Consider the following 144,179-nt stretch of genomic DNA (forward strand, 5'->3'; position numbering starts at 1 on the left):
TCCAATGATATTCTTATAGAGATTTCTTATATATGAAGATTCTTTTTCCTCTTCCTACTTTTAAAATTCTCAGTGTCTTTGATTTTCGACAGAGTAATCATGATCTGTCTTGGAAGAGATCTCTTTGGGCTGAATCTGTCTTCAGAACTTATGAGCTTTGTGAAGTTGGATGTCTCAATCTCTCCACAGATTTGGGAAGTCCTCAGCCATTATTTCTTCAAATAAGCTTTCTGGCCCATTTCCCTTCTCTTCTCTTCTCTTCTGAGACACCTATAATATATAAATAGTTTCATTTAATGGTTTCCTACAATTCACATAGGATTTCCTCACTCGTTTTCAGTTTTTTTCTTCTCCTCTGACTGGATAATTTCAAATGACTGTGTTCAGATTTACAGATTCTCTCTTCTGCTTGATCAAGTCTGCCATCAATGCCCTCTGTTGCTTTATTTTTTTTTTTTTTTCATTTTCTTCATTGCACTCTTCAATTCCAGAATTTCTGATTGGTAACTTCTTAATGATATCTATCTCTGATACACTTCTCATTTTGATTGTATATTGTTTTCCTGTTTTCATTGATTTGTCTCTGTATTTTCTTGTATTCCACCGAGCTTCATTAAACAACTATTTTGAATTCTTTATCAGGAAAATTGCAGATCTCCATTGGGGTTGGCTGCAGAAAAAATACTGTTTTTTGTTGTTGGTGGTGAAGATGTCATGTTTCCTTATTTTTTTTATGTTCTGAAGTCCTTATTGCCATCTGCACATTTGAAAAAGCAGTTACCTTCTCTAGTATATCCAGTTGCCTTTTGAAATGAAATGCCTTCTGTCATCCATCCTTGGGATGAAGCTTTCTCAGATCTCTTCTATGGATACACCTGTTTCTCATTCTTGATCCTTCTAGGGGCAAGGGTGGAGGAAATTCTTAAAATTGTATTCTTTCTCTTGATTCTTAAAAGCCTGGTTGGGAGCTGACAACTTCTCATTTGCTTTCCCTAGAATGGTGCTGAATGCTCACATTTGGGTAGTTTCTCCCAATTCTGCAAAGTTGGGCTGGCTTTCTACACATGCTCACTTGCTGTCTGCAAAGGCCAACACCCACCACTCTGGAGGGAATGCACAGGAAGCCAGCCAGGTTGTGTGTATGTTTGTATGAGGAACACAGAATGTTTGGGGTGCCCAAAGACCCCTGAGGGAGATCCACATGTGAGGCATCCCCAGTGGCTCATGGATTGGCTTTCTGATACATTCCACAAAGTATTTGGTAGGACCCAGGTTTCTTTCATATGTTCTAAGCCCTAGCTGCTGTTTTCCACATTGGTCTGTTAGTCAGGCAGCTCACCCAGTGCTCTGGATGAGGCAAGAGAGAAGTGGGCCTCTTAGGCAGCCTCTCACACAGCTGGAAAATCCAAGTACTCACTCACGTGCTCTTACTTTCTGCTGAGGGAGAAATCACAAGCCTAGAGTGTCTCCCTTGACCCTGACCTATACTGTTGAGGGAAGAGTGATGTGAATAAAGTGAAATTCTTCCTTTTACCCTCTTCAATGTATTGTCTCAAATTTTTTGTTCCACTGGCATGCTGGAACTTCTTCAGCTGGACTCTTAGACTTCCACAAAATTATTCTGATCCATGGGTGATTATCAAAATCAATGTTTTGGGGAGAAAACTGGTAGAAAACTCCTATTCCACTATATTGCATATGTACTCCTGGATTGACTATATTCTTAATAATAGTTAGAAAACATTATGACTTATATATATTAAATATTTAATTCTCTTTTTAAGTATAATGGGTCAATTATAATTTTGTGTTATGACACATAATGTTTTCTGTCACTGAATTATCCTTAGAATTGGAATTTCTGGATTGAAATGTATTAACAAATATATCCAGATAGCCCTCATAGAAGTTCCATGAGTCTATACCCCAGCTTGTAATGTTAAGGGCTTTGTTTGAATATTATAAAATATTTTATCCCTTACCAAAATGATAAAAAAAGAGTATCTCATTGTCATTTTACTTTGAATTTCTTTTCATTTAATTATGCTGAACAACTACTTACATATGGAAATGGAATGTGTGGTTTCCCTTCTGGGAATTGTTTACCTACCAATTAGATGCCATCACAGAGAATTGACGGGTAAGCAACACTTTCCTGTCCTCAAGGAGGTCTTACTCATAGGTCAGAAAATTGATAGAGCAATTACAATAAATGATAGTAAGTAGTGTGCTACAAGAAAGACATGCATAGAAAATTCAGGAGAGTCTTCTAATAAAGTGATGATTAAGTGAAAAATCCAATGGATGAGTAGGAAAAACCCAAGAAAAGAGACAAACATTTTCAGACTGATATGCATCTAAATAATTTAGAATCAAGTTGAGAGCATGACATGTTAAACAAACAAAACAAAACAAAAGACAAAAAAACTATTCAGAAATCTCCGTGTGATGAGACGGGAGTCAAAGAAAAATGACAGCTGAGGCTGCAGAGAGGCCGGATCACAAAGAGAATTGTTAGCTATGTTCAAGAGTTTGAACTTTACCCTGTGGCCAGGGAATTTATTTCAAGGTTTCAGAATTTCAGTGCTTCAGTTTGGGAAGCTTATCCTTACTACCATGTGGAGAATAGCTTGGTTAGGGATGGGATCTGGACACAGGGATAATTCAAAACATTACTGTAGTCTTGAATTGGACTATATTGTCGACATTAAAATATTGGTCTCAAAATATGTCCAATACCATGTATGCTAGTTATTTGCCTATTGTCTATATTACCTTCTGATACTGGAATTAGGGTCTACAATCTACATTTTTAGATTCTGTTACCAATTAGCTTCTTTGTTTTTTAATTTTTTTTTAAATGTTTTATTTATTCTTGAGAGAGAGAGAGACAGAGCATGAGCGAGGGAGGGGCAGAGAGAAAGGGATACATAATCTGAAGCAGACTCCAGGCTCTGAGCTGTCAACACAGAGCCCTATGTGGGGCTTGAACCCAGGAGCCATGAGATCATGACCTGAGCCGAAGTCTGACGCTCAACCAACTGAGCCACCCCACCCAGGCACCCCACCAATTAACTTCTTGTTAAGTTATAGCAATAAGAAAAGCTAGAAACGATTTAAATAGTAGGACATGGGAAAAGGAACTTCCTTTCTTTTTTTCATTTCTTTGCAGTGTTGCTGAAACAGCAAAGTCAGTCCTATCTCTCAGTTTCTTTTGGCACTTCCTGCCCCAGTGATAGTGTATTCTTTCAGAGTTCTGAGAAATGGCCATCCAGAGCTTTCTAGGTGTTTTCTTTTGGTTCATCTAGACTTCAGGGCAGTAGCAGATTCTTACAGTTACCAATACTTGAGTTATCTCAACATCCTTTAAAAAGTTCCATCTTTATATATCTGTGTAACAAATTACCAATAAGATATCCACCATTTAAAATGGCTAATTGTAGGGGCGCCTGGGTGGGGCAGTCGGTTAAGCGTCCGACTTCAGCCAGGTCACGATCTCGCGGTCCGGGAGTTCGAGCCCCGCGTCAGGCTCTGGGCTGATGGCTCAGAGCCTGGAGCCTGTTTCCGATTCTGTGTCTCCCTCTCTCTCTGCCCCTCCCCCGTTCATGCTCTGTCTCTCTCTGTCCCAAAAATAAATAAACATTGAAAAAAAAATTTAAAAAAAAATGGCTAATTGTAGTTATGAGTTTCCAGAGTATTGATTACCCATTCTTATTTTTGCTTTTATATAACCTCAGTTTTAGACAGATGATTTTTGTTTAAGTTTTATTTCTTTATTTTGAGAGAAAGAGAGAGACAGAGAAGGGCACGGACAGAGAGAGAGGGAGAGACAGAATCTCAACCAGGCTTCACACCATCAGTGCAGAGTTTGATGCACGGCTCGAATTCACAAACCTTGAGATCATGACCTGAGTCAAGATCAAAAGTCAGATGCTTAACCAACTGAGCCATCCAGGAACCCCTGGACTCTCATGATTTTAGATACTGCTTTAGAATCACTGGATTGAGGTGATTGACCTCATTATTCAAGGGGGAATTTGTTAATGATACATAATGGGGATGGAGAGAAGTTTATCTTAAATTCAAGGGATATTTCTGGTGAATTTCTTCAACTTTCATCTAATGGTAAAAGTTAATGAAAAATCAACTCAGCAAAGGGGACATGTGATGGGCAAAGGAACAATGAATCATAAGTTACAACTACAGCTTTGGGACAAGTTACAAAAATATGGAGACAAACTGCCAGTTTGTCATTTGCACATACTTATAAACACTGACTAAAATTTTCCTTTCTTCTTCATTTCTCCTGCTATTTTATATAAGGATTCTTGCTAGTAGCTTTTAAATTGAGTCTTTAGGTAGTAACAGATATTCAGGTGGATTTATGTTCAAATGAAAATTGAATTAATAGCATTCCAGAGAGGATACACTGGATACAGTGACTGATGGACTTTGTATCTAACATTTTTTAAAAGATGGTAAAAGTTTCTTCATATAAATTAAGAATTATACCTTATTAGGAGAAAGCATTGAGTTGTTACTGGTATTTTATGAACTTTATATAGCTTAGAAGTAAATATATTGGTGCTGAGTAACCCAAGGGGTGGATTGTGGTGACTATTTTTGTCTCAACAGCAAGCCTGCCCTCCTATACTATGTTTGTTGGGATTGGAGAAGACAAACCTCCTGACATCTGAGTTTCTACTATATTTTTAGTGGGAAGCATTAGAGGGAGATTTATTAGTACATAGGGATTATAAGAAACCCCTATCCTGTTTGTAGTTACTATTAGTAGTACTTCAGGAGTAAAGATTATCTCCATTTGCAGCTGCTGGCAGGAAGCATCATACACTGTACCTTTTCAGAGGTCCAAGTGCCAAACATCCTTGGTGGACCAATCACCAAGAGGATCAGGTTCCTCTCAGCTATCTAAGCTTCAGTTGTGTTGTGGTCCCTGCTTTGAGCTCCTAGATTCTAGGCTAGTCATGGTGACTAGTGACTTCCTGGAGTCACTAATACCTGAATTTCTATAGCATCCTGAAGATTTCCAATTCCCTGTTTGCAATACCTAGCATGGCTTCTATTTTGTTTTATTAGAATGTGACTAATACAGATGGAAAAAGATCCCCCTCCCCTGCAAATATGTATTTTTTAAATATTATATCTGAGGAGTGAAATTTGGGGAGATTTTTATTATTTTATTTTCCAATATTTTCTAAATTTTCTACATAAGACATCCTTACATCCACAGTCAGGATAAAAATAAAATAGTGGTAATGTCATATTAGATCTTAGGAAGCAAAGTATCCCCTGTTTCTGGGAACTGGACATGATAGGTCATTATTTCACAAAATATATTCTATGGATCACTTGTACTGGAATCATCTGGGATGCCAGTTTAGAAAAAAATGTTTCTCTCCAGACCCAATGCCTTTGGATTAGTGTTAAGAATCTGAATTTTAGCAAAGGTCCCAGGTGATTCTTCTGCATATATTGACTTTGAGCTCAACCTCCCAAGGGTTGCTTATTTCCTCCTGCTAAGCAAATGCAGTTATCCTCACAAGACACATCTAACTGTGGACCTGACATTTTAAGAAAAAACAAAACAGTACAATAAATGTATTACTTCCATTTAAACCATCTGTTCCTTTACTGGATGTTCTTCATGCCTTCTGTAAAACCTACTGTGTGATATGTGTGTCACCCTGCATGCTTCTGTAGGAGTCACTCATCTTTAATTTCACCATGTACTGTGGTTCTGAATGTTGAATTATTTGCATGCTAAGAGATAGAATGCATATTTTCATCAATGATTATGTCATTGTAAATACATAAATAAGTAAAATAGGACTGTAAAATTGGTTATTTTTATGAAAATGAAGTTGGATATTTGAGGAAAGCCACATAAAGTTGAGTGACTAAGAGGCTACTACCAAATCAGGTATGGGAAAGGCATCCAAAAAGAATAGGGTGAGGAATCCTAAAATACATAACAATATTGAGGTTTGCTTCATAATTCCCTTCAAATTCTTGTTCGATGTTAAAAAATAAACTTGATATTGTACAACTTATATTATGACTATTTATAGAAAAAAAACATGACATGAAATCCAACAAGTGGATTACAGTAAAAGAAAAGTTCTGGGTTTTTATCTCAAAATATTAAAGAACAAATATATCTTCTTTAAGATTCCCTTTTCCAGTTAATAGACTATATATATGTGTGTGTATATATATATATATACACACACATATATATATACACAAACCAGAAAGGATTCGATAAGATTTTGTAATATTTTCAAAATGATTTCAGTACCAACCAGAATCCTTGGGGCAACTTTAGAGGCTTTTTGTATGATTATGGATCTGGGGTAAATCAAGAAATCAGTTTTGGCCTGATCAGGCATAGAGAATAGAGGTAGTGTCATAATCTAAGAAACATTTTACCCTATTTTAAAAATAAATTTCAGAAGTAAATTGTTTGACTATTGGAAGACAAACAAGCACTGTGGGACTTCTTCTAATTTTTCTATCCTGTTTCAAGAATGGAAACTAGCATCTACCAATGCAAGGGTTCTTACAGATCAACTTTCAAGTTAATATAGATTAATTCTTTTTTCCTCATGAAGCAATAGTGTTTTAGCATTTTCACTGTCAGACATTTCAATCCTCATAATGCACTTTATATAACATTTTTCAGAAAATTGGAACCTTTAATGTTAATTCTTAATCTTTTAAAAATTATATTCTGAGAATGAGATAAAATATGACCAGTTAATATTTAAATGTTATATAAGTATGTTCAGAATTAAAAATAGAATGTTGTTGATTTTGGTCAATTTACTGGAACTGTTCTACAATTGGCTTTGGGATTTTAGGTTAGAGAGAAACTCTAAGAAATGGATAGAGATTTTCTAATCAAGATTCATACATCTATGGTTTTAAAAAAAGGCAAAACATCATTTAAAAACATATTAGAAAAAATATAATAAGTAGGAAATTTTGTTGCGTCATTAAAATTTTAGGAACTTAGTGAATTATTTTTTTTTGAGATTGTTTTATACTATTCACCAAAATAAAACTTTCTAAAAATTATGTAGGTTAGAAAATCTGCTGTGAATAGTGGAGTGAAAAGGCTCAGGAACATAATGATAAGAGGGAAAAGAGGAGACATGAAAGCAAAGTTCTCATTTAAAGAAGCCAGAAAAGAATGAGGGTGAGTGTGAATAATGATATTTTAAATATAGAGAAATACTGATGAAAAAGTGTCCACTCTACAGCAAATAATCCCAATTTGAATAAAGGCAGGTAAGAATGCAGTTAAAATGGAGCTTCAATTCAAGTGTATTCACATATAAATTTTACCAAGAATGACTACATGTAAAATAAGTTAGATAATCAGTAAAGGATTTTTTTAAAGAATATTGAAACTCAAATTTAATACCTGGTAAATTCTCTGTAATCTTGCTGAGTGTGTAATTACCAACCCCACTGATGATTATATTTTATTTCCAAAATATTTCTAATTTAAACTGAGTATAACATTATTGCATCCAGTGTTATATCAAATGAAAATATCCATTTACATTCCAGCTATCATAGGACAATGAAAATGCACGTGGGAGTACCCTGATGTCTGTGATAACTCATATAGTTTATTCAGAATAGCAAAAATAATAGATGAATTTACATTTTGAATGTTTTCAATTGCCTTTGTGTTCAATGTATTTTGTTGTAGTCTAAGAGTATAAAATTGACAATTTCAGTATAATATACTAATTTATGTTGACTAAAGTATATTGAGAAAAATATATCATTTCTAAATAGGCTTCTGAACATCAGATACTATAATATTTTTTACTGCTTTCTAGTTTTTGTTGTATTCAATTGTAAACAAAACAATTTCTGTATCAAAATTGAAAAACGCAATTTCTCTATAAAATGAAAAGGCAATATAATTCAATTATCAACAAATTTATCCCAAATTATATAATCATAGGTATTGTACTTTTCAAAACTTAATGAGGAATTCATGAAGAAAAGAGTTGGAGCTTATTGTTTGCAGTTATTATAACTATCTAGCTAGGGTTTCATATACCATTTTGAATTCTGGAATCATTTTTAAGGTTTAAAATTTATTTTAAGTATAAGCAACAATGAAAAATCTTTATGCTTTGACAATGGCTTTGATTTCAAAAACCAAACATCTTCGCTATCTATGCCTGAAAAAGGAATGGTTAATAAAGGTGGTTAATAATGTCGCCAAAATGATGCATGATTGTAAGATTATGAGATGGGTATTGGCCACTAAACTTTTAAATTTATCTGAAAACTTTTATTCTTTTGAGATACAACTGCATACAATAAGCTAGATTTATTTCAAACAGTTTGCTATCTTATTGATTGATCTTATATGGTATTTAAATGTGTTAATTGGATGATTTGTTATTAATTCAAATGGAGATTAGCTATTTAATATCTTAATTTTAGTTTCAAGATACTACAGCTGGATCTGACCATGGCGATACAAATTTTGGAATAAACATTTGGTGAGTGCAGACTAAAAATCAAATTCGGGAGCGCCTGGGTGGCTCAGTTGGTTAAGCATCTGACTCTTAATTTCTGCTCAGGTCATGATCTCATATTTCCTGAGTTGAGACCCACATCAGGCTCTACACTGCTTGGGATATTCTCTCTCTCTCTCTCTCTCTCTCTCAAAATAAATAAACTTATAAAATAAAATGGAAAGAAAAAGTTACTCCAATTCATTTTTCCTTTGCCAACCCATCACCTCAGCACAGATCCTTGCCTCCAGAGAAGGCATCATTTTCTAGTGTGTGTTGTGTCGCTGACCAGGGTAGCCTTAGTTCTGCTGCCACTCCTGACAGTCATTGTTTTTGTTTCTTTGTTTCTTTGTTTCTTTGTTTTTTTACACACTCTGTATTCTGTGATCTCCATTAGCAATTAAATAAATAAAACATTCTGAATTAAAAAAAATTATTAAAGATAACAGGCTGATAAGGGATTATATTTTTCAAGATTCCATTTTCATATCACTGTAGTTTATTACATTATTATATGTTTTTTTTAAATAGGGATCAGTTCCAAGTATGGCAGTAATATAAAATAATAACATAGAGTTTGTAATTATTTGGGTATAGAAAGTACATGGAAACAAATGCTTGGAAGATGGGACAAGGACACTGTTTTTGATTCCTCCTTTCCCCTTTTTGCAATATCTTCATACATTAATATTCAGATTAGACGTTCAAAATATATGGTTATTTTCTGTTGTGCTAATAGCACAATTTCTGGCAACATGTGATTTTTGGAACAATAGATACTCTAGAAATCTTTCTGCACTGCAGAGGTTGCCTAATGGTGTCTTAAGGAGACTGGGCTTCAGAATTCTTCATTACCTGTGACTGAATCCTTCTGCTGCCTCTTTGGGTGAGCTACTCTGAGACCTGTGTTTCCTCTTTTATGCAAAGAAAATATTTCCAACCCCTGTAGATAGCTTTAACTATTAAATAGGAGAGTCTTGCTATCATGCAAAGTCCAGATTAGTAAAGAAGAAAAGTTGAAGAAACATTCGCAATAGAGTGTGCTATGAAATAAGATAGCAGGGGTGAGTGGGACTACTCTGTATCCAAGTGTTCATTTAGTGGGTCCTTCAAGTTACAGTGTTGCCTAGGGAAACAAAAGTCATCTCACTCTGTGGATATTCTTTAAGAAAGTGACTAATTAAAAAAAAAATCTCAATTCAAATATCCCATTTTACCTATTTTCTATCCAGATACAGTACCTAACCAATCAGAAAGGATGCCTGCTAACACACTGGGACAGAGTCACGGGGACCCTGTGCTGTGCCAGGGAATTATCCTCTGGTTCTTGCAGTATGAGGAAGTTTGGGGGTCCTAGAGTAGGGTTATGCTAGTGAGGACAGTGGCATCTGACCTACCTTGGGCTTCAAGATAGTGATTTTATTTTGAGGTATGGATGTATCTCAATAATTTAACAACTTATATGGCCACAAAAGAGCATCAGCACTGCTTCTAATGCCAAACATCTCCCCCATTGTATCAAAGTCTCTATTCCTTTTTGGTCAGTCTTTCACTGGTTGTTGGCTATTGTAAACATGTAAAAACAATTCAATCACAATGGCATGTGACTGCAAAGTGTAACTACAAATCTGGTAAAATATGTAAGATTTCATGAAATTCCTGAAAGTGATGTTGGAGAACTACATTAATCAGTGGTAATGATTAACTTCATGGAGCATTGGTAACTACTAATTAATGCAGTTAAATATAGTTAATATAGATCATGCATATTGATGTGGTTAAAATATTTCTCTACTTTTTGGTGGTGGAAAAAATTTTTAAAAAGAAAATCAACAAGGATTAAAGATGGGCTTTGCAAAAACTTGAATTGACAATCTAAAGATAAGGCATACTTTTGGGAAAATTGCCTTGATAGCACTTGATTTATTTTTTAAAGTTTTTATTTTAATTCCAACTTGTTAATATGGAGTGTCATATTAGTTTCAGGTGTACAATATAGTGACTCAACACTTCCATACAGCACCTGGTGCTCATCACAACACATTCACTCCTTAATCCCTATCACCTACTTAACCCATCTCCCAGCCAGCTCCCCTCTGGTGACCATCAGTTTGTTCCCCAAAGTTAAGAGGCTCTTTCTTGGTTTCCTTCTCTCTCTCTTTTCTTTCCCCTTTGTTCATGTGTTTTGTTTCTTAAATTGTACATATGCACTTATTTTTATGATCATGTTGTAAAAATTATGTTCTCTTTATAATTGTGATAGGTAATCATTATAATTATGTTTCAAGGTTAGATTCCCATTATTATGTTAGAAAAGTTAGATATGACGTCAAAGCTAATTTCTTTATTGTCGTTTATTTCATTCTTCACCCATCTTAAGAAAAGGAATATAGTTGTAAGTTAATTTTGTTAAATATCAAATAAAATAGACCTTCATAATTTTAAATTTTATTTTTCAAGATAATTTCTTATGAAAACATTTGTCAGTAGTTTCTGTAATTTTTATAGGAACAATTTTATGAAGCTTTTGTAGAAGTATAACATGCAGAGAATTAAAGTACACAGATAATAAATGTATAAATCAGTTAAATTCTACAGCATTTTCTATAATTTTTTAACATTTTTTTGAAATGAATTTAACTGGTTGTACAGTTTATTATTAAACTCCATAAGAGAGATACCAACACCAGACTTGAGGATGGTCAGACTTCACAGAAGTCATAAGATCTGGAAGCTAAAGAATAAATTTGAAAATTAGTCACATATAATGCAAGTACCACTTTTCCTCCCTTTTCCTCGCTATTAAATTAGCGATCTTCTAATATATTTGCATGTGGTCTTTGTGGTTGCTTCTCCCCCTCTCAACCATTTGCGGGTCATATATTTACTGTTCATCGGGTTGGAAACTCATAGACTAAAAGTACGGTTTTACTTAAGTAGAAGTAAATTACCTTAAGATTGTACTTACTACCTCTGCAAGACACTAAGTGGTAGCTGAACTTGGGGTAGGCTGCAATTCCGATTATATCCCTGCATTTTGTTTTCCTCCTCAACTTCTTTAACAAAATCATACTGTCACACCAGGGTTATAGGAACCTATATATAGGGTAAGTGAATGCATGAAAAACAGTCCCACTGTTTGAGGCTACACAGTGTCTCTATATCATAGGTTATTATGGAGTCAACTAATTACTACATATTAGTATATTACATATACAGATTTGAAGTGTCTGTCAGATATCACATGCTCAATACAGTTTAGTTATTTTTTTAGTTTAGCTATTAGTATATGAGTAAATAGTGAATTTTCTGAAACTTCATTTTCTTATCAGCAAAATGAAAATACTAATATCTACTTTGTTGTAGATAAAATTTAAAATGCTGTTTTGTGTAGATAAAAGTGCCTAGGACCCATGTGAGAAGGGTGAAGACTCAGCTATGTCTCTCCCTCAATATTGTAAGGTTAAGTAATGTTCCCCTTGAACCCAGTTGCCATTTTAGGGAATAGAGAGTGGCAGAGTGACAAATAGCCATTGTAGGGAGTTGATCTTTGAGCTGACTGACTGCCGAAAAGGTTCTGAAATAACTTGAAAAAAAATTTATTGGAATATGAATAAGGCACCTTTAATTCACAAATATAAGTTCCTTCCATCTAATGTGTAAGACAGGCATTTAAAAAGAATCATAATAACAGATAGTAAGAACTCTAAAGTTTTGTCAGTCTGAGAAAGAAAAATATCATATGATGTCACTCATATGTGGAATTTAAGAAATACAACAGATGAACATAGGGGAAGGGAAGGAAAAATATGATAAAAACAGAGAGGGAGGCAAACCATAAGCAACTCTTAAATACAGAGAACAATTGATAGTTTCTCAAGGAATGTGAGTGGGGGGATGGGCTAAATGGGTGAAGGACATTAAGGAGGGCACTTGTTGGGATAAGCACTGGGTATTTTATGTAAATGATGAGTCATTGGGTTCTACTCCTGAAACCAAAACTATACTGTATGTTAACTAACTTGAATTTAAATAAATACTTAAAAAATAAAGTTTTGCTAACCTTAATTGTAACATGTAAACTTTGACTTCCCTGTTAGAACAATACTTACGGAACTGATAAATTTCTAAAAGTAAACATTTCTTGTGTTTTTTTATTTTTTCTTACACAATATATAATAGTCATGTCCTTTAACAATTCAATATTATTACTTGGTTTACATCTTTGGAAGTGTGAATTTCTATTAGCACATTCCTTGAAAAGCAACAAAAGGATATGTAACAGTTGTTGGATAGCACAATTTTGATTAATTTTTATTCTTCCCTGTCTTCATGGTGCCATATGAGTTTCACTTTTAATTGCACAGAATCTTGCTAGGGTTAAGGCTACATGTTTGACACTTAGCAAATGTTTTTTCCCAGTCATTTTTGTTGTTGTTGTTTGGTTAAATGCTTTGGGTCTGCTTGTACTTTTACACTCTGCAAAGGACATAGTAAATCTATATGTGATAACTTCCAGGTTGAAACATGCAGACAGCATCAATAAAAGGATGCTGTGTCATCTGTAAATTAAGCAGCAATTGGCCTCAGCCATTACTCATTTAAGTATAGCATTTTATCATTCTCTTTGATATTAAAGGATGTTCATATGCTTATAATTGACAGGAAGGTTTAATTTGTGCTGGTTATGGTGCAATAAGCAAAGCAATGAATAGAGTCTGATTTTTTTTTTTAATTGGAGTATGGACTTTGCTTAGTTACAAATATAAGGAGTTGCTGAGATTACAAAATTCCCTCTGATAGAAGAGAATTATTTCTTTGAGCTCCACTAAATTTCTTAAAGTGTTCATTGAGGAAGAATTATACTTCATTGAAATAAGGCAGTCTTTCTAAAGAAATAATAAATTCATTTGTTATTTCACACCTAACACTAGAAATTGCAAAGATTGTGCTATTACAGAAAGGACCATATTTTTTTTCTTTTCTTTTTCTTTTTACCTCTACCAAATGCCTACCTGAAATTTATATTAATGACCATGTGTAGTTTCTAGGAGCTATTGTCCATAAATCCAAAAAGATGTTTTGAAATATATGTGGAGAAAACAAAACCAAAACAACAACAACAACAACAACAACAACAACAACAAATGGGTCTTTACTCCTATCAAGCTTGAAGGGAAAGAAGGGACAAGACTCAATAGAAAGACTGCTGGAATTTATGTTGTTGAGGTTGTAGTTTGTACTGTAGGAAAGAATATAGTCCAGTGCAAAAAACATTTGAATAGGAGACAGGGAATAGAGGTATCCTCTCTGCTCTGCCATCCTCTAGCCTATGTGACCTTTGTTGAGTTCACCAAATGGAGGTTCAGTTTTCTCATCTGTAAGATGCCCTGCCTACCTGTAGAACATCCTCTGATTCTTTAAGACAATAAATCAAAGTAAAGTAAAAATATTAGAGGATAGAGAATTGCCTCTATTCAATAATTAAAACAGCACCTCCCAGAGAGGTACTGTATTTTTTTTTTTTTTTTTGCTATCTAGTAATGTCCCTTCTTGCATTTTTGAGCTTTCAGAAGACAGTGACTGATTGGGTATAAATATTCTACTAGTTTCAGGAACTTCAGAAACATACAACAAACTAGGGCATGAACACATATGAGAACATAAAAAATCCCAAAATAAATTTAATATTCTACCCCAAAACCAGGAGAATAGTTAGTTTTTCAGTTTGAAACACCCTTCAAACATGACTTGACTAATAGGAAAGTATGTTTTGTAGCACAGTATTAAGAGTATAGCAATTTTTTTATTACAAATTGATTGGAAGCTAGAAATATATTTAAAAAGGATGTACCTAGAGTACCTTCCCATATTGAATTTAGTAGACCAGGAGTCACATAATGAATTGGGTACAAAAAATTATTTGTGTGATCTTTACATTTATATGTAAAGTTAACACTAAAATACTACTATGTGTGAAATATTCTTTAAAAATAATGTGCTTCATTAAAAATCACATCTTTACTTACCCTGAATTCAAATAAGTAGATTTATGATAGAATATCATTACCCAAAATATAAAATTATTTCATAAGAATTAAAGAGAAAAGTTCAATAGAAACTCAACTGAGTTAAAGCCTTTTACTTTGAGAAAACAAAATTTGTTTAGATTTATAGGACATGAATATGAAATGTATTACTTTTAACTATCAATAATAGCAGCTATATTTTTTAAATTAATATTTAGAAATTTTTCATGAGACATCATAGGGTCTGCTGTTGGGAACATTTCATTGCATTAGCATCCTAAACACATTGAGAAGGAGGGGAGAAGATAAACATATTTCATTAAAATTTTTTGACAATTAAAATGTTTTTAATCAGAAAATCCAGTTAATCATAATGCTTGAATTCCTAAAGAATTCTAATAACATGAGAAAATAATATACTGCAGGAAGTAGTTCTGTCTTTCATTACAGATATTTTTCTCTTTTTCTCAAACCACCCCCAATTTCCACAAAAGTTTCTGCCACGTGGTACATATTTAAGTAATGGTAGTTATGACTGTTTAAGAATATAATAATATGGTTTTAATATCCAGGGCTCAATAAGTTTTTGTTGAGAATGAGTAAATTAAAACTAAGATTTTATATTGTTTATAAAATTATGTTCAATTTTGTTTTATACTTACCAAAATAAAAGCCCCCAAGTGTCCCAGATTTGATATTCTCTGCTTTACATCTCTAGTTTTAAAGATTAACTTTCCAATAAGTTTATGATTGTAACTATTGCTAGTTCTACTGTAAGAAGACAGATCCTCAAATAGTTACTCATACAAATTTTGAAATGCTCTCACCTTTATGTAGATTATAATCTTCATCATTCTTTTTAAACACCAAGTGTCTTTTGGTTCTTCTTCTAAAACACAATTATTCTGGCAGTGAATGAAATAATATGTAATATTGGGCTTAGGATCCATTTTATATATATAAATTGGATTTCTAGGAGATATAACTATATATATATAATATATATATATTTTATATATGTATATATAATAATGCTATTTTATATCCCTGTGTCTTGAAAGGAAAGGCAATTTTTTTAATCTAAAAGATAAATTAATAAACAGCACATGCTATGTAAAGCAGTCAATTAACAGATTGAGCAAATGTGTGCATATTAGTAGAGCCATTTTATACTGTTATAAATACTGGTCATTGATATACAAGAAATCATGGTCTTTTAATGACTTAGCTGCAGGTAGAGTGGAAATTAGAAGCTTTTGAAAGATTCATTAACCATTTGACCTATTAAGTAACTTTTAGTTCACTAAAGAAATTACTAGAAGTTGAGAAGGTTTTTGATTATATAAAGAACACATTTTATGTTTTATATATATGTCATGCAAGAAACAGATCTACAGCACTTATGTCTTCATTATTTTAAGTAACTGGAATGGTATTTTTGAAAGATTCAACTTCAGCTGCATTAAGTCCACAGAAATCCTTGAATAGTTACTTAAATAGATTCATGCAGTCTCACAATAGAGTCAGAGCCTGAACCTGACTAAGAATGTCCAATATTCTGAGAATTCCCTTCCCCTCTTTTCTTATTCCTAAATCCCAAGCCCTTTGATCTCTTTTGAAGTTATCCTCAATCATTCCAAGCAAAAAATCCAATTGACATAATAAAATCGGAAAGAGTTGGATTTGGGCCACCTGGGTGGCACAGTTGGTTAAGTGTCCAGCTCTTGGTTTCAGCTCAGGTCATGATCTCATGGTTCGTGAGTTCAAGCCCTGCATCAGGCTCTGCACTGCCTGCTTGGGATTCTCTCTTTTCCTCTCTCGCTCTGCCCCTCCCCTGCTATCTCTCTCTCTCTCTCACTCCCTCTCTCTCAAAATAAATAAACTTAAAAAAAAGAGAAAGAGTTGGATCCTATTTCTTATTCTCCAATAACTTGCCATGTGACTTTTTACAGTTATTAAACTTCTCTCATCTTAATTTCTTCATAAATAAAGACTAATGTTTATTCCTAGTATAGTTATGAATATTAAACTCTATAAAGTATATGGCATATAACAGGCACTGAAAAATATTGTGGACCTTTCCATTGTGCCACATTTCATATCCACTTCCTTTGTGATATTTACTATACTGTACTGTAATTGTTTTTTTTTTTTTGTTTTAATGTTATTTTGAAACCTAATAGGTTCTCTTAAAAATCTTTGAATCCTCAATGTTTAGGAATAGCATAAATAGCTAGTATATGTTTCTTTCTACTTTCTGTCTTTCTTTATTTCTTTTCTCTCTGTCTCTTTCTCTCTCTCTGTCTCTTTCCCTACACATGCACACACACACAGACCTTTGTTGTTCTTGTTGAATAGATAAATGATAACAATTAATTGGCAACTACAGAAGTTAAAGTTTCTCTTGGAGCAATTAAACCATTAAATGAAATAGTATATTAGGAACATGCATGACATAGTAAGTACTCTAAAGTCTTAGCTATATTTTTATATAAAATATATAAATATATATTTACATATATAATATATATAATATATTATATATATTATATATATAAATATATTTATATAAAAATATAGCTAAGACTTTTTTATAGCTAAGACTTTTTGGACTTATTAAATAAGACAAAATATATTTTTTGCCTTAAGACAACATATTTTTGTATAGCTAGGACTATATAAATAGTCTATATAGCTAGTCTATATAGTCTATATAGCTAAGACTATCCTTGGGGTACCTGGGTGGATCAGTTGGTTAAGCAACAGACTCTTGATTTTGGCTCAGGTTACACCATTTATGAATTTAAGCCCTGCATCAGGTTCCATGCTGACAGTGTGGAACCTGCTTGGGATTCTGTCTCCCTCACTCTCTGCCACTCCCTGCACTTGTGTGCAAGCTCGCTCTCTCTATCTCTCTTTCAAAATAAATGAATAAACTTAAAAAAATAAACTAAAAAAATTGATCTCTCCTCAACCTCAAAAAGGCCATATACAAAATACCCACAGCTAGTATTATCCTCCATGGGGAAGACCTGAGCTTTCCTCAATAGTCAAGAACAAGACAGGATGTCCACTTTCACCATTGCTATTTAACATAGTACTGGAAGTCTTAGCCTTAGAAATCAGACAAAAAAGAGAGAGAGAGAGAGAGAGAAAGAAAGAAAGAAAATGCATCCAAATCAGCATGAAAGAATTCAATAGATGACATGATACTCTATGTAGAAAACCTAGAAGACCACCAAAAGATTGCCAGAACTAATATACGAATTTAGCAAAGCTGTAGGATATAAAATCAGTGTGCAGAAATCTGTTGCATTTCTTTACATCGATAATAAAGTAGCAGAAAAAAAAATCAAGGAATTGGTCCCATTTAAATTGCACTAAAACCAATAAGCTACCTAGGAATAAAACTAACCAAAGACGTAAAAGATCTCTATTCTGAAAACTCTAAGACATTTATGAAAGAAATTGAAGATGACACAAATCAATGGAAAAACATTCCATGCTCATGGATTGGAAGAACAAATATTGTTAAAATATCTATACTACCCAAAGCAATCTGCATATTTAATGCAAAGTTTATGAAAATACAACCAACATTTTTCACAGAGCTAGAACAAACAATCCTAAAATTTGTATGGAACCACAAAAGACCCCTATTAGCCAAAGTGATCCTGAAAAAGAAAAGCAAAGCTGAAGGCATCACAATTCTAGACTTCAGGCTATATTACAAAGCTGTAGTCATCAAGACAGTATAGTCCTGGCACAAAAACTGACACATGGATTATGGAACAGAATAGAAAACCCAGAAATGGATCCACCACTTTATGGTCAACTAATCTTCAATAAAGTAGAAAAGAATATCCAATGGAAAAAAGATAGTCTCTTTAGCAGATGGTGCTGGGAGAATTGGATGGCAACATGCAGAAGAATGAAACTGGGTCACTTTCTTACACCATACACAAAAATAATTTCAAAATGGTTGAAAAGACCTAAACATGAGACAGGAAACCATCAAAATCCTAGAGGAGCACGCAGGCTGCAACTTGTTTAAACTTGGCTGGAGCAACTTCTTACTAGACACACCTCCTGAAACAAGGGAAACAAAAGCAATGAAACTAAAAGGCAATCTATGGGAGAAGATATTTGCAAATGACATATCTATTAAAGGGTTAGTTCCACAGTCTATAAAGAACCTATCAAACTCAACTCCCAAAACAGAAATAATTCAGTTAAAAAATGGGCAGATGACATGAATAGATTTTTTTTTCCAAAAAAGCCATCCAGATGGCTAACAGACACATGAAAAAAATGCTCAGCATCACTCATCATCAGGAAAATATAAATCAAACCACATTGGGAAACCACCTCACACCTGTCAGTATGGCTAAAATTAATAACACAAGAAACAACAGGTGTTGGCAAGGATGTGAAGAAAGGGGAACCCTCTTGCACTGTTGGTGGGAATGCAAACTGGTGCAGCCACTCTGGAAATCAGTATGGGGGTTCCTTAAAAATTAAAAATAGAACCACCCTATGACCCAGAAATTGCAGTACTAGGTATTTACCCAAAAGATAAAAAATACAGATTTGAAGGGGTACAAGTATCCCATAATTTATAGCAGCATTATCAACAGTAGCCAAACTATGGAGAGAGCCAAATGTCAACTGATGAATGGTTACAGAAGATATATGTCTGTGTGTGTGTGTGTGTGTATGTATGTGCGTGTGTGTATATATATATATATATACACACACGCACATACATATACACACATGTATATACACATACATACACACATATACATATATATGACATATATAAACACACATATATACATATATGAATATATATGAATGTATATATGAATACAATGGAATGTGTGGAATATATTCCATCAAAAAGAATGAAATCTTGCCATTTGCAATGACGTGGATGGAACTAGAGTGTATTATGCTAAGCAAAATAAGTTAGAAAGATGCATGCCATATGATTTCACTCATAGGTGGAATTTAATAAAATAAATGAGCATAGGATAAAAACAGAGAGGAAGGCAAACCATAAGAGACTTAAATATAGAGAATAAACAGGGTTGCTGGACAGGAGGTGGGTAGAAGGATGGGCTAAATAAATGATGGGCATTAAGGAGGGCACTTGTCAGGATAAGTACTGGGTGTTATATGTAAGTCATGAATCACTAAATTCTACTCCTAAAACCAATACTGCACTATATGTTAGCTAACTTGAATTTAAATAAAATCTTGGAAGAAAATAAAAAAGAAATGAGAAATACTTGGTTCAAAAAAAAGAATGAAATCTTGCCATTTGCAAGGATGTGGATGGAACTAGAGTATATTAATGCTAAGCAAAATAAGTCAAAGGAAGACATATACTGTATGGTTTCACTCATACGTGTAATTTAAGAAACAAAAATATGACCATATATATGTTCAGGGGAGGCAAAGGAAAAAAGTAGAGGGAAACACACCATAAAAGACTCTTAAAGATAGAGAACAAACTAGGGGTTGACGGAGAGAAGTGGATTGGTAAAAGGGTGATGGGTACTAAGGAGGGCACTTGTTACAATGAGCACTGGGTGTTTATGTAAGCAATGAATCACTGAATTCTACTCCTGAAACCAATATTTCACTGTATGTTAACTAACTAGAATTTAAATAAAAATTTGAAAAGAAAAAGATAAGATCTCTGATAATGTTCTAAGGTAAACTCAGGGAAGATTCCATTTGTGGATTAGATAAGAAATCACAAAATGTGTAAAAAATAATGAGTCCTTAAGAGTAAGTAAAAATTTACCGTGTCCTAGTGAGTGTATCTGGATATAAACATCACATTTTTGAAGCATACATAATTGCGAGTGGAACATAGTAGGCATCTATCTGTATAGCTAATATTTATCATTTTGAAAGTAATAAAATATAGATGGGATAAAACTAGGAGACCTTTTGCCACTGGATGGTAAAAATGCTTTCTAACTTAGAATAATATATTAAGTCTACATACTTAAACTATGAGATAGAGAATCTAAAATAGCATACTTTCAAGGGTTAATTTTCATTTTCATTTTCTTATACAAGTCATTCATTAATTCTAGTAGCCTTTCAAAAGTCATATCAAGTCACCATTCAAAAACAGTATCACTAATTTCCTTTAACATGCAAACAAATTCTCAAAACTGATAAGACAAATTGTTACTGTAGCAAAGCAAGGATGTATATTCTGTGGGATGTGAAACAAAACTGTCTTTATTATATCCTAAAACAGATTGGAAAGGACTTACCCTACCTCCAATTAATGAGAAATGGTAAAGGTTATTAAAATGTGTGGATAAGTTTTAAAAAAAGTGCTGCACTCATTGCTGTGAAATTGTGATACAAGAGGAAATCATCCACAGAGTAACTCTATCAAATGGTCTATGATTTAATCCTCAGTTATAAAAAAAAAATTTTTAAAAGAAGTAATGACCACTAATACAACAACAAAACAAACAGCAAGTGAAACAGTTTCTGATCTATTCATCAGAAAATATTTTAGTGGAAAATTTTATTCGGAATTTAATAAGAACTCAGAAACACTGTTGCCTATCAACAAACAGTACCCTGATCCCAAGGGGAGATTTTTTCAAAGACCTCAAAAGTTCTAGGTTTGGGAAAGGCACTTTGTGAGACTCTGATATTCACTTGTAAATTTTATACTCAAAAATGATATCTCTGGTTCCTTTAAATTAAAAAAATCTATGATATTAAGGGAAAAAAGAAAAATGAAATGGCAGTTGGCCATGCCTTAATGATTTAACTTGGCATCTGGTCAAATGACCTGGGCAAATGTTCTTTTGAAAAATGTCATAGAATTTTTATTAATGATGAATATTTAAGGTCTCAAACCATACTCATCTTAAAGAAGACTACTTTAGCAATCTAGGTTCTGTCAAAACTGGATTTTGAATGACTTGACCCTCATAATAATTGAACTAGTTCTGCATGCAAATGTAGTCTAAATCACCTTTCTGTCAAGCATCCAAATTCTTTTGTTGAATATGAACAAAACATGCACCAAAAATTAAAGAAGTCTATAAACATTGATTTCTTCAGGAAACTGGGAATTGCCATTCAGTTTCATATTACAGCGCTGAATTTTGTGGAGTTAAAATTTGTAAAACTAGTTTCATGACTATGTAACTTTTAAGAAGTTCTCATTTATAGTACCACCTGATTGTCCTAATACCAGGGAAATATAAACTAATATAAAATGTTGAGAGTGAGAAAACTGATTTTTTTTTGTCTTCAGGTAAATAACCAAACTTGAACAATGACCATAATGATAACGTATTTTTAAAAATTTTTTTTAACGTTTATTTATTTTTGAGACAGAGAGAGACAGAGCATGAACGGGGGAGGGGCAGAGAGAGAGGGAGACACAGAATCGGAAACAGGCTCCAGGCTCTGAGCCATCAGCCCAGAGCCCGATGTGGGGCTCGAACTCACGGACCGTGAGATCCTGACCTGAGCTGAAGTCGGAGGCTTAACCGACTGAGCCACCCAGGCGCCCGATAACGTATTTTTAAATGTTTTTATTTTACTTATAGCAAGCATCTACCATATGACAGGCATTTCTTTAGTGTCTTTTGTGAATTTTCTCATCTATAGTTGCCATGTGAAACTATGTAAGACAGTAGCACAAGATACTAGAGCTAGTAAATGTTGGAGCCAGAACTGAGGAGAGCAATTTTTGAACTGACATTTTCAAATTCATCACAGGAGTGTAAGTTCTGGAATGTGAAAGAACAGTGTTCAAATCCCAGTGCCACTACTTACCAGCAGCAAAACTTCCTGCATCTTATTTGACTCCATTGTCAATAGAATATGGATAACAACATCTATAAAATATGGACAATAACAGTATCTGTCCCATAAAGTCTTGTAAGAATTAGATGAGAGGATACATATGATGCTCTTAGAAGACTATGGCACATATGAGTCAATGCTTTATTATTGTTATTATTTTATCATTTATTGCTTTATTTCCTTTTAGTACCTATTTATGTTTGCTTGCTTTTATTCATTTATTTTTGGTTACTTTCAGTTTCTTATTCTGTTTATTTCCTCTTCTTTACAATTTTAATTCCAGTATCATTTACATACAGTATTGTATTATTGTTAGGTGCACAATATAGTGATTCAACAATTCTACACATTAGTGCTGATCCAGAGAAGTATACTATTTAATCCCCATCACCTATATCACCCAATATCCCACCCACCTCCCCTCTGGTAACCATCAGTTTGTTCTCTATAGTTAAGAGTCTTTTTTGATTTCTCTCTCTTTTTTTTTTCCTTTGTTCTTTTGTTTTGTTTCTTAAATTCCACATATGAATGAAATCATATGGTATTGTCTTTCTCTGATTGACTTATTTCACTTAGCATTATACTCTCTAGACCCATCCACGTTGTTGCAAATGGCAAGATTTTATTCTTTTTTTATGGCTAATAGTCAGCCATACATACATACAAACATATGCCACACTTTCTTTATCCATTCATCTATTGAGGGATATTTGGGCTGCTTTTGTAATTTGGCCATTGCAGGTAATGTTACAATAAATATAGGGGTGCATATATCTTTTCAAATTAATGTTTTTGGTGTTCTTTGGGTAAATACTCAGTAGTGGAATTATTAGATCATATGGTAATTCTATTTTTATTTCTTTTTAGGAACCTCCATACTGTCTTCCCCAGTTGCTGTACTGGTTTGCATGTGCACCAACAGTGCTTTAGGGTTCCTAGTAACTATTTTCAATTATAGCTGTTACATTTTATATATTATAGGGATATAATAAATAACTTGGGATTTATCATAGGTTAGTATAATTTCAAAAGGTAAAATTCTAGTATGCCAGAAATTTGGACATTCCTGCCTTAATAATGTGTAATTAGGAAATAACTAGAAATATATTTCTGACTATAATGCTACATGCTTAGTCTAAATAATAGTAATAATAATAATGAAATATACAAGATTAAAATGTAAAAATGAAGCAAGGATATGTATCCAAAATTTGGGCTGATTCTACATATATTATACAAAAGATGAGATAGAGGAGAAAAAGAGGAAAGAAAAATGCAAACGATTGAATGCCTACATGTGTCAGATTCTGTGTTATTCATACTTTGCCTGCCTCTCCATTCTCATCTAAAGTAACTCTCACCTGTGTTCTTTCTCCTTCACTCATTTTCCCATACTATCTGTTGCTCCCCTGACACAGGTTTTGTACATAATTCTCTCCTTTTCAAATGTTCTCCTTGAACTTCTTTACTTGGTTAATGCTGACTCATCCTTTAGATCTCAACTGAATCATCAATCACTTGTCCTTGACAAAGCAAGATCCATACTGTAGACTCTGAAATCAAGTGCCTCTCCTTCAAAATGATCATAATAATTGCAGCTTTATTTTTATTTGTCCTTTTTGATTATTGTCTATCTCTCCTCTAGATTGACTCTATAATAGCTAATTTGTATTAAGTATTCCATTGGTAATATACATTGTTCATGTGCTTTATGTGCATTAACTAATTAAACTTCTTATAGCAACCTAAAGAGTAAGTTCTATTGTTAATACCACTATACAGACAATATCAAGCACATTTTCCAAGGTCACAAAATAGTCAGGATTCAAATACAGGCATTGCATTCAGAGTACATTCTCTTAATCATTTCATTTGTTGCCTCTTAGGAACTGCAAAAGGATTGATGTTACCACTATTGTATCCTTGAGAATGAGTACAGTGATTGAATGCAAATTGGTAGAACCTCATTAAAAGATAGTTTGGCATTATCTATCAAAATGTAAAATGTACGTATATTTTGAAACAGCAATTCTATTTCTAGGGTTATCCTGCACGCTAATGTTCCATGTACTCAAAATACAGGTAGAAGGCCATACCTTGCTTTACTGTATGTAGTAGCAACATGCTGAGACAATGGCAAAGTCAGTCAGAAGACTGAATAAATACATCACAATATATCCATATGAGTGAATACTTTATGGCCATATGAAAGTTAGAGCTATGTTGCATTTATGAAATGTACCCAATATATAAAGCTAAACAAACAACAACAAAAAAGTGAGGAGCTCAACAGTAGGCAAAAGCTTATTGCCATTTTTTAAGATGCATATATGCATGTATATAGTCATAATAGCTAGAAAGATACAAGAAATTGTTGATAGTGAATGCCTTCCTTAGGAAGGAGAATAGAGGCACTAGACATCAGTATTAAAATCATTATTCCTCAATACCCATTATATTGTATTGTTTTCTCCTTCTAATCACATAGAATTTTTTTTAATTAAAAAAAGTAGCTCATCAGTTGGGGAATGCAATAGCTCAGTGAGAACATTTCAAAGAAAATTTCTAAAGCAAGTACGCAGTCACTTTAAAATATGCATATCATTTCTCCTCAAAGATTTTCTAACTAGAAGAAAAATACCTTAAAATTTTAAATTAAGGGTATCTGCATTTACAATGGGAAAGGGGAGAAACCAACTTTTTAGGGTACATATAAGAAAAATTGGGGGTGGCCATTTTCATATATTGGTGGATCATGAGTCATCTTCAGGCAGATGGTTGTTTCTTTAGCAAAGCACATTCAAGGGCCTTTGGGGGAAATGACAAGGAGCAACTCCCACACTTTTAGCCTCAAGGCAAAGTCACAAAAAAGAATGAAGTTAGAGCTCAATTTTATGCAGAATACATTAAAGAAATCTTGGATTTTCTTGGATAGCTTTGTAGTAAGAGACTGTAAGGAAATGAAGAGTGTCCAGGGCAAAAGAGGAACCAGAATAACAAGTCAGATTGTGCAATGATTATTACTAGGTACAGTGATAGTCAACATTTAATTTTTAGTTGTTTCCTTTTCTCCAAATCTTTAGGGGAAAATGGCCACACAAGCTAACCTATGCAAAAGGTACTTTGGAATATTAAAAATAAAAGGACCTGATGGTCATGATAGGGTGGCAAATATCAATTATAGGACCAACAAGGATGGTTAAGAACGTCAAGCTTCAGGTTAAAAAAAGCAGGCTGCAGAGTAGACTAACAACAAAAATATAACCTCTTTTTTTTTTCTCATACAACCAAAATTCCTTAAACATATTGAAAAGCTTCTAGAATTTCCATAGTGCAAGAAGAAGTCATTGAGGCATCTAAAAATATTTTAAAATATGAGATCTTATAACACTGAAGAATTGGGACTTAAAGAACTTAGGTTTATATACATTAAGGAAAAAGTGCTACTGAAGTAACATAGTGTTGACCTTAAATTTTACCATAAGTTCTAAAATTAAATGCCAAATTTTATCTTCTAAAATCTGAATCTACCATAAATTTGCTAAACCATGTACAGGGACTTTGGTCATGAGATATGCTTAAATTGAAATAAAATTTTATTATTTTTCTTGATATTGTAAAATATAAATTATAGATACACTATATTTATATTAAAACATTTTTTTCCAGCATCTTACTCACTTGACAGTCCTCACAATAATGCATCTGGTGATTTCAACACCATTCTTAAGTACAGGGCAAGGCTATACATCCATTCAACCTTCCAGTTTAATTAAAATAATTTTTGTATTATCTGATATTTTAGTTCAGCCTAAGTTTTTATTTGTTTAATCTTGGACTTTAATGATGAAGTGATATAAGATGGTAAATTTGATTATATTTAGGCAAAGACAAATCATTAAATATAAACACCTTTAGTTGTTTACAATGAGTACTTTTCAGCATAGGTAACACTAGAATGCTATTTCCTAGACATTATATTTGAGAACATTAATATGGCAAATCACCACATACACATAAGCATAATAGCAATAGCAACAAAACCACATTACTAAACCATATTAAATAATACTAATAGCTTTTTCTCATTTATTTGGTTTGTGACTTATCTGCTTCCCTGAGTTATTTCTCTTTTTATTCTTTAACATAGTATTTTTCTGTCTGTATATCCTAAAAGCTTTTTTTCAACTTTCTCTTTTTCTACTCCTGTCAAATCAGTTCTTTATTTGCTTATTTGTTAAACTTCTATTATTTTTTTTCAATTTTTTACATTTGATCAGGGGATGTAACTTTGGAGAAAATTTTTATAATGTTAATTTTAAAAATTTTATAATATTAAAGAATTTGTTTAAATTAGTTACTTAACACACAGTGTAATATTAGTCAGGTGTACAATATGGTAATTCAATATTTCCATCCAACACCTCATCACAATTGCACTCCTTAATCCCCATCACCTTTTTAACCCATCCTCTCATCCATCTCCCCTCTTGTAACCATCAGTTTGTTCTTTATAGTTAAGTGTCTGTTTCTTGGTTTGCCTCTTTTTTCCCCTTTGCTTGTTTGTTTTGTTTCTTAAGTTCCACATATGAGTGAAATCATATGGCATTTGTCTTTCTCTGATTAATTGATTGATTTCATTTAGCATTTGTATTCTCTGGATAAATACCTAGTAGTGGGATTGCTGGATCATAGAGTAGTTCTATTTTTAACTTTCTGAGGAACCTCCATACTGTTCTCCAGAGTAGCTGCACCAGTTTGCATTCCTACCAACAATTCAAGAGGGTTCTCCTTCCTCCACATCCACACCAACACCTGTTGTTTCTTGTGGTGTTGTTTTAGCCATTTTAACACATGTGAGGTGACATCTCACTGTAGTTTTGACTTTGATAATAAGTAATGTTGAACATCTTTTCATGTATCTGTTGTCCATCTGTATGTCTTCTTTGGAAAAATGTCTATTCATGTCTTCTTCCTATTTCTAATTGGATTGTTTGATTTTTGGGTGTTGAGTTTGATAAGTTCTTTATAGATTTTGGATATTAGCCCTTTATCAGATATGTCATTTGCAAATATCTTCTCCCATTTAGTATGTTGCCTTTTGGTTTTGTTGATTATTTCCTTCACTGAGCAGAATCTTTTTATTTTGTTGTAATCCCAATAGTTTATTTTTTGTTTTGTTTCCCTTGCCTCAGGAGACATATCTAGAAAGAAGTTGATATGGATCATATGAAAGAAGTTACTGCCTGTGTTCTCTTTATAGGATTTTTATGGTTTTATATGTTTTATGCTTTTTATCTCACATTTATATCTTTCATCCATTTTGAATTTATTTTTGTGTATGGTGTAAGAAAGTGGTCCATTTTAATTCTTTTGCAATATTACTTTCCAGTTTTCCCAACACCATTTGTTGAAGAAACATTCTTTTTCCCATTGGATATTATTTCCTGCTTTCTCAAAGATTAATTGACCATATAATTGTGGGTTCATTTCTCTGTTTTGTATTCTGTCCTATTGATCTTTGTGTCTATTTTTGTGCCAGTACCATACTGTTTTGATTACTACAGCTTTGAAATATAACTTGAAGTCTGGAATTGTGATTCTTCCAGCTTTGTTTTTTCCTTTTCAAGGTTGCTTGGCTCTTCAGGATCTTTTGTGATTCTATAAAAAAATTAGGATTCTTTGTTCTAACTCTGTGAAAAATGCTGTTGGTATTTTGATAAGTATTGTAGTGTGTAGATTGCTTTGGGTCATATAAACGTTTTAACAGTATTTGTTCTTCCAATCCATGAGCATGAATTTCCATTTATTTGTGTCATCCTCATTTCTTTCATCAATGTTCTATAGTTTTCAGAGTATAGATCTTTCACTACTTTAGTAAGGTTTATACCTAAGTAACATTGTTTTTGATGCAAATGGAAATGAGATTGATTCCTTAATTTCTCTTTCTGCTGCTTCATTATTATTGTATAGACATGTGACAGATTTCTTTGTGTTGATTTTGTACCTTGTGACCTTACTGAATTCATTTATCAGTTCTAGAAGTTTTTTGGTGGAGTCTTTTGGGTTTTTTATGTAATCATATAATTTGCAAACAGTGAAAGTTGTATTTCTACCTTGCTTATTTGGATGTCTTTTCTTCCTTTATGTTGCCTGATTTCTGTGGCTAGGACTTTCAGTACTATGTTGAATATAAGTCATGAGATTGGACATCCCTGTCTTGTCCCTGTCTTGTCCCTGACTATAGAGGGAAAGAAATTTTTCAGTTTTTCCCCATTTAGGATAATATTATCTGTAAATTTATCATAGATGGCCTTTATTATGTTGAAGTATATTCCCTCTAAACAAACTTTGTTGAGGATTTTTATCATGAATGGATATCATGCTTTGTCAGATTTTTTTTTCTGCATTTATTGAAATGATGAGAAGGTTCTTATACTATCTTTTATTAATGTGGTGTATCACAATGATTGTTTTGTGAACACTGAACCACCCGTGCAACCCAGGAATAAGTCCCACTTGATCGTAGTGAATGATTTTTTTTAAATGCATTGTTGGATTTGGTTTGCTAGTATTTTGTGAGAATTTTAAGTCTAATTTCATCAGGGATATTGGCCTGTAATTCTCCCTTTTAGTGATGTCTTTATCTGATTTTGGTATCAGGGTAATCTGGCCTCATAAAATTAATTTTGAAGTTTTCCTCCCTTTCCTATTTTTTGGAATAGAGAAAAATAGTCATTAACTCTTCTTTAAATATTTGCTAGAATTTGCCTGTTAGGACATCTTATCCTACATTTTGCTTCTTGAGATTTTTTGGTTACTGATTCAGTTTCTTTGTTGGTTATTGTATGTTCAAGTTTTCTATTTCTTCCTGTGTCAGTTTTGGTAATTTACATATTTCTAGAAATTAATCCCTTTTTTCTAGGTTGTCCAGTTGGCTAGCTTATAGTTTTTCATAATCTCTTATAATTGTATATCTGTGGCATTTGTTGTTATTCCTTCTCTCCCATTTGTGATTATATATACTTGGGTCTTTTCTATTCTCTTTGATAAGTCTGTCTAGGGGTTTATCTATTTTATTAATTTTTTCAAAGAACCAGCTCCTACTTTCATTGATCTGTTGTAGTGTGTGTGTGTGTGTGTGTGTGTGTGTGTGTGTGTGTGTGTGTTTGCTTGTTTCTAAATCATTTATTTCTGCTCTGCTCTGATCTTTATTATTTCCTTCCTTCTGCTGGCTTTATGCTTTATTTATTGTTCTTCCTCTAGCTCCTTTAGGTGTAAGGTTAGGTTGTTTATTTGAGATTTTTCTTGCTTCTTGAAGTAGGCTTATATTACGATAAATATCCCACTTAAGGCTACTTTTGCTGCATCCCAAAGATTTGGACAGTTATGTTTACATTTTCATTTGTTTCCATGTATTTTTAAATTTCTTCTTTGATTTCCTGGTTAACGCATCCATTGTTTAGTTGCATGTTGTTTAACTTCTGTGTATTTGTGGTCTTTCCAAGTTTTTTTCTTGTGGTTGACTTCTAGTTTCATAGCACTGTGGTCAGAAAAGATGTATGGTGTGACTTCCTTCTTTTCGTATTTGTTGAGACCTGTTTTGTGACCTAATATGTGATCTATTCTGGAGAATGTTCTATGTGCACTTGAAAACAATGTATATTCTGCTGTTTTATGTGGAAATATTTTTAATATATCCGTTAAGTCCATCTGGTCCAGTGTATCATTCAAAGCCATTGTTTATTTATTTTCTGTCTTGATGCTCTGTCCATTGATGTGAGTCAGGTGTTAAAGTCCTCTATTATTATTGTACTATTATCAATTAGTTCCTTTTAATCTACAGATGTCTGTAGATATAAATGAGTCTCTTGTTGGCAATATATAGATGGGTCATGTATTTTTATTCATTCTGACACCCTAAGTCTTTTGATTGGAGTATTTAGTCCATTTACATTCAAAGTAATTATTGATAGATACACACATATTGTCATTATATTACTTGTTTTGTCATTTCTGGAGATTTTCTCTGATTCTTTCTTGATTTTTTTCTCTTCTATGTTTTGCTGATTTTCTCTAGCGATATTGGATTTCTTTTTCTTTATTCTTTGCATGTTTATTAGTGGTTTTTGCTATATAGTTACCGTTAGGTTTGTATATAAACTTTTCTGCAAATAGTCTATATTGTTGATGGTCATTCAAGTTTGTATCCATTCTTTTCTCCTCTTGCCTCCATGTTTGAGATATACGTTATTATATTTTATATCCTGTTTTTTAATTCCTTGATGGATTTTTTACAGAAATATTTATTTTTACTGCTTTGTGTTTCCTGCTTTTATACTCACTTTTAGTCTTTTTTTTTCCACTGAAAGAAATTCCTTCAATATTTCTTGCAGGGCTGGTTTACTGGCCACAAACTCCTTTAGTTTTTGTTTTTCTGGAAAACTCTTTCTCTCTCCTTCTATTCTGAATGATAACCTTTTTGGATAGAGCATTCTTGGCTGCAGATTTTTCCCATTCAGCACATTGAATACATTATGACATTGCCTTCTGGCTTGTCAAGTTTCTGTTGAAACATCTCCTGATAACTTTATGGGAATTCCTTTGTAAGTTAATGACTTATTTTATCTTATGCTTTTAGGGGTATCTTTATCACTATGATTTGCAAATTTAATTACAATATGTCTTGGTTTGGTCTGCTTTTGTTGATCTTGATGGGAGCTGTGCCTCTTGGATCTGGATGTCTATTTCCTTCTCCAAATTAGGGAAGTTTTCAGCTTCAAATAAATGTTCTACTCTGTTTCCTCTCTCTTTTTCTGGGACTCCTATAATAAAACTGTTATTACATTCCATGCAGTCAGTGAGTTCCCTAAGTCTATTGTCATGTTGCATAATTCTTCTTTCTCTCTTTTGTTCAGCTTCATTGCTTTTCATTACTTTATCTTCTAGGTCATTACTTTGCTTCTCTGTTTCTTCTAGACTGCTTCTCATTGCATCACGCATGTTTTCAATCTTGTTTATCACACTCTTCATCTCTGATTGGTTGTTTTTTAACTCTTTTATATCTGTTGTAAAGGTCTCTCTGATGTCTTCCATTCTTTTCTCAAGCTCAGTGAACATACATATGATTGTTGCTTTAAATTCTCTATCAGTAATGTTACTTGTATCTGTTTCACTTAGATCTCTGGCTGTGCCCTTATCTTTTTCTTTCATTTGGGGTAAATTCCTCTTATTTTTGTCTAACTTTCTGCCTTCTTCTGTGTGTTAGAAAAGCCTGTTATGTCTCCTGCTACTGAAGTCAATGACCTTATAAAGAAGAGGTCATGTAGTTCCCAGAGCCTTGTGGTTCAGGGAGTGTCATGAATCTGTACTGCATGCACTCTGCTGGTATCTTCTGGCTACTCTATCCTTCAGTCCAGTCATCTGCAGAGGCTGTCCTTGTCTGCTTTGTGTAGTGTTTGACCCCTGGCCTAAATGTGGTTAGTTTTAAGTAGGTACTCTTGTCTGCTTGTGAAATGAGACTTTTGCCACCTCCACCAGAACTGAGGCTCTGCACAACTCTCTGTTTGAGAGACATGATGTGGGCAGGGGTTTGTATTGATCTTCTGGTGTTAGAGCCCACTGCTCTGGGACTTAGGCAAGCATGACTGAGAAGGGTTGTTCTCACCAGAATGGGCCTGGTATAAGCAAGATAGACAGCCAGTGTTAGTACTGAGCTGCTTCCCACAGGTGGCTCTATGTTTATGCTGGGGTGTTGGGGAGGGAAATGGTGCCAGCCAGCTTCTTAGTTCCTGGAGTGGTGTCTCCATCAATGCTTCCTCTCAGGGACACATTCTGAGAAGACCAAATAATCTCCCCATTGTGTGCCCCAGGAACTCTTCAGATACGTTTCCACACTGTCTCTCCCCAGGTCTTTTGCCCTGTCTTATCTCCAGGAGAAGGGCAGTGCCTCTGGGCTGTATCCCAGCCAAGCCCTCTGACCCTTAAAACTTCAGAGTTTAAGCCCCTCTAGTTGCAAAAAATCACAGAATTCTGCCTCTCTAGCTTTCCAAGCCAATGCTTTCAGGGAAACATTCTCCCTTTACATTCCCCTGAGTGCTCTTCTCTCTTGCCCCCTCCATGACCATAGCTGCCTATACATCACTTGCTGCAACTGTTATCCTTTGTCATGTATGGCTGCACCTAATATGTTTTTTGTTAAGTTCTTTTGACAGGTGTCACCTGAGAAGCCATATATCCATAGTAAAATCCAAAGTGGGTAAAGAAAGGCAAGACCTTGAGCCAGTCACCTAGGGAGCTACCAGACAAGTCAAAACACTGTACTCCAATTCTTTGAGAATTAGGTCTGTCTTGCTGCAAACTTCATGAGGAACGTGGCTATCCTCATAGCCCCTATTATGCTGGAGTATGATTAGATTCCATAAAAAGTTGACTCATGTTTTTTATCAACTTAATTATTGCTTATGGGAAAGATAGTTTTAGAGTTCTCTACTCTTCTATTTTCAGTGACATCACCTCCCAACACTTTTTTTTTCTGATAACTTCTAGAAATTCTACTTTATTTTTACTTCATACTGTTCAATAAAAATAATTGAAATATTCAAAATATTTTGATTACTACGTTGAAAATAATTCTATAAATTATCCATAGACTCTTAAAAGAGAGCACAACAGTATATTTATCAATATTCAATTCATCAATATTCAAAATTTTAAAAATATTTGTAAGTATTGTTGTTGTTGGCCTTGGTTGTTAATACTGAGCAAAAATGTAAAATGCTTTCGTACATTTGTGTTTCTTGTAGTGCTATTATGTATTTTTTAAATAACTTTTATTTATTTAGAAGTAATTTATCAGATATGTAAAAGTTAATTACTTTTATAAAATTATTATTTCATTTAAATTGAAGGTTTTTTTGGGGCGCCTGGGTGGCGCAGTCGGTTAAGCGTCCGACTTCAGCCGGGTCACGATCTCGCGGTCCGTGAGTTCGAGCCCCGCGTCAGGCTCTGGGCTGATGGCTCGGAGCCTGGAGCCTGTTTCCGATTCTGTGTCTCCCTCTCTCTCTGCCCCTCCCCCGTTCATGCTCTGTCTCTCTCTGTCCCAAAAATAAGTAAAAACGTTGAAAAAAAAAAATTAAAAAAAAAAATAAATTGAAGGTTTTTTGTTTATAAATAGTAAATTCCCTTTTCTGTTTTATGTAATGTGTTATTTCCCTTGATTTCTATTTTGTATGCTGTCAATGTTGTCTCATTGCTTTCTTTCTATTGTTTGTTTTTGCCTAATACATTTCAACCTATCCTCTATATTTTATAATTCAAGAATCACTATTTGAGGGGCCTCTGGGAGGCTCAGTCAATTAAGCATCCGACTTTAGTTCAGGTCATGATCTCGCGGTTTGTGAGTTCGAGCCCCACATCAGGCTCTGTGCTGACAGCTCAGAGCCTGGAGCCTGCTTCAGATTCTATGTCTCCTCCTCTCTCTGACCCTCCCATGCTCATGCTCTGTCTCTCTGTGATTCTCAATAATAAATAAATGTTAAAAAAAAAAGAATCACTATTTGAGAGGTGTCACTAATAAACAAGATAATGTAATAATTTTGAACTACATTAACAATTTTTCCTTGATGTGGAGGTGTTTGAAGTTAATTTCACATTAATGTATGTTTTTGGCTTATGAAGTTTCTAGGTTCTTTCCATTTTTAAAATGGATTTGTAACATATTGATCTTATTTTGGCTGGCATTGTAGGATAGTGCTTCCCAAACTTATTTTTTTTTTTACATGAGGGATCATAGAACATAACATGTGATTATCACACTGTATTGAATGCACAAAACCATTCCCATCTAGGGTAACCTTGCCAGTCTTTACTGAACCCTCTAAGGATAGAGGAGATCTATATATTGATCCATCTGTAACCTATTAAGAAGAAACTAATGTATCACAGTGCATTCTTACAGTTTGAAAGTTTTGTTGAATTGACTGTTTACTGACCAGAACCATTTCTTATGGTAAGAGCATATAAGTCTTATTTTGGAGAATATGATTTTTTCCTCATTCTCAGTACGTAATGTTTAGGTGGGATTAGCATAACTTTCCCTAGGTCATAGATATGTGACTTAGGCTGAACTAATTAGGATATTCTATTACTTCCAACACAGTGGCTGGATGAAACTAGTGATCATCGTAAGGCAATGAAACATCATGATTAATAACTTTTACAAACACCAACAAAATATCTCTCTTCTGTAGATTTGATGTGACAAGATTCGGATTTAGGCCATGTACAGTGATCTTTAGGCATTTTGCTGCATGGCTTGCTTGCTGACATACAGAAGAATAAGAGTCAGTTGGTGGATCCTAAGGATGTTGTTTTAGTCCTGAATTAAGCTATTCCTCAGCCACTCGATTATATGAGCCAATTAATTCCTTAACTGATGAAGTGATTTATAGCATAGACAAACACTTCATTGTCTTAATAGTGGTTTTATTTTTTTCTTAACATTTTCAACATGTGTTTATTACCAATATCAAGAATTAAGTAATAACATATATCTTGTGTGAGACATATCATATGATTACATAAAAAATAAGGCATCTGAAATTCAAAATCAGTATGTTGATGGTCATTTCTGGGTTGTAGGATTATAGCTGTTAAATTTTCATGCTACTTTGTAGTATCTGTTACTACTCTATTAAAAATATGTTGCCAAAATTTTTTTTTTTAGAAAATAATGGTCCATAATCTTCTGAGAGTCAAATAGGAAGGTACATTTGTAACAATCTATATCTGATCCCTCCCAGAACTCTTGCCTTTGTCATCTACATAATTTAGAACTTTCAATAATCACATAATATGCAACCTTAATATTTTTACCTTGTGTGTATCAGCCTTGTTCCTGCTTCTAAGGAAAAGTCTCTTCCAACCAAACTACCTGTCTTCTTTTTCCTCTCACAGTAACTTTTTCTTATCTCCCTGGTTGAAGTGCTTAAGGATCAGATTAAACATCCCACTCTTCGTTACCCAACCATAGTGCTCCAGTTAACTGTGCAATTCCAAAATATTCTGATTTAATCCATTTCTTTCCTTCTTCACTATGACAATTCTAATTTTTAAAAACAATGTCACATTTATCCTGGACTATTAAGGTAGCCATACAACTGGGATGCCTTGTCTGTCTATTACTCCATGTATCCCACATATGCAAAAGGAATTCTAAAGTATCTGCTTAAAATTCTCCAGTATCTTTCTGTAGCACTTAGAATAAGCTCCGGATTCTTGTTTTATGAAGCCCTATGTGAACTGGCCTTGTCCTACTCTTTGTGTCACTTTGGTTTATGCCCCCATCCCCACCCTCAACCCTGTCATTTGGCTCTACTCAAACTGGCCTCTTCCATTTCTTCCTTAAGCCTTTGGACAAGTTACATATTTTGCCCAGAAGAGTCTTTCCTTTATTATTGTCAGTCAGAACACAGCTTAAATGGTAATGTCCACAGAGAACCTTTCTCTAGCCATTCAATTGTGTGTATCTCTGAAACTGAAATTTGCTCTCCAAATTAGTATGGTTTAGCATTGGATGGTTTCTTATTTATTTGCTTATTTAGCTGTTTATTCCATTATTTCTAAGACTGTAATGTAACTTTCATCATTTATGTGTTGGCCTTCACTACCTAGAACAGTACCTAGCTTACAGTTTATTATATAAATTATTAAATGAATGACTGAATAAATAAACAGATGACTATTCCATGAGAACATTTTCATAATCTCCATGCTACAATTAATTTTTCCTTCTTTATTGTCACATAGCCTCTAAATATTACTGTGTTATAATGAGATTTACATATCTTTCTCCTCCATTATATACCAAGTAATTTGATATAAATGAGTGTTTTTTTTCCCAATCTTTATACTTTTCAAGTAAGTGCCTTGCACAGTGCCTTAGTATCTTAGACATAATGGCCATTCATAAATGCTTTTCTGATTGAATTATTTTGCCTTTACAAACTCTTAAGAGTCTCTCATGAGCATTCCTAAGGGACAGGTTTTCTTCTTAGAACCTCTCATGAGTCCTTAGACCAAAATTAATTGCTACTTCTTCTCTGTTTCCTTTGTGGTCAGCATAGGCAAAGTGTTTTTAACAGTATGATGTATATTGTAGACATTTTATCAACATGTCTATGTCCAAAGCTAGAATGAAAGGGTGTTAGCATTGCATCTTAAATATTCACGACTTTTAAAAAATATCATTGATAATGAATTGATGTACTATTGAGTTATTTGCCAATTCTCATATAAAGGTGGGGAGTCACCAGAGCATAACATGACACCTCAAGATTTAGCAGTCTTTCCAGTTAGGTAATCATGTATAGTTCCCTAGAGTCCTTGGCTGACTACCACAGATCCATTACTCAGTCAATCTTAAGCAACTGGTTTTGGAAAATAAGGTGGAAGTTATTTAGATACATTTTATCTAGAAAAGTCATGAAATCCTATGACAATCAAAGATAGCCCATAGTTTACTTTTTGGGGTCAGGATATGATACAGCTTTTATTTCCTCTTCACTTTCCTATTTTGTAAAAGTAATCTATTTTAAAAAGATAATATCCACGAGGTGCCTGTGTAGCTCAGTCAGTGGAGTGTCCGACTTGCGCTCAAGTCATGATCTTGTGGTTTGTGAGTTTGAGCCCTGCACTGGGTTCTGTGCTCAGAGCCTGGAGCCTGGAGCCTGCTGCAGATTCTGTCTCCCTCTCTCTGCCCCTCCCTGCTTGCTGTCTCTCTCTCTCTCTCTTTCTGTCTCTCAAAAATAAACAAACAATTTTTTTTAAGTTTTAAAAAAATAAAAAAATAAAAAGATCATATCCATGTTTAGATGTGGGCATCAATAATAAATAACAATAACAAACAATAATAACAGTCTTTTCAGGGAAAGGGAGATACTCCAGATTTATAGGAATTATAAATTAATTAATTTATAATAGGATTTTGTCTTACTCTGACAAAATTTGAACATATATCATTAAAAAAATCCAACACAAAAGAATATTTATCAAAAATAAAGGAACTTCCTAAGCAGTTAGTATTCACATGTTGTATGATTTTTTGAAGAAACATATGTTAGCTTAAACTACCTATAATATATTTGAGAGAACAGGAATTGTGCTTTAGATACGGAGTTGCACTTTGAGAAAAACAAATGCTCTTTGATGCCCCTGTGTAAATGTGGATGCAATTTTTTTTTTAATTTTTTTTTCAACGTTTTATTTTATTTTTGGGACAGAGAGAGACAGAGCATGAACGGGGGAGGGGCAGAGAGAGAGGGAGACACAGAATCGGAAACAGGCTCCAGGCTCTGAGCCATCAGCCCAGAGCCTGACGCGGGGCTCGAACTCACGGACCGAGAGATCGTAACCTGGCTGAAGTCGGACGCTTAACTGACTGTGCCACCCAGGAGCCCCTCAATTTGTTTTTAATAGACTCCTTTTGCCAGACACTGCAGTCTCTGAGAAGATAGTAGTAAACCAGACGAGATATGCCTTAGCTTTCAGAAATGTTTCATTATAGCAGAAAAATTTGGAATTTCAGCATGTGTGACATAAGGTAACCATTCTTCTTCAAGCACTTTGTGTTTTATTTTCTTTCCAAGCTGGAACAGCCAAAGTTGCAGAACAGTAAACTTCTCATTGCAACAAGAATAGCAGAGGAGAGCAAAAGCCATCCTTCCCTTGCAGATCTTCAACCTGAGAATTTTGTAGCCATCTAGCCATGACCTCATTGCTCAGAGCAATCCAGAAAAGGAAGATCTAGAGTCTCCAAGAGACAGATGGATGAACAGTAAAATCTAGAAGATAGGAAGTCCTCCAGAATCCCAACAATACACCCTGATTTAGGGGGTTGGAGGTCATGGGGGGACCACATTCAAATTTTTCTACCATGATGCCATCTCTTGGGGATACTAGATTATTGAAAATATTGACTGACCTACAGTCAAAGCATCTGGAAAAATGTCCACAAATATTGGAATAAAACAGATACTTGTTGAGACTAAACCATTCCTGAGAGTTTTAAAATATTATTCTATACATGTTTGATTCTGAAGTTTCTTTGGGCCATAATTATGATGATTTTTATCTTAAATCTTTTTCTTTCTATGGATATGGTACCGCTTAGTGGTAGTGAGACCTTTTGCCAAGAAGCCACACATAATCCCCTGTGTTATCCATTTTAGGCATCATTAGTCAGTTCATGCAAAGGCTCCATTTTAGCAGACATTCAGAAATTCAATGATCTTTATTCTTCTTCATGTTATTTCATTTTCTGACATGAAGTGGAGTATTCAAACTCTTGTCAATTTAACAAGAAAAAAAGTGGAGGGGATAGAGATTTATCAACTAGGTCCTAGAAGAGTGCTTTGATCACTCCAACAAGTTGGAACAGTTCTCCCATCTTGGTATTATAGAATTTGCCTATAACAATTTACTGTTTTACTTATGACCCTCAGATCCATAGTTTGCTGCAACCACTTATTTCCCCAGCAGTATGTTAATGCCTGGGAAGGCTACACAGTTTTCTATAAGATACATCATATTGGGCTAGGTAGCAGGACAGTATTTTCTCTGACCAAAGTGCAGATATTGGTATTGGTAGGGCTTCGGGGATGCTGTTACTTTTAAGGTGTATCTCAGAGAGAAAGAGAGATTGTGTAGCTTTCTTTCCAGTACATACACGATCTGCCATTGCCAAAACTGGGGAAAATATCACAAGGGAGTTATAGTAGCAAAAAGTGGATTAGTTGTGGCAAGGTCACTTTCCTTTAGGGCATGGGAAGAGTCTATCAGGCAAATTACCTCCCTAGTCCCTACTAGGTGATTCCTGACTGACTGGTTTAGGATTTGATTTCTGGGAGAGGCCAAATCTATAATTAAGCCTTGGTTTGGTAATATGGAGATTAGCAATAAGGAATTTATTTTGACCCTGTTGCCTTGTTTTTAACAAGTCTTTTAATGGAGCAAAAACCACTAATATTATGACCTTACAAATTTTTCTTCATCCATGAGGATCCTCTTCATCTTCTCTGTTCCTGGTGTGCCTGGCCTACACAAATACATTATATTTCAGCTCTCTCCCAGAAATAAACTTTAGACAGGAATGAGTTTATATGATGACTCAAGATTGAACTTCTACTGACATTGTGGTTACTGTCAAAAGACATCTATAATCATATTTATTTATGCCCCTTTTCTGTGGAGTTTCAGCTCTGTTTATTCTGAGTTTGTTTGTTTTTCATTCCTGCATAGCTGTGGGTAAGAATTCCTCATTTTAATCTATACTTTTAGCCAGGTGAGAAGAAATTCAAGAAGACTTAGGAAATTATCACTGAATAGTGTCTGTCCTGTGATAAGTATTACTGAGAAAAATAGCAGTATACATGCCATCAAAATAATTCCAAATGAGGAAATGAGACAAACTCAGAACATACCTCATTTGAGAAGTCAGTGCTACTCTGCTAGGAAAGTAGGCTATGTACTGACTTCCTTAAGAAATACTTAAGATAACAGTCCTTAAAACTTTAATATGAATTAGTATTTCAGGCTATTTATAAACAGTGGGTCATCTTTTTCCTCCTATAGCAAGATTATACTAATGATCATTTTACTACATTCCTAGATGTGGGATGAGAGGCAGCCAAGGTAATAACTCTGGAAGTTTATATTCTTAGATAAGAAAAATAGGCATTTGTCAAACTTTAGAAACTGCTATATAAGGTTGTTTGTTTTTCACTGAAGTGTATTATCTTACTGCATTATGTGCTGGAACTTCTTAAGCATCTAGGTAGGGATACTCTGCCAATTTAGGGGTAGCAGGCAATAATGATGCAAAAAATGATATGGGCATTATAGAATTATACCATCTGTAAGTAACCACTATGTTGAATTTTCTATGGAAAAGGAACATGATATCACTAGTGCCTTAACCTTAAACTTCTTAGTGTATTTATAAACTGGAAATCAGAGTGATCTGAATGCTTATGAAACACTAGAAAGCAGAGAATATGAAAACCTGCAGGTGGAAACTTTATATATTGCATATTTCATTGGATGGTTCTTTCTCCATGTTGCAAATATCAATTATTAAATACTACCAACATTACTTAAGTAGTCAGTTTTAATCATAATATTTTACATGTATACTTATACCACCATAATGAAAGCTCCCAATGTGTTTTACAGACTATACACAGCTTTATTAATGAAATGTAGCTCTCTCCACTAAAAGCACATTTTTATTCAAGATAATTGTAAAATGCAATAGTCATAGATTATGCTAATAGACAAGAAAAAGCATATGAATAAATAAAAGCCATAGATAATCCCCCAAACCTAATTTTAATGACTATTTTAAATTTTCCTCTTCTACCAAACCTTTATAAGGGCTGCTAACAAGTAATAAAATTGACTGATTGTCATTTCATTCCCCCATCCTTCTGTTACTCATCTACTGGTGGAAATGCTAACAAGCATGTGAATAGCCAATGAGCAGGTACAGAGGAAAAAGGAAGAGAAGGAGGAACAGAGGTAATCCACCACCTGTATAATCAGCTCATGAATAACAGAGTTGACTGAAAGACAACACTTCAGTAAGTAGTGTAATAAACTTGGTGATCAGTATTCTCTGTGGCTTAGTGGCAGGAAAGAGAACTACCATCTTTACAACTGCGGGGTAAGTCCATGATTTTTATAGAATTTATACTACAAAAAGGATATCAAATCTTCAATGCAAAAAAAAAAATCTGTGTTGTTTGTGCTGGAGGGTTCAGATCATCTCTAAAATGCCTTTTCTTATGTTACATAAAGGCTCCAAGTTTATAAGACAGCTTAAGGGGCACCCATATATCATCATGATGTTTTCGCTGCTTACAAAATCCACCAATCACAGAATTCAAGGGGCACAATATGTGACAATGCGGATTGTTCTGATCTTCTCCAAATTATGTTTTCCTTAACTGCCTGAAGTTACAGATTATTTCCTCAGAGACACAGGAAGCCTTGTAAGAAGATGGATAGTTGGGTTCAATGACGGCACTGTGGCCTGATAAAGCAGCACATCTATCTATAATAATTTTGCTTGGGTACATAGTTTATCACAGTTATTTTTAACATCACTCCTAATGGAGGATTGTGTCTTTAGTTGTTTTTCTTCCTCTGTCGCAAAATTCCGTAAGGAGTTTTGGAAATAATCCAAGTGAGGAAGGAAGGAAGGAAGGAAGCAAGGAAGGAAGGAAGGAAGCAAGGAAGGAAGGAAACAAGGAAGGAAGGAGGGAAACAAGGAAGGAAGGGAGGGAGGGATAGTTGATTGTTCATCCAAGTAAGGAAGTGTTGGTTGTTCAAGGGCAGGAAATAGAAGCAATGACTATGTCTTCCTCATAGGTCTCTTTCAATCTACTTGTTTTCTATAATTATTTTATGTATATCTGCCAGAAACCCTCCAATAACAACAATCAAGTAAAATTCTCCCTTGTGTCAAAATTTTGCCTTCCTAGGCCACTAAATATTTATTATATTTCTTCAGTGTTTTCAAAGAGATTGTCTCCATGTTTTGTTTTTATCTTTGTTTTTTTCTTTGTAGGAGTCAATTATTCTCTCACAACCTTTAGGCAGTTCCACGTTCCAAGAACCCTTTGCACTTTGCAAAACAAGATTTTGACTTCTAGATCTAGAGTCTTACCAGAGCCAAAGCATTAATTCTCCTGTTTCAGAATGTTGAGTGTTGGCAAATAAGTTAGTGACCTCACCTCTAGATATGTACTCAATATCACATATTTGTATTGGGGATATTAAAACTCGTGCATTTGTCACTCCTAATTGGGTCCTAAGCAAGGAAAAAAAAAAAAGAAAAGTTCACAGCATGCCCTCGGTGAGCTGTCATAAACAGAAATATGAAGCAGTGCCAAGTTCTCCAAGGCTTGACAGCTGATGATTAGGATGTTTTAATTTGGTGGACATATAGAACTTCTCCTGACATCTAAATGGGTGAGTGCCATAAGTAATCTATTTTTTGCACACATTCAAATTTAGACTGAACTAAATGTAGCTTAAAGTCGCATTTTAAAGAAACAGAGTCAGCAGAGAAATTGGGTTTAGCATAGCACTGAATTTAGATGTATGTTGACAGTATAAAATAATTAAATCACAACTGAAATAAGTAAAATAGACTTTACAAATTTTCTTTCTCAAACATTCATAATATTAAAGGAATATATGCACAGGAGAGTGCTCTTTTAGAAAGATTTCTGGATTTGCTTCTTTTTTTTTTCTTTCTTATACTTCTGTGATCTACCTTTTAGCTCAGGTACTTGCATCTCTACAGAATGAATCCAGCATACTAGGAAACATCAGAAGGGAAGAATACATGTAACCTCTTTTGACTTGGATGGAGGGAGTGTGTAATAGATTGTGGGAAAACCTACTGACACATGTTCCAGGTGTCACGGCTAAATAGTTATGATACTTTAATTGTTATATTTTATTTTTACTTTTTTTGCTTTCCTTCCTACAAATGTTGAAGCTATTTGGAACTATTGGAAAAATGAGAATATGTAGATCCACTCTATGATTTCAGGTTTCTGTGAAAATTTTATTTACCCTTTCTTCAATCCACCCATTTGTTGCTTTCTGTGATCCAAGATAAAACTTTGATTTTTCAGCTTCAAATTTTCATTGTTCATAAAATGTTAATGATGAATGATGAAGAACAGTAATTCTCCAATTTGTATAAACTCAAAACACTTTGGTCCTACTCTCCAGAGCATGTTTTGATAGTGGGGAAAGGAAGAATCCTAATGTAAGGGTGAGGGGATTTAAGGTCGACTTACCTTTAAGCAGGAAATAAGAAAAACACCAGAACAGAAGACTTTAAAAACCATCTTGCTTGCTTAACATTTTTTTTCTGGGATAACCCTGGATACAGCACCCTGGAATATTCAGCTTTATTCCTCTGCCATGATTCTTAAGAATATATTGACTATTAGTGAATGATGAAATAATTCTCACCAGCATTTGAATTTATAAACTTGAATTTATAAATCACCATTTTCTTAGTAAAATTTATGTTAGGAAGAAACAAATGTTAAAGAATAAGAGGTCTCATGGTTCCATCACTGTTAGAGGACTGCATGATTGGATAATTGGGACAGAATCAGAAAACTGGCATCTTACTTTAATGTGCATTATTTCACTAGCACTATTTCATACGTATAATCTTCCCACTTTAAACTGCATTGGCTAGAATAAGGATAACAGCCCTTTTAATTATTTTTAGGAGGATGGGTTACTAATATAAGTTTTTATAAGTATATTTGCGATAACATGAGTAGAGTGAAGTGGCACAGTTGACCTGACCATAGTGATTTGCGTATGGAATACTGTGTATCATCTAATGACATTAGCACTGAATCTAATAAGCACTACTTCTTCCCAAAACTTTTCTGACTTTTCTGGTCTTTCCTTCTCCAACCACACAGATTTGTTTTGTTGCTGTTGTGTTTTTTTTCTGTTTTTGTTTGTTTGTTTTATTTTGTTAAAAGTAGAGAGGAATAAGCTTGACTAAGAGGAAACAGAATAGTAGCAAAAAGATGAAGAGTACATGGCACTAGCCATGAATAGCTATCTTCTGTTGGACTGTAGTTAGTACTGAATTGTACCTACATAGTATCGAAGGATATGAGAAGTATAAGCTGCTGATTATACAAAACCTGGTATACCCTATTTATTTCTAGTCAAGATGATTTAAGGGATACAAAGAGGGGTTATCAGAATTTTTTAATGAAGTGTTAGTCTTGTCATATATTAAAATAGTTATTTCTCAGCCTGCCTCTTGATTTCTTCAGAGTGACTTCTGCCAAATTATATGGGTATGTGTTATTTATTATTAAATGTCTTTACATTCACAAATGCCAAGATGGTTATTATGGAAATAAAATAAAATAGCATATATATAAAACTTCACTAGCAACAGTACATTTTCACCTTGATTATTTAACTCTTACAGTTATCCTATGTACCAGTGAGACTAGCTAGATTATGCTACAAGAACAATATCTAAAATTGCAAGTCTTATTTCTTGCATAATAGCAAGACACATAAGATACGTGTCTATTGTGGATAAGTTAGAGGTTTTGCTCTGTATTATAGCACTCAGGAATATGGGTTGACTGAAGCTTCATCTCAATATGTTATTCTACAAACTCCACAGCCAAAAATAATAATTTAAAAATTAGTGCATTGGGGTGCCTGTGTGGCTCAGTCAGTTAAGCATCCAATTCTTGATTTCAGCTCAGGTCATAATCTCACAGTTCGTGGGTTTGAGCTCCACATTGGGCTTTGGGCTGACAGTGCAGAGTCTGCTTAGGATTCTCTCTCTCTCCCTCTCTCTGCCCCTCCCCACTTCCTTTCTCTCAAAATAAATACACTTAAAAAATAAAATAAAAAATAGTGCATTGTGCACTGACTTTGAAAGTTTCCATCCACAAGTGACCATCATTTAACATTTCACATTTAATTGGCCAAAGCAAGTCACATGGTCACATCTCACCTCAAAGGGAGTGGGGAAATAAAACTCTGCCAATTTGCCGAGGAAGGAGCATGTTAGAAATATATCTTGAATGCACTGATGACTATTATACCCAAGGAGGTAATTATTTCTCTTCCTACTTCACAGATTATTTATTTATTCATGCATGTATTCTACATATTGTATTGGGTACATTCACTTATAAGTTTCCTTTGTCTTGAAAGGCATCAAGAGATATGCCAAAGCACACAGATGTGTATGTAACAGAGACTTTTTAAAATGAGTTAAATGGGAGCTAACAGCCTAGAAATTAAACTCAGTACTTTTGTGTTCACTTTCCTTTCCATACCACACCTATTGATCTATTGAAGTATCCTCAGTTTACTGTGACAATTTACTGTGACTCAGTTTATTGTAAACAGTATTTAATGGCCATTATTATCATTTTCCAATATTCACCATTAGAAAATTGCCATTGAGTGCCACTACTGGGCTGGTGGTATGCTGTAAAATTAAAAGTTTCTTATGAAATGAGATTAACTATAACTGAATGAAGATTTTATAAAGGGGGTCTCTTTATTTATCCAGTCATAATAAGTAAGTAATCGCTGGGGCGCCTGGGTGGCTCAGTCGGTCGAGTGTCCAACTTTGGCTCAGGTCATGATCTCGCAGTTTGTGGGTTTGAGCCTTGTGTCAGGCTCTGTGCTGACAGCTCAGAGCCCGGAGCCTACTTTGGATTCTTTGTCTCCCTGTCTCTCTGCTCCTACCATGCTCACACTCTGTCTCTCTCTCCTTCAAAAATAAATAAACATTCAAAAGTAAAAAAAAAATTTAAGTAAATAATAGCTTTGCTATTTTAATTAACTCTCAGCTAATTCTTAGATGCACTATCTGACCCTTATGAATATGTAAATATATGGGAGCATATTAGCTGGAGCTGAAATGTTTGTTTCAACTATGTGCATTTAGATTTCAGTTTTCCTCTCTCTAAAGCTCTTAATACGTGACAGATGATATTTAAAAAACTATTATGTACATATGGACATGTCTATCAATTTCTTCATTTGAGACATGCCTTCACTCTTCTCAATTCTTGTTTTGCATGCCTAAGACCTTTTTCTTAATGCCCTCTTAAAGTTTGGTTTCAGCAAGTCATTCTCAAGTCTGATTCACTAACATATCTGCACAATTGAGCTCCAGATAATTTTAAGGTTCTCGTTTTGCTTAATTTTTAACAACTTTTTAAAAATATGATAAAGCAGAAACTCTTTTCAACCAAAATCAGTGGAGGATGTCTCCCTGGTATAGCTGTATGTTCTGAAATTCATATTGAATTATTTTTATATGTTCCTGACTTCTTCCTTTCCAATTTCCTGTGTAATGGTGATTTTAATTCCTAATGCCTTTACAGCATATCGTTGATGATGCGATCATGAATAATCCCCGAATTGCACACAAATCTATCTGTGTTCATTACCAGACATGCCTTGTTAATGAAAAAAAAATCAGTAAAACAAAGTGTTTTATTCAGGATTCTTGATTATAACCAACAGGGGGGAAACCGTATTTTTAAACAGTAAGAGATTCCTCATAAGCAAATTTGGACTCAGAAAGTCAGTAGAAAGCTGACAAACTAAGGTTGGAAAATTGGCAGAAGTCAAAGGAGCTCAGGACAGTGAACAGCAGGAACCACATAAAGGGCATGCATCAGAAACCATATGGTTTGTATACTTTCTAGGCTGCTGCTGGATATCTGACCTTGAAGCCTTCCCTCTGCCACTAGCACAGGATCCAACTTTTAAGGGTTTGTGATTGACTGAGATTAAATCACATGTCCAACTCCTGGCCCTATATCTGTAAGTGCAAAAGGTTAGACTATGCCTTGCTTACACCAACAAAATTAACAGCTTATGGAAGTTTGCTGTGGGGGGTGGAGGTGAACCTCAGCAATTTCCATTCAAATAAGAATACACAAATTATGAAATTACTACAAAAGAAATATCCATATAGCAGGTAGAATAGGAAGGAATGGGGTAGGATTCAGAACCAGAAATTAAAGAAAAATTTTAAAAAGCAACGTGTACACTACTCAGAAGTACTCTGGAACATATGATTTTAAAAATGTTATCTACTAACATTTTTTCTAACTTTTAAAAACCTACTAAAGAAAATAGAATGGTTTCATTTTTCAGGTAAGTCTGTTTTTTGTTTTAAATTTATTTTGTATAAAACTATACATTTATTGGGGCACCTGGGTGGTTCAGTCAGTTGAGCATCCGACTTTGGGTCATGTCATGATCTCGCAGTCTGAGTTGAAGCCCCGTGTCGGATTCTGTACTGACTTCTTGGAGCCTGGAACCTGCTTCGGATTCTGTGTCTCCCTCTCTCTCTGTCCTTTCCCTGCTTGTGCTCTGTCTCTCTCTGTCTCAAAAATAAATAAACATTAAATTAAATTTTTTTAAAAAAACTAGATATTTATTGTTATTATTTTTTATTCTTCAAGCACCCATGGACAGTCTCAGTTGCCCCAATAGACTATCCAGGAGACTAGTAGAACTACCTAATTTGTACCACAATGACTTAGAAGAAATTTGCCAAAAATAAAATAAAAGAATACTGATGACTAAATGTCATTACCCTGAGGGATTTACAAAAGACTAATAAAGAGTATTGTTCAAACTGATGCATTTTCTGGGATCTTATGGTTTTATACATCCTTTCTCTAATTGTCTAGGAAATGTCTGCATCAAAATTACCTGGAGGATAACAGGCTTGTATAAATGCAGAGTTGAGGGCCCTTCTGGAAGCAGTGAGTCTGCATTTGGGATGGTGAGACTGATGAGGGAGCCAAAGGCAAGCTGAGGGCAAAGCACAAACTAACCACCTCCCCCACCCCCACCCCAGGTGGGATATGTGTGACATTCCTCAGGCATTCCTGGCTGCCCAAGAACAAAGGAAAGGGAGAAACCAATGGTTTACTGACAGAGATCAATCACAGTCATGCAGGACATGAGTCTCCATCAGTTTTTAAATGTCTTAGTAAATTACAAGAAAAAGGCAATCTTCTCAATATCCTGATCTCCAGAAACCTATGGACTCAGGTTCTTGGAGCCCCAACATCACTCTTCCCTCCATAGTGATGTGGGGAACAAAGGCAAGAAGGAAATGGTAGGTAAAATTAAATTTCTTTATAACCTGCAGCCCATTGACAAATTCTTGAGATAGGCAGAGTAACACATTCCTCCAGGAACTCCTACTGCCTTAATGACTTACTGCAGGAAAAAAAAAAAAACACCTTTGCTTGAGGATAGCTAAGCCTTCAGTATCTTTCGAGTCCTCTTTAGTATACGAAAGCCCTTTTGGAGGCCTTCCTTTACCCCCACAACTCCACAGTATATAGCCAGTCACTCTTCACAACCCCAGTGCAGCTCTTTCTGCCCATAGGTCCTGTCCCCGTGCTTTAATATGATCACCTTTATGTACCAAAAAGTCTCATGAATTCTTCTGGGTTGTCAGCTCCAGACCCCCCACCACTCCAAAACCCCATCAAGACTAGACATACATGTACTCAAGAAACACCCCAAATATATTTGAACATTTAGGAACAGGTGTATTAGAAATTGTTCTCAGTAGTGCAAACAGGTTAAGTTGCATCAAGTTTGATAAATAAGAAAAAATAAAAAACAAAACAGGAGACTCCAGATGAATTTGAAAAAGGAAAATCATCAGGTAATTACCTATGTTTTTGAAATCTTAATCTCTAATATGTGGTCATTGTTATATTCCAGAAGTCAAGATATTTGTGCTGCTGCACCAAAAGGTTTTAGCTGCTTACAAATGTTTTTACAATAAAATTGGATTTTTCACTGTGGGCCAAAGTCATCTCCTGTTTCAATAAATAATACAGAATTTACTAGAGATTTATTTAAAAATCCCTAGTTTTTAAAATAAGTTTTTAAAATAAGATTTCCTTGCATGTGATTTTTTTTAAGCATTGTTAAAGGAAAAGTTATTTTGAATGAAAGAGATACTGCAAAGGAAAGAGAAGTTACCAGTATGCCTTTAGACAGCTTCTGGCTTTAGAGTGTTCTAGCAAACTGTATTGAAATGAATGGAAGCAATTATAAAAGGAAGCTGCTGACCTTTCTGAAAAGGCTGCCAATCCATAATACCTCCTGCAATGCTCATCCCCTTTATTCGTGCTTAACAAACCTTGTCACCCTTGTCGCAGTGCCTCAGAACCCCTTGTTAACTTTTCCCCTTTTGTTGTCTTTAGGGTATCTGCAGCACGTCTGTCTGCTGAAATACTTCTCAATTGCCAATTAAAGGAAGTTTAAGAATGAGTACCTAGGGATGAATTAACCTAGCAAGTTAACCTGGGGGAAGAATGTGTTAGGGATACAAACTCTCATCATCATAGTCTTACATATTTGCCTTCTCATCGGACATACTGGAGAAGGGTATTTATTATATATTTGCACAAAAATCAGGAAACTTTGTGATTCCATTTTTCAGGGTGTAAACAATTTGAAAAATAAATACCAGTATCTTCAAAAGGCTTCTCTCCCCCCATTGTGTTCATTTTCCCTTAAGTGAAAAAATGCTAATATTTAAGCACTGCTTTGCAGAAACACTTAACAGGTACCTGTAGGTAGTACAGAGCAATTCCTCAAGGAGGGTCTTATCCAGAATATCTTCTTGCTTTATAATGCCGACTTAACACATAAGCCCTTGGATCATCCCTGTTTGGATTAACAATCATTTGAATGATTATTAAGCAGAATTCTCTAGAATTGAGTAGTTCTGGCTCTCAGATAACTTAAAACAATCCACATTTAAAATTAAAATTTTTTCAAATGTTTATTTTTGATAGAGAGAGCACATGAGTGGGGGAAGGGGCAGAGAGAGAGAGAGGGAGACACAGAAACCAAAGCAGGCTCCAGGCTCCAAGCCGTTAGCCCAGAGCCCTACGTGGGGCTCGAACTCACAAGCTCATGCACGACCCGAGCCATGAGATCATGACCTGAGCCGAAGTCAGTTGCTTAACCGACTGAGCCACCCAGGCACCCCCCCCACCGCCCCCCAAATCCACATTTAAATTATCCAATAATTGAACATCTAATCAGGTTTCTATTTATTCACTTTTTAAAATATCTCTTGGCTTGTGTGTCTGATTTCCTGTACTCCTACCAATTAGTTTTCTTGAAGAAACACTTTAGACAATGAGTCTTTAGTACCTATCATTGAATGATTAGTTAACCTGTTTGCAGTAGAAGAGTAGAGAGAAATAAGATGGGAGAATTGAAATTATGCAGTGAATTTGATCCTGAGGTACTCTTATTTTCCATAAATATCATGGATTGCTGCTAATATTGTTGACAACATATGTAACCTTATTTATGTTTATTAATATTGGGGCAAAGAAAAAAATAACATAATGAGCCTTAACTATTTTGTACTAAGGCATTTCTATGTATGTAATTTAACATCTCAGTAACTCTGTGATATCATTATTAATTCTAATTTTTAGATGAGGAACTGAGATAGATACAGATGATTTGTCTAAAGCCATTTGGCTAGTGAGAGGCAGCAGAAAAATTCAAATTCAGAAAGAATTTTCTTCTTCAAATAGAATTCTCTCTGAATTCAGAGTCAAAGTTTGGTTCTCTCCCCATATTTTACCCTATTATCTATAAATAAATAGATAGATTATGAGATCAATAGGTACCAAATACCAAGTAAAGTAAACAGAAACACAAAATCAGAGATCACTCATTGTATTACCCTAACTAAAATATTCAAAGGAATGTTCGAGTCTATAAAAAGTTGTTGGATTCTATAAAAGGTTAATTAGTAAAAATATGTCTTTCCACATATTTTATCAACATCATCTGAAAAGAGTTTTGTTTCTTTGGGTTCACCCAATTTCACAATTAGATTGGAAAGATTGTATCATCCAGGTAAAGAAAAGTAGAGATGTAAGAAATGAATAGAGTGTCTATAGCTATCACTTAATTCAAATTCCCAATTCTGTTTTTTTTTTAAGTTTATTTATTTATGTTGAGAGCCAGCAAGCAAGTGGGGGAGGAGCGGAGAGAGAGAATCCTAAACAGGCTGAGAGTGAGCCTTATATGGAGCTTGAACTCATGAAGTGTGAGATCATGACCTGAGCCCAAATCAAGAGTCAGATGCTTAACTGACTGAGGCACCCAGGCGCCCCTTGAATTCCGTATTCTAAAGATGATGCCACTGAAACATAATGCAACTTGCCCAAGTAATATAGGAATTATGGCAAACATACTACATTGCATACCTCTACATTTTTTATATGGATGGATATGTTAACTCAAATTATTTTTGTTTCTTCAACACTTATTAGTGCATTTATATAAGAATTAGAATTTCCCTTTTTTTCCATGTTTTCTGTGATTTAAAAACAGAGCCATGTTAGTACTTACAATAAACTTTAAAAGTATAGTGTCACTTCCCCCTCTCCATATCTCCAAATCCTGTTTCCTTCATATTGGACCTATTGTAAGATGACTGAATTACTAGGGATTTCACAGTAATACAGCACACTTTCCTCACAGGTAAGCACTTTTCACAGGTAAGCACTCCAAGTGCTAGGACTTATAGATACATCAGAAGTTATTGAGTGCTAGTTTGGTTGTGCCGGGCAATAATGGTACCTTGTTTTAAAGAAAAAATTGAGGCTTTTTTTTCTCCACCCCATTTCTTACCCTCTGTATAATGTCACTTCCAGCCTCTTGCACCAACATTTCAGTAGGATTCCTCTCAAAACACTATCAGCATACTAGAGATTTGTATTGTGAATGCTTTCATTAGTATGTTTTCATATTGGAATATTCCATTGTATTTTTTTCTTTCTTTAAGTTAGATCCACTGTCAAGGTTATTCATAAAAGAGAAAAAGTACTACCATCTAAGAAATTATTCTATTGATTGAAAATGTAATGTTTTAAAATATGGTTTATTTAACTTGAAGTAAGATCTTACTTATTGATGTGTTTATTATTAAGAATGCAATCATTTAGAAAAGTGTTTGACATTGAGTCAGGTGGAATAAGAAATATGTGTACAGGGGTGTCTGGGTGGTTCAGTCAGTTAAGCATCAGACTTCAGTTCACATCATGATCTCGTGGTTCATGAGTTCAAGCCTGGTATCAGGCTCTGTGCTGGTGGCTCAGAGCCTGGAGCCTATATCATATTCTGTGTCTCCCTCTTTTTTCTGCCCCTCCCCTGCTCATGCTCTGTCTCTGTCTCTTTCTCTCAAATATAAACAAACATTAAAAAAATGTGTATATATATATTTTTTTCCAGTTTCTTTGTAAACATGAAGCTGTTGCAAACATGTGAAGCATCAAAGAATTAGCCCTCTTTATATGAATGAACAATGGTTAGCAACCCCATTCTTGTTGTTGGAAAAGTAATGACTTGAAGCTACTTTATCTTAGAACAAAGAAATACTTCCTCATGTTTGCCCTAAGTTGCTTCTTATGAGGTCCCTTAGGATTGTAGAGGGAAACATTGGAGCTGAGTATCTTGATGAAATCAACCAGGTTAAGAAGAGTAAGAGGCAGTGCCTATGCCAAACACTAGAGAAGTAAGATGGAGTCTTCTCCCCATTTCTTTCCTCTCTCCCATGGTTAATGGGTCCTGGTAGTCAGAGGAGAATTGAGCTCATATTACATCCTTTTCCTTTACAGTTTTGTAACAGTTTTTTGTAAGAAAAGATATGTTTGAGCAAATGGTGTCCCCAACCTTATTCTAATTGCTCGGCATGCTGTCAACAATCTGACTTTAGATAATGAAAAAATGTCTGGTGTAAGTTCATTCCTGAGTTCTTTGTGGAACTTTAATATATTTCATATTTATGGACTAGGTCATAATTTCTTTTCCCACATTTTGTACTTTGATCTCATCCTCAGCTAAACAAGCGCCTTATGAAGAGGGAAAAAGGTTTACATACTATAGTAATTAACAACTAAAAAGATGCTTTCCCAGATGTTGCTTTTGATGTCAAGTTTAGTTAGTGGCAAGGTGCCAATTTTCAATTAGAAATAAGATTTTTATTTAAAAAGTATAATATGTTATCTTATGTCAATAATTCATTTTTTAAACATTAAAAAAAAATATTTCTACTGAGAGGGGCCCAAACCATCAATTATTAAAAGCTGAGTCTTTTGACTATGGTATAGCATTCTGTGTTTGTTCAGCTTTTGTTAGGCTGAAATAAAACTCTTTTTCTTTTATTTCTCCTAAATCCTTCAAGGAAGTTTTAGCTAAGAAAAATTGTCCTATTTTTTTGTATCATCTCTAAAAAAAATTATTCTAAATACACAAACACACATATGGGTCTATATACTCTGTGCTTAAGTTTTAAAATTGAAACTGAAGGAAATAGGTAGTAGTGTTAATTCAAGTCACCTTGATAGTAATTTAACTTCTTTCATCTCCTGTCTCTTCTTGTAATAATAAGGATGTGTTTACCTGACCTGAACATATAAGCCACTTCTCTTAGTTACCAGAAGATGGTATTGGAGAAAGCCTAGGAGTAACTTAACAGCCTGTTGGGAATTGGCCTTGACTTTGACTCATAGCAGAGCTAATGTACTAGAAAGATCTGCCAGTACCTGAGTACCATGCCCAAGAAGTACTTGTTTTTTGCAAGAAGTAAAAAACATTGTTTTTGTTTTTGTTTTCATCTTAGGGTAATGGGCCAAATTCAGTAGAATTAATATTTACATGATTTTCCATGAAGAAGAAAAAGAAGAAAAAAATGTTTCGTTTCTTTCCTTTTGTCATCTCTCCTTCATGGTTTTTGGCTTCTTTCTGGGTCAGTAATGGTCAATGCTAACAAAGTTGGTCCAACTTCAGTTTCTCATTATAAGGTAATTAATTTGGCATCACAGCAGTTCTTGGCAGCTATGGCTTTTGACTTAGCGATAGCTAAAAAACGGGGAAGAGCTTTAGTTCACTGCCAATTTAATTCCAAAATTTAACAATATGTTTTTCCCCTCCTCAGAAATGTTTGGCTACTGATAATTACAATGATAGATGTTTGAATTTTGGGTCCAGGTTGGGAGTTAGGAAGAGGCTTAGTATCTCAGCATTAAGTCTCATAAGCAAAGGCTATTTGACATTTCTTGTTATTATGTTTTAAGTTAGATATATTAATATCTCTTCAAGGAAAAAAAATTGTTTTTCCCCTGCTGTTGCTTTAAATATGTTGTATAATCCAAATCACATATTAGGAAATTGATCACCTTCTTCCAAGCCAAGTTATTGGAAAGACATTAAATTTTCAATTCTCTAAAGAATTTTAGGAATGAGGGAGAAATAAGAGGAAAGTAGATGAGGGGAGCATATCACCAAAAATATCATTCTTATTTTGTCATACTGATGTAGAAAAACTTTAGTCCTATTTAAATGCAACTCTTGGCTTATTCCTTATCTGTAGCCGTCCAGCTGATCACAACTAAAGAAAAACCACAACCATTTTGGCTTATTTCACTTAACATCCATTACTGTTAAATTTTGGCAGGCCCTTAGTGTTAACTGGCATTTCTATTACATTTTATTTGTCCAACTAATAGTCAGAATTGACTTCTGCAGATGTCCTTTTCTTTTCTCAAACTTTCAATGCCTTCTCTTCTGTATTCACTTGCACTGATAACTTTACTTTCTGTGTCACTCAGAAAATGGTGGCAATCAGCAGTCAGATGATTTCCACAAGCCCGACCATCACCCACGTGCATCTGTACCTTCATATTTGACTTATCTCCTATCAGTTTGGATGACCAATGCATGCTTCAGTCTAGGGATGACCCCTTCACTTGTGTTCTAGATCCATCTCCTTCACCTGTTCAAGAACATTGCTCTCGGAAATCTACCTTCATGTTTTGAATTATCAATTTTTTTATTATCTAATTAATCATCCTCATTGGCATAAAAATGGACTGTAATTTCTCCCAGTACAAGAATTTTTTTTACAAAGATAAGAGACCCATCCCTTTCTATTCTTCACCCCTTTTCATTTCTTTATATTAACAGGAAAGTTCCTTGAGTAAGTGGTCTAGTTCTTTTCTTACAATGCACTAATGAGTATATACTCCAATAAAACTTTCCTCCTAACACAAGCTGCTCTTGCCAGGGGCATTTAATACTGACCTCTCAGCATCAGGAGACACAACTGATCTCCTTCATTTCTTTGAAATGCTGTCTTCATGGCATTTAAGACACCACACAACCCTTTTGAAATTCTTCCTTCCCTGTTTACCATTCTGTTCCTTATCAGTCTCCTTTGCTTGTGACTGCTTATCTCCAGGATCTCTTCACTTTGGTGTGCCCTAGGGTTGAATCTTTGGACCTGTTCATCACACACTCCATTATCTCATTCATTGTGTTGCATAGAATCCTAATTATATGCTAAAAACTCCTAAATTTGGGTCTTTGGCCTGAATCATTTTCTTGCATTCCAGGATCTCTTATAGTCATGAAGTCATTAACTGACATGATAATTAGTGGGATATCAGTAGATATAAAAATCCAATTCAAATCTCCACCCCTTGAACCCACCCTCAACCACACCTACATTTACCTGCTTTCTAGTAATCTTTCTTATTTCTGTAAATAGATATTTCCATTTTCCTAGTTGCTCAATAAAAAATCTTGGCACAGGTCTTGACACCTTTCTGTTTCTCAATGCCTACATCCAATCCATCAGCAAATTCTCCAGTTCTATCTTTTTAATATATTAATATATTAAAAATTCCATCACTTTTGCTACCTAGTCCACAGCACCATCATGTATTTTCCTGAGTCATTTCATTAGCTTTTTTAACAGTATCTTTGCTTGTGCCCTTCTGTCCTAAACTTAGAAGTCATAAGTCTTTAAAAAAAAAAAAGTATGAGTTTGATCATGGCATTCCTTTTATCCAAATAATCCAATAATTCCCTGTGCCCCTCACAGTAAAAGCCAGCATTCTCTCCGGAATTTCTAAGGCTAGATCCAAGTTGACAGTTTTCTGACTATCATTTGACCTCCTCCCACAACAGCTCACTTATAAACAGCTTTTCTTACCTCTTCACTGTTTTTATTTAAAACGTTTTTTTATTCTTTATTTATTTATGAGAGAGAGTGAGACAGAGTGCGAGTGGTGGAGCGAGTGGAGAGAGAGGGAGACACAGAATCCAAAGCGGGATCAGGTTCTGAGCTCTCAGCACAGAGCCTGTCGTGGGTTCGAACTCATGAACTGCAAGATCGTGACCTGAGCCAAAGTCAGATGTTTAACTGACTGAGCCACCCAGGCACCCCTCTGCACTGTTTTTCTAATAGTCCAGCCTTACTTCCCTCTCAGGGATTTCTCATCTGCTGTTTCCTCACTTTCTAATGTCCCTCCCTCCTACTTAGGAGTTGGGTTCCTGCCAAAAAACCTGCATGTGATTTTTCGGGCCTGGCCACAGCAATTGCAAAGTCTTTCTGCTGGTGGGCCTCATGGAGAGAGCTGCCCACCCCACACCAGCCTTGGTGCTTAGCCAGTGCGTTACAGACTGTGGAGGGAGGTGCAGTCAGAGACCAGGCCCCTTTGGCCAGCCATGCTCTTAGACATATTTGCAGTCCTAGCCCAGGCGCCTTCATTACCAGATCTCTTTATCTTGGGTGTTCTGGTCAAAAGCTTCAGTTCAGTCCTTACCAGAGGAAGGGAAACCTTGAAGGTACTTTAAAACTTTGAATCAGTACTCAGTACTTTTTTACTTCTATCCACCATGTCTCTTGCCCCAGCTCTCAGGTCCATAAATTGCAGGGGCCTTTTTGGGGTGCTCCATCAACAGTAAAAGGATTTCTACATCCATACCAACCTACCTGGTGCTCTACCAGTGTGCCATCCCATGGGAAAAATGAAACGGGGGAGTTGGAGCTTTCTCTGGTTTTAAACTCTTGCTTATACTAGTGTAGTAAATGACTACAGCCTTGAGTGTTCCTTTAATCCATTATCCCAACTCCTGGCAGTTTAGTTCTCTCCAGCTCAACTGGACACATATTTACTGAATGGTTGAATTCCTTGTTCAAGTCTCTTTCTAATACAGCTTCCACTGACCAATGCATTTAAAATAATCCTTCCCTCCCAAAATGTCCTGTATTTCTCTCTTGCTTTCTTTTTCTCCATCATACTTATCCTCATCTGATATACCATATGTTTTATTCACTTTTTTTAATTCTCAATTTCCTCCTACTTAAGTATAAGATTTATGAGGTCAGAGTTTTAGTTTTTGCCTCTGTGTATATTCAATTTCTAGAACAGTACATGGCATATAACGAGTGCTCAACAACAACAACAAAAACAAATTGTTGAATAAGCTGTGTGCTGAGGTAAGACTATGCTTCATTCTCTGCCTACCAATGGCTTGAAAAACCTAACTTGCTTACCCTTCCCTCACCCTTAAGCCCACTTAGGGGTCATTAACAATACTTGGAATATAAGATAAGTGAGTCCCTAAGGCCTTTTAGCCACTGTCCTGGAAGGCCCACTAAGATTTGAATTTACTGAAAACCTATGGAGATTTACTAAGACAATCTCAGAGTCTGTACTATATGATGTACAATTTATTGTTTCAGTTTCCTAAAATGATGGGTTGAGATGAACTGAAAATATCAAGTTTGCTTTAAGGCAATTGTCCTATCATAAAATCATAATGGTACATCTTGAGAAAAGGTGATATTGATATTATTTTGTATTGCTAAACTAATTTAGCAGCAGATACTTTCTCAAATGATAAATTGCTTTAAAAACAGACATTTCCAGTAGGCATAGAACTTTTAACACCTTAAATATATTTATAAGTTATATTAAAAATAGTTATTGAATAACACTAAAATTTAAGATAGATCCAATCATAGATCTTTATCTTTTTAAGTACATATGTTTGCATCTCTTTGTAAAATACATTTATTTTATTTGATTTTTTTTCCATACCCTATAGCTTTTGTGTTCAAGAATTTTCAACAATTTCTAAATTGTACTTTTGAACAAATGATAATAGTCATTCTAGTTGGAGAAAACACTTTTTTTTTCCTTTGGATACCTACAGAGTTTGAAAATTTTTCTATTTGTTCAAGTTATAAAATCATTATGTTCTCTCTAGGTTAGAAGCAATGCACTACTATTTCTGTGGTAGGAACTATCTACATTATTTATACTCAAAATTAATTTAGTCAACCGTTTATTGAAAAATATTTATTGAGTATTAATTATCTTCTGAGTGATTTCATAGGCACCAGTGGTGAAAAATACAAAACCCAAAGGGAGAGACAGATAAACAGCCAAATAACTAATTTCATTTCAGGCGCTGTGATTTTAAAACATAACAATAGATAATAAGAACATATGGTGTTGTGAAGAAAGTGAAACAGTGATGAGTTCCTAGAGTTAACAAAGTGTTAACAGGAAGATAAATACTTAATATCTAAATATGATTCTATAAATGTATATGTGTATATATATGTGTGTGTGTGTGTGTGTGTGTGTGTGTGTGTGTATGAGAGAGAGAGACAAAGACAGAGAAACAGAGAAACAACAAGATGTTACAGAAAAATGATCAGCAAGAGTTCTCCTTATATGTGATATTGCCACAGGTCTGTGGGAGAAACAGGAGTGAATCACATGAAAGAATGAGACATGACAAGATTTCCCTTGGAGAAAAGTATTCCATATAGGAAGAAAATTAAAAAAAAAAAAAAAAAGAAAAGGAAAAGAAAAAAAGGAAGCAAATGTGAAGCCCAAGGTGGAGAGGGAAGAACATAATATATTTAGAAAAAATTAAAATTCACCATGACTGATGATTGGTGAACAACAAAAGGAATAGTAGGAGTTGAAGGATGTCTTATCTGGGCAGAGATCAAGTAGGAAAAAAGGTTAAAGAGACAGCCAGGACAAATCATATAGAAGCTCATAATTTGGGGGAAAAACTTGAAATTGATTCATTCATTCATTTACCTATCTATCCATTCATTCATTCATTTATTCTAAGTGTAATTGGAAACCATTGAAAAATGTTAAGGAAGAGAATGATGCAATTTTATTTATTCTGATTGCTATATGGAGATATAATTTAGCAGGATGAAAATGGAAGAAGGAAGACCAGTTAATATTTCTATATTCTAGAAAAGAAATGATGGCACTTGACAAAGGGTACACCTAGTAGAGATCATCAGAAATGCTTAGAGTCAGAATATATAATACAGCTACAGTTAATAGGAATTATTGAGACATTTTTGGTGAGGTCTAAGGATGAAAAAGGAAAATAGAATGACTTCTAAGTTTTTGCTCTATAGAAGATCTGTAAGTTCTACTTTAGTCCTGTTAAGCTTGAGATGGATATCACACACCTATCTCCTGGTGAAGGAGAGTAAGGGGCTGAATATGCAAATGTGGATCTCAGGGAAGGAATTGGAATTGGATAAACAATTTTTTGAGTTATCATTCTTTCATGTGACATTTAGGAGGTTATAACTGGGTGAAATCACTGGGCAGAGACTATGGAATGAATTCCAGCCCTAACCCCTGGGGTCACTCAGATAGAGGGAGGGAAAGAGGAAAATCCAGTGAAGGAGGCTAAAAGAAGAACACAACATAAAAGGACATCTAGAAGTGTGCTATCCTCAGGGCCATGTGAAGACAGTACTCTGAGGAAGGAATAGTCCTGTGTACCAAATGTAATTGAGAAATAGGATTAGGCAGAATTGAATGTATGTTTCAAAACTAGCATGTAGGGGCGCCTGGGTGGCTCAGTTGGTTAAGCATCCGACTTCGGCTCAGGTCATGATCTCACGGTCTATGAGTTTGAGCCCCGCGTCTGGCTCTGTGCTGACAGCTCAGAGCCTGGAGCCTGTTGCAGATTCTGTGTCTCCCTCTCTCTGACCCTCCCCCGTTCATGCTCTGTCTCTATCTGTCTCAAAAATAAATAAAACATTAAAAAAATTGAAAAAAAATTTAAAACTAGCATGCAGTGATTTAATCAGCCTGGGAAGGAAGCTATCTATATTTCATTTCTGTATGTATCATTTGGTAGTGATTTAGAATAAAAATCTATTATGTTGTCTGGCAACATAAAACCAGTTGTTGCCATACTGTGTACTGATTTCCATCAGTCATTATCTGTCTTAGATCCATATTCTGAAGGAAATTGGGATTTTCATGTATAAGGTAAATAATAAGAAAATACCCCCAAATAAAATCATCCATTCTGTCATCTATTTCTCAAATGTGTTAGAAACCCAGGGCTTCCCAAATCTAGAGAAGCTTGACTATTTAGATAAACAAAGAACCACAATAAGGCAATTACACAAAAGACTGTCTCTCTGTAAAGAAATATGGAGAAGAAAGCAATGCAGACAAACTAGTAAATTAGTTTTGCGTACAAAGGAAATTTTTGTATCTACAAGGGCTTATTGTTTCACAACAAGGTGAAGCTCAGGCCACCATTTAGCATGAGGTTCAGTTGCTATTATGTTGAAAGTGGTGATGTATGGTGCCAGTCTTGAAACCGTAATGTTAAAATACATAGCATAAGCAAATGAATGTCACTAAGTAACAACAGGAAAATAATTGGACATTTTAGAGTTGTGACCCTTTGGTTTTTTTCAATGCACTGTAATGAGGTAACCAGCTAAATTTTTGGTCTGGTTCTAAATAAGGCCTCTGGATATTTTAACATTGCTTACACTTATAGCAGACACTTACCTCTCAACATAATGCTCCTCCCACTTTCAGCAGACCGCAGTATGAAAGTATTCAGCTTTGTACCACTGCTTTCTGCACTTAACAAGTTCTGGCAGAATGAGTCTAGAAAATGTCAGACTACATATTCTGCTCTGGGCTCACTCTCTGTACTCTTTTGGAGTTTGTACCATCAACTCTCAGAAGTACTTACTTAGTCATGCTAAGAATTTCCTAATGTTGAAATTTACAGATAACCACATTTGGGTCCCCTTGCCATTCAGTTGTATATTAGAAAGGACTAAGGAATATCTCAGAATTTGCATTTGTGTTGTCATTTGCTCTTTGCATTTGACCTTTACGTTATGTGAATACATTGTTTATGCATTTCATTTTCCATTTTCAAAGAATCTTCCTGTGAAATAATCAATTCAATAATTATTTTCTTATGGCAATAAAACTGAATAAACATATAGTATATTTGCTAACTGTAAGCATGGTTTTCTTTTCTTTTTTTTTTTCTTTTTTTTTCTTTTAGTCCGATATCTATGTTTGGGAAGAAATATTTGCAGTTTAGGGTAGGGGAGTGGCTTAGGTTAATTTCATGCAGACCATTTTCTTCTCTTTTACCCATATATCAATCCTAAATTAATACACTAGGTGCTCTGCAGCCAGCATGGTTGCACATTGATCTTGGCCAGCTTGTTTACAGTGTTTTGGCAAGTTGCTGATGTACTTCTCCCTGGGGATAGAGCAGGGGTTAATTGCTGTTAAACTCTCAGTGCCAAGTAATGGTTCAGCCTCTCTGCTACATTAAAGATGACACTAATAAGGAAAGAGTGCAGTGGATTGCTCTATGTTGAAAATTGGACTTGTGGTGACAGAAACTTGGAGCAGAGCTGATGTAATAGGAAGACCATAATGTAATTATAACTGCTGAACATGTGTCATACCAAGTTAAATGATACATTAATGAATCAAAACAGGTGATGAAGTGTTGCTCTTTCAGCGGATAGAGGTGCTTTCAAGGTTAGATTGCCATTAATTTAATAATCTCTAATATGGATATTCTTCAAATCACAAATGAAATCAACCTTAATGCTTTCATACAGCATTGCTTCTGGAGTTTCAAATAGATAAGATAAAAGAAACAAGGCAAAAGTGAGCAGAGTTCAATGCAACTCATTCTGTTTAATTTTATAAGAAAGGGTTTTATGGTGTAAGGTGAGTGGTTGCCCAAGGCCTTCTTCTTGTCCCCGTAGACCACTTGATCAATTCTAATCCACAGCTAGCAAGCCAGTAACTCATAGGGAGTATAGACCTTTAGAAGCCAACAACTACTTCTTTTCAAACAGGCCATTATGTGTTATCTGTGCAAATCATTTTAAAGTGGCTTATCTTAAATTCACAATAGGTGGGGTAGAATAATGTCCCTTAAATCTTCCAATCTATTTTGGTAAATTTATTTCTTTATTTTTCTATGTAAAAGTTATAAAGCATTCAAATGCATTTTCCTTATGTTTTTTAAAAATTAATTTAAAATTTTATAAGCACTGGTGGCTCACTCAGTTCAGCATGGGACTCTTGATTTCAGCTCAGGTCTGATCTCACAGTTCATGAATTCCAGCCTCGTGTCAGCACAGAGCCTGCTTGGGATTCTCTCTCCCTCTCTCTCTGCCCTCCCTCTTTGTCTCTCCCTCTCAAAAATAAATAAACTTAAAAAAAATCTTTAAAATTATATAAGCACTAATAGATTACTTATTGTCAATGATTTTAAAATTTGCTATCTTAATTCTTTTTTTCAGTAATACCACTGTCATGATTCCTAATTTGTTTAGAGCTTGTAAGAGTCTAATACCACAAAATGTTTATTTGCACATGACATTTCAGGGTCTCAAATATGGTTACATTTTGAAAAAAATAAATAATTTCATCTTTCTTTTTAAAAATTCTGGAAATACAGTATATTTTCTTTTGGCCCCTATGTTATATATGAAGAAATTTATCAACGGGATACTTTTAGTATCCTACAGGTTAAATCTACCTTATGTTGATTTCCATTTGAATGCACAATTTAATTTTAATTTTACCATATATTATATTCTTTAAGTGACAGCATTGGTTGATGGCATTTTACTAATGATTGAAATCAATTATAGAAACATGTGGTTGATTCTTTCCCACAAAGCACTACTGTAGTAAGCAGCTAGAAAATAAATGGATGAATTTAAAAATAATCATGTCATATCTGTCTTTTAAAAGATATTAACCATAAAATTTGTTCTTACACTAGAGTGCCACTGTTAATTTAATATTTTTGTATATTCTCAAGAGAATTAAGCAAAGTTGGATATTGAAGAAGAGCAGAATATGCCAATCCCAAATATGCCACTTTATCATATTGATTATTTTGAGCTGTAGGCAGTTGAAAAACAATAGATGAAAGGAGAAGCTGTGAACTCCCCTCATCTGCCTATAAATAGATTCTCCAAAAGTAATTTGATTGTTATAAATCCGCCCCCCTCCACCCCCCCCCCCCCGAGTTATCCAGGCAGGACTGACTCTCATCACAGGAGCAGAGATGAGAGATGGACACCACATCCAGACAAACTTTGTCATAAACTATCATATCTCCAATCTATTCTTCCTCGGGCCTATTCATCTTTCCTAAAAATTATTTACTCTCCCCCAAAAGGTCTTCCACCCCTTTTCCTATTAATACCTATAGTGGTATTTAAATCTGAATTTTAAGCTACCTCAGAGAGTTTTTCATTTTTTCCCTGAGTATCTGTCATGTATACATGAGGTATACATGTTAGTAGACTTCCCTTTGTTTTTCTCTTGTTAATCTGTCTTTTATTATAAGAGTCTCAGCTAAGAATTCAGAAGGGTAGAGGAAAAATTTTTCTTCCCCTACAATATCATCAGTTTTATTACATTTTTTTGATATTAACAAAAACATAAATAAATTTGTAACAAAGCCCAGTACTAAAACAAGTGTGGTTTTTATTTTTGTTTGCTTTTTTGATCATTTTAATCACTTAGGTACGAAACTAGATAGACTTTAACTGTCATGGGAAAATAGAATTTAAAAAGCAAAGAAAAACAAAAAACTACTTTCTTTCATGTAGGCATTGCATATTATCTGCTCAACCTCTCCTACTCAGGGCAGAGAGGACCTTTCTCTAAGATCGGGAAATATAAGAATAGGAAGGGATCAGTTGGGAAGAGAGAGTAGAGATGACATTAGACATCCAAAATGAACTTTTTATATATCTAGAACTCAGAAGTATAGTTTGTCTAGTGTCATCAAATAGAGTTTGAGTGATCCAGTTACCCATGAGTATGAGAGAATAAGACCAAAGCCTGGGGGCACCATGTTCAACAGATAGGTACCTGTAAAAGTCTCAGTACAGGGGAAGAGAGTTACTTTCTAGGAATCAGAACAAGGTCAATGATCTCAAATGCTAAAGAGACGAAGTAATATATTTGCTACAAATTACCACTGACTTTAACCACGACAAGTTTATTAGTGGCTGGCAAGAAAGAGATAGTGGCAAAAGCTACTTTACAGTAAATAGAGAAAAGAGAGTTAAAAAAAAGTATGTAGAACATGAGTACATCACTAGGAACTATATTTTAGCCATGAGGAAGAAAGGAAGAATTTCACTAGTTAGAAATACAGAGTTGAGAGGACATTATAACGTTAAATGGAAGAAACACTAAATAGAAGAAATGTCAAGAAGAAATTTGACATTGTTAATGTATGGATGGGAAAGAACCTTAACAGTTAAAGAGTAATGGATGGAAATATGGAACAGGAGTAAGATAATGGAGCCACGTAATGGTGAATAAGATGATAATCCCAAGAAAATGGCACAAGTGTTATCTTTTATAACTATGAAAGCTAATCTGTCTGTGAAAATTCAAAAGAATGGTGGATGTTGATGGTTTGCAGTGAGATGTTCTATCTGCTGATCTTTATTATTTTCTTATTTTTTGTTTTTCTTTGAAGTAGGAGATGCACACTGCTGTGAGATGTTGAAAGATATGGAACAGGGGACTGAGGAAACTAGTAAAATAATTGAAATAGCTGCTGGGGTTATGTGAGAAGTGCTGAACTGGGGACTTGAGAGAGTTTTCCACAGCATCCAAGGAGTGACTGGATTTCAGCTTCAGAGGAGAGGTAAAAGCTCTTTCTCAGAACAGGCATGCCACATATCTCCAAGAAAATCGATGCAAATTTGATTGGTTTCACCTTTTTCATTTTTTGAAACTCAATTTCACATTTTTCCCCTATTTATTTAGTATTTGGTCTGGGAAAAAAAATGATTCCTTGCTACTCATGCATTTCAAGAACAATGGATGAAGCTACACATGAAGATAGCAGGAACTAAAACAAATCAAGGGAGAGTATTCTTAGGCTATTTAAGGTCTAGCTGAAGCCAACATGGAGGTTTATACAAGTGGGGCCTTAACTTATAAAGATCACTCCAAAATAAATTGAGTAGGTACAATAATTCACTGAAAATTGTTCCTGAGTTATTGCATGCTCCTGCTGACCACAAAGAAAAACAAAAAACCCCAAAACCTCAAGTCAGCAACTCATGGTTAACGTCCCCTTGCTTTATGTTCCTCTAACTTTTTTTCTTTTCTGGATGGCACTCAGAGTGACATTAAGCTTTTGTGATTTTTTCCAGATGATTCATGTCTTCTGTTTATTAAACAATTTGTTGTTTTTGATATTATTGTTGAAGTAGGAATAATTTAAAAGATGCTTGAGAAAGGGCATGTGTGTATTATTGATGAGGACAACAACACAATCTAACTGAACAGTTACTATAATTTTTATTTATGTAACACCTTTCCTCAAGTGTTTTGATTATCACCTCTCTTAAGATCCTCGCTGTTACTGTCTGTTTTTACTTCACATTGCATAATCGGGCTTTGTTTTTTGATGATACTTTTGAGGAGAAACATTATATGAAATCTATTAGCCAAGAGAATGCTTTAAAATGGTTGGAACTATATACTAAAAATTCACAATGACTGTCTTTGATGAGCGCCGACATAATGATAGAGATTCTACTAATAAAGTATTTCATAATTAAGGAAGTTATAATTTGCTAACAGGGCTCACAACAGCTGCCTGTGGAATAAGACAATATGCTTTTCCTCTCCCTACTGGGCCTAATTCCCCAGTAACCTTATTGAAAATGTGCATGGGCTACAAAACTAAAGATTAACTGTCCAGGGACCTGCTTCCTGGAGCTTATTTGAAGATTAAATCAAATGGCAGGCAATATATATTTGGTAATACGGCTTTGTTGCAGCCTTTTCCCATGTAGTGGTAAGTGTAATAGAAGGAGATGACACTTTATAGCTGTTTAAAAAAAAAAAAACTAAAAGATTTTTCTAAATGTGAAATAGTTTTGTTCTCGTGCTGACATTGAAATGAATAATTTATTTCTTCATAACCAAAAGCATCTTCTGCTTTTTGAGCACATAATAAAGACTCTCTAATTACAAATCATACATAATTACAATTGTTCAGCCTTTTAAAAGGTGATTATTATCCATTATCTATTTATTTCATAACAAATGCTACTAAAGGTGTGAAAGATGAGTTTAAAATGCCAACTGAGATATTGCAACATTTTAATTAATGGAAAGCAGTTCAAATATATATTTAAAAACATAGCTTTTAGACTACGCATTAGTAAATGGATTTCTACTTAACAAATCAGAGAAAGATGGATGAAGATGTTCTGCTTTTAAAAATACTATATTTAGCATGCCTGTGCAGAGACACTTGAAGTGTGATTTGTCCTCATAGCAGACATCTGAAGAACAAGTGACATTCTTACAAAAATCCATATTGGTGATGTATTTAATTACAGAGCTGATTGAAATTGACAGCTTTAGTGACCTGCGTTTGCACTTGTGGTGATTGATGTATGCTTCAACTCTGGTTACTTTTAAACCAATTCACATATTGCTCAATACTATAATATCATCCTGTCAAATTGCAAACTCCATTTTTACAAGTGTGGGGACTGAAGAAAGTGCATGTTTAATTAAAGTGAGATAGAGATGAATTGTTTAAAAACACCTATACAGCTGTTAAACTGAGACCACTATTATTTGAAAGCAGACTGAAAGAAAATTCAATATACTTACCCAGGCATTTATGTTCCTAGAGTCATCTTTACTCTTAGAAAATATATTCCTGGCTGCTATTGGTGATCGAGAAAGAGGTCTCACAAACTTAGGCTGCTATCTCAAAGGCTTTGCCTTCTTAAATACGATGTCAGCCTTTATAAATAATAAGTAAAATAGGAATGAATGAATGAATGAATGAATGAATGAATGAGTCTTAGAGCAAGGAGGGACCTTAATGATCTTGTAATTCAAATGGTGTCTGTTTTTCCTGCTGCTGTTTCTTTGTAACTCAGGCTAGATAGCTGCTACCCAGGGAAGTGATTTGTTTGCAGAGGAGCACAATTTTTTTTCAGTGTGTAAAACTGAGAGTAGAATGCTCATCTTTTCATTCCTACTTCAGTGTGCTTTTATAATACACAGAATTCCCTCCTGCAGACATCTTTTACTGCTTGATCACTTTTTGGGTGCAAATAAATTAAGATTACAACCTTTATCACCAAATGATCTACTTAGTTTGAGCACTTTCAACCACATCTTTAGTGATAACAAAAAACATTGATCAAATCTTGCTATATACCACACTCTGAACTATATTTAACATAAATCATTTCTAACAACATATATGCAAGATATGTGATATTATTGCCAATTTATTCACCTGTAGTGAGACTGAAATGTAGCAAATTTTTCAGATGACCTTGGGCACTAAGTAGATGAAATTTAGAACCAGACATGTAGAGTTCAAAACCCACAGTCTTTTCACTCTTTGCCAAACAGCACTGCTTTAAGATTTTATGTACACACACACACACACACACACACAGTTTATATATTTAAAATAAACTTCTTGACTATCAGAGTAATAAGGAACTGATCTCTGAAGGGAGTTTGTTGTATGTCCACTTGTTAAGAATCGACATCTAGAAAATTTGGATTGTTTATACATACGTGTTCCTAAAAAAAAAGATAGCTGGGTAGAATGATCTTCCAGCCTGCTTCCCAGATATAGACATTTATGCCAGAATTAAATTTATCATTTCAGTGACAGTTTTTGACACTGTAATGTTCACTGGCAAATCTTAAAATATACTAATAAAATGGCTTAAGTCATCAACTCAACTACCCAAGGAAATACAGTTCCATCCCTAATATTTGTCAGATTCCTTAAGATATGATGAATTAAAGAGGGGCAAGTATAAAAACCTCTCTTGTTCCTACCACCTCAGAATTTCTGTTCCCTATTTAATTCTTCATGTAGCAACTCATTTTCTTTTTTTTATATGAAATTTATTGTCAAATTGGTTTCAATACAACACCCAGTGCTCATCCCAACAGGTGCCCTCCTCAATACCCATCATCCACCCTCCCCTTCCTCCCACCCCCCATCAACCCTCAGTTTGTTCTCAGTTTTTAAGAGTCTCTTATGCTTTGGCTCTCTCCCTCTCTAACTTTTTTTTTTCCTTCCCCTCCCCCCTGGTCTTCTGTTAAGTATCTCAGGATCCACATAAGAGTGAAAACATATGGTATCTGTCTTTCTCTGTATGATTTGTTTCACTTAGCATCACACTCTCCAGTTCCATCCACATTGCTACCAAAGGCCATATTTCATTCTTTCTCATTGCCAAATAGTATTCCATTGTGTATATAAACCACATCTTCTTTATCCATTCATCAGTTGATGGACATTTAGGCTCTTTCCATAGTTTGGCTATTGTTGAGAGTGCTGCTATAAACATTGGGGTAAAAGCGCCACCCTATGCATTAGCACTCCTGTATCCCTTGGGTAAATTCCTAACAGTGCTCTTCCTGGGTCATAGGGTAGATCTATTTTAATTTTTTGAGGAACCTCCACACTGTTTTCCAGAGTGGCTGCACCAGTTTACATTCCAACCAACAGTGCAAGAGGGTTCCCATTTCTTCACATCCTCTCCAGCATATATAATCTCCTGATTTGTTCATTTTAGCCACTCTGACTGGCGTGAGGTGATATCTGAGTGTGGTTTTGATTTGTATTTCCCTGATGAGGAGCGACGTTGAGCATCTTTTCATGTGCCTGTTGGCCATCTGGATGTCTTTTTTGCAGAAGTGTCTATTCATGTTTTCTGCCCATTTCTTCACTGGATTATTTGTTTTTCGGGTGTGGACTTTGGTGAGTTCTTTATAGATATTGGATACTTGCCCTTTGTCTGATATGTCATTTGCAGATATGTTTTCCCGTTCCATCAGTTGCCTTTTAGTTTTGTTGTTTGTTTCCTTTGCAGTGCAGAAGGTTTTTATCTTCATGAGGTCCCAATAGTTCATTTTTGCTTTTTTTAAATTTTCATTATTTTTTTTTACATTTATTTATTTTTGAGAGACAGAGTGAGACAAAGTGAGAGCAGGGGAGGGGCAGAGAGAGAGGGAGACACAGGATCAGAAGCAGGCTCCAGGCTCTGAGCTGTCAGCACAGAGCCCGATGCAGGGCTCAAACCCACAGACCGTGAGATCATGACCTGAGCCGAAGTCGGACGCTCAACCGACTGAGCAACCCAGGCGCCCCTCATTTTTGCTTTTAATTCCCTTACCTTTGGAGATGTGTCAAGTAAGAAATTGCTGTGGCTGAGGTCAGAGAGGTTTTTTTCCTGCTTTCTCCTCTAGGGTTTTGATGGTTTCCTGTCTCACATTCAGGTTCTTTAACCATTTTGAGTTGATTTTTGTGAATGGTATAAGAAACTGGTCTAGTTTCATTCTTCTGCATGTTGCTGTCCAGTTCTCCCAGCACCATTTGTTAAAGAGACTTTTTCCATTGGATGTTCTTTCCTGCTTTGCCAAAGATGAACTGGCCATATTTTGTGGGTCCAATTCTGGAGTCTCTATTCTATTGCATTGGTCTATGTGTCTGTTTTTGTGCCAATACCATGCTGTCTTGATGATAACAGCTTTGTAGTAGAGGCTAAAGTCTGGGATTGTGATGCCTCCTGCTTTGGTCTTCTTCTTCAAAATTACTTTGGCTATTCGGGGCCTTTTGTGGTTCCATACAAAATTTAGGATTGCTTGTTCTATCTTTGAGAAGAATGCTGGTGCAATTTTGATTGGGATTGCATTGAATGTATAGGTTGCTTTGGGTAGTATTGACATTTTAACAATATTTGTTCTTCCAACCCATGAGCATGGAATGTTTTTCCATTTCTTTGTATCTTCTTCATTTTCTTCATAAGCTTTCTATAGTTTTCAGCATACAGATCTTTTACATCTTTGGTTAGGTTGATTCCTAGGTATTTTATGCTTCTTGGTGCAATTGTGAATGGGATCAGTTTCTTTATTTGTCTTTCTGTTGCTTCATTATTAGTGTATAAGAATGCAACTGATTTCTGTACATTTTTTGTATCCTGAGAGTTTGCTGAATTCATGTATCAGTTCTAGCAGACTTTTGGTGGAGTCTATAGGGTTTTCCATGTATAATATCATGTCATCTGCAAAAAGTAAAGAATGAATGGGTCAACCAGGTAATTAGAGAAGAAATTAAAAAATATATGGAAACAAATGAAAAAGAAAATACAACAATCCAAACACTATGGGATGCAGTGAAGGCAGTCCTGAGAGAAAAATACATTGCAATCCAGAAACAAGAAAAATCCCAAATACAAAATCTAACAGCATACCTAAAGGAAATAGAAGCAGAACAGCAAAGACACCCCAAAGCCAGCAGAAGAAGCAAAGTAATAAAGATCAGAACAGAAATAAACATTATAGAATCTAAAAAAAACTGTAGAGAAGATCAATGAAACCAAGAGTTGGTTTTTTGAAAAAACAAACAAAACTGATAAACCTCTAGCCAGGCTTCTCGAAAAGAAAAGGGAGATGACCCAAATAGATAAAATCATGAATAAAAATGGAATTTTTACAACCAATCCCTCAGAAATACAAGCAATTATCAGGGAATACTATGAAAAATTATATGCCAACAAACTGGACAACCTGGAAGAAATGGACAAATTCCTAAACCCCCACACACTTCCAAAACTCAAACAGGAAGAAGTAGAAAATTTGAACAGACCCATAACCAGTACAGACATTGAATCAGTTATCAAATATCTCCCAACAAATAAGAGTCCAGGACCAGATAGATGGCTTCCCTGGGGAATTCTACCAGACATTTAAAGCAGAGATAATACCTATCCTTCTCAAGCTCTTCCAAAAAATAGAAAGGGAGGGAAAACTTCCAGACTCACTCTATGAAGCTAGCAACTCATTTTCAACAACAGTATTCCAGTTTATTCTACTTATAGACCTGTTTTTTTCATTAGCTAACATATTATGGAATGATATCACTGCATGACATGGAAAATGGCAGAAAGAGATAACTAAAAATTAAATATTAGGTGTTGTGTATATCTTAACCATCTTTATACCAGATTTGACCATGTTTCTACTTTGACTCTATTTGTCACCTTATTTTGATGGTCTACTCCCTATTTCTGTTAAGAACTCTTTTTATATTCCCCTCTTCTCTATTGAATCTATTATTTTTTCTCTAAAATATAATGCCATAAAAATTAAGAATGGAGACAATTTATATAAAGCAAACATTCTTTTTTTCTTCCAGTTCTCTCCCATTAATTGAGTACTTGTAATAAAGTAATTCAAAGATAAATCATATTTAAAATGATAAACTGGACAAAAATGTCCATTTCACATTTTTCCCTCAAATTTCCCCACTAGTCTCAGAAAATATTTAAGTGATGTATATGTAAATCCAAAGGACAGAAAAAAAAAACTGGTAAAAGTGTCAGAAGTTGACAGATACCAGCAATTTTTTAGAAGATTAAAAAAAAAAGTTGAAACAATCGAAACTAAAGAACATACAAGTGATAGACACCAACACGAGCATTAAAGATTTAATTCATGGGTTTCTAAAGGAGTTTAATAATTGAGGGCACCAGGTTCTGTGGAAATGGATAGATAGGTCAAGGAGGGTCTCATTTATAGAATAAAGCATTTTAAGCAGGAAAGGACTTAACTACAGTTTCTTACACAGTTATTGGAAGGACTAGTGAAACACATTCTAGACATGGTCCTCCAGGAAGATTGTCAGAGTAATAAAGGACATAAACTCCAAGAGCATTGTCTGAGAAGTGGCTGTGAAGTTATGAGTTCAAGAACATACCCATAATACTTATTGCAATCTTGCCACAACTATTCCTTTGCATCTAGCAAGCTGGAGAACAGGCAATGGGATGTGGCTGCACAGAATTCCCCTTTTCCATAAATTTGCATATCAAAAGAAACTGCCTGAAGTATCAGAAGAATGGCCACTGCCTCACTTCTACCTTCCAAACCACACACCTTTGATTTGTGTATCTTGATTCATATAAAGAACCTAAAAGGAGGGTGTGATAAAATTAAGTAGTCAGTCCACATTGTCTCCTTCAGTAGGGATGAGGCACAGAATGAAAGACAGATTGCAAACATGGTAGATTTTAGAGGACTGTTAAAATCATAAATTTGCCCTCCTCACTGTGTGCACCCAGGTGATTACCCTTGTACACTCAAACAAGAGAAGTTACATTTGTTTTTCTGGAGTGATTGAGGGAGATTTGAGGTCAAAGGGCACCATGAATAGCAGCAGTCAGACCCTGTACTGAAAACAGAGGAATCCAGTATAATGAATGGTAAGACTCCCAATCTCCTCTTACCCAAAAAAATAAAGGAAAAATATAAGCCATGCATAAGATTAAAAAGGATAAGAATCTGGGTTGCATCAGATTTTTTAAATTAACTCTGCAGGATAGATGACAATGGTCCATTGACAGAAAAAAAATTTTTTTCAACACAAATTTCTATAAATGATCACACATATGTGAGGTTGACATAAAGATATTTTCAGACATGATGAATTTTAAAAGAGTATACCTCTCAGAGCCTTTTTTCAGCAAACTACTGAAGAATAAGCTCCAACAAAATAAAGGCACATTCCAAGGAATAAGAAGTTATGGAATTCAGAAAAGAGGAGGGATATGAATAGAATGTTCAAAAAGTACCTCAGAACTTTCCAAGAATTCTAGCTAGCCTGGAGAGCAATGAGATCAGATTAGAACAGAAGGATTGGACACCCCTGGTGTGAAAGAAAGAAAAAGAAAGAAAGAAAGAAAGAAAGAAAGAAAGAAAGAAAGAGAAAGAGGAAAGAAAGGAAAGAAAGAAAGAAAGAGAAAGAAGAAAAGAAAGAAAGGGAAGGAAGGAAGATAGAAAGAAGAGAGAAGAAGGGAGGGAAGGAGAGAGAAGGGAAAGAAGGGAGGGTGAGGGAGGGGGAGGAGGAGGTGAGAAGGAGAAAGGAGGGAAGAAGGAAGAGAGGAAATAAAAGGAAAGTGATAAATTATCTGATGTGATGGAGAATATTAAGATTCATTCTGCTGTTCTATCACAATATTAGGATAAATTAGTCAGAGGTATATAGGAAATTCATGGAAAAATATGAATAGATTTTTAATTTCAGGGAAAATTAAATTAAATTTTAATTTCAAGGAAAAGTAAATGTGATATATATACATATTGTATTACATATACATATAATTATGGCTAACTAATATATATATATGTATGTATATTATGTATATATAGAATTATGGTTGACCAATATTAATTTTTTAATTGTATACTGTATAAATATTGATTGAACAAAAGTAGTGATTTTGTTTTAAATTGAGAAGATTTCGGGAAGAGAACTATGCACATACTCACAGATATAAAATTGTTAATGTTAGTTTAAAATATTGGAAATTAAAATTTATAAGAAAAAGATTGCTGTGTTATTTAGATATATGAAACAATGCAAACAGTAAAGACTAAATTAAAAGGTATTGCCTCCTGGGAATAGGCTTTGGTAAGGAAATGTGGTGAAGGAAGTGGTGTTTTGTTACAACTTTTTAAAGTAGTTGAATTTAGAAAATAAAATAAAATAGGGGTGCCTGGATGGCTCAGTCGGTTAAGCTTCAACTCTTGATTTTGGCTCAGGTAATGATCTCATGGTTCATGAGTTTGAGCCCCTTGTCAGGCTCTGCACGGACAGCATAGAGTCTGCTTGGAATTTTCTCTCTCCCTTTCCCTTTGTCCCTGTCCCCCATCTCTCTCTCAAAATAAATAAGAAACTTTAAAAAATTTAATATTAAAATAAATAAATAAACCAAGAAAGAAAGGAAAGAAAGAAAGAAAGAAAGAAAGAAAGAAAGAAAGAAAGAGGAAGGAAGGAAGGAAGGAAGGAAGGAAGGAAGGAAGGAAGGAAGGAAGTTGAATTTTAAAACATACAAGCATTACTTAGGTTACATTTTAATTATGTAATACAAATTCATGAAAGAACACCTGACCAATAAAGAAATGATTAAAGGAGGTAATTAAACATATATAAACACTCAGTGATAATCACTAAAAACAAGCTGGCAAATATTTTAAAACTTTTTGTATGCAGATATATGACATCTACACATATATTTCTACATTTTGTTTATAAGATGTCCACTTATTTAAAAAATAAGTTTCAAAAATGTATTTTAGGTATTCCAAAGTATTATATGAAAATATTACATAGACTTCCTTTGTATATTTAGGCTATTTCCACTTTTAATCGTTATAAGGGAGAAATCATAATTTATTAAAATGATATTTTCAAAATAATATGTAATTAAATTTTCTTCATAACAGCTTTTTTTGAAAGAGAGACAGAGAGTGTGAGTGGGGGAGGGGCAGAGGAAGAGGGAGAGAGCGAGAATCTTAAGCAGGCTCCACACTCAGCCCAGCCCAGCACTCAGCAGGGCTGATCTCACCTTTGTGAAATCATGACCTGAGCTGAAATCAAGAGTCAGACACTTAACCAACTGAGCCACTCATGCTCCCCAGATAGGTGATTTCTTTTTTATTTAGCACTAAATAATATTCCATTGTCTAAATTTACCACAGTTTATTTATCCCTTCATCCACTGTATGATGTCTCGGTTAGTTCCAAGTTTTGACAATAAATAAAGCTACCACAAACAGCTTGTCTGTAGGTTTCTGTGCAGACAAAAGTTTTCAGATCTCTTGGGTATATAGCAAAGAGCCTGATTGTTGAGGTATACACTGAATTAATGTTTAGTGTTATAAGAAACCATCAAACTGTCCTCCAAAGTGGCAGTGTCATTTTGCATTCCCATCAGGAATGAATGCAAGTTCCTGATGCTACACATGCTCATCAACATTTGGTGTTGTCAGTGTTCTGAAATTTAACCATTCAAATAATAATGATATCTAATTGTTTAAATTTGCTTTTCTCCTATGGTATATGATGTGTAGCATCTTTTCATATGCTTATTTTCCCTCTCTATATCTTCTTTGGTGAGGTGTCTGTTAAGTTCTTTGGTCCATTTTTTTTTTCCATCGTGTTGTTTGTTTTCTTATTATTGAACTTCAAGAATTCTTTGTATATTTTGGATAACAGTCCTTTTCCGATGTATGTTTTGAAAATAGTTTCTCCTAGTCTGTGGCTTCTTTTGTCATTCTCTTGACACTGTTTTTTGTTAAACAGAAGGCTTTAATTTTCATGAAGTCCACCTTACTTATCATGTCTTTCATGGATCATGCCATTGTTGTTGTATCTAAAAAGTCATTGTGATACCAACGTTATTTAGGTTTTCTTGTCTGTCTTCTTGTAGGAATTTTGTACTTCTGTCCTTTAAATTTAAGTCTTGGTTTATTTTGAGTTAATTTCTATAAAAGATGAAAAGTGTGTGTCTAGATTAATTTTTTCACAAGTTGTTGCAGCACCATTGTTAAAATGTCCATTTTTGCTCCATTGTAGTACATTTGCTCTTTTGTAAAATACCAAGTGAATACGTTTATGTGGGTTTATTTCTCGATTTCATTTGCTCCATTGATCTATTTGTTCGTTCTTTCACCAATACCACAGTATTGTTTACTTGTAGTTTTATAGTATTTCTTGAAGTAGGGTAGTGCCAGTCCCCCAACTTTGTCCTTTTTCTTAAATATTGTGTTAGTTATTCTGGGTATTTTGCCTCTCCCTGCAAACTTTATAACTAATTTTCCAATATCCGCAAAATAACTTGTTGATAGTTTAAATGGGATTGCATTAAATCTATAGACCAGTTTGGGAAGAACAGACATCCTGATAGTGTTGAGTCTTCCTATTCACAGGGATGGAATGTCTCCATTTATTTAGTTATTTTTTTTTTCATCAGAGTTTTGTAGTTTTACTCATATAGATATTATACATAATCTATTAGCTGTATAATTGAGTATTTCATTTTTGGGGCATGATAATATAAATGGTATTAGTTTAAATTTCAAATGACACTTGTTCACTATTGCTATATAGGAAAGCAGTTGGCTTTTGTATATTAACTTTGTATGGTGCAGCCTTGCTACAATTGCTTATTAGTTCCAGGATTTTCCCCTCACCTCCCAATTCTTTTGGATTTGCCAAATAGACCATCATGTCATTTGCAAACAAACTAAAGAAGGTTTTATTTCTTTCTTCCCAATTTGTGTACCTTTTATTTCCTGTTATTGTCTTATTACATATAACTAGAACTTCTTATATGATTTTGAAAATGAGTTGTGGAAGGGGACAACTTAGTCTTATACCTGATGTTAATGGGAAAGCTTTGAGTTCATCACCACTTTTTATATGTTAGTTGTAGATTTTTTTGCAGACATTCTTTATAAAATTGAGAAAATTCCTATTTCTAGTATTGAGAAATTTTTACCATGAATGGATGTTGAATTTTATCAAATGATTTTTCTGTCTACATCTATACATATGATGATGTAATTTTTCTTTTTTGCCTTCTGATTTGATGGATTATATTAATTGAATTTCACATATTAACCTAGGCTTGTAAACCTAAGATAAATTCTTCTTTGCTGTGGCATACAATTATTTTTGTATATCGATTTGCTACTATTTTGTTGAGGATTTTTATATTGATGTTCATGAGACATATTTCTCTGTAGTTTTCTCTATTTCTTATTTTTTTTAAATATATCTGTGCCTGGTTTTAGTACTAGCATAATGCTGGCCTCATAGAATGAGTCTGGAAGTGTTCCCTCTACTTCTATTCTGTAAAAGTGATTATAGAACATTGTTATGATTTCCTCCTTAAATACTTGGTAGAATTCACAAGTGGACCCAACTGGGCCTGCTGCTTTTTTTTTTTTTTGGAAAGGTTATTAATCACTGATATATCTACTAGGCCTATTAACACAGGCCTATTCAGATTGCCTATTTTTCTTTCATGAGTTTTATAAGCTTTAAAAATTCTCTATTATTTATTTTTTAATTTAATTTAATTTTTTAAACTTTACATCCAAATTAGTTAGCATACAGTGCAACAATGATTTCAGGAGTAGATTCTTTAGTGCCCCTAACCCATTTAGCCCATTCCCCCTCCCACAACCCCTCCAGTAACCCTCAGTTTGTTCTCCATACTTATAAGTCTCTTCTGTTTTGTCCCCCTCCTTGTTTTTATATTATTTTTGTTTCCCTTCCCTTATGTTCATCTGTTTTGTCTCTTAAAGTCCTCATATGAGTGAAGTCACATGATTTTTGTCTTTCTCTGACTATTTTCACTTAGTATAATACCTCCCAGTTCCATCCACTTAGTTTCAAATGGCAAGAGTACATTCTTTTTGATTGCTGAGTAATATCCCATTGTATATATATGCCACTTTTTCTTTATCCATTTATCCATCGATGGACATTTGGGCTCTTTCCATACCTTGGCTGTGGCTGATAGTGCTGCTATAAACATGGGGGGTGCATGTGTCCCTTTGAAACAGCACCCCTGTATCCCTTGGATAAATGCCTAGTAGTGCAATTGCTGGGTCGTAGGGTAGTTCTATTTTTAGTTTTTTGAGGAACCTCCATACTGTTTTCCAGAGTGCACCAGTTGCATTCCCACCAACAATGCAAAACAGATCCTCTTTCTCCACATCCTCATCAACATCTGTTGTTGCCTGAGTTGTTAATGTTAGCCATTCTGACAGGTGTGAGGTGGTATCTCATTGTGGTTTTGATTTGTATTTCCCTGATGATGAGTGATGAGCATTTTTTCATGTGTCAGTTGGCCATCTGGATGTCTTCTTTGGAGAAATGTCTATTCATATCTTTTGCCCATTTCTTCACTGGATTATTTGTTTTTTGGGGGTTGAGTTTGAGAAGTTCTTGATAGATTTTGGATACTAACCCTTTATCTGATATGTGATTTGCAAATATCTTCTCCCATTCTTTTGGTGGCCTTTTAGTTTTGCTGATGGTTTCCTTCGCTGCACAGAAGATTTTTATTTTGATGAGGTCCCAATAGTTCTTTTTTGCTTTGGTTTCCCTTGCCTCCAGAGATGTGTTGAGTAAGAAGTTGCTGCAGCCGAGGTCAAAGAGGTTTTTGCCTGCTTTCTCCTCAAGGATTTTGATGGCTTCCTGTCTTACATTGAGGTCTTTCATCCATTTTGAGTTTATTTTGGTGTATGGTGTAAGAAAGTGGTCCAGGTTGATTCTTCTGCGTGTCACTGTCCAGTTTTCGCAGCACCACTTGCTGAAGAGACTGTCTTTATTCCATTGGATATTCTTTCCTGCTTTGTCAAAGATTAGTTGGCCATACGTTTCTGGGTCCATTTCTGGGTTCTTTATTCTGTTTCATTGATTTGAGTGTCAGTTCTTGTGCCATACTGTCTTGATGATTACAGCTTTGTAGTATAGCTTGAAGTCTGGGATTGTGATGCCTCCTGCTTTGGTTTTCTTTTTCAAGATCACTTGGGCTATTCAGGGTCTTTTCTGGTTCCATACGAATTTTAGGATTGTGTGTTCTAGCTCTGTGAAGAATGCTGGTGTTGTTTTGATAGGGATTGCATTGAATATGTAGATTGCTTTGGGTAGTATCAACATTTTCACAATATTTGGTCTTTCTATCCAGGAGCATGCAATCTTTTTCCATTTTTTTTGTGTCTTTTTCAGTTTCTTTTGTAAGATTTCTGTAGTTTTCGGTGTGTAGATTTTTCACCTCTTTGGTTAGATTTATTCCTAGGTATTTTATGGTTTTTGTGCAACTGTAAATGGGATCAATTCCTTGATTTCACTTTCTGTTGCTTCATTATTGGTGTATAGGAATGCAACTGATTTCTGTGCATTGATTTTATATTCTGCAACTTTGCTGAATTCATGAATCAATTCTAGCAGTTTTTTGGTGGCATCTTTTGGGTTTTCCATATAGACTATCATGTCATCTGTGAAGAGTGATAGTTTGACCTCCTCCTGGCCAATTTGGATGCCTTTTATTTCTAATTGTGTTGTCTGATTGCAGAGGCTATAACTTCCAATACTATGTTGAATAACATTGGTGAGAGTGGACATCCATGTCTTGTTCCTGACCTTAGGGTGAAAGCTGTCAGTTTTTCCCCATTGAGGATATTAGTGTTGGGTCGTTCATATATGGCTTTTATGATATCAAGGTATGCTCCTTCTATCCCTACTTTCTTGACGGTTTTTATCAAGAATGGATGCTGTATTTTGTCACGTGCTTTCTCTCTGCATCTATTGAGAGGATCATATGGTTCTTGTCCTTTCTTTTATTGATGTGATGAATCACGTTAATTATTTTGCAGATATTGAACCAACCCTGCATCACAGGTGTAAATACCACTTGGTCATGGTGAATAATTTTTTTTAATGTATTCTTGGATCTGGTTGGCTAATATCTTGTTGAGGGTTTTTGCATCCATTTTCATCAGGGAAATTAGTCTATAGTTCTCCTTTTTACTGGGGTCTCTGTCTGGTTTTGCAGTCAAGGTAATGCTGGCTTCATAGAAAGAGTTTGGAAGTTTTCCTTCCATTTGTATTTTTTGGTACACCTTCAAGAGAATAGGTGTTAACTCTTCCTTAAATGTTTGGTAGAATTCCCCTGGCAAGCCATCTGGCCCTGGACTGTTGTTTATTGGCAGATTTTTGATTACTAATTCGATTTCTTTACTCGTTATGGTCTGTTCAAGTTTTCTATTTCTTCCTTTTCTGTTTTGGTAGTGTATATGTTTCTAGGAATTTGTCCATTTCTTCCAGATTGCCCATTTTATTGGCATATAATTGCTTATAATATTCTCTTATTGTCCTTTTTATTTCTGCCGTGTTGGTTGTGATGTCTCCTCTTTCATTCTTAATATTATTTATTTGGGTCCTTTCCTTTTTCTTTTTGATCAGACTGTCTATTGCTTTAATAATTTTGTTAATTCTTTCAAGGAACCATGTTCTGGTTTCACTGATCTGTTCTACTGTTTTTTTGGTTTCAATAGCATTAATTTCTGCTCTAGTCTTTATTATTTCCTATCTTATGTTGGTTTTGTGTTTTATTTGCTGTTCTTTTTCCAGCTTCTTAAGGTGTAAAGTTAGATTGTATATCTGAGATTTTTCTTCCTTCTTTAGGAAGGCCTGGATTGGTATATACTTTCCCATTATGACCACCTTTGCTGCATCCCAGAGGTTTTGGGTTGTGGTGTTATCATTTTCATTGACTTCCATATACTTTTTAATTTCTTCTTTAACTTCTTGGTTAGCCCATTCATTCTTTAGTAGGATGTTCTTCAGTCTCCAAGTATTTGTTGCCTTTCCAAATTTTTTTCCTGTGGTTGATTTTGAGTTTCATAGTGTTTTGGTCTGAAAATATGCACTGTATGATCTAGATCTTTTTGTAGTTACTTAGGGCTGATTTGTGTCCCAGTGTATGGTCTATTCTGGAGAACATTCCATATGCACTGGAAAGAATGTATATTCTGCTGCTTTAGGATGAAATGTTCTGAATATATCCATGCCCTTACTTTCAATCTGAAGGTGTCTTTATGTGTAAAGTGGGTCTCTTGTAAGATCATCATATAGATGGATCTTGTTTTCTTATCCATTCTATTACCCTTTGTCTTTTGATTGGAGCATTGAGTCCATTGACGTTTAGAGTGAGTACTGAAAGATATGAATTTATTGCCATTATGATGCTTGTAGAGTTGGAGTTTCTGGTAGTGTTCTCTAGTCCTTTATAATCTTTGTTGCTTTTGGTATGTATGTATGTATGTATGTATTTATATTTTCATCTTTTCTCCCCTCAGAGAGTCCCCCTTAATATTTCTTGCAGGGCTGGTTTAGTGGTCACAGACTCCTTTAATTTTTGTTTCTCTGGGAAACTTTTAGTCTCTCCTTCTATTTTGAATGACAGCCTTGCTGGGTAAAGAATTCTTGGCTGCATTTTTTCTGATTCAGCACATTGAATATATCCTGCCACTCCTTTCTGGCCTGCCAAGTTTCTGTGGATAGGGCTGCTGCAAACCTGATCTGTCTTACCTTGTAGGTTAGGGACTTTTTTTTTTTCCATTGCTGCTTTCATGATTCTCTCCTTGCCTGAATATTTTGTGAATTTGACTATGCTATGCCTTGTTGATGGTTGGTTTTTGTTGAATCTAATGGGGGGTCCTCTGTACTTCCTGGATTTTGATGTCTGTGTCTTTCCCCAAGTTAGGAAAGTTTTCTGCTATGATTTGCTCACATAACCCTTCTACCCCTATTTCTCTCTCTTCCTCTTCTGAGACCCCTATGATTCTGATGTTGTTCCTTTTTAATGAGTCACTGATTTCTGTAATTCTTAAATTGTGTTCTTTTCCTTAATCCCTCTCTTTTTTTCTGCTTCTTTATTCTCTAAGTTTGTCCTCTATATCACTGATTCTCTGTTCTGCCTCATGCATCCTTTCTGCCCCGGCATCCATCCATGATTGTAGCTCACTTGTAGCATTTTTTATTTCATTCTATTTTTCACTTCTTTTATCTCTGCAGAAAGGGATTCTAATCTAATTTCGACTCCAGCTAGTATTCTTATTATCGTGTTTCTAAGTTCTGGTTCAGACATCTTGCTTGTATCTGTGTTGGTTAAATCCCTGGCTGTCATTTCTTCTTGCTCTTTCTTTTGGGGTGAATTCCTTCATTTTGTCATTTTGAAGGGAGAAAAGGAATTGAGGTAGAAAAATTAAAATCAAAAGAATTAAAATTAAAAAATATTAAAATTAAAAAATTAAACACAAACACACACACACACACACACACACACAGACAAAATCGAATAAATGGTGCTAGATCCTAGGTGTGTTTTGGTCTAGGTATTGAAAGTGGTTTGACAGATTAGAGAATAAAAGGGGGGGAAAAAAGGAAATAATTTGAAAATTTTAGAAAATGAATACACTGAAGTAGACTAAATGAGATGAGGGGAGTAAAATGGAATTTGAAAAAATTTACACAAAAGTAAAGAATATAGTAGAAAAAATTAAAGAAAAATATTTTTAATAAAAATTAAAATTACTAATGAATTTTTTTCTCTTTCTCTATTCAAGAAAAAAATGAAAAAGAGAAAAAAGAGGGAAAAAAGAAGGAAATCGTTTGCAAATTTGAAAAAGTGAATACACTGTAGTAGACTAAAATAAAATTATGGAGGTAAAATAGAATTTGAAAAATTTACACAAAAGCAAAAAAACAGTAAAAAAATTAAAGAAAAATATTTTTATAGAATTTGAAAGTAAAAATGAAGTTTTTTCTCTTTCTGCATTCAAGAAAAAGATACAGAAAAGAGAAAACAGAAAAAGGAAAACAAAGGAAATCGTTTGAAAATTTGAAAAAGTGAAAACCTGAAGTAGACTAAAATAAAATGATGGAAGTAAAATAGAATTTGAAAAAATTTACACAAAAATTAAAAAAAATAAAAAAATTAAAGAAAAATATTTTTAATAAAAATTGAAATTAAAAATGATTTTTTTCTCTTTCAAGAAAAAGAAAAGAAGTGAAAAAGAGAAAAAAAGAAAATTGAATAGATGGACCTGCTAACAGATTGAAATAGGACTGAAATTACTTCGTTTTCCCCTAGAATTCAGACTATGACGCGCTTTATAGTCCATAAACTAAGCAGGAGGTGAGACTTGTGATCTTGAGGAGCAAGGTTGGCCCAGTTGGGCGGGGCACAGTGTAATGGCTCTGCTTTCCACTAGATGGCGCTGCTAGCCTACTGGGGTGCAGTGTTGTGGCACTGGTAGGTGTGTATGCGCATGCGTGGGAGCGGTGAAAATGGCCTCACCCAGCTGCTCAGTCTCTAGTATCTGAACTCTGCTCTCCCAGATCAACAATCGTGCACCCATCCTCTGTCTTCAGCTTTCATCCACTCTCCACTTTTCACTGTCTGTGACCAAGCCCCAGGCTGTACCTCTCTCCGGAGTTTTGTCTCAGGCTGTTTTCCCCAGCCCTTTACTTCTGAAGGACTGTGGCTTTGACCCGTTCCACCCCTCTGCAGGAGGGTCTCACCGAGCAATGGCCAAATGAGCAATGGTCGAATATTGGCTGCACCCAGGTATGCCTACTGGACCCTGCTGCTGCCGGTGCCCCGAGACTGCAGCCAGGTGCCAGCTCGCCCCAGAAAAAGTTCTCGAGATAGTGTAGCAGCAGTGTTTCAGGGATTATGGGAAATCATATCACACATCTGGCACCAGGCTTCACCCTTAATGACATTGTTCCAGCACCAGCGAATGTGGCTGTTCTCTGTGGTCTGCTGGGACCAGGTGGCTTGAACAGTCTCTACCAAATGTCCTTCCAGCAGTGGAACCGCTTTCCCCGTGTGGCCCGAGGACTTCCTGGACCCCACTCTGTTCCTAGGGATTCACCCTTCCCACCAGAGCACCTCCAGGTATCGAGCTGAGGAGTTGCAGACTTTGCACTGCCCTTGTTTACAATCTTAATGTAATTTAAACCCTCTCCTTTCTCCTTTCTCCCTTTTTAGTTTAGTTCTTGCAACTGTTTCCAATTTTCCACTTTCTTTCCAGCTGCTTTTGGGGAAGGGTTCTTTTCCCATATTCTTCCCCCCCCCCATCTCCGTCCTCTCTCCACCCGTGAAAACACCTCCCTGCCTGCCACGGCTTCTCGCTCCCCAAGTTCACTTTTCCGTGCCACATACCTGCTGAATTCTGTGTTTCAGGTTGTGCAGATTGTTGTGTTAATCCTCCAGTCAGTTTTCTAGGTGTGCAGGATGGTTTAGTGTTGGCCTGGCTGTATTTCATGGATGCGAGACATACAAAAAACTTCCATGCTGTTCCACCACCTTGGCTCCTCCCCTCAAAAATTCTCTTTTAGAGAATTGGTATATTTCATCTAGGTTATTGAATATGCTTGTTTTGTTTTTTGTTTTTTTGTTTTTGTTTTCCTCTCAACATTTTAAATTTTTCACTTCATTCTCTTCTTGCTTGCACAGTTTCTGAGTGAAATCAGATGTAAACATTCTCTTTGCTCCTGTATGGGTAAGGTTTCTACTCCCCCCACCCCGACCCCCGGCTTATTTCAGAATATTTTCTTTATCTTTTATTTTCTTTAAATCATGTGATATTAAAATGATATATCTAGATTTTTTTTTTTTTTGCCATTTATCTGCTTCATGTTCTCTGAGCTTTTTGCGTTTATGGTCTGACCTCAATTTGGGAAAATTCTCAGTCATTATTGTTTCAAATATTTCTTCTGTTCTTTTCTTTCTTTCTTCTTCTCTAATATGCCCATAAATGTGCATTACACCTTTTGTAGTCATTCCGTAGTCTTTGGATATTTCCTCCTCCTCCTCCTCCTCCTCCTCCTCCTCATCCTCCTCCTCCCCCCCTCCCCCTCTTCTCCCATTTTCCTTGCCCCTTCCCCTCCTTCTATTCTTCAGTCTTTGTTCTACTTTTTGGTTTTCAAAGATTCTGTTGATATATCCTCTAGCTCAGAAATTCTTTCCTCAGCCATGTCCAGCCCATTAAAGGCATTCTTCATTTCTATTACAGTGTTTTTTCCCTCTAACATTTCTTTTTTTTTTTTCCTTTCTTAGGATATCCACATCTCTGCTTACCTGGCCCATCCATTCTTGCACGCTGTCTACTTTGTCCTTTAGAGTCCTTAGGACATTAATCATGGCTGTTTTAAATCCCCAATCTGATAATTCTAATATCCCTGCCATGTCTGCTTCAGATGCTTGCTCTGCTTCTTCAAATTGTGCTTTTTGACTTTTGGTATGCCTTCTAATTTTTTTTCTTGGTTGTTCAACACCATGTACTGAATGCAAAGAACTGCTGTAAATAGGCTTTTAGCAATGTGCTATGAGGTGTGGGGTTAGGAAAAGCATTCTATAATCCTAACATTAGGTCTTAGCCTTTTGTGAGCCTGTTGCTCTGGACTGAGAGCTTTAGAAGTGTTTTTGTCAGTTTTTCTCCCCAATTAAGTGAGGCAGGATGAATAAAGGGGGCTTGGAATTGGGTGTTTGCCCTTCCTGTAGACCATTTAGGCTCTGACGATACCACAATTTAGGGTCTGGTTAACCAGTTTCTCCTGATGGCAGGTCTTGTTAAGGGCGGAGTGCTGTCATTTATTTGGAAATGGTTCCTTTTCTCTTCTCCCTGCTAGAAAGAAGCATGAGGTGAATTTTTTTTCAAGTATTTAATGTTGTGATCCTAGAGGTAAATCTTATAATATTTTAAGGACATCCACTTGACTAGGACCTCTTGAACTTTTTAACTCTTAGATTTGTCCACACTGAGTCTTGTATAATTAAGTTCAATTACAGCTCAAATTTTCCTACCCGATATTACTTCCTATGGTAGTTTCTGCTTGTGTATCTCTACTTTGGTAAGCTGTGACTCCCTATATTCTCCTATCTCTCCAATCATGGGGGTAGTGGTTTGCTGTGTCCTCTTCTGTATTCTGTATTGAAGAAAAGTTGTTGATTTTTCAGTTTATTCAGCTTTTTACTAGTTAGCATGTAATGGTCGTGTCTAAGTTCCTTACTTGTGGAACCAGAAACTAGACTAGCATGATAGTTATTTAACATTTTAAATATCCAATCCATCTGGAATTTATTTCCTCAAATGTGAGGTGCAGCACTAACTTCATTCATTTACAAATTATTAAGTAATAGTCCATAAAGATTGTTGAATACTTCATACCTCCCTGCTCTTTTATAATTATTTCCTTTTAAAGTAAATATTTGTGTATCTTCAGGTATGTTTCTGCCTACAATGAGAATTTTATTTCTGCTTTCTTCTTCAAAGTCTGTATTATGTATCGATCTCTACATATCTAATATATCTGTTGATTTATTCATTTAATTTTGCCTTATAATCTAACAACTCTAGTAAAATGTTGAAATAGTAACGGTAAGCATACATGAATTTTTATCAACTTCAGAGTATAAATTTACAAGATTCTACTATTGAGATATTTGTTATGTAATTCGTGTAGAAATAATATATCAAATTAATATATAAGGTTACGGTTTCCAATTTTATTTAATCCCTGTCTTGCTATGAATATTTGTATGGATAGATGTTAATTTTTAATTGGCTTTTTAGCATAAACTAAGATGATCATAATGTGTTCTCTTCTATTGTTAACATAGAACATTTTACTATTTTTCAATTGTTAAGCCAACCTTACATTCCTAGGCTAAACTCGGTCACATTATGTTTAAGCTTTTTTTATATATCACTAGATTAATGTAGTAATATTATAGTCATTAGCTTGATTTTTTTCTTTTTCTTAATGTCCTTGTGAGTATCAAAATTGTTCTGGGTTCATAAAATGATTTTGAGAGTATTTTTTTCTTTTTCCATTCTCAGGAAAAGTTTATGTTACTTTGATGTGATTTCTTCACTAAATCTTTGGAAGAATTCGCTGGTAGATAAACTGTATTTGGAGGTTACATCAATGGAAATTTTTAAATTATTTATTTAGTTTCTTTACTCTTCTATTACCATTCAAATGTCTTCTTTTTTCAGAAGTCTTAATTGGTTTTGTCTAGAAATTTGCGTATTTTATCTAAAATTTCAAATTTATTAAATAACTTATAAAACCATCTTATTATCCATTTTATATCTATAAGATTTGTATTGATATCCCCTTTTCCATTTGTGATACTGTATACATATATTTGTTCCTCATGGTCTCTTTGTCTCTCATTTTCTTTTTGGTTGGTCTTGAGACGAATGTGCTATGTTAGATTCATTAGTATTTAAAAAATCATCTTTTTATTGATTTTCTCTATTATGTTTGTCCGATTTTGTTCATATATTACCTTAAATTTATTATTTCTCTTCACCTTATTTTCTTTAGCTTAGATTGCAATTCTAACTTTTTGAAAGATTCTTATTTTAATTTAAACTTATTGAAATATTTTCTAATGTTTTTATTAAAGGCTATTAGTTTCTTTAGATGCACTACTATAATCGCAGCTCATATTTTTATATACCCTATTGTTATTAAATTTAGTTGAAAAAATTTTTAATTCTCTATTCATCTCATTTTGACCTATGCATTATTAGTTCATATTCTTAATTTCTGAACATACAGGATCTTCCTAGTTTTCATTTAATTTCTAGGTTAAATTTAGTATGGCTAATACACATTGTCTATATCATTTCAGTCCTTTGTCATATATTGTATGTTTCAGTATATGATATATTTTGTAACTGTACTTATATTTGGAAAGATGAACATTTTCTTCTTTCTTTCTTTCTTTCTTTCTTTCTTTCTTTCTTTCTTTCTTTCTCTTCTTTATTTCTTTTTGGTGATGTTCTCCAATACCAACTTTTTTTTAAATTTTTTTTAATGTTTATTTATTTATTTATTTATTTATTTATTTATTTCAACGTTTATTTATTTTTGGGACAGAGAGAGACAGAGCATGAACGGGGGAGGGTCAGAGAGAGGGAGACACAGAATCGGAAACAGGCTCCAGGCTCTGAGCCATCAGCCCAGAGCCCGACGCGGGGCTCGAACTCACGGACCGCGAGATCGTGACCTGGCTGAAGTCGGACGCTTAACCGACTGCGCCACCCAGGCGCCCCAATGTTTATTTATTTTTGAGACAGAGAGAGACAGAGCATGAACAGTGGAGGCTCAGAGAGAGGGAGACACAGAATCTGAAACAGGCTCCAGGCTCTGAGCTGTCAGCACAGAGCCCGATGCGGGGCTCAAACTCACGGACCACGAGATCATGACCTGAGCCGAAGTCGGCCGCTTAACCGACTGAGCCACCCAGGTGCCCCTCCAATACCAACTTTTTAAAGTTTTGCTCAAATCTTCAGTATCTTTGTCCGCTTTAAAAAAAAAAGTTTATTGATTTTTAGACAGAGCAAGAGAGAGTGAGCTGGGGAGGGACAGAGGGAAGGGAAAGAGAGAATTCCAAGCAGGCTCTGCACTGCCAGCACAGAGCCCAACCCAAGGTTCAAACCCTTTTGTATGAACTATGAAATCATAACCTGAGTCAAACTCAAGAGTTGCACACTTAACTGACTGAGCTACCCAAGAACCTTAGTTTGCTTTTTCTTTTTTTTTTATCAGTTGTCAAGAAAGATATGTTAAAATCTTCATTATATTTAATTATGGGCTTGTGTGTTTTTCCTTTTTATACCTTTTTTTTTTTACTTTATAAATTGAGACTATACTATTAGATACTCTACATTTTTAGAATTTTTCATACATTTTCGTGGTTTAATATTTTTCTTATTATAAAATTTCCTTCTTAATTTGTAGCAATGCTCCCAGATTAAAGTCTACTTTGTGAAGCAGAAGTTCTCTTACTGAGCTTCTTTTGCTTAGTATGTGTATTGTATACAATATTCCTATTGTTTTATTTTCATCTTCTTTATTTTTTATTTATGAAGTGTCTGTTATAAAAAACACAATTGCTTTTAATTTTTTTTATTTAGTATGATAAACTTTGCCTTTATTTGGATTGCTTTATTTGTTTTATTTTTTTCTTTTACTATCTTGGGGAGCCTAGGTGGCTCTCAGTTAAGCATCTGACTTTGGCTCAGGTCATGATCACAGTTCGTGAGTTTGAACCCCACATCAGGCTCTGTGCTGACAGCTCAGAGCCTGGAGCCTGCTTCAGAATCTGTCTCTATCACTCTCTGCTCCTCCCCTGCTCCCTCTCTCTCTCTCTCTCTCTTTCCCTCTCAAAAATAAATATTTAAAAAACTATATATATATATATATATATATACACATATATATATATATATATAAAAATTTATTATTGGCTTTCTATTTTTCCCAGCTCTCCTGAATTTCTTATTGTCTCTTTTCTTATTTCTGTAGAATTAAGTATTTTGTTATGTTATTTATTTTTTCTATTGCCTTGCTAGTTGAATTCTCTTACAGTATTTTCAGCTCAGCTAGATAATATAACATGTAACCTTGGCCTTTTGATGGTTAATACAATTATGTTTTCACTAATTTTAATAAAATTCATAGATCTTAGAGTACTATAACTGTTTATTCCTACTGTTAAGTTATTTTCTAGTGCTATTGTGCATTTTAATTTGCATAGGTGTTTTACTTTTCTGTAATGCCAGTTTTCTTTGAAATTTACTCATGCAATTACCCTTTCTGTTGCTCTTCATTCTTCATTGCGTCTACTGAATCTTTAATAGAATCCTTTTAAGATTAAAAAAAATTAATGTTTATTTATTTTTGAGAGAGAGAGTGAGACAGAGGTGAGTGGGGGAGGAAGACACAGAGAGAGGGAGGCACAGAATCAGAAGCAGGGTCCTGGCTCTGAGCTGTCAGCACAGAGCCCAGCGCTGGGCTGGAACTCACCGACCGCGAGATCATAACCTGAGCTGAAGTCGGACGCCCAACCGACTGAGCCACACAGGCACCCCTAATCCTTTTAAGATATTTATACTTGCCCTTGGTTTTCAAAAAATATACTTTATAGTTGGGTATACATGAGGTATTGTTTTGTTATTTTACTTAGAGAATATTGATGTTTTTGAAATTGTAGCTTGGTATCTTTCATCAAACAGCAGTGCATAGACGTTGGAAGTCAAACAACATTGAGTTTGATCCTTTAGAGAAAGAATTATTTGAGATAAACCCTATAACTGTCCTGTCTATAGTGTAGAGACACATTACAAGCTGTGGCACACAGAGAAAAAACCCCAAGAAAAATCTAGTCATCTCCCTCAGTTGAGAAGCCAGAATTTGGAGTTTAGAGTGAGTGTCTTTCCTGCTTTATTTTATAAGCCTTAGTACCATAGAAGTAAAGGCTGCATAGAGAGAGTACTACAGGGATAGGAAGTTTTTCCTTTGAACTTTAAACTGACTAGTTATCAGCACAGGCATGTAAAGAAACTGTTGAAGTTCACAAAGAGGAATAAATGGAACTGTCTCCACACATGACCAGGAATTATTTGTGTTCTCATAGCCGTTGTGAAAACCTGCTCATTCTCAAAGCATCCAGTAAAGACCTCAGAAGTATCTAGTCTCAATAATAGGGAGTGGTGAAGATTAGCCTTAGAATAAAGTTGTCCTGAATCCTCTTAATAATATTTAAAAGTATGCTTTAAAGATCAAGTAATTCAAATAAATTAACTCTGTGCCAGAACAAAGTGTTAACTATTTAAAGAATTGTTTTAATGTAAGTTGGTTATAAAGAAACCCATGACTCAAAAATGTAATAACACAGTGCCTGCCATCGAATCAGAAATTACAAAAAAAAAAAATGAAAATAACAGTCACAGTGTCAAAAGTATCAATCCCTAGAAACATATCTGAAACACACATCGATAGAATTACTATATAACTATGTTAGAAAACTATTTTTCATCTATATTATATATGTTATACATATATTAAATATAGTTTATTAGATATATAGTATGTGGACATACTTCATAATACTATACTAATAGCATACTATGTATACAGTATATTAAGATATTTTCTAATTTTATTCCATATGCTCAGAAAAATAAAGGAAATCATGAGCATAATGAGAAACTTAAGATGTAAAAAATACAGACTTCAACCAAAAATACATTTTAAAATTCAAAATATTGGATGTTATTATAGACTGATAATTTATAAATTTAATTTATTAATTAAATTTAATGACTTTCTATATAAACCAGGAGCCTGATCATACCTTTCAGTTTATATAGATGTCTAATATTGGTCTTCAATATTCTTTCCCAATTCAACCACTTATTTAATAGCTATTTAACACTATTATGATGCCTTCTCTTAATGTATTAACAGGCATATGTTGGAGGTATATGGAAAATTGCCATGCAAAGTGAAAATTGTTATGAGCTATGAACAATATACTTTTGCAGTATGTACGAGGGCAGTCTTGGGTAAGTCACAGAAAGCTTCATTGAAAGTACTATATTTAGCAGAACACTAAAGAAATTAGAGTTCCCCAAATAAAATTGTGGAAAGAGAGATTAGAGATAGATAAATCTATGCAAAAGTGCAAGGGAGGCAGAAGGGAATAAGAAAAGTTTTAGAAACTATTAGTACTTCATTGTGCCTAAACATGAAATCCTACAAATCTGTAGTAAGAGATGGGGATTCAGGGAATTGGAAAATAAAATTGATTTTTTTCCTATTGTAGAGAGCTTAAAGTTTTCTGTGTCACAATGGAGATAAAAGATTTTAGGAAAAGACATGACATGGTTAGACGTATATTTAAAAAAAAATCATTCTGGGAGGTGCCTAGGTGACTCAGTCAGTTAAACATCCAAGTTCACCTTAGGTCACTATTCCGCAGTTTGTGAGTTTGAGCCCCACATCGGGCTCTGTGCTGACAGCTCCGAGCCTGGGGCCTGCTTCAGATTCTGTGTCTTCCTATGTCTGCCCCTCCCCTGCTCTCACTCATGCTCTCTCTCTCTCTGTCTCAAAAATAAATTCATTTAAAATGAAGTAATAAAAAAATCATTCTAGAATACATGTGAAGAATGTATTATTTATCTAGCAGTGAACATGGAGAAAATGAATATTCTAAAAAAATTTAAGTTCAATGGGTGTAAATATTTAATTTACAATGTCTTAAGTTCCCACTGGTTCAATTTCTAGAAAAGCACCTGTTGTATATCATTCAATGGGGATTTATGAGAGTTTTCCAGGAGTTTTTAATATACTTCATTCAGGTTTTATTCTGCATCAACTCCTACCAGTTAGTATATCTTTGCTTACCATGTGTTGAGATGCTTTTTCATGGTAGGAAAGAAGTATATAATACCTTCTTTATAATGACTGTGTAGTCAGCAGCATTTGGTAACAAAATAAATTTGGCTATGCTTGGTATTTGAATTTATTGGTAAAACTTCTAGTATTGTGAAACATTATTATTTTCCTAAGATTTCCAATTAGCACTTAGGTAGCTGAGTCATCATAGATGAGTCATGATAGATTTTAGCATTAACAAATTTCTAGTTTGAGAACAACCCCTTCTTTAGAAGCCCTCAGGTTGATTCTGATCCCGGTTATAATTCCAGCCTTAAGCCATTAGAAAACATAAAAAAAATAGAAAACAAAAAAACATAATAAAATAAATGTATAAAGTTATATAAAATATAATCATAAAACACACATAATATTTATGTGTATATAAATAAATATGAATAAATATATAAACGAATTTGTATAAAATATGTATTTATATAAATAAAATTATAAACAATTATATATACAATAAAATTATGTAGTGCAACATGTTTTACCAATTCATTAAAATATGCAAATATATATTCTATATAGAATATGTACAAATGGACTTAAAATATTTTATTTCTTCATCTATGAGTTTTCCTCTAAGATCATTTTCTTTCTGCCTAAATAACATTCTTTTGTATTTCCTTTAGTATTAGTGTGCTGACAGTAAGTTCTTTCAGTTATTATTTGTATGAAAAGTGCATACTTTCATTCTTTAAGGATAATTTTGCCCATTAAAATGTTCTAGATTGACAGCTATTTTCTTTCAGTACTTTAACTCTTTCCCCTTCTGGATGCCTTTTATATATCTTTTACTGGTTTTGGAGGGTGTTGTATAATTTTACTATGTTGATATATTTTTTTAAGTCATATAATTTCTTGAGCTTTTTAGCACTGTGGATTGGTGTACATTTATCAGTTTTGGAAAACTATCCATAATCATCTCTTCAGATATGGTCTCTGTCCTTTTCTCTCTTTACTCTTTTTTGGAAGTTTTGCCTAAATATATTATACCTCTGTCTCTGTTCTCTAGCACATAGTCTCTCTCCTAGTAGGTTCCATTTCTTTCTCTTCAAACTTAATTACAAACATTTGAATTCTCTCTTTAACCTTACCCAACCTTTGTTTAATGCTTCAATTAATTCTTAATTTCAACTCTTGCAGTCATTATAATTATTTTAATTGCTTATGTCAGATTTACACTTTGCTACTTCACGCTAACTTTCTCAGGCTTGACTCTTGTTTCTTTGAATATAGTAAACAGTCTGGTACCCTTCCACTATTATGTTTATTTTTTCTGGTGTGGTCACTTATTAATTTGCCTCTTCAAATGTCTGGTTATACAATCGCTTATTTTACACCTTGTCTGAACATCTGGGGGGATAAAAAAGGCAAAACAAACTGAATCTTAACTCTTCTCTCTGATACCTTTGTGAAACCTAATCCTCCATATCTATAAATAGATAATCTGTCCTTCCAACTGCGTCAGTAAGCATCTTAGATGTCATTCTTTTTTTTCATCTTGCACATCTATTAAAGTCAGGAAATACAGTGAAATTTTACATCTAATAAAACTATAAAATACATTGACAGTTCTTTCTGGTCTGCCATTAACATCTGAATTAGTCAGTGTTCAATCTGTGAAATAATTCAATATCAAAAATTAGGACAAAAAAGTTTTAAAAGCTATAAGAACACAAGTAAAGCTCACATGGATACTGAGGTTGAATGTCCAACCCTGTTGCTAAAACCGTAGATGCCCACAGCCCACACTGGAAACAAATGACTATAGATTCTGTGGAAGCTTCAAAAAAATCAGTCACCCTATGAAGGCTATATTAGTTTTACCATTGCCACTGATGAATTCTGTCCTAGCCTGCCATCATTGCTTTTCTAAAAAGAATTAACATTCTTACCTTTGTCTTCTAAATTTTGTATAAGTATTTCTCATTAAACAATCAGTGTTAGAACTCTGATGGTAAGGATCCAAGAAAATGTAGTTCCTCCAAAGGCTCATCTATGTAAAGGAAGCCATGAAAGGGGTCAGAGATGAAGCTGGGTATTAACCTACAATAGTTGCCTCACCACTCTAGTCCAGGCTGCCATTATTTCTATAAACCATTGCTTAGATTCCAGTTTTACTCTTTCCCTTCTCCAAATACATTCTCCACCCAGCAACAGAAATGACATTCTTGATATATGTAATGGATCATTTCAGACCCCCTTTTAAAACCATTCAGTGACTGCCTTGCATTTAGCATTGATTTTCTTTGAACTTAGATATAATTGGCATACAATGTTGTGTAAGTTTAAGGTGTACGTGTTGATTTGATGGATTTATATATTGCAATATCATTAATGACTGTAGCATTAGCTAACACCTCCATCATGGTACATAAGTAGCATAGACTTTTAATTTCTACTATGTTCTGACAAATTGCCATTGACCACTAAACTCTGCAGAATTTGGCTCTATTTCCAACATTACCTATTTTTACTATGCTTCAGACATGTCATTCTCTCATTTCGTCTAATATCAAATGCAAGGACATTTGTAATGGCAGAGTTTGTATATGTTTGCTTCGCATGGAAGATTCTTTCTCTCAAAAGCTCACATGGCATGCTGTGTTTCACTTTTTAGGCTCTATACTATTTATCACTCGTTCAGAATGATTCCCTGATCACCTTCTTTAATGTATCATTTTCCATATTGCTACCAACATTACTATCATTTTTTTTCTTCATAGATCTTACACAAATTTATAATCATTTTACTTAATTTGGGTACACTAATTTCCTGTCTCTCCCAGTAGAATGTTAAGCTCCAAGAAAATGTTTGTCTTTTTATCATTGAAATCTCAGTGCTAGTCACAAGACCCAACACCAAGTAAGTGCTACATAAACTTTTTTAAATGCATGAATAAATGTAGAACCTTGGGGGAAATTAATTATCTTCTTTAACATCTTTAAAATGTAAACACACACATTCAACTTCATAGGATTGTGCTGAAATTAAATAAATGCCAGGCATAATACAAGGCAATAGAATGTAGCTAATGAAACAATTATTGATAAAAATAATCTAAATGCAGAATCTAATGTGAAGCCATTGGATGCTTGTGAACAGAAGTATGATTTAATATGTTCTTAGGATCTTGAATCTGGTCTCAACTGAAGAAGTAATAGTTAATATTAGGAAATAAGTAGACTCAGGAAGAAGTTATTTTAGTAATATGTATAAGGAATAATCAGGATCTCAATTACAATGGGGATTAGTACGAAGTGTAGGAAGACGTTATAGATTATGGTGGTAGGATTTATTTTGCCTGACAATGAATTAGATTATGGAGAATGAGAAATGAAGATATCTGATGTTTCAGATGTGAGAAACTTAAAGAATGCCAGTGTTGTTAAAACCAACAGGAAAATTATATTGTAATGTGGATGTTTTCTTGTTGAGGGGTGGTGGGAAGATGATATCAGAAGAGATAATTCTGAGTTAAGTTTTAAACAGTAAATTTTACTGATATGAAATTAGGAAAGACAATTTGGAACTTAGAAATTAGTTTGCCTAGAGATAAAGATGTTGGAGTCTACAGAATTGAAAATAAATAAAAAAAATCTATGGATTTTCAGCAAACTATTTGGGTATATTTCAAGATTTAGAAGAAAAAAAATTCCCCCATGAGGTCTAAGCAAAAGAAATAAAAGAGGAATGAGAGGAATGATGTGATTATCTTGTAAGTGGGAAAAATAGGGTTTCAAAAAGTGGAATGTCAACTGGCACAGTAAAGTTGAGTATGGTGAAAATTGAAAATAGCCTTTGCATCAGGAATTCTTGATGTGAGAACAGTTAAGTCGTATTTTGATTAAATTTTCATATCTCAAGTGATTAAAAGTAACATAAAGACAATTTTTTTTTTTTTTTACTTTAGACGAAGTAAATGCTTTTCTCATAGTTGCTATCACAACACACCGTGGTTAGGTTCTGTTACTGAATTGTGTCTCCTCAAATTCATGTTAAAGCCCTAACCTAACCCCCTCTAGGGTCACTACAGATGTAATTAAGTAATTAGGGAATGAGATGGGCCCCTAATATGACTGTTATTCCTATAAAAAGGGAAATTTGGACGCAGACATGTACACAGGAACAACACCATGAGACAATAAAGCCAGATATCAGGGTGCAGTTAGGGGAGAGGCATAGAACTGATCCTTCCTCACAGTCCTTAGAAGCAACCAACTCAACCAACACCTTGATCTTGGACTTAGAGCCTCCAAAACTGTGAGATAATAAATTTCTGTTGCTTAAATCACTCAGTTTGTGTTACTTTGTTTTTTTTAAAATTTTTTTTTTCAACGTTTATTTATTTTGGGGACAGAGAGAGACAGAGCATGAACAGGGGAGGGGAGGGGCAGAGAGAGAGGGAGACACAGAATCGGAAACAGGCTCCAGGCTCTGAGCCATCAGCCCAGAGCCCGACGCGGGGCTCGAACTCATGGACGGCGAGATCGTGACCTGGCTGAAGTCGGACGCTTAACCGACTGCGCCACCCAGGCACCCCAGTTTGTGTTACTTTGTTATGACAATCCTAGCAATGAGAAACAGATTTTGGTGCAGTACAAATTGTGCTGAGAATTGAAAACTAAAAATTGAGTAGTGACTATATTTCTTTCTTGTTCATCAAATCTATTTTGGTTTCTTTAATCCCCCATAATTTGCTTCAATCTCCTATGACACACCACCTTACTTAGCAAATTTTGTTACTGAAAGAGAAAAGAGAAAAAAATTGAAACTACCTTTCACAATGCCCCAACCATTCTATTTCCAAGCATAGAGTATGAAGACTTGTGTCTATCTACTTCCTCCTAGATTATAATGGAATAAAAAACAAGAGCTTCTTGTGTCCAAATCTTGTTCTAGTTATCTCTGGGTGTTCTGTTTGTTTGTTTTTAATATATACCTTCCCATTCCCTTGGTACCATCCAGCTACTCCATTTTTTTTTCTTTCACTTTGAAAATATATCCATGATTTCCTACTCTAAGCTATTGCTCTTTCATTCATGTATCTGTGTATAGTTACCACACTATCTAAAGTTTCCCATATGTGTTCAAATCCTTAGAGAAATTTGGATAATTTTCAATACTGTTTTTCATTTCTCATTGCAACTTCAACTACTATAGGTGTATTCCTAACTCTTTTACTGTTCTTGTTTTTTTACTAACTTGTCTCTTATCATTTATTTATAAATGTTCCTACCTCCCAGAGTTGTTTTTAGGCAATGGCATCTACTTTTAAATTTTCAACTACTTGCTTATACACAGATAAATGGCTTCCTTTGGTGAACTTAATGTCTATATAACCTATTAATCAGTATATCTCAGTAAAAAGTATATCCCAAATTAAAAACATTATCTAACTCAAAGAAACTTTCCACTTTCCTATTTTTTTCTGTCTTGGTTAATTGTACTCTTAACTTGGTTGTTCGATCTTTGCTTCTTCTCATTTTTTCACTTCTCACATCTTATTGATCACCAACTTTTACATATATCTCTTTTAATACTGACTTCTTGCCTGGTTTCATTAATATTCAAAAGTTTCAATTATAGCACATTCTGTCTCCAATTTGAACTTTTGTAATATCATTCTCTCCATTTTAACTGCCTCCTTTCTGCCCTCAGCCTCTATACATGGCTGCCTTTTTCTGTATTCTCAAATTTTTCTACATATTCCTAACTCTTACTGAAATAGGCATTTTCATCCCTCTGCGTTAATTCAAAATGTTTAGAGTCCTTATTATGGGCCATAGAGCAGGGAGCTATGAAACAAAGATGATTTAATCACAACTACTGTCAAAAAACTTATGGTCTAGGAAGGGAGCGAGGCAACAGAGATTCATAAACGATAACACAAGAATATGAACTATTGAGTCATAGTACTTGTATTAAAAGCTCAGAAATGCAGTTGCTAAGTATGACCTCTAGCAAGTGACCTGAGCGTCTTAAGCCATCACTTTCTTGTTAAAATAAAGCTAATGGAATGCCTACTCTATAAAATGAAAGTGAGGAATGATTAAGCTTGATATAATTTCTGTCCTGTAATAAGTGATCAAAAATTTTTAGCTATTAACATATTAATATTAATGAGACAATTATCATATAGTAAATAATATAACATAATATAAATAATAAAATACTTAGAGTTAATAACACAATTATTAATTGCTGAATGTCATAGGAATGACGAGAGGGGAAGGTATTATTACACTGGTGTGGTGGAGACCACATGAATGCTCATGTTCTCCTTCCATAGTGTGGAGTTGTCACTGGAAAATGGATGTCCAAACAGGAGCTGCATCTTCCAGTTTTGTTTGCACACACGTGTAGTTCTATGACTAGTTATGATTAATGGAATGAGATAGAAACTGAGAGTGTCACTTATGAATCAGGGATTTTAAGAAATGGGTGAAAATCTCCACTCTATTTTTCCTCATTCCCTGGTTGCAAAGAACTACAAGACCATATGGGATAATGAAGCTACACAAAAGAAGGAGCTACATAATGGAAGGCAAACTGCCAGCTGTTCAAGAACATCTGCATTTGACAGATGACATAAGAAAGAACATTTACTATATTATGCCACTGAAATCTTAGGATTTGTTTCCTACAATAGCAAGCAGCACCCTAAATATACATGCTGGTATCTTTATAAGGGAGAGGAAGATTTTCTTTAGGAAGAAAAAATGTGTTAAAAGCTTCCTATGTGGTATAATACATTATCTTCAGTGTGAAGAAAATGAATGGACAAAAATGTCATGAGAGGATATATCTGGCAGAAAACTACTGTTTATAAAATATTAAATAATATTTGAGTTCAGAGAATCATAAGTTTGGTAAGGTTATAGTGAGTATTTACAGTAAAAAGAGGAGGCAGGCTGGACAGAAAATTTGAAGCTAAATTATACAGGGCCTAGGATTGACAGCTAAGAAGTTGATAGGGATAGAGAGGAATATAGAAAAAAATTAGAAAAAGAGTATCTTATAAAAAATAACAACTTTAAGCAAAGAATATTTCAGAAAAAAATAGCTGGATAGTAAACATAAGGCTGTTTATTAGGCCATTTGCATACAGGTTACAGATTTGGGGAACCATAATTTCTTGTTAAATAGGCACCTATTTATACCAAATCTTGAGCATTAAGACTTACGCTGGTCAACAATCTTACAGAAAACTGTTTGCATCAAATCTTCCATTAATTAATGTACTATTCAACCAAATACCTTCCCTAACATTGCCCAGTGGGACTAACCAACCATGCTTGTCTTCCCTATATTCATCAGTCAGCTTTTATTCCACTAGCATTTGTATAATGATCTCTGTATCCTTCCAGCTCAGACTGAAATTTCCTTGAGCATTCTATCCAGTTTTTTGCCTTTGGGGGAAATCTTATCTTCCTTAAGTTTCTTGATTCAAGTTTATTGTGGTAAAGGAGGCATGGGGTAGGAAAAAAATGGTTATAAAACCTAATCAACACACATATTTTCCTAATAAATAGTTTTGTAATCTATGTAGGTATGTCACTGTTAGAGATACTTAAGTAGATCAGCTCAGAGAGAGATGTCCTCTCAATATAGACCAAAAACATAATGAAACAATTGAGTCTATATTTAGGCTACAGAAGAAATAGTTCTTATCAGCTATATGGGTTGTAGATGAGTGAATTTATCTCAGCTAATGTTTCTATATGCAGTTTTTTGATTCTCCATTAACCAGTTGGATGACTGGGGTCCTGAATACTCTTAGAGGTAATAGATATGAAAAATATCCTTTTTTTGAAATAATGGCTCTAATTGTCACCTACTGTCACTTAGTTGTAATGACTTAAATCTGTGCTTATCTTCCTCAGTAGTTCATAAGCAGAATTGTGTTTCATTCCTCTTTATATCTCGAATGCCTTACTCTGTGTCATGGTAAGCAGTCTATAATTGGTTATTAAGTAAAGGAATGGTTAAATGAGTTAATACTGGGTATTTTATTGGTGGTTGTAATCAATAAGTTTCATTCATGATATAGGTATTATTGTTTAAATAATCCTGACCCAAACTGTAGGCTACAATGATAAGATCATAGCTCTTCATAATAAAAAGGATTGCAGTGGTCAGCATTCCAAATCTCTCCACTCTACTTTTTTTTTTTTTTTAAGTTTAGAAATCTGAGTTTAGCATGAACACTAACCATTCCAGAATCCCTTAGGGCCTTTTTTTCTGTGTGTTTAAAATTTCCCTGACACCAGAAAAACAACAGTTGAATGATGACCAGATGGCAAGAGAGCTGTGGTAATTTGGCTGGAAGTAAGATGAGCATTGAAGCATAATGAGCAAATTAGAGATTTAAATCTTTTCTATGAGCAGATCAACCTAATGGGGTGAACAAGATCACCCAATGGCTTTTTATTAAGTTTATTTATTTCCTTTTAAAAACAGTTACTGATTCATTGGTATTATGATTTTGGGGAGATGTGACTGATGGATTAAATGGAAATATTTTTCAGGTATTATGTTCTTAGAGCTACCCAGGATGAATCCTTCCTAATCTTAGTGTATGAGGGCAGGAATGATATCATTGAGGTGCGTAGCTAAAACCTTGGAAACAATCTTGTACTCTCTATTCAGGAGAGCAAAAGGGATGAAAATCCCCCAATTGTTCCTTACCTTGTCATCTTTTTAAGGATTATGGGATCAAGGGAGTTTTCATGTTCTGAGACATAATTCTGGTCTTAAAAAATTCTGAAAAGACTCTCTGATGTTAGAGATAATTGCCACAATCAGGTTTTATAAGAATTGATGGGAAATCTGTCAGCACCTGAGGCTTTTCCTAGGTTTGTGGCTTAGATTTGGGGTCTCTCACTTTTAATGATATTGTGTTGTCCAACTGATTGACTTAATGGAGGGAGTGAATTGAAAGTCAAGCCTATCCATTTTCTGTGTGCTATAGCATAGAAAAAATCATGTTGACTGATTCAAAAACATTTTAAAAATATTAAACACCTTTAGTTTGTCTTTCTGAATTATTGGGATAGTTTAATTTGGCTTGTAATTTACTTGCCTCTTTTGCAGTTTGCTACTCTGTATATCTATAAATTAATCAATAGCTGAGGTGTTAGAAATGGGAATTCTATATAGGCAGTGATATTAATATAGAAAGGAGACTGTGTATTTCCAATTCCATGTGCAATCCCAGAGATGACAATATTCCTTTTAATTAAATGAACAATGGAATAAATTGGGATGATAGGTCTATTTATTTAATTTACATTCTAAATATATGACATAATTGAGCATCTTAAAAGCTAGAGCCTAATTTTGCTTTATTATGTCCTATCAATAATTGTTATTACTAATGTACTAAGCTCAGGTTAATAACAATACGCTATTTAAAGATAATGAATTGTTTGGATTGAATTGGATATGCATGCAACTCTCAAAATTTTCTTTAATGTCAGTCTTTATGTGGATCTGCTCAAATGTGTTTCAGCTGAATATTTTTTTTTAATTAAGGGCTTAGACATATATACTGATTTAAGAAGTGGACACTGATTTAGTGTCTCATAGGCAGAATGTGTCTAAAAACAAAGTTAAATAGAGAAAGGCAGTTTAAGAAGTGGAAGTGAACTTGTGCAAGCAATCTCAAGAGAGAAACAGAGAGACACAGAGAGAATGACCAATGTCATTATTTGGATCTCTGAATCACCAGTTCATAAAAGTAATACCATCCTTTGACCTTCCATCCATGTTAAACAAATTTCATTTTTGCCTAAGCTTTTTGAATAGAATTTCCCTAGATAACATACCCTGATTTATACACTAACTTAATGATAGAATGTGTAAATAAAGATTGATCAGTTAAAGACAACTGCAAACTCTATTCTCTACTATTTACCTGGATGACCATTAAGCAGAAAAATTATGAATTCCTGACAGATAGAAGTATTTTATTGAAACTAGTCAACAGTGGAGCTCAATTTTCCTAAACTCCTTTAAAAGAGATAGATTCAAGGGAGTTGCGCTCAAAATGTCAAAATGGCTTTGACTTTTATTACCAAAGATCTTTTATTTTGAAAGAAACACAAAAGATAAGCAGAGTGAAGTAGTACAGTGTCTGTAAAATTTATTTTCCACTTCTGCTGCTACTTCGGTAAAGTTAAGAAAGGGCAATACAGTAATCTAGAAATAGTTTAGAGTGTAATTTGGTGGTAGATGTTGAAAATATATTGTACAGTTATTGATGGCTCTGGATCATTTATGCATATCCTCTGCAGTATTTGAAATGATGGTCGTAGTGAAGATTGAGCAAGATTAGGGGTTTATTTGATGAAGGTTGGGACTAGTAGGCAACCACAAATATCTATTTGCAATTCTTTGATATGCGTAAGGAGCAGGCACCTTCATTCACCTATTCGTTCAACAAATATTTACTGAGTACTACTGTGTGAAGCACTGGGGATAAAAGAACAAGGCAGAGATGTCGCCTTTCCTCAAAGATCTTACAACACAGTAAAGGCATGTAAACTATATAATAATTTATTATTTCATAATATAAATTATAATGGGAGTAATAATGGAGGATGTAAATCACATGTAAGTAGCATCTAATCCTGATTTAGAGATTTAGAGATTCATAGAAGGCTTTCTGGAGAAATGGTTGCAAAACTGATTCTGGAAAGACAAGTAGACATTAGACAGGAATAAAATCAAGGGAATGATATGGATAGATGAAACAAGATGTACAAAAGTCTAGAAGATAGTAAACCTTATGCTTTATAAAAAAATTAATTCACAGTGAATCAGAAGCTTAAATGTAAATTGTAAAGCTACAAACTTTTATTCATTTTTATTTTATTTTATTTTTATTTATTCTTATTTTTTCAAAATATGAAATTTATTGTCAAATTGGTTTCCATACAACACCCAGTACTCATCCCAAAAGGTGCCCTCCTCAATACCATCACCCACCCTCCTCTCCCTCCCACCCCCATCAACTCTCAGTTCTCAGTTTTGTTTTTTTTTTTAATTTTTTTTTTCAACGTTTTTATTTATTTTTTTTGGGACAGAGAGAGACAGAGCATGAACGGGGGAGGGGCAGAGAGAGAGGGAGACACAGAATCGGAAACAGGCTCCAGGCTCCGAGCCATCAGCCCAGAGCCTGACGCGGGGCTCGAACTCACGGACCGCGAGATGGTGACCTGGCTGAAGTCGGACGCTTAACCGACTGCGCCACCCAGGCGCCCCTCAGTTCTCAGTTTTTAAGAGTCTCTTATGCTTTGGCTCTCTCCCACTCTAGCCTCTTTTTTTTTTTTTCCTTCCCCTCCCCCATGGGTTTCTGTTAAGTTTCTCAGGATCCACATAAGAGTGAAACCATATGGTATCTGTCTTTCTCTCTATGGCTTATTTCACTTAGCATCACACTCTCCAGTTCCATCCACGTTGCTGCAAAGGGCCATATTTCATTCTTTCTCATTGCCACGTAGTACTCCATTGTGTATATAAACCACAATTTCTTTATCCATTCATCAGTTGATGGACATTTAGGCTCTTTCCATAATTTGGCTATTGTTGAGAATGCTGCTATAAACATTGGGGTACAAGTGCCCCTATGCATCCGTACTCCTGTATCCCTTGGGTAAATTCCTAGCAGTGCTACTGCTGGGTCATAGGGTAGGTCTATTTTTAATTTTTTGAGGAACCTCCACACTGTTTTCCAGAGTGGCTGCACCAATTTGCATTCCCACCAACAGTGCAAGAAGGTTCCCGTTTCTCCACATCCTCGCCAGCATCTATAGTCTCCTGATTTGTTCATTTCGGCCACTCTGACTGGCGTGAGGTGATATCTGAGTGTGGTTTTGATTTGTATTTCCCTGATGAGGAGCGACATTGAGCATCTTTTCATGTGCCTGTTGGCCATCCGGATGTCTTCTTTAGAGAAGTGTCTATTCATGTTTTCTGCCCATTTCTTCACTGGGTTATTTGTTTTTCGGGTGTGGAGTTTGATGAGCTCTTTACAGATTTTGGATACTATCCCTTTGTCCGATATGTCATTTGCAAATATCTTTTCCCATTCTGTTGGTTGCCTTTTAGTTTTGTTGGTTGTTTCCTTTGCTGTGCAGAAGCTTTTTATCTTCATAAGGTCCCAGTAGTTCATTTTTGCTTTTAATTCCCTTGCCTTTGGGGATGTGTCAAGTAAGAGATTGCTACAGCTGAGGTCATAGAGGTCTTTTCCTGCTTTCTCCTCTAGGATTTTGATGGTTTCCTGTCTCACATTCAGGTCCTTTGTCCATTTTGAGTTTATTTTTGTGAATGGTGTGAGAAAGTGGTCTAGTTTCAATCTTCTTCATGTTGCTGTCCAGTTCTCCCAGCACCATTTGTTAAAGAGGCTGTCTTTTTTCCATTGGATGTTCTTTCCTGCTTTGTCAAAGATTAGTCGGCCATACGTTTGTGGGTCTAGTTCTGGGGTTTCTATTCTATTCCATTGGTTGATGTGTCTGCTTTTGTGCCAATACCATGCTGTCTTGATGATTACAGCTTTGTAGCAGAGGCTAAAGTCTGGGATTGTGATACCTCCTGCTTTGGTCTTCTTCTTCAAAATTCCTTTGGCTATTCGGGGCCTTTTGTGGTTCCATATGAATTTTAGGATTGTTTGTTCTAGTTTCGAGAAGAATACTGGTGCAATTTTGATTGGGACTGCATTGAATGTGTAGGTTGCTTTGGGTAGTATTGACATTTTGACAATATTTATTCTTCCAATCCATGAGCACGGAATGTTTTTCCACATCTTTATATTTTCTTCAATTTTCTTCATAAGCTTTCTATAGTTTTCAGCATACAGATCTTGTACATCTTTGGCTAGATTTATTCCTAGGTATTTTATGCTTCTTGGTGCAATTGTGAATGGGATCAGTTTCTTGATTTGTCTTTCTGTTGCTTCATTGTTAGTGTATAAGAATGCAACTAATTTCTGTACATTGATTTTGTATCCTGCCACTTTGCTAAATTCATGTATCAGTTCTAGCAGACTTTTGGTGGCGTCTATCGGATTTTCCATGTACAAAATCATGTCATCTGCAAAAAGTGAAAGTTTGACTTCATCTTTGCCAATTTTGATGCCTTTGATTTCCTTTTGTTGTCTGATTGCTGATGCTAGAACTTCCAGCACTATGTTAAACAACAGCAGTGAGAGTGGGTATCCCTGTTGTGTTCCTGATCTCAGGGAAAAAGCTCTCAGTTTTTCCCCATTGAGGATGATGTTAGCTGTGGGCTTTTCATAAATGGCTTTTATGATCTTTAAGTATGTTCCTTCTATCTCGACTTTCTCGAGGGTTTTTATTAAGAAAGTTTGCATTTTGTCAAATGCCTTTTCTGCATCGATTGACAGGATCATATGGTTCTTATCTTTTCTTTTATTAATGTGATGTATCACGTTGATTGATTTGGGAATGTTGAACCAGCCCTGCATCCCAGGAATGAATCCCACTTGATCATGGTGAATAATTCTTTTTATAAGCTGTTGAATTCGATTTGCTAGTATCTTATTGAGAATTTTTGCATCCATATTCATCAGGGATATTGGCCTGTAGTTCTCTTTTTTTACTGGGTCTCTGTCTGGTTTAGGGATCAAAGTAATATTGACTTCATAGAATGAGTCTGGAAGTTTTCCTTCCCTTTATATTTTTTGGAATAGCTTGAGACGGATAGGTATTATCTCTGCTTAAACGTCTGGTAGAACTCCCCTGGGAAGCCATCTGGTCCTGGACTCTTATTTGTTGGGAGAATTTTGATAACTGATTCAATTTCTTCTCTGGTTATGGGTCTGTTCAAGCTTTCTATTTCCTCCTGATTGAGTTTTGGAAGTGTGTGGGTGTTTAGGAATTTGTCCATTTCTTCCAGGTTGTCCAGTTTGTTGGCATATAATTTTTCATAGTATTCCCTGATAATTGCTTGTATCTCTGAGGGATTGGTTGTAATAATTCCATTTTCACTCATGATTTTATCTATTTGGGTCATCTCCCTTTTCTTTTTGAGAAGCCTGGCTAGAGGTTTGTCAATTTTGTTTATTTTTTCAAAAAACCAACTCTTGGTTTTGTTGATCTGCTCTACAGTTTTTTTAGATTCTATATTGTTTATTTCTGCCCTGATCTTTATTGTTTCTCTTCGTCAGTTGGGTTTAGGCTGCCTTTGCTGTTCTGCTTGTATTGCCTTTAGGTATGCTGTTAGATTTTTGGGATTTTTTAGATTTGGGATTTTTCTTGTTTCTTGAGATAGGCCTGGATTGCAATGTATTTTCCTGTCAGGACTGCCTTTGCTGCATCCCAAAGTGTTTGGATTGTTGTATTTTCATTTTCATTTGTTTCCATATATTTTTTAATTTCTTCTCTAATTGCCTGGTGGACCCACTCATTCTTTAGTAGGGTGTTCTTTAACCTCCATGCTTTTGGAGGTTTTCCAGACTTTTTCCTGTGGTTGATTTCAAGCATCATAGCATTGTGGTCTGAAAGTATGCATCGTATGATGTCAATTCTTGTATACTTATGAAGGGCTGTTTTGTGACCCAGTATGTGATCTATCTTGGAGAATGTTCCATGTGCACTCGAGAAGAAAGTATATTCTGTTGCTTTGGGATGCAGAGTTCTAAATATATCTGTCAAGTCCATCTGATCCAATGTCTCATTCAGGACCCTTGTTTCTTTATTGGCCATGTGTCTAGATGATCTATCCATTTCTGTAAGTGGAGTGTTAAAGTCCCCTGCAATTACCACATTCTTATCAATAAGGTTGCTTATGTTTGTGAGTAATTGTTTTATATATTTGGGGGTTCCTGTATTTGGCGCATAGACATCTGTAATTGTTAGCTCTTCATGATGGATAGACCCTGTGATTATTATACAATGCCCTTCTTCATCTCTTGTTACAGCCTTTAATTTAAAGTCTAGTTTGTCTGATGTAAGTATGGCTACTCCAGCTTTCTTTTGACTTCCAGTGGCATGATAAATAGTTCTCCATCCCCTCACTCTCAATCTGAAGGTGTCTTCATGTCTAAAATGAGTCTCTTGTAGACAGCAAATAGATGGGTCTTGCTTTTGTATCCATTGTGATACCCTATGTCTTTTGGTTGGCGCATTTAGTCCATTGACATTCAGTGTTATTATAGAAAGATATGGGTTTAGAGTCATTGTGATGTCCGTAGATTTCATGCTTGTAGTGATGTCTCTGGTACTTTGTCTCACAGGAACCCCCTTAGGATCTCTTGTAGGGCTGCTTTAGTGGTGATGAATTCCTTCAGATTTTGTTTGTTTGGGAAGACCTTTATCTCTCCTTGTATTCTGAATGACAGACTTGCTGGATAAAGGATTCTCGGCTGCATATTTTTTCTGTTCATTACATTGAAGATCTCCTGCCATTCCTTTCTGGCCTGCCAAGTTTCAGTAGAGAGATCGGTCACGAGTCTTACAGGTCTCCCTTTTTATATGTTAGAGCACGTTTATCCCTAGCTGCTTTCAGAATTTTCTCTTTATCCTTGTATTTTGCCAGTTTCACTATGATATGTTATGCAGAAGATCGATTCAAGTTACCTCTGAAGGGAGTTCTCTGTGCTCTTGGATTTCAATGTCTTTTTCTTTCCCCAGATATGGGAAGTTCTCAGCTATTATTTCTTCAAGTACACCTTCAGCACCTTTCCCTCTCTCTTCCTCCTCTGGAATACCAATTATGCGTATATTATTTCTCTTTAGTACATCACTTAGTTCTCTAATTTTCCCCTCATACTCCTGGATTTTTTTATCTCTCTTTTTTCTCAGCTTCTTCTTTTTCCATAATTTTATCTTCTAGTTCACCTATTCTCTCCTCTGCTTCTTCAATCCGAGCTGTGGTCGTTCCATTTTATTTTGGAGCTCATTAATAGCATTTTTTAGCTCCTTCTGGCTGTTCCTTAGTCCCTTGATCTCTGTAGCAATGGATTCTCTGCTGTCCTTTATACTGTTTTCAAGCCCAGTGATTAATTTTATGACTATTATTCTAAATTCACTTTCTGTTATATTGTTTAAATCGTTTTTGATCAGTTTGTTAGCTGTCATTTCCTGGACGTTTTTTTGAGGGGAATTCTTCTGTTTGGTCATTTTGGATAGTCCCTGGAGTAGTGCGGAACTGCGGGGCTCTTTCCCTGTGCTGTCTTGAATAACTTGCGTTGGTGGGCGGGGCCACAGTCAGACCTGATGTCTGCCCCCAGCCCACCGCTGGGGCCACAGTCAGACTGGTGTGTGCCTTCTCTTCCCCTCTCCTAGGGGCGGGATTCACTGTGGGGTGGCGTGGCCCATCTGGGCTACTTGCACACTGCCAGGCTTGTGGTGCTGGGGATCTGGCTTATTAGCTGGGGTGGATTGGCAAGGTGCACAGGGGCGGGAGGGGCAGGCTCAGCTCACTTTTCCTTCGGAGATCCGCTTCGGGAGGGGCCCTGTGGCACCAGTAGGGAGTCAGACCCGCTGGAGGGATGGATCTGCAGAAGCACAGTGTTGGGTGTTTGCGCGGTGCAAGCAAGTTCCCTGGCAGGAACTGGTTCCCTTTGGGATTTTGGCTGGGGGATGGGCCAGGGAGATGGCGCTGGCGAGTGCCTTTGTTCCCCGCCACGCTGAGCTCTGTCATCCGGGGCTCAACAACTCTCCCTCCCGTTGTCCTCCAGCCCTCCCGCTCTCCGAGCAGAGCTGTTAGCTTATAACCTTCCAGATGTCAAGTCCTGCTTGCTGTTGGAACACACTCCGTCCGGCCCCTCTGCTTTTGCCAGTCAGACTCAGGGGCTCTGCTTGGCCGGGGGCCGCCCCTCCGCCCCGGCTCCCTCCCGCCAGTCAGCGTAGTGCGCACCACCTCTCCAGCCTTCCTGCCCTCTTCAGTGGGCCTCTCGTCTGTGCTTGGCTCCGGAGACTCCGTTTTGCTAGTCTTCTGGCCATTTTCTGGGTTATTTAAGCAGGTGTAGGTGGAATCTAAGTGATCAGCAGGACACGGTGAGCCCAGCGTCCTCCTACTCCGCCATCTTCCCCAGGTCTCCAAGCTACAAACTTTTAGAGAAAAAAAACATCAGATATTCAGACAAAGAAGTTTTAGACTTAACACCAAAGCATGATTCACAGAAAGGAAAACAGGTAAGTTGGACTTCATCAAAATTAAAAACTTTCATCCTGCAAAAGTTTCTATTAAGGATAAGAAAATGCAAGTTACAGACTGGGAGAAAACATAGCAAACCATATATTTGACAAAAGACTAGTATGTAGAATATATAAAGAGCTTTCAAAACTGAACAGTTATCCCCAAAATGTAATAGTTAAATTGAGAAAAGACATGAAGAAACATATCACTAAAGAGGGTATTAGAATAGCAAATGAACATGTGCAAAAAATTCAGCACATTAGCTTTTAGGTAAATGCAAATTAAAATCACAATGAGATATCACTGCATACCTTTTAGAGTGGCTAAAATTAAAAAAAAACAGTGAAAATTCCAGATGCTGTGAGGAGAGAGAGAAACTGGATCACTTATATTTTGCTGATTGGAATGTAAAATGGTACAGGATACTCTGCAAAAAACAGTTTGGTAGTTCTTAATAAACTACATGTATAATTATGGCACAATCCAGCAATTGCACTTCTAACACTTATCATGAAGACATATCCACACAGACATCTGAACATGGAATTTTATAACATCTTTATTCATACTAGCTCCAAACCGAAAATAATTCAAATGTCTTTAACAGATGAATAGTTAAATAAATTGTGATACATTTATACCACAGGGAATATTATTCATCAAAAAGGAAAAGATACATAAAAATCTGGATAAATTGCCAGAGTATAATGTTGAGTAAAAAAAAAAAATCTCAAAAGGTGAATATTGTTTGATTTCATTTATATTACATTTTTGAAATGATAGAAGTATAGTAATTGAGAGAAGATGGTAGTTATCAGAGATTGGGGAGGGGTCGAGGGTGTGAGAGAAGTGAGTATGTCTATAAAAGGGCAACATAATGGAATCTTGTAAAGATGGAAATGTTCTGTATCTTGCTTGTATCAATGTCAGTATACCAGTTGTGATTTTGTACTGTAGGTATGCAAGATATTACCATTAGGGGAAATTGGGAAAAGGGTTACATGGCATTTCTCTGTATTATATCTTACGAATGTTTGTAGATCCACAATTATCTTAAAATAACAAAATAAAATAAGTCAGAAATTTCATTAAGACATGATATATAACATTATCAACGTGGGGTGAAGCGTATATATATTTGAACTGGAGTGACTTAATCTCTCTGTGGATCCGTTGTCTGTTTCATGGGGAGGCTCTCTTTCCCATATTCCTATCACAGATGTGAAAAGATGGATCTGTGAGATACTTATGAACACTTGTGACTAGTTTTAGTTTATTAGATTGTAGAATTTTTATAATAAAATTTAATAAATGCAAACATTTGGATGGAAAGTTAAATGTATTAAAATGACCACATTTTACAAGATGCCATAAAAATCAGGCTGTTTTGTTTTGTTTTGTTTTGACTAATCATTTACTTTTAAATAAAAAAAAATCTAAAAGAATGTTATATGGTTACAAGGCATGGCATTTAGTGCAATTTGTGTCAAAAAGTACAAGTAGGAGTCAAAAACTTCAAATTTAAATAATGAAACACAAAACGCATGTTCTAAGTTGACAACTGACAATGCTTCAGGTAGATGACATGTGCACTGTAGGTATAAAATCATATTTTATTTTTAGACAATTGCAGTCTGCTTGCTGATTGAGAAGTTGAAAATCATTTATCTTTTATTATTTTATACAACTTTTTATTTGTGGGCCAGGCCAAGGTAACTTAGATAAAAATAGAAAAAAGGTAACAGCTAGAAAGGGGCCAAAAATAATAATAACTATTCACTGTGCACTAAAAATTTAATTCTAGTGGTTATTAGGTTTTCAAAATGTGTGGGACTTCTTTTGGACAGTTGTCAGGATCAGTACTTTTTATTGTTCTCATCATTATTTTTATGTTTGAGGGTTTTGTGATAGTAGACAAGGTAGGTGGTTTAACAAGAATTGGCCTGGAGAATAGAACCAACAAGGTGAGGAAGCAAGAGAAAAATGTGATGTTCTTCAGATTTTTATTTCTCTGACGTTTCTATAATAAGTAACTTTGACGAGTTCAGAGGCAGAAAGTAACCTAACTTTCTTATGTCCTTCTTTCCCAAATACACCTTAACACACATATTTTAGACTCTCTTTAACTGTTGCATTGATAAATTCAGCAAATAAAAATTAGTTCTAAAGAGTTATATATTAAATAATGTTGTACAATGCAACATAAAATGCAAAAGCCTATTTTTGCTAGCTAAAAGGACATTTCTTTCTGTGCAAACACTGATGATACTGAAAACTTTAGTGTCTTTTATGAAAACTTTCAAGATACTATGAAATAGCATAAGAGGTTTTTTTTTTTTTTTTCATGTACCAAAATAGCAGGTTAGGGGCTGCAGAAAAAAAAAGTCTCAAAAAAAAAAAAAGAAAAAAAAAGTCCTGAGATATATAAAATGTAAATGTATCATTGCTGCTAACTAAATCGTAACAGATTATTTAAAAGAAAAATGATATATCAGAGAGAAAGTCATGAAAATGATCAACTATATAAAATTCTCAGTGAATTCTAGTCAGAAAATAAAGAATTTTTTTTAAATGAACATGAAATGCAAAAAGCAAAGTGAAGACTTAAAAGGGAAAAAAGTTTTGCTCCATCTAAGGAACCACTATATGAATTTTATAGCAGCCCTTAATGGAATACTAAAGGAGTTCTATTTGGAGGTTCACAAGCATGCCACATGAATCCCCTAGTGACTGAATTTACAGCCCTGTGGTTTTTGAATTTGGCTTGAATTGTGCTTTATGCTTGTTGGGTTAGTGCTGCATTAAATTCTAGCTAAAAGTATCTTTTCTACTTCACATTGTTTGTATAAAATACATTTCCTTCTTTCTGATGGTTAATATGTATTTTTAAGATAAATATTTATAATATTTGGGAATAGTTATCACTTTAATAAAGATATGTTTAGGTAAATTTACACATACCAGATTGTGTTTGTGATGTTTTGTCTGTCTGTAAGGCTGCTCTTTGGGTCTGGATGAGACTTTACTTCAAGATGATGTTTAATGTTGTTGCTTCATTGTCATTACTATTATTTTTTCACTCATCTTTCTCACCTTTGTTCCTTTTTTACTGTCATCTATTGCTATTTCTATATTCTATATTTCCTATTACATTCATAACTGACCGCCACAGATTGGATCGTTAGGATTAGACACTATTTCAAAGAACATTGCCCAAGTCAAGCTCTTTATATATTTTAAAGGGAAAAAATTTGAACTATTCCTTTAAAAAAGTAGAAACTGTTGGTTGACTTGTGTCTTGGCTGATAATGAAAATCAACTGTTTAACATTTTAGAAATGTTTTGCATACATTAACCTTATAAATACACACTTCCTATTTACCTTTACCCATCTCATAAACTAATGTCTTCAGAAATAAAACAATATTACATCCATAAGCCAAAAATCACTTCTGAGGTCTAGAGGCTTGAAGCCCTAAGTATTATCCTGTGATTGTCTTCCTTCAATCAATCAATGAATCAATCAATCAAACATGTACTATTATTCTAAAAACCTATATATAGAAGTGGATATATGAATCAGGAAGCTCTTGGTAATGACAGATGGCAGGTAAAGGAGTGACAGTGAAAGTAGAGAAAATGGATTTGTTTCAGAAATAGTGAAGAAAGAGTGGGACTTGATGTTTAATTAGACTTGGTTTGCAAGTCAAGAAGACTTAATTTCTGACTTGAGATTTGTGGGGACGATTTTGCTATTTATTGCAATTAAGCCAAAACAACAAGAACAACAACAACAAAACTATGAGGACAAATGGGAGAATGATTTTTATCATCTTATAAGTTGGATGCCAAACTTTTGTTTGTGGTATACTAGATTCACTTCATGGACAACAAAAGAGAAGCATACTTGTCCTGGTCTCTGACCAGAACAGGCTTAGCTGTTACAGAGAAAGTAACTGCTGCTAATGCTGTCACTGCAAAGACAACTGCTCTTGTGCCCTTGTGGTGCTTATGGGTTGAACTGACAGTACCTAATCTCACCCCTCACCAACATGAACTTTTGCCTCCTTTCCTGGGTCTTTCCTGTTGCCACTGAGGTACAAGACACTCTAGGAGCCATTTGACACACACAAATACAGCTAAGAAATGCAGGATGTGGATTCTTCAGAGACAAACTTTGGCCATTTGAAAACAAAAACAAGTAGCTAAATTGTTCTCCCCTCCAAGTTTATTTCATTTAGAATTGCAGTTGTAGTCTATTTAAATATGTCCTGTGAGTCTCTTTAAATGTATCCTGTGAGACAAGGCAATCAGCTTGTCAGAAAGCTGTAGAAGATGCCATAACTGACTCCCATGTGCTGGCCAACTTTCCTTTTCAGATTATTCCCCGTTACACATATTCCTGATTCTTTGGGATTGACCCTTGATATTCAAGCAATGGTGAAGCAAATTTATTATTTAAAATTTTCATCAATTGGGATGATAAAACACATTACACTTTTACATGACAAAGACAATAGTACACAAAGTAGTACCTTTGGTCATGTATTTCATTTGGAGGGAGATGTAACCATAAGTATGGATATACACCTGGACTGTGGTGAATGGCTTGATTGGTTAAAAATGTCCTGAAAGAAAAGTGGTCAAAGAATATGGCACATGGAAGGACCTATAAGGTTCAGAAAATTGGGATGACAACATAAAAGTGGAATCTGATGAAGCTGGGAACCTTGAGCACAGAAGTAGTCATCTCACACCTGCATAAAGAGTTTAACTGCTACTTTCCTAAAGAAACTGTAATGATTTCTCATCAACTTATTGCCTCAAAAAGCACTGCTGATCTTCCTTAGGACCTAGCCTCACCTCTTCTTTTTGCTTCCCTTATATTTTTCTCATGATTAGATTAGGGTTAAGAGATTTTGTTAGGAAGGCCAACCAGAGGAAAAGAGTCATTCCCATCAAATCTTATTAACACAACATCTTGCTTATCAATTTATTATTTATTTATTTAATAAATTTATTCATTAAAATTTAATTTTGGTTAAATCTCATATTTAGATTTTGTTCAAATCAGTCTGATTTTGGCCATTAGGAACACTTAACACTTGGCTCCTCTGTCCCTGTCATCTGTGCTTTTTTTTTCTAGAAGAATTTTTTTTTTTTTTTTTTTTTTTAGTTTTCCAGTATTTTTTTTTTTTTGGTATTTTTATTTAATTTATTTTTTTTTAAATTTACATCCAAGTTAGCATATAGCACAACAGTGATTTCAGGAGTAGATTCCTTAATGCCCCTTACCCATTTAGCCCATCCTCCCTCCCACAACCCCTCCAGTAATCCTCTGTTTGTTCTCCATATTTAAGAGTCTCATGTTTTGACCCCTCCCTGTTTTTATATTTTTACTTCCCTTCCCTTATGTTCATCAGTTTTGTATCTTAAAGTCCTCATATGAGTGCAGTCATATGATATTTGTCTTTCTCTGACTAATTTCGCATAGAATAATACCCTCTAGTTCCATCCATGTAGTTGCAAATGGCAAGATTTCATTCTTTTTGATTGCCGAGTAATACTCCATCGTATATATACACCACATCTTTATCTGTTCGTCCATCGATGAACATTTGGGCTCTTTCCATACTTTGGCTATTACTGATAGTGCTGCTATAAACATTGGGGTGTATGTGCCCCTTCAAAACAGGATATCTGTATCTATTGAAAAAATAGGTAGTAGTGCAATTGCTGGGTAGGGTAACACAAAAACAGATACTCTGTTTTGCTGGCACAACACAGTGCCAGGGTAGTTCTATTTTTAATTTTGAGGAACTTCCATACTGTTTTCCAGAGTGGCTGCACCCGTTTGCATTCCCACCAGCAGTTCAAAAGAGAGCCGCTTTCTCTGCATCCTCACCAGCATATGTTGTTGCCTGAGTTGTTACTGTTAGCCATTCTTACAGGTGTGAGGTGGTATGGTGGTTTTTGATTTGTATTTCCCTGATGATGAGTGATATTGAGCATTTTTTCATATGTCAGTTGGCCATCTGGATGTCTTCTTTGGAGAAATGTCTATTCATGTCTTTTGCCAATGTCTTCACTGGATTATTTGTTGTTTGGGGGTTGAGTTTGATAAATCCTTTATAGATATTTGGCACTAACCCTTTAACTGGTATGTCATTTCCAAATATCTTCTCCCATTCTGTCTGTTGCCTTTTATTTTGGCTGATTATTTCCTTCCTTGTGCAGAAGCTTTTTATTTTATGAGGTCCCAATTATTCATTTTTGCTTTTGTTTCCCTTGCCTCCAGAGACGTGTTGGGTAAGAATTTGCTGCGGGCAAGGTCAAAGAGGTTTTTGCCTGCTTTCTCCTCGAGGATTTTGATGGCTTCCTATCTTACATTGAGGTCTTTCATCCATTTTGAGTTTATTTTTGTGTATGGTGTAAGAAAGAGGTCCTGGTTCATTCTTCTGCATGTCACTGTCCAGTTTTCCCAGCACCACTTGCTGAAGAGGCTGTCTTTATTCCATTGGGTATTCTTTCCTGATTTGTCAAAGATAGTTGGTCATATGTTTGTGGGTCCATTTCTGGATTCTATATTTTGTTCCATTGATCTGAGTGTCTGTTCTTGTGCCAGCACCATGCTGTCTTGATGATTACAGTTTTGCAGTATAGCTTGAAGTCTGGGATTGTGATGCCTCCTGCTTTTGTTTTCTTTTTCAAGATTGTTTTGGCTATGCAGGGTCTTTTCTGGTTCCATACAAATTTTAGGATTGCTTGTTCTAGCTCTGTGAAGAATTATGGTGTTACTTTGATAGGGATTGCACTGAATATTTAGATTCCTTTGGGTAGCATTGAAATTTTAACAATATTTGTTCTTCCTATCCAGGAGCATGGAATATTTTTCCTTTTTTTGTGTGTATCTTCTTCAATTTCTTTCATAAGCTTTCTATAGTTTTCAGTGTACAGATTTTTCATCTCTTTGATTAGATTTATTTCTAGGTATTTTATGGTTTTTGGTGCGATTGTAAATGGGATTGATTCATTGATTTCTCTTTCTGTTGCTTCATTATTGGTGTATAGGAATGCAGCCGATTTCTGTGCATTGATTTTATGTTCTGTAACTTTGCTGAATTCATGGATTGGTTCTAGTGGTTTTTAGGTGGAAACTTTTGGGTTTTCCATGTAGGGTATCATGTCATTTGTGAAGACTGAAAGTTTGACCTCCTCCTGAACGATTTGGATGCCTTTTATTTCTTTGTGTTGTCTGATTGCAGAAGCTAAGACTTCCAATACTATGTTGAATAGCAGTGGTGAGAATGGGCATCCCTGTCTTGTTCCTGACCTTAGGGGGAAAGCTGTCAGTTTTTCCCCATTGAGGATGATATTAGCATTGGGTTGTTCATATGTGGCTTTATGATCTCGAGGTATGATCCTTCTATCCCTACTTTCTTGAGGATTTTTATCAAGAAAGGATGCTGTATTTTGTCAAATGCATTCTCTGCATCTATTGAGAGGATCATATGGTTCTTGTCATTTCCTTTATTGATGTAATGAATCATATTGATTGTTTTGTGGATATTGAACCAGCCCTGAATCCCAGGTATAACTCCCAGTTGGTCATGGTGAATAATTTTTTTTTAATGTATTGTTGGATCCTGTTGGTTAATAGCTTGTTGAGGATTTTTGCATCCATGTTTACCAGGGAAATTGGTCTATAGTTCTCTTTTAGTGGGGTTTCTATCTGGTTTTGGAATCAAGGTAATGCTGGCTTCATAGAAAGAGTTTGGAAGTTTTCCTTCCATTTCTATTTTTTGGAACACCTTCAAGAGAAGAAGTGTTAACTCTTCCTTAAATGTTTTGTAGAATTCCCCTGGCAAGCCATCTGGCCCTGGACTCTTGTTTTTTGGCAGATTTTTGATTAGTAATTCGATTTCTTTACTGGTTATGGGTCTGTTTAAATTTTATATTTCTTTCTTTTTCAGTTTTGGTAGTGTATATGTTTCTAGGAATTTGCCCATTTCTTCCAGATTTCCTATTTTATTAGCATATTATATTAGCTCATAATATTCTCATTATTGTTTTTATTTCTGCTGTGTTGTGATCTCTCCTTTTCATTCTCGATTTTATTTATTTGGGTCCTTTCCTTTTTCTTTTTGATCAAACTGGCTAGTGGTTTATCAATTTTGTTAATTCTTTCAAAGAACCAGCTTCTGGTTTCATTGATCTGTTCTACTGTTTTTTAGTTTTGATAGCATTAATTTCTGCTCTAATCTTTATTATTTCCTGTCTTCTGCTGGTTTTCAGTTTTATTTGCTGTTCTTTTTCCAGCTCCTTAAGGCGTAAGGTTAGGTTGTGTATCTGAGATCTTTCTTCCTTCTTTAGGAAGGCCTGGATTGCTATATACTTTCCTCTTACGACTGCCTTTGCTGCATCCCAGAGGTTTGGGGCTGTGGTGTTATCATTTTCATTCGCTTCCATGTACTTTTAAGTTAACTTCTTGGTTAGCCCATTCATTCTTTAGTAGGATGTTCTTTAGTCTGCATGTACTTGTTACCTTTCAAATTTTTTTTTGTTTATTTTGAGTGTCATTGCATTGTGGTCTGAAAATATGCATGGTATGATCTCAATCTCTTTGTACTTGTTGAGGGCTGATTTGTGTCCCAGTATATGATTGATTCTGGAGAAGGTTCCATGTACACTGGAGAAGAATGTATATTCCACTGCTTTAGGGTGAAATATTCTGAATATATCTGTTAAGTCCCTCTGGTCCACTGTGTCATTCAAAGCCACTGTTTCCTTATTGATTTTCTGTTAGATGATCTGTCCATTGTTGTAAGTGGGGTGTTGAAGTCCCCTACTTTTATGGTATTATTATCAATGAGTTTCTTTATGTTTGTGATTACTTGATTTATATATTTGAGTGCCACCACATTTGGAGCATAAAAGTTTACAATTGTTAGGTATTCTTGGTGGATAGACCCCTTAATTATGATATAATGCCCTTCTTCGTCTCTAGTTACAGTCTTTATTTTAAAGTCTAGATTGCCTGATGTAAGTGTGGCTACTTTGGCTTTCTTTTGTTGACCATTAGCATGATAGATGGTTCTCCATCCCCTTACGTTCAATCTGAAGGTGTCTTTAGGTCTAAAGTGGATCTCTTGTAAGATCATCATATAGATGGATCTTGTTTTCTTATCCATCTGTTACCCTTTGTCTTTTGATTGGAGCCTTTAGGCCATTGATGTTTAGAGTGAACACTGAAAGATGTGAATTTACTGCCACTATGTTGCTTGTAGAGTTGGAGTTTCTGGTGGTGTTCTGTAGTCCTTTGTAGTCTTTGTTGCTTTAGGTCTTTTTTTTTTTTCATCTTTTTTCACCTCAGAGAGTCCCCCTTAAAATTTCTTACAGGGCTGGTTAATGGTCACGAATTCCTTTAATTTTGATTGCGCAACTTTTAATCTCTCCTTCTGTTTTGAATGACAGCCTTGCTGGCAGCACCTCACTCCTGAGTTTTATCTGAGATGTGGCTGTGTTTTCTGACACCTCACTTCTGAGGGACTGCAGCTTTGACATGCTCAGACCCTCTGGGGGAAGGTCTCACCAAGCAATATGACTGTATATGTGTGAGTGTCTATGTGGAGTCTTTATTTTAGTCTACTGATCTGTGCATCTATTTCATAGTTGTCATACTGTCCCTACTGTACTGTAGCTTTTATAGTAAGTCCTGAAGTTGTATAGTATCAGTTCTTCAACTTTATTTTTTTTCTTATTCAGTATTGTGTTGTCTATTTTGTATCTATTGCCTTTCCATACCACGTTTAGAATCAGTTTGTCAGTATGTACTAAGTTGCTTGCTATGATGTTGATTGGGATTGCATTGAAGTTATAAATTAAATTGGAAAGAATCGACACCTTAACAATATTGAGTGTTTTGATTCATGAGCATAAAATATATATATTTAGAGTTTGTTTGGTTTTTACAAATGTTTTATAGTTGTCTGCATACATAATGTGTTTAGTTTTTCTCCTGGCTTCTTGTAAGTTATTTTTTCTGTGATTCTGGCCTTTTGCAGTTTAAATATGATATGCTTGGGTGTAGATTTTTTGGCATTTATTCTGCTTGGAGTGTTTCAAACTTCTTTGATATGTGGTTTGATGTCTTTCATTCATTTTGCAAAATTCTTTGCCATTATTACTTAAAAAGAAAATTTTCGCTTCCTTCCCTGTCTTCCCCTTCTTGTGTTCCACTTATGTAATATTGCACCATTTGAAATGGTCTCCAGAACCTTGAATTTTTCTGTTTTTGTTTTTGTGTAATTATTCTGTTTGCATTTCAATTAAGAGTGTTTCTACTGACATATCTTCAAACTCCATGATTCATTCCCTTTCCCTGTCAAGTGTACTAATGAATCTAGAAAAGACATTCTTAAATTCAGTTACAGTGTTTTGATTTCATTGTTACTTTTGGGGTGCTTGGTTAGCTCAGTCAGTTGAGAGTCTGACTCTTGATATAAACTCAGGTCATGGTCTCTGATTTCATGAGATTGAGCCCGGTGTCAGGCTCCATGCTGAGCACAGAGCCTGTTTGGGATTTTCTCTCTCTCTCTCTGTCTGCCTCTCCTCCAGTCATGCTCTTTCCCTCAAAATAAATAAATAAACATTAAAGAAAAAGAAAATGTTACCTATCTGCTCTTGCAGGGTCTCTACTTTTTCCATTATAGCTCTTAACACTTAATTATATCTATTTTTAATATTCTACATGTTAGTTTTAACATTGGTGTCTTATCTGAGTCTAGTTGTAATGCTTGTGCTGTTCTTTTGGACTGTGTTTTTTGTTGCATTTGGACATCCTTTGTAATTTTTGTTGAAAGCCAGAAATTTTGGGGGGAAATAGGAACTAAGGCATAGGGTTGTTATATGAGGATTTATGCTAAAATAGGCATTATTGTGTTTAATATATGTTGTAACTATATGTGCTAGAAACTTATATATCCTTTGTTTTCCTTGTTTTTGTCACCTTTGTTGGTTTGGGCTTCCATAAAGTCTCTTCAGAGTTTATCTAACAAGTCTTTCAATATTAATCTACTGTTATTATTACTCTGGAATCCTATTTTTGTTTCACTAAGATATGGAGGGAGGGAGAGTAGTCCATAATCTTATAACTGAAACTCCTTGCTTAGGGGCACCTGGGTGGCTTAGTTAAGCATCCAACTCTTGACTTTGGCTCACATCATGATATCAGGGTCATGACATAGAGTTCTGCACTGAAGTCTGCACTAAGCATGTAGCCTGCTTAAGATACTCTCTCTCCCCCTCTTTCTGTCCCTACCCCTCTCTCTCTCTCATAAACAAACAAGCAAACAAACCCTCATTGTTTTTTGGGAGTATGACCTCATGTTTCTCTAGCTTTTGTCTGTTTTGCTTTCTTCTCTTTTCACTGGATGCTTTTCCCAAATTTATTTTCTTGAATCCCTAACCTCTGTTAACTATATGCCACCTGCTCCCCACCCCTTACCCTCCAATATACATTTTTGGTGAGACATAAAAGTTAAAAATGGCTGCTGTAGATGTGATGCCTTACTCCCAGCTAGGATGAAGTTATGGCAATGTCTTGTTTCCTGGAGATTAAACCTCCATTATGAAAAATACTCTGGTCATAGTTCACAATATTTGTTCTTCTGCCCATGGCAGAACTATGAATGATCTTCACCAGGAGAACCTGTTAAGGTTCCTGAAAGCAAAGTGCTAGAAAGTGTGAGTCCCCCCCAAAGACTGTGTCTCTCTCTTAAAGATTTTCTCACTCTCAAGATAGTTTATACTCAGCTTCCATAAATTATTCATAATTTCCCTTTATGTATTCCTATCAGCTTATGGCTTAGGAGTTTCTGCTCCATAAAAGCAAATCCTGTCTGTGTCTGTCAGAAGGTGCCTGTCTTTCCTGATTTTATGATGGTGTTTTACCTTGAAACTTCTGTTCTCTGGCATGTGCAATAAAACTATTGATTTTCATTTTGTACACATTTTAGTCATTGTAGGGACTAGAGTGACAACTCTCAAGTACTTTGCATATTCTTTTTTTAAATTTTTTAATATTTATTTATTTTTGAGAGACAGAGTGAGACAAAGTGAGAGTGGGGGAGGGGCAGAGAGAGAGGGAGACACAGGATCAGAAGCAGGCTCCAGGTTTTGAGCTGTCAGCACAGAGCCCGATGCAGGGCTCGAACCCACAGACTGTGAGACCATGACCTGAGCCTAGGCTGGACACTCAACTGACTGAGCCACCCAGTTGCCATGTAGTACTTTGCATGTTCTTAAATGGACAGGTAATATATATTTTATGTTTGTAGGTCATGTGATTTCTGTCATAACTACTCAACTCTGCTACTATAGTATAAAAGCAACCACAAATAATATATAAACAATTGAGTGTGAATATGAACAGATAGAACTTTACTTAAAAAAAAAAACAAGTTTTCTTCCACTTCTTCTTCACTCACCTCCATTTTAGAGCTAAACTCAGATTCAAGACACAGTGGACTCCAAAGAATGAAGTTCAAAGTGAAACCTGTGAGAAGGTGTGATAAACACCAAGATATTTGCACCAATTTATGCTGGAAGAATACTTGGGAACATGTGTGAAAATGTATTTTATGATTATGGAATCAAAGTAGAAGGATATATAAAATTGGATTAAGCAAGATTTATTGGTATCAACCTTTGAAAACAGAGATCGTGGATTCAGTGTTTTAGCTTGATGGGCTAAGAATGTCTCTAACAGTTTGCTTATCACTTGACTGAAATATGGACCAGCAGTAGTCTATACTCTATGAAGTTGAAATGCCCAAAGTTCCTTTGTATATTATAAAGGAAGGTATCAATAGATTTAAGAAGTTTGGAATGCCGAAGAGGAATATTAAGTAAGATTTGATCACCCATTTTGAGAGGGGCAGACCATTTATCATTGTTGCCATAATGAATTTATGAGCTCCAGTTCACAGACCTTTAATATAAGAGAGGACAGGTACATTTGAGTAAGGTTCTTGCCACTCTTCCAAAAATGTATTCTGTTAATCTTCTTCCCAGGCATTCCTAAAGGACCTGAAGCCTGACTGGGTTACAGAAGAAAAAATAATCGGAATTGTCAAGGATTATTGATCGTTGATTCTGTAGACCCAAAGCATCACTGTGGTCTATTAGTCAGAGTAGGAGTATATAGAAGTTACATGATTAATGGTTTGTTTTTATCAGTGAAGTTTTGCTTCAGGGTGTGTCACAGCAGGCTCAGTCTTCCTAGTATATATCGGTGCATTTTCATACTCACTTCCCTTGGAAGATTGAATGGGCTGGAAGAATTTGCTACTCCCCAAAGAGAAGTGTTGCCCCACACAATGGGTCAGAACAGCATCATCAGGTCATTGTAGTTGAGCTATGCTGTCCTATCCTGTGAGCAGTGTATTCTTTTGGGGAAAGTTTGGACAGTGGCATGCTCACTAGAATGCCCCTTCATCTTCTCTGGCTATTAGGCTTCTATAATCAGCATATTTACTTTCATTTAGTGTGAAACTGTAAGTGGATCTACCCAATTTGTCATCAACAGCACATGGGAATAATAAATTTGGATTTATGAAATGCAGTTGTATTACACATATAAGCCAAACAGATAGAAAATGTTAATAATTTTAATTTTAATCAATGATGTTTCATGGATTTAAAATGTAATAGCATTACTTTTCAACTAGTATAAATAGCTGAAAGCATAGCACAAGTACTTTCTTGATATTGTAAAGTTATCAAATTCATTTCACAATGATAATCTTTACATCAATCATAGCATAATCAGAAGTGTATGAATCTGTCTGTACTGATAGATATAAATATATTTGTCAATGCTAAAAAACATTTTTCACAGCTGAGTGTATTATTTAATTTGAAGTTAAAGGCCTTATACTATAGTTCAAATAATTTTAGTGGATTAGGTGTCATTATGTGAACATCTTTGTCAGCAATTACTTGCTATAAAAATATGAAAACAAGTACAATTTGTCTAAAATAGACATTTTTCCTTTGAAATATAATGTGAATGTTTCTTTAGTTGTCCTCTTTCATAAAGAACTAGAAATTAGAATCAGCCAGAAGAGTGTCAAAAACTTACCTTCACTTTTCCCAAACTGTAGTTTAATTGAGCTTTAACATCAAATAAACAGTCTTTACCTTTAACACTAATGCACCCAAAAGACAGTTTCTATTCATTTTGTATGATTAAAACTACATTAGGAATATAAATGTATTAATTTATAGATACAGATACTAATTGCTTAAATATTGAGTTCAAAACCAGGGACTAATATGTGTGGAATAATTGATTCTTGCTGTAGAAGGAAACCATAATAAAGAACTTGAAAGTGCTGTCACATTTCACATAACTAGTAAAATCTCAGAATATTTTTCAAATATTCTGAAAGAAAATGTCTTGGGGCTTTCTTAATGAGAATGAATGTGGTTTGAAAAGATCAAATAATATTCACATATGTCAAATACAGGTTTTAATAACAGTTAGAGATAATGAATAAAATTAAAGTAGGTCAATTTAAGTCATTTATTTTCCAAAAGGAGTTACAAATCATAATCACTACTTGTTAAGATATAATTAAAAGCAAAAAGTAGTATTTACCAAAGCTCAGTTACTCACCATAAAAAACCAACATGAATTATGATTTATCATCTTTTAATTTTTATGTTCATCTTTTTATTAACGTATCAACATTTTGTAGCTAATAGTCATATAAATATGATAATGTAATAATAATTGAGATAATAATGAAAATCATGAAAACAGTACCATTACTTTGGCCCTGGTATATTAGCAATCTGCTTTTATTGTGATTGAGAAAAAATTCAGAAGCCTTCTATCACACATAAAACTTTTTTGGAATTACATATCTTATCGTTGAGAACAAAAAACTCCAAAAAACTGAAAAACATTCCTTTGATTCATCAAAAATAATACTAAATAGAAATCATAATCTTCACATATTCATATATGTGAATTATAAGACTATAATCCTTTCTGTGGCAAAACATATTCTTTGCAAATAAGACTCCATTACTGAACATATCAGATCATGACTTCAAATATATTGTTCTTTGTTAGAGAGTATAACTTGCTTAATAAAAGTCTACTATAAATTCAATGTAAATACCTAATTTTCTTTAAAAATCGGACTCCAAGAAACTTTCATCAGAAAATTTAATTTCTGAAATCCAGTGAGTATACTCTCTGGAATACTTTTCTATGGGTGTCATTATTTACAGGGACCCATTTTAAAGAAATTCTACATGATCAATCCACATTGTAAATTTTTTTTGTAATTTCTAAATTTTTGAAGGAAATGAAGAGAGTATGACAGTTTGAGTTAAGATGGCAGGTGTCATCATCATTACTCTCTCATAAACATTGAAGATGAGAATAATTTTCTTAAAGATCTTTAAAAAATAATCAACATTGTTGGCAGAGTTCAAATCAACACACTCAAGAAACTTCCCCCAGGTCAAGGAAATAAAACCAAAAACTATTACTGGAATCTAAAATTTCTCTTCATTACCCTTCTGAATCAGCACCCTTCCCCTTCTACACAAAGGTAACTACTGGCTTAAATTTTTCACATATATTTTTTTTCTTTTCTTCTTTCTTTCTTTCTTTCTTTCTTTCTTTCTTTCTTTCTTTCTTTCTTCTTATAAAAGGAATATAAAATAAGTATTATTTGTGCCTGGCCATTTTAATATTTTTTGTCAATAATGTGTATATGTGATACATTTTTATTATTGCATACCCTCATTTCCATTACTGTTTTATCACTTCACTTCCTGAATATACCAAAACTTATATATCCATTATATTGCTACTAAATACTTGGATTATTTTAAATTTTGGGGTATTTGATTAATGCTGCTAAAATTCTCTACATATCTGTTCCCATTCATGAACTCTATTAATGTACAGCTACAAGTCAAATTGCTGACTCCTAGGATATGCATAGGTTTGAATTTAGTAGACAATGCCAGAGTATTAAATTAGGTGTGTGAATTTACAATTATATAGACAATTTTATGAGAACTCCAGTTTCTCTACATCATGACAACACTTGCTAGTGGATATATAATGGTATTGAACAAATGTGGTTTTAATTTACAGACAACTGATTGCTAGGCAATTAAACACATTTTCCTGTGCCTGGTCATTTAGATATACAATTTTGTAAAATATTTATCAGGTTTTTCCCTTTTTCCTATTTGTCTTTCTCTATTTTTCTTATTAAGTCACAGAAATTCTTTTATAAATTCTTAATAAAAATTTTATGGCTGTGATGTGTTGCCAATATTTTTCTCCAACCCTGTAGGTTGTCTTTTTGTTCTCTTGTAGATGAATTTTGCTAGGAAAAGAAAAATATTTAAAATTTTGATGTATTTTTTTTTTTAATTTTTTTCTTCAACATTTTTTATTTATTTTTGGGACAGAGAGAGACAGAGCATGAACGGGGGAGAGGCAGAGAGAGAGGGAGACACAGAATCGGAAACAGGCTCCAGGCTCCGAGCCATCAGCCCAGAGCCCGACGCGGGGCTCGAACTCACGGACCGCGAGATCGTGACCTGGCTGATGTCGGACGCTTAACCGACTGCGCCACCCAGGCGCCCCAAAATTTTGATGTATTTTAAATAGTGTTTTCTTTCATAGTGTTTTGTGCCTAATTAAAGAAATCATCATCTATTACAATATACTTAACATACTTATGTTATATTCTATAAGATATATTGCTTTACTTTTTACTTATGTTTCTTTAATACAGATGAAATTTATTGGCTATATATATGTAATGTCATTGAGGTCAACTTTATTTTTTTCCCATACTAATATGCAATTTACCTCACTCTTTTTTGGTGCTACTTTCTTATAAGTAAACTATGTACACATATGTCTTTTCCTGGACTATTTATTTCAATCTGCTAAATTATTTGTCTACCTTGAAACCGATACAAGAATGTTTTAATTATTATGGTTTTAGAATAGGTATTACTAGTAGTAGGTACTACCTACATTCTTCTTTGTAATTCTTTTAAATATGTTATCTAGTAAAGAATTCTTCTGTTTTAAGAATCTTATTTTGTTTTATTTTTCTTATTCACTGTCTTTTGCAGAGCAGAATTTTTTAATTTTAATAAACTTCAGTTTATCAGTTCTTTCTTTCATGGGTTGTGCTTTCAGTGTTATATTTAAAAAGTTATTGCCATACCAAAGTCAGCTAAGTTTTCTCTTCTGTTCTCTTCTAACAATTTTATAGTTTGGTGTTTTAAATTTTGGTCTGTGATCCATTTTGAGTTAATTTTTCTAAAGAGTATAAGGACTTTTTTCTTTAAGTTTATTTGTTTATTTTGAGAGAAAGAAGGAGAGCATCATCAGGGCAGGGGCAGAGAGGAAGGGAGAGTGAGAATCCCAAGCAGGCTCTGCAATGTCAGTGAGGAGCCTGATGTGGGGCTCTATCTCATGAACTGTGAGATCACAACTTGAGTCAAAATCAAGAGTCAGATGCTTAACTGACTGAGCCACCCAGGCACTGTGAGTATAAGGACTTAACCTAGATTAATATTTTTATGTGTGGATGTGTAGTTGGTCCAGCATAATTTGTTTAAAAATATATGTTTGTTTAATTTTTTACCTCTGCTTCTTTGTCAAAGATCAGTCAACTGTATTTATGGAGATCTATTTCTGAGCACTTGAGCTAGTGATATTTTAATTAATAAATGAGCAGTGTAATAAAGAAGGTACTGAGAAGTCTCAAACTTTTGGTAATGGGACAGTGCAGGCTCTTTGAGAACAGAAGTTGCATTGGTATGAGTTGCCTTATCCATGAATAGCAGTAATGTGTTCACTAGCCCAGCTGGCGAGCCTAAATCTCTGACCATATCAGAGATTTGTGGAATATCCTTCAACAAATTTATTCTCAAACTAGCTGGAGTGTATTCTGTTACAAGTATAAAACCTGATGTAGTATTTGGTGTCAGATTGAGGCAACAAAAAATGTGAATCTGTCAATAAAATTGTAGCTTGTAATATAAAAAGAAGGATTCAAGCAGCCCAGGTGGTCAGAGGCAAAATCAGTAATAGAATTAGTGCCTTTGATCAACAGTAATAAAATGCCCATTGAAGGCAAAGCTTTAAAGTACCCAGTAGCTACTGGCACTAAACACTATGATGGGAATAAAGAAAGAGAATACTGTGGGATAGGGTTGTGACTTCTAGTTACATAGCAGACATAAATAAAAGTTCAAAATCCTTGTCTCAATATATGTTCAAAGATTTGGGAGAAAATAATTTGTTATCTTTTACAGGGTCAGATAAAATAAAACTGAGAATTTGGTTTTATGTTTTTCCAAATATGACAATTTTTGTTCAGAAATAAAAGTCATTTATATATGACAATTAGAGCATAGTTTTGAAAACATTAGGGCACTATATTGGAAAGGAAAACTATTGGATATTTAGATGGCTTAAAGAACCTGAAAAGGCCTGATGTCTTATTAATAACCAGACTCTGTGTAAATAGTGGGAAGAGATAAAGTTAGAAACTGCAAGTATTACATTAATTTCTATTAAGTAATGGAATATAAGATATTATAATAAATGTCAACTTGAGATCCAAGAGATTCTTTATGAGGAAATTAAGGAGATTCAGGTTTAGACAAATTTTTAGCACACATTCATGACAGAAGCATCATGTGGTGTTAAGAGTATAGTTGCTGTAGACAGATACTCTAGATCAAATCACAAGTCTGCTATGTACTATGTGCATTTTCTAAAACAGATTTTTTTCCATTGTTTATGACTTCATTTCCTTATCTGTAAATGCAAAAAAATGGTATCTACCTGCTAAAACTATTGTAAAGATTAAATAAGATAATTATTACAGAGTCTTAGAACCTGAAATAATGTGTATGTTGATAAAATTAAAAAAAAAAGAATATGTTTGTTCAGTCTAAGTCCAGATGGATCTGAAAAACTTCCAATGGCTTATTGCAAGTTAAATTAGTTGGTTGAATTCAATTTTTTGGTTGCTGTGCCAGATACGGCCATGTAACTAGAGGAAACAAAAAAATGAAAAAATAACAACGAACACCTCTGACACCTATATACAGCTCTTGAGCTGTCAAGAGCTTTTCCTCTATATATCAAAAAAAGCAGGAAAGGTAAAAGAGCCATTGTCTTTCACCTGACAGGCACAGCAATACACTTTCATTATCATGAAAGGTCTGTATCCTTTTTGAGTTCTATATCAAAATCTCCATTGCATGTGTCTTGTCATATGTTCATGTTATAGGAATCAAACTGGTTCATTATATTGATGCCGAGATGATAATATTGCTAGGTGGTTGTGTAATAGAAGTTATCCCCTATTTCTTGCAAAAAAAAAAGGAATGCTTATGAGAGGGTGAGAGATTAAATGAATAAAAAATAATACATATACCTTCTTAATAAAATTAATTTCAAAGGAAAAGACAACATTTCACATACTTGTTTCCAGTCTATTTTAAACATTTATACCTAGATTTTCTTGTTTGTTATTTGTTTTGTTTAGTTTAACCAATCAGATGGTCTCTATCTTTTAATGTTATAAACTAACTCATTTATATTATTGGGAAAATTGAAACAATATGTTTTATTCTTGAAATCATTTCTATATATTTTATAGTATATAATAATTTCTTCTATTTTATATTATCCTGTAATTTTATAATTATAATTTCCTATATGTATAATCTTTCTTCTCTTTAGTTAGGTTGATTAACTTTTATTTGTTCATTAATTGTTTTAGTTTGTGCTTTGAAAGACACTGAACATACTGTCCAAGAAACGCATTAGCACTGTTGTTACAAAGAACAGACCCTATAGTTTCACTTCTGAAATGTAACCGACACTACTGAATGCAGCGTTCATTGAACACTGCTGTTACATCTGCAACCACTCTGTTTTCTCTGAAAATAAATGCTACTTCTTCAATATCTCTGACCCTCAATGAGATGATTTTTTTATGATCCCTATTGCTTCACATAAAAATCTAGAGCAACTTTGTATAATTGATAGATTTTAGAACTATACTTTAGTTTCAAAGGATGTAATTTTAGCTTCTGTGATGGAATATGAGCTCTGCCTCTATAGATGGGAATTGCCCAAAAGTGGGAGAGAGGTTGAGAGGTTCTGTTGCTGGGTGGCAAAAATCAACCAAAATATATTGAAAAGAAAGGGAAAAAAAAGATTTTATGAAATATTTTTAAAAATTTTTTTTAACATTTATTTATTTTTGAGACAGAGAGAGACAGAGCATGAACGGGGGAGGGTCAGAGAGAGAGGGAGACACAGAATCTGAAACAGGCTCCAGGCTCTGAGCTGTCAGCACAGAGCCTGACGCGGGGCTCGAACTCACGGACCGCGAGATCGTGACCTGGCTGAAGTCGGACGCTTAACTGACTGAGCCACCCAGGCGCCCCAAACATATTTTTAAAAATAACTTTTATTTCCAATAGAACTTCATGTTTCTTAAATATCTGCAGATCAGATTCTGAGCTCTTTAACTGATATTCTTTCCTTTCATTTTATCTTTCATGATTTCATATAGATATTCTGTAATTCATGGAATAAATATTAGAGTGAACCACAAACAATACACTCCCATACACAATGTTGGAAGAGGGAGGATAATTGAGAAATAGTTTTAAAAACACATTCACCTATCAAGTTAGGACATTTGGTTAATGCTATGTAACTATTGCCACAATTAATCCCAAGTCCATTGTTATTTACAAGGGATAAAAAAGAATTCGTGTCAATTTCCTCAGTGGTCACCAAAAGAGATTCTAGATTTTGAAAATTAGAAAAAAATGTGAGTTTTAATATGTCTTACGAAATTCTTAGGTAACTATAAAAATGCTTTTTATTTTTTTAAATGTTTTTATTTTATTTTTGAGAGAGACAGACAGAATGCAAGTAGGTTAGGGGCAGAGGGAGACACAGAATCTGAAGCAGGCTCCAAGCTATCAGCACAGAGCCCGATGCGGGGCTCGACCTCACAGAGCTGTGAGATCATGACCTGAGCCAAAGTCAGACGCTCAACCGACTGAGCCACCCAGACACCCCTAAAAATGCTTTTTAAGTTTTTCTCTCTCTATTACATGAAGAAGAAAAAATAAAAAGCTCTACATAGAAGACAAGAAAAGGTAGAGAAGTAGACCAGAAGTAAGAATAAATATATTCGCTTACTAATATAAAAGGTCTAAATTCCCAAATTATGATGAAAATCAAGGATATTCACAAGTTGTTGGTAAAAGTACATAGTACCTATTCACAAGATAATAGTGAATAAAGTATTTTGATCAACATGTATCGAGGTGAAAGAAACATCTGTGTGTTTGTATTAAAAATTTTTAAATTATAATTTAACATAAAACATTAAATGGAGGATGGACATCTATCCCATATTGATAAATTGTAACTCCACAAAAATACATAGCAGTTAGAGACCTCAAAGTTTTAATTTTGGATAGGAATATGTCTTCATATTCTTATTGAAACTATTTATTGTCAGGTAACTGTAACCTCATTCCACACTGCCTCTGACCTTGACTCTACATCTCTTCCTTATTTGGAACAACTCTGAGTATCCTTCAGGACCTCAGCTGACTGAAGACCAGTACTGATTTAACATTTCATCAAAATTTATAATCTTTATTTATTTCTCATCATTAATCTTTATTGATGTTTCCATTATTATATAGTCCGTTTCTTCCAAATCCACATCTCAGTTTTTCCCCTCATGTTCTTTGGAAGTTTACATTTATCTCCAGGGCATTCATCATTGTATTAAGTTTCAGGCACTAAATAAGAATAATATTATACTAATGATAATGATAATGTTAATGATAATGATATAGAAAAATTGATGCAGGTTATAATAGAGGCAGTATAAAAGGATGGGATCAAATAGTAATGATGAAGGCTTAGCTTTAAAAGGAAAGAAAATTTCTTTGCTTCTGTGATTATATATCACAGAAAATTTTGCTTATTTTTTTCATAGCATCTGCCCTATATTTTGTCTCCCTTAATATATATATTATATATATAATATTATATATATATATTTACTGTTTATTTGTTTTATTTTTATTTTTTATTTAACTTTATTTTTTATTTTTTAAAATTTACATCCAAATTAGTTAGTATATAGTGAAGCAATGATTTCAGTAGATTCCTTAATACCCCTTACCCATTTAGCCCATCCCCCTCCTACAACCCCTCCAGCAACCCTCTGTTTGTTCTCCATATTTATGAGTCTCTTTTGTTTTGTCCCCCTCCCTGTTTTTACATTGTTTTTATATTATTTTTGTTTCCCTTCCCCTATGTTCATCTGTTTTGTCTCTTAAAGTCCTCATATGACTGAAATCATATGATTTTTGTCTTTCTCTGACTGACTAATTTCACTTAGCATAATACCCTCCAGTTCCATCCATGTAGTTGCCAATGGCAAGATTTCATTCTTTTTGATTGCCGAGTAATACTCCATTGTATATATGTACCACATTTTCTTTATGCATTCATCCATCGATGGACATTTGGGCTCTTTCCATACTTTGGCTATTGTTGATAGTGCTGCTATAAACATGGGGGTGCTCTCCCTTATTATATATTTTTATTGTTTTTAATGTTTATTTATTTATTTTGAGAGAGAGAGAGTGAGCGAGCAAGCAGGGAGGTGCAGGGAGAGAGGGAGAGAGAGACAGAATCCCAAGCAGGCTCCTTACTGCCAGCACAGAACCTGACACAGGGCTTGAACTCACCAACTGTGAGGTTATAAACTGAGCCAAATCCAGACTTGTATGCTTAACAGACTGAGCCACCCAGGCACCCCTGTTTCTGAGATAATATATCACGGAAAATTTTGCTTATGTTTTTCATAGTCTCTGCCCTATTTTTTCTCTCTCCCCTATTATCTTCTTCATTCACTTGCTGTATAGTTGGTTAACTTAATCATATAGTACCTTATTTTCTACTTGTCTCTACTACCAAATTTGGAACTTAAAAGACTAATTTTTAAGTGAAATTTTTTTCTCATTCTAGATTGCAAACAACTTATAGTATAGCTCCAGCTTCTTTTGTGCCCTAAAGGTCTTAAAAATTGGTTCAATTCACAAGGGATGCACAATAATAAACTTTAACTCATTGGTTGTAAAATCAATTATTGATATTAATTGCATTATAATTTCAAGTTCTCTGGTGCTTCAGAGCAAGAATTGTCTTGGTTCATTGATTATAGAGGCTTGTAAAACTATCTTAGTCAGATTTGGTTTCCTGATTCTCACATAAACAGTACAGTCTTTTTGTACAGTGGATTCCTTCTGCATGTCACTAAAGTTTTCGATTATATATTGAAACATGTTGCTTATATCCTCAGAGTTTAATTCTATTGCCAAGGCCTGGAAGATTGTTTCTCTAGTTTTCAATAGGAAGATTACTGAGGCCTACAATTGTTCTTCTCTGAGATTAAGTAAATACCTAAAACATTTTTGGTGTCTGTAATGTGTATGCTTTCTTCCCCTTATGATACCCCAGATTTTATTTAATTGCATAGCCATAGGCATAATGAGAAAGAAACTGTCTTTGAAAAGCACATCTGATTTTAAATAAGGAAAATGTCTTATTCTTGTTTTTTTTTTTCTCTAGCATTTTCAATCTCTAGGGTGGAATATCACCAATTTTAGAAGAGAACCCTAAAGAGAGAGCCTGCTTATGCATATGGTATTCAGTGTGAGGTTAACAGGTGCAACATTACTTTAAAGAGTGCAGTTAGGCATTTTTTAAAGGAATGTGAACGTGCTTAGGGAATTTGAATCCATTTAGTTTAAGCTAAAGGATGGTTTCAACTTGGGTTAGTCTTCCACATTCAAAACATTTTGTACCTGTACCTTTTTCCTTCCATTAATATCATAGTCTATATGAAGACACAACATCAGTTTATATCATTTTTGAATAACATAAGACTGGAAAATGTAAAAGATTTCTGGAAGCCTGCTTACCACTTACCTGTTATGGATGAAATTCAAATCTCCTAAATTGTGTTCATAAAAATGTTGGCCTAAGAGGTCTAAAAAAAAAAAAAAAAGCAGAAAAGTCTTTTGTTTTCTTTCTGTCTTGCTAAAGTTATAAAACATCACTTAAAGCCCCAATCTTGGTTTTCCATATTTTTTTTAACTTCTAGTACTTTATTTATACCAAACTGGAATTTATTTTATTTTAACTTTCCTGGATTTAAGGAACCTAACTTATCGATAATATTTAAATATAACCTTTTTAGGTTATCACGTTTTCAACTGATATTATTACTATGTTTGACACTTTCTCACGACCTAGTGATGAACACACTTTTTTAATTACATTTTATCCTTGAGCACCACATTAAACTGTGCCGGTCCAGTTATAGTACAGTACTGTACTGTAAATGTATTTCTCTTCCTTATGATGTTCTTAATAATGTTATTTTCTCTAGCATACTTTATTGTAAAAAATACACTATATGATTCATATAGCATATAAAATGCACATTAATTAACAGTTTATGTTATCAGTAAGGCTCTGGTCCATAGTAGGCCAACAGTAGTTAAGTTTTGGGGTGTTTTCTTTCTTTTTTAAATGTATTCTCAGGTTAGCTAACATACAGTGTAATCTTGGCTTCAGGAATAGATTCCACTGATTCATCATTACGTATAACACCTGGTGCTCATTCCAACAAGTGCCCTCCTTAATGTCCATTACCCATTCCTCCCCACACATCCCCACATCAACCCTCAGTTTGTTCTCTGTGTTTAAGAGTCTCATGTTTTGCCTCCCTCTCTGTTTTTGTCTTATTTTTCCTTCCCTTCTCTGTGATTATCTGTTAAGTTTCTCAAATTCCACATATGAGTGAAATCATGTGGTATCTGTCTTTCTCTGACTGACTTATTTCTCTTAGCATCATACTCTCCAGTTCCATCCATGTTGTTGCAAATGGCAAGATTTCATTCTTTTTTATCACCAAGTAGTATTCCATTGTGTGTGTGTGTGTGTGTGTGTGTGTGTGTGTGTGTACACACACCATATCTTCTTAATCCATTCATCACTTGATGGACATGTGGGCTCTTTCCATAATTTGGCTGTTGTTGAAAGAGCTGCTATAAACGTTGGGGTACATGTGCCCCTTAGAATCAGGACTCCTATATTCTTTGGATAAATTCCTAGTAGCGCTATTGCTGGGTCATAGGTTAATTCTATTTTTAATTTTTTTGAGAAACCTCCACACTGTTTTCCAGAATGACTACACCAGTTTGCATTCCCACCAGCAGTGCAAGAGGGTTCCCCTTTCTCCACATCCTTGCTAGTATCTGTTGTTCCCTGAGTAGTAAATTTTAGCCACCCTGACTGAACTAAGATGATAGCTCAATGAGGGTTTGATTTGTATTTCCCTGATGATGAGCAGTGTTGACCATCTTCATGTGTCTGTTAGCCATCTGAATGTCTTTTTGGAAAAGTGTCTATTCATGTCTTCTGCCCATTTCGTAACTGGATTATTGGTTTTTTGGGTGTTGAATTTGCTAAGTTCTTTATAGATTTTTGATACTAATCCTTTATCTGATATGTCATTTGCAAATATTTTCTCCAATTCTGTTGGTTGTATTTTAGTTTTGCTGATTGTTTCCTTTGCTGTGCAGATGATTTTTTTTATCTTGATAAGGTCCCAATAGTTCATTTTTGCTTTTATTTCCCTGGCCTTTGGAGACTTGTCAAGTAAGAAGTTGCTATGGCTGAGATCAAAGAGGTTGTTGCCTGTTTTCTACCATAGTATTTTGATGGTTTCCTGTCTCGCATTTAGGTCTTCCATACAATTTGAATTTATTTTTTAGTATGGTGTAAGAAAGTGGTCCAGTTTCATTCTTCTGCATATTGCTGTCCATTTCTCCCAGCTCTCTTTGCTAGAGAGACTTTTTTCAATTGGATATTCTTTCCTGCTTTGTCAAAGATAAGTTGGCCATATATTCGTGGGTCCATATCTGGATTCTCTATTCTATTCCATTGGTCTACGTGTCTGATTTTGTGCCAGTACCATACTGTCTTGATGATGACAGCTTTGGAGTACAGGCTAAAGTCCAGGATTGTGGTGCCTCCAGCTTTGGTTTTCTTTTTCGGGATTACTTTGGCTACTCAGGGTCTTTTGTGGTTCCATACAAATTGTAGGATTGTTTGTTCTAACTCTGTAAAGAATGCTGCTATTGTGATTGGGATTGCATTGAATGTGTAGATTGCTTTGGGTAGCATAAACATTTTAACAATATTTGTTCTTCCAATCCATGAGCATGGAACGTTTTTCCATTTCTTTATGTCTTCTTCAATTTCTTTCATAAGCTTTCTACAGTTTTCAGTGTAAAGATCTTTTACCTCTTTGGTTAGGTTTATTCCTAGGTATTTTATGGTTTTTGATGCAATTGTAAAAGGGACAGATTCCCTGCCTTTTCCATGTAGAGTATCATGTCATCTGAGAAAAGTGAAATCTTGACTTCTTCTTTGCCAATTTGGATGCCATTCATATTATTTTGTTGTCTGAATGTTGAAGCTATGACTTCCAACACTATGTTAAACAACAGAGGTAAAAGTGAGATCCCTGTGGTGTTCCTGATCTCAGGGGGCAAGCTCTCGGTTTTCCTCACTGAGGACGTTACTAGCTGTGGGATTTTCATATATGGCTTTTATGATATTAAAGTATGTTCCTTCTATCTCGACTTTCTTGAGGGTCTTCATTAAGAAAGGATGCTGTATTTTGTCAAATCCTTTTTCTGCATCTATTGGCAGGATCATATGGTTCTTATCCTTTCTTCTATTAATGTGATGTATCATATTGATTGATTTGTGACTATTGAACCAGCCCTGCAGCACAGAAATGAATCCTACTTGGTCATAGTGAATAATTCTTTTAATATACTATTGAATTTGATTTGCTAGTATCTTGTTGAGAATTTTTGCATCCATATTTGTCAGGGATATTGTCCTATAATTCTCCTTTCTAGTGGGGTCTCTGTCTGGTTTTGGAATCAAGGTAATGCTGGCTTCATAGAATGAGTCTGGAAGCTTTCCTTCCATTTATATTTTTTGGAACAGCTTGAGAAGAATAGGTATTAACTCTGCTTTAAATCTGGTAGAATTCCCCTGGGAATCTATCTAGCCCAGGACTCTTATTTTTTGGGAGATTTTTGATAACCAATTCAATTTCTTTGCTGGTTATGTGTCTGTTCAAATAGTCTATTCCTTCCCTTTTGAGTTTTTGGCAGTGTGTGTGTCTAGGAATTTTTCCATTTCTTCTAGATTGTCCAGTTTTCTGGCATATTATTTTTCATAGTATTCTGTAGTAATTTTCTGTATTTCTGTGGTGTTAGTTGTGGTCTCTCCTCTTTTATTCATGATTTTATCTATTTGAGTTCTCTCTCCTTTCTTTTTGATGTATCTGCCTATGGGGTTTATCAATCTTGTGTATTCTTTCAAAAAACCAGCTTTTAGATTCATTGATCTGGTCTATTGTGTTTTTTTATTTGATATTGTTTATTTCCACTGTAATCTTTATTTATCTTCCTTGGCTGGCTTTGGGCTTTCTTTGCTGCTGCCTTCCTAGCTCCTTTAGGTGTAAGGTTAGGTTTTGTATTTTGGACCTTTCTTGCTTCTTGAATTGTGATATATTTTCCTCTTAGGACTGCATTTGCTTCATCCCAAAGGGTTTTGACTGTCAAGTTTTCATTTTCATTTGCTTCCATATATAAATATATATAATTATATATATATTAATATATATAATTTCTTCTTCAATTTTCTGGCTGACCCATTCATTTTTTAGTAGGATGATCTTTAACCCCATGTATTTGGGGGCTTTCAAAATTTTGTCCTGTGGTTGATTTCAAGTTTCATAATGATATAATCTGAAAATATGCATAGTATGATCTCAATCCTTTTATACTATTGAGAGCTGTTTTGTGACCCAGTATGTGATCTATTTTGGACAATGTTCCATGTGTACTCTAGAAGAATGTGTATTCTACTGCTTTAGGAGGAAAGTTCTGAATACATCGGTTAAGTCCATCTGGTCCAATGTGTCATTCAGAGCACTGTTTCCTCACTGATTTTCTACCTAGATGATCTGTCCATTGCTGTAAGTGGAGTCCCCTACAATCATGATATTATTATCTATACATTTGTTTATGTTTGTGATTAATTGATTTATATATTTGGGTTCTTTCACATTGGGAGCATAAACATTTATAATTGTTACCTCTTCTTGATAGATAAAAGTTATCTTGACAGATAGACCTCTTAATTATGATACAATGCCCTTCTTCATCTCTTGTTACACTGTTTGCTTTAAAATCTAGTTTGTCTGATATAAGTATGGCTACTCTGGGTTTCTTTTGACATCCAGTAGCATATAGGTGGCTTTCCACCCCTCACTTTCAATCTGCAGGTGTCCTCAGGTCTAAAATGAGACTCTTGTAGACAGCATATAGATAGATCTTGTTATTTTTATCCACTTTGATACCCTATGTCTTTTAATTGGGGTATTTAGTCCATTTACATTCAGAGAGATTTTTGAAAGATATAGATTTAGTGTCATTATGTTATCTGTAGGTTTCATGCTTGTGGTAATGTCTCTGGGCCTTTGTAGTCTTTGCTGCTTTCCACTCACAGAGTTCCCCTTAGGATGTCCTGCAGGGATAGTTTAGTGGTCATGAACTCCTTTAGATTTTGTTTATCTTGGAAAGCCTTTATCTCTCTTTCTGTTCTGAAATGACAGTCTTGCTGGATAAAGGATTCTTGGTTGCATATTTTTCCTATTCAGCACATTGAATGTTTCCTGCCACTCCCTTCTGGCCTGCCAAGTTTTAGTGGACTGGTATGCTACTACCCCCATGTATCTACCCTTGTAGGTTAAGGCCATTTTTTCCCTAGATGCTTTCAGAATTCTCTCTGTATCTTTGTATTTTGCCAGTTTCACTATGACATGTCACAATCTTGACCTGTTTTTGATTATTTTGACAGGAAATCTCTGTGTCTCTTGGACTTGGATGCCTGTTTCCTTCCCCAGATTAGGGAAATTCTCAGCTACAATTTGTTCAAGTAAACCTTCTTCCCTTTCTCTCACTCTTCTTCTGGAACTCCTATGATACAGATATTATTTAGTTTAATTGAATCACTTAACTCTTTAATTCTCCCCTTGTGGTCTAGTAATTTTCTTTCCCTCTTTTTTCAGCTTCATCATTTTCCATAATTTTATCCTCTATTTCACCTATTCTCTCCTCTGCTTCCTCTATCTTATTGTTACTGTATCTAGTTTATTTTGCATCTCATTTGTAGCATTTCTTAATTCATCGTTACTATTTCTTAAGTCTTTGATCTTTGCAGTGATAGATTTTTTGCTGTTTTCTATGTTTTTTTTTCAAGTCCAGCTATTAGTCTTTTGAATGTTATTCTAAGTTCTTGTTCAGATATATTGTTTACATCTGTCTTGAGGAATTCTCTGGCTTGTCATTTCTTCCTGGATTTTCTTTTGAGGAGAATTCTTCTGTTTCATCATTTTGGCTAGTTTTATGTCTTTTATGTGTTTTAATAGCTTGTTATGAGTCCTGCACCTGCAGGTACTACTATATTTAAAAGGGATCATACACTGTCCAGGGCCTGGAACTTCAGGAAGTGTTTTTTTGGAATGTGTTTTGTTCTCTCTGTTGCATTTTGGCTGCTCTATCTTATTGGTCAGTCCATTGCAAAGCTCCTCCTTGCTTGTTGTGGTGGATTGTTTAGACCTTCCACCAGGTGTGCTTTGATTTGTTCATTACTCTGGAAATAAGGAAAGGGGTGGGGAAAAGACCAAACAGCGAATCAAAGAACTGTAAGGCTTAATCCAGAGAAAGAAAGAAGGAGATATAGAAATCCAGAGGGAGATATAGAAAAGGTATAAAAAGAATAGAGTAAAATTGCCTGATTAAACAAACAAAACAGAGAAAAATTATCTATCTGCTAAGAATTGACCAAAAATCAAATCAGAAACTATAAGACTGATTCCAAAGGAAAAAAAGGAAAGAATATAAAGAAAATGAAAAGAAAAGAAAAGAGAGAGGAGAGGAGAGAAGAGACAGACTAACAGACAAAACCACAAGACAGTTGTCTACTCATGCTTGGGACCAGTGGCTGTGCTGGTCTGGAGGAGAGGCCATCTGTTTTCGTCACTGCCAGTCTCTCTCCAGTAAATAAAATGTTGCCAGGCTCAGAGGGTTTGGTGAATGCAGGTCCCTGGGGGCCTGTGCTGTTCTCTGAAGCCCCACCAGTTGGTGATGGGGAGGAAAATGGTGACACCCCATTATCTCCTCCCTCTCCTCCCTCTCCTCTCAGACCCCGTGGATGTCTCAAACCATGCTGTTCAGGAAGCCCTCACAGAGTAGCAGGGACAGTTGGCTTGTCCTGCTCCACAGTCTCCCTTGCCTCTTAAGTGTTTGGTTGGGATTCAGCACCCGATGTCTTAAAGGGCTTTGCACTGCCTGGACGCTGTTCTGGGTTAGCACCACTTAGCCCTGCTGATATTGGGCCTTTGGCTGGCACCTGCAGTGTCTTTTGTCTTGGGGTGGGGGCGAGGAAGGGCAATAAACCCTCTTGCCACAGCACTCGAGGAAAGAAAGTGTTCTCTTCCAAGGCACCTCTGAGATCACTACCGTGCCCTGAGGCTGGCTCCTCTCCCCACAGGGCATGCACAAGGCTGGCTCTAGTCCCAAGAGACCGTGCACTTTTGAAAACTCCAATCTTCAGCCTCTGAAGCTGCAAAATGGAAACTGGCACTCTCCCTATTTCTCATTACCTAGTCTGTGGTCCAGAGAGGTTTTTCTCTTGTACTAACAATACCACAATTCCACAGCCTCTTTGTCTTTCCCTTTTGTCTTCTCACAGAAGGGGTTCCGTCTCCTCTGTGCCTCTGCCGTTTTATCTCCCCCAGTTCACATACACACACTTTGGTCCCACCAAGCTGTCTCCCTCCACCTGTGGCGATTTTTCTGTTACTCCATAGATTGATTTCTTGGGAGTTCCAAGTGATCTGACCTCAATACAGATGTGTTTGAGGAATGAGGAAAATCATGGTCCCCCTATTTATCCACCATCTTCAAAATATCCCTGGTGTGGTTTTCTCAAAGTGCTAATCCTAGAAAGCAAGGAATGTCAAAGAAGCACTATAATATATTATATGAGCAGAATACAAAAATACACATACATTTATTTTAAAGTTAAACACAACTGTTATGATCCTATAATTTTCAGCAATTTGAGCATAAAATGATACCTATTTCTATAATTATGTATCATGTATATATATTATATTAGGTGTATTAACCTTAATTTCAACTGGAAGACAAACGTTGAGAATCAGGGAGCCAATAGGTTACAATAGATTGGGGCAGTAATTCTTCTATCTCTAGTGCTTACTTTTTTAGTGATTATGTTGGTTATAGAATGTGGTATATGCTTTACTAATATTATTTTATTTAAGCCTCTAAAATAATTCTAGAAATCAGTACTAATATCTCACATTTATTGATTAGGATGACAAGTTAGATAATACAATCCTAGATCTCTTATGTAGGATGAGTACATATCACATCTAAGCTTTACCACTTTCCTCTGTAAAGCATGGCAAATACTTAAATTATCTGTAACTCCTCTCATATTTGGGGAGAGGATTAATATATTGAAAGTACCTTAAAAAAGCAGGTGCATGTCAAACAGTATATAAGGATTTGCTTTTACTTCAATTACTTTGTGAGAAACAAAATTCTTATTGAGATATATAAAGTCTGTTTATAAAAGAAGCATCCATGTTCCACCAAAAAAGTCAAGAAATATTTTGCCAAATGTTTTTTTTTTCTCTACACTTATTTAAATGTTTTTTATCCTTTGATTTGTTAATGGGATGATTTTCTTTGATTGGTTTGTAAGATTAAGTGCATCTTGAATTCCTGAGATCCTGATATTCAGCCTAATTTAATAAAAATATAGTATTATTTTTTCCATTGCTATAGTCAGTTTGTTAGTGTCCATCTGTTACTCCGTGTAAATTATTTTTTCCTTATTCTCTGGCTGATATGTGCATCTGTTTGTCATTGTTATCCTGCAGTTTCTCTGTGGTGTATCTGAGTGAGAAGTTTATTATTTTCTTCCTCCTTCTCATCCTTCTTCCCTCCCTCCCTCTCTCCCTCTCTATGTCTTTCACCTTGCTTGGGATTCAATGGAGTTCTTTAGTGTGTCAGTCAGTGTCTTTAATAAGCTCTGTAGGCCCATCACAGGAGTGAATACGAGTTTACCTCTAATTCATCCTAAAATGAGAATCCTTTGGAGTCCCAGTTTAATGGAGGAAGTGTTTCCTATTCCTTTCCCTTGATGTTTTCAGACTTTTGTACCTCTGGTCATCATTCAGTTTAATATCTTAGTATGCGTTGCAAATGTTTTCAAGGCAAAAGAGGTTGCAGTGTTCTGCTTATTCTTCTAAGTTTCTATCTTTAACTAGAGGTTGGTTTAGTAATTTCTTACTATTTCTTACTATTATAAGTGCCCCTAAATACTTTTGAGAATTCTTAAAATATTTCATCTACTATTGGTCATTTTTATTACCGGAACTCAGTGCTGCATCATTACCAGAAAAAGAAGCATTATTTAATCTAGTGTTCATCATTACTCAGCAACGTATCCTTAGAACATCTATTGTTCACCAAATATATATTACCATCAACTGTTTTTTAAACAGCTATCATGTGCCAGACACTGTTTTGGATATGTGGGATATTTCAATGAACAGAAGAAACATACCTATGCTCATGAGTTTACATTCTAACTTACTTTTGATATTTTAAAAAACTAAACTCTTTAAGCTAATCTATCTAGGAAGGTAGATTAATCTTTGGGGAAACATGTTAACTATAAAGTGCTACTTTGAAAATTGCAAATGAAAAATAGATTTCCTACCTATTGTTATTTTTTTTTACTTTCCACTTTGTGTGAATATTATTGGACAATCACATGAGAGCTCCAAGCTGCTCTCAATCGTAGTATAATTAAACTGGTTAATTTAGCTTGCAGAGTGATTTTTACTTTTAGGCTATTAAAAGAGCTTGATAAAGTGGGTTAGTTTTGCGGTCTTTTAAATTCTGATGTTTTCCTAAATTCAAGCTCTTCTGAACCTGCACAATATCTTTTTGTCCTGTCTCTTCCCTGGGGGTCTGCCAGGGTCTTTTGTATTGAGTTATAATAAATATTTTAATTATTTACTTCTTTTTGTTGTCTCTACATCTATTTATGCTTTTTTATTAGTCCTTTTTCTGTGTCTAGTTTGTGTTTTTTTTTTCTTTACTTGACAACAACATTTTAAAATTGGTATTTGTTGTTGCTATTTGACCAGGCCTGTGCTTTCTATTTGTCCTTGTTTCTTTTTCACTACAATTGATTTTTAACCACCCAAAGATAAACTGTGACTTCCAACTGAACTGTGGCTCTAGTTGTTGCAATTCCTTCTTCGAAATGGCTGAGTGAGCAGAAGATGACTCAAATCATGAGCAGGAAGCAAATGATTTCTTCCCTCATGAATCTTTGGCTCAGCATTTGGCAAATTCTAGAGATGTTGAGGTATTTCCAATGGTCTCATTCTTCTACTTTCCCTAGATTGTTCCAGCATTTATGATCAATCAGAACTTCATTGAAAGCCTCATCTTTTTTTGCTGCTCATCAATATGATCAAACTGGAAAAATCTGATAATATGTTTTAGGGGATAGTTGAGTTGCCAAGGAGGAAGAAAAATATGACCGAAGATAATTTTATTTTCAGACTTAAAGATCATCAGAGGACATACCATTTACAACAAACATTTTAATAGAGATTTGACCACTGTTTTTTATTGCCTAAAGTAATATAGTTCAGGAAAAATATAATTTAATCCAGCATCAGGAAGCCTCATACTTCTTCTAGAATGTTAAAGGAAATCTCAGTTTTACATGATTGTATATTTTTTTTTTAATTTTTTTTTCCACGTTTATTTATTTTTGGGACAGAGAGAGACAGAGCATGAACGGGGGAGGGGCAGAGAGAGAGGGAGACACAGAATCGGAAACAGGCTCCAGGCTCTGAGCCATCAGCCCAGAGCCCGACGTGGGGCTCGAACTCACGGACCACGAGATTGTGACCTGGCTGAAGTCGGACGCTTAACCGACTGCGCCACCCAGGCGCCCCATGTATATATATTTTTTTTTATGCAGCTAATTTTTACTGTCAGATCTTAATTTGGTCATATATGGAATGAAAGGTTTAAAATAGATGACTTCTATGATCCCTTAGAAGGATCTTTGCATATATATTTTAATATAGTAAAATTTACTGTCCTTTTCTTACAAATTCAGTCCTGTGAACTTTATTACATGTATAAGTTTATATACCCCCTCCTCATAATCAGGACATAGAACAGTTTTAGCACTCTTCATGCTACCTCTTAAAGATAGACCCTCTGCCACTCCCAGTTCGAGGAAATCACTAATCTCTCCATCCCTATATATTTGTCTTCTTGAAAGTATCACATAAATTGAGTCATACAACATTTAACCATTTAAAGATTGGTTTCTCTCACTCAACATAATGACCTTGAAATTCAACTAAGTTGTGTGCATGAATAATATGGTCACTTTTTCTTTCTGAGTAGTATTCTGCTATCTGGATTTATGACAGTTTGTTTATTCACCCACTTAAAGGGTATTTGGACTATTTAAGCTTGGGGCAATTATGAATGGAATTTTTTATAAGCACTTATGTGCAGGATATAAAAAAAATAAAGTTTCATTTCTCTAGGGTAGATTGAGAGGAGAGAGATGCTGAGTCATACCGTATGTATATATTTAAT

The sequence above is a fragment of the Lynx rufus genome, unplaced genomic scaffold, assembly GCF_022079265.1.
Source record: "Lynx rufus isolate CCGP_SWC_20201006 ecotype Redwood Valley unplaced genomic scaffold, mLynRuf1.p SCAF_7, whole genome shotgun sequence".
NCBI classification, from domain to species: domain Eukaryota; kingdom Metazoa; phylum Chordata; class Mammalia; order Carnivora; family Felidae; genus Lynx; species Lynx rufus.